Genomic DNA, 105711 nt, shown 5'->3' with positions numbered 1-105711 from the left:
AGTCAGGTCCTGTATAACAATGGAGTGGTACCCTTTGCAGCTATGTAGTCATGTGCCCCTTGTAGAGGGCAAACTATGTGCACGTGAGTCCCGTTGATTGCCCAGTGCACTTTGGAAGGCCCATTCTTTCATTTCAGGAACACTGATTTGTCCAAAGATGGTGGGCATAAGCACAGTCCTGATCACCTCACAAACCTTCACCACAAGCCCCACAGTTGACTTGCTAACACCAAACTAGTTAGCAACAGACCTGTAGCAGTCTGGGGTAGCCAACTTCCTCCAGATGACTATAATAACCCACTTCTGGACTGGCACAGCCTCTCTCTCATGCATGTGTCCTGAGACTGGAAGGTCAGGGCAGGCTGATCACACAGATGCAGGAATATCTGCTTCTTCATGCAAAAGTTCTGGACCCACTGCTGGTCATCCCAGGTATGCATGACTGTGACCCCACCAGTCTGTGCTTGTGGCCCTGCTCCAGAAATGCTGGTCTATATATGGGGAATCTGCAGTTAGGGCAAGAGACACAAGCAGCATCAGCTGGGTTACGGCTGCTGTCTCTATATCTCCCTCCAAGAGGATGGTCAAGAGGATAAACACTGCTGCCAACATGTCCATCAGCATCTCGCAGATGCTGTGCCTGATTGCTGAAATGGGAGCAAAAGCATAAGCAGGAGATGTTCTTCCACCGGTGATGGATCCATGTTGCTGACTTCAGTTGCAGGGAGCATGCAGATTCTGAAATGGCTTGGCTGAATGTGTTGGCTGGCTAACATCACTTCCAGTCAAATTCTGTGGGCTGGATGGATAAGTTGTCCCACAATAATATATTTTGAACTAAAGCCTAGAGCAGCTATAGCTAGCAAGGGTACTAAGAGCCTGGGGATACACTCCCAGAACCAATAAGGTCTTGACTTGAGTCTGGATAGTGCAGCATGGACATGTTGACATTGACATGGGTATGAGGCTTGTGTAGTAATACATTGTGGATGCTCAAGTGCAAGCTTGGCAAGAAAGGGTCTGAAGTTTTGGGTCTGGTAGACTTGGCTTTACAATGTAGTGTAGACATACTCCTACAATAAATTCCATTGGGAGCTTGAGGTGGGTGCCAAACTGCTAGCTAAATTCATGCAAGTATTTCAAAAGCCTGTCCAAACATATCACTTGAGAGAGGCATATTTTCTTTACAAGAAACTAGCTGCTCGGTGAGAATTAACAGTTGTTACAGGACATGCCTTATGATACTATGTTATATGAATCTGAACAGCTAATAGTGTACAAATTAGAGCTGGAATTAGATATGGTTTAACTGTTAGCTTTACTCTGATCTAGTTATCACAATAAATGGGTGTGATGCTGCATAAAACAGTGGATATTTCTAGGGCTAGTGAAAATGGTTTCCCAAATGAAAGTGTTAACAAGCTGTGCAAGAACCACAGTGCCCGATTCCCAGCTGCAATGCAGGCCCTTTTTCATAAGTTTAGCATGAGGGTCTCCCCAGGGGGTGTAAAGCCAACAGAGGTGCTGTGTCTCTGGTATAGGGGAAAGGTGTGGCTGGCAGATGGCATATTCCAAAGAGGATGCTCACTTCATAAGCACTGATGAATCAAAAGCAAGAGCATCTCAGCTAATCTGAACTGCCACAATGGGATATAACTTGACGGAGTAGGCTTTCTAGTTGCCCGATGGTAAGCCAAGATGTGAAAAATGTTAGGTTAATTATTCCTTTCTCTCTAGCCCATGGTGACTGCATGGAGCCATTCCAAAAAGAACCTAGGTATCATTTTTTTTAAAATGAATTTGCCCTAAGCCAAGGGACTAACAGCACTGACTAGCGCCAAGCATAAATCAGACAAGTTTTCTGAAAACTATCCCAGGGAGTTCTGTCATTTCACCTCTCCATCTGACTTGCAGCTCCTCTGCTATTTCTTTCCTGACCTCTTGAGCAGAGACTATCTATTGTACCAACTGTGTGGTGACTTTTATGTGGTGGTCACAGGTGTCCACTGGTGAAGAAGAGACCATTAAGTTTGTACACGGTAGGCTTTTTCCCCCTTAATTCAGTTAATTTAGTGCTTGGTAAAAGATTCCAGCCTCTCAGAGCTGGAAAATGGCAACACCTCACCATGCTTAATCACAGAATAGATACCCCACAGACAAGCACAAGTGAAGCTACAGCTCCCCATTCTGCCATTATGCCTCAGCCTTGACTTGGAGCAGGGGTGGCCAACCTGAGCCTGAGAAGGAGCCCAAATTTACCAATGTACATTGCCAAAGAGCCACAGTAATATGTCAGCAGCCCTGCATCAGCTCCACGCCCCCACTCCCAGCGCCTCCCGCCCACTGGCAGCCCCGCCGCTCAGCGCCTCCTCCTCCCTCCCCACGCCTTCTGATCAGCTGTTTCGTGGGGTGCAGGAGGCTCTGGGGAGTGGGGGGTGGGGAGCGAGGGCTTGTCAGGCTCAGGGGAGGGGGCTGGAAGGGGTGGACTGGGGAAGAGCCAGGGGTTGAGCAGTGAGCACCCCCCGGCACGTTGGAAAGTTGGCGCCTGTAGCTCCAGACCCAGAGTCGGTGCCTATACATGGAGCCTCATATTAACTTCTGAAGAGCCGCATGTGGCTCCGGAGCCACAGGTTGGCCACCCCTGACTTGGAGGAACAATCTCTGCTGATGAGGATTGCTCAGCTTTCAGTCCATCCAGTCTCTGCCCTATCTGTTAAAATTACCTCCAATGTGCTACCAATTGTGGTGATGGCTTACGTGATGTGGACACCTGCTTAATAGGAACTGAACAGAGGTAGGAAACTTATTTCACAAGATTCATCATATTAAAGTCTCCATACATGATGTAAAAGTGCATTAGTCACTTTAACCCTTGTACTAGTGAAGTGCATGCAATACATTAGACACAAGAAGCTTTCCATCAGGTTAAGGGACATGGTATTGTCAATCTGTGGTATAATAAATTTCCTTGTTTACAGAGCCAAATGTCAATGATTAGAATGATCATTACTCTGACCCAACTGGAAAAGTAAACTCTGCTTTCGTGGTTAGTCATATTTACTGAACAGCACCTGCAACATACTGGAAGATGAGCTCACACTCATGAAACATTTGTCCCTATTTCTATAGCCCTTACAACGGAAGCTCCCACAATTTCTCATTTGTTTTTATTCCAAATCCTTTGTAAAAAAAAGAGATCATCAGCAGTTCTGACTCAGACCATTAAGAGCATATTGAGAAATAACCGTAGGTTTCTCAGAAAGCTAACTTACGTCAGCAAGCAAAAAGATAATACAGTAACAGTCATAAATTTTAACCCATGTCCACAACTGCTGATTGCTTAAAAAAAAAATTAGGACAATAGCATTTCCCTACTGTAACCAAATGAAGTAGTTTGGCTTTTCCCCCCCAGAGTCTGCAGATTGGTGTGCGGTTTTATAGCAGTCTACTTCCCAAGATGTTAGAATTATGCATATTCTGTAAATTACGTTTAACTGTTTCAAATTCATGCAGCCCATCATATTTTATTGATCAGGTCTCTCCAGTAATTGTCAACAACCAACACGGAAATGAGTGTTCCCCATAAGGCAATGCGGATAAACAGAGAAAACAATTAGTTCCCATAGCAAAATAAAAATCTTATTGTCGTTTAAATTTTTATGAGAGCAGTAGCAGCGCTCCTTTACCTCTATTTCACTTGGGCTCCTCAGGGAGGTTAGAAAGGTATTCCTATTTAATATTTACATAGAATCAGAGAGGTCTATCCATCTCAGGGTGTCTGTGTAGCTTCTATTAATACAAATGCAATATATGCAAGAACTAGGGTCAGAGTAAACCTCAGAATAATGTCTGCAAGTTCCAGATGTTTCCCTGATTGACAATCTTGATTAAAAATCACCAGTGCTGTCAATCCAGCACTCATATGGGAAGGGAAGCATAGGCTAGTGCAGTGGTGGGCCAACTACAGCCCACGGGTCACGTCCGGCCCATCAGATGTTTTAATCTGGTCCATGAACTCCTGCCGGGGAGCGGGGTCGGGGGCTTGCCCTGCTCCATGCGTGCCATGGCTCTGCACAGCTCCCGGAAGCAGTGGCATGTCCCCCATCCAGTTTCTACCTGTAGGGCAGCCAGGGGGCTCCACACATTGCCCCCTCCCCAGGCGCTGCCCCCACAGTTCTCATTGGTTGTTGGCTCTCCCCAAGTAGGGCCATGAAACAATCAATCCCCCTTGCCCCTGTGATTACTCACCATTTTGGGGCTCCTGTGGGTTATGTGCGCTCGCTTTGGGACGAGCAATTTCTGCTGTGTACACTATACTTGTCTTTAAGTATGGCCAAATCATTGCTCTGGCTAGTGTGAGCAATGCTGCCTCTGTTAAGTGTTGCATTTTGGCTTTACAGATGCAACCTTGAGATCCCAGCCGTCCTTGTTATCAGTGGCCGAAAGACTCCAAAGAATCAGGAAGGGTCCATGAAGAAGCAAAGAGGACCTGCTGCATGACTTCATGCGGCACTCCCTTAATGAAAATCAAAAAGTGAAGGAGTGGCAGGAGTCTGAAAAGAGGCTCCGCCAGCAGAATGTGGATCGCCGGCACCAAAGCACAGAGCGGCTGCTAAGCATCATGAAGCGCCAAGCGGACTCAATACAGGCACTCATAGCAATGCAGGCGGAGTACATCCGCCTCCGCGCCCCCTGCAGCCCTTGTCCCAAAACTCTTTCCCTTGTGTCCCCATGTCATGGCCAAACCACTTCCCCCAGCATCCGGTTTCTTATTGCCACTAGCTGCCTTCAACACCTGTAGCTTCACCACCCAGCCCTGGAAACTACGACCCTTACCCACTGCGCTCAACCCCCATCACCATGCATTTTAGCCAGCCTGAAGTGCAGCACGCATTGCATGGCACTCCAGACAGGAAGGCTGAGAATGATAACAGGACATACGCAAATCTGTGATTGTCCCGTTCCCCACCCCGCCCCCTTCCCTCCTCCCACACAGCACAGACGTGTCATGCCCTTTCTGTTTCCCCAGCAGGTGTGTTTCTTTTCAATAAATGAATGTTTTGCTTTGAAAACATTCTTTATTGCATTAAGTAAAAGATACCGTAGCCCAGGAGAGCAACAGGCACTGCAAGTCAGTGCATCATACATAGCAAACACAGATGCCTACTGGCATTGGAACCACTGCACTTCACTCCAGTGCAGGGCACCAAACTTTACTGCTGGCTTTCAGCATCAAATTGCTCCCTCAAGGCATCCCTAATCCTTGCAGCCCCGTGCTGGGCCCCTCTAATAGCCCTGGTTTCTGGCTGTTCAAATTCAGCCTCTAGGTGTTGAACCTCCATGGTCCATGCCCAGGTGAAGCTTTCACCCTTCCCTTCACAAATGTTATGGAGGGTACAGCGTGCGGATATAACTGTGGGGATTTTATCATCGGCCAGGTCCAGCTTCCCATACAGACAGCACCAGCAGCCCTTTAAATGGCCAAAAGCACATCAACAGTCATTCTGCATGACTCAGCCTGTTGTTGAACCACTCCTTGCTGCTGTCAAGGCTCCCTGTGTATGGTTTCATGAGCCGTGGCATTAAAGGGTAAGCAGGGTCTCCAAGGATCACAATGGGCATTTCAACTTCTCCTACGGTGATCTTCTGGTCTGGGAAGAAAGTCCTGGCTTGCAGCTTCCTGAACAGGCCTGTGTTCTGAAAGATGTGTGCATCATGCACCTTTCCGGACCAGCCTCCATTAATGTCCATGGAACGCCCATGGTGATCCACAAGCACCTGGTGAACCATAGAGAAATACCCCTTCCGATTTATGTACTCGGAGGCTAGGTGGTCTGGTGCCAGAATTGGAATATGCGTCCCATCTATCGCCCCTCCGCAGTTAGCGAAACCCATTTGTGCAAAACCAGCCATAATGTCACACACGTTGCCCAGAGTCATGGTTCTTCTGAGCAGGATGCGATTAATGACCCTGCAAACTTGCATCAACACGATTCCAACGGTCGACTTTCCCACTCCTAACTGGTTAGCAACCTATCGGTAGCTGTCTGGAGTTGCCAGCTTCCAGATTGCAATAGCCACCTACTTCTCCACCGGTAGGACAGCTCTCAATCTCATGTCCTTCACCGCAGGGTGGGGGCGAGCTCAGCACACAGTCCCATGAAAGTGGCTTTCCTCATCCAAAAGTTCTGCAGCCACTGCTCGTCATCCCAGACTTGCATGATGATGTGATCCCACCACTCAGTGCTTGTTTCCCGAGCCCAAAAGTGGCGTTCCACGGTGGTGAGCATGTCTGTGAATGCCACAAGCAATCTCGTGTCATATGCGTTACGTGAGTCGACATCATCGTCGGACTCCTCACTGTCACTTTGTAGCTTAAGGAGTAACTCGACTGCTGGCGAGACCCATCACCATATTCCTCACAAGTTCGGGATCCATTCCCACAGACTGAAAGGGAAGACAGAGCGCGCAGTTCAAAAACCGTTGAAAGATGGCGTCAAATGTGGATGGAAGCACAGGGATTGCTGGGATGCAAAGCGATGCATCACGGGGCACTGGGACAGGACCCAGCATGCCCCTCGCCCCCCACGCTCTTCCCACAAGCCCCAGCCCCAGAATGGGAAGAGGTGCTCTGTGGGATAGCTGCCCATAATGTACCGCTCCCAATGCTGCTGCAAGTGCCGCAAATGTGGCCACGCCATGGAGCTTGCAGCTGACAGTGTGAACACACGGCAGTGCTTTCCCTGCTGCGGTCTCCAAGGGCTGGTTTAACTCACAGCGCTCTACATCTGCAACTGTAGCCATGCCCTCTGTGATGTAACCTTGCTTACACCTTGGAAATGGATTTTTGTTTTGGCCTGGCTTGTACCCTGAAAGGCCAGAAGCTTGTTTTTTAATTTACTGCTGGGGTGAGGAATCTGCTACCTTGCCAAAAAGCACCTTTCTAAAGTACTAAAATGTGCATTAAAGAAGTTAATTTTTGAGCAGACGGAACACAGTGACCTTGAAGGAGCTGTCACAGCATCTGGTATGTGTTATAGAGAAGATCCTGGACAGAAGAGGCAGTGGTGCTGGAACTAGGGATGCTGGGGGTGCTGCCACGCCCCCTGGCTTGAAGTAGTAATAACAAACACCAAATACATGGTTTCTGTCAGCAGCACCCCCACTTTAAGAATAGTTCCAAGCACCCTATTTGGCGGTTCTACTGGATACAAAAATCTGCCCAGTTTCACTTAAGAATGAGTAACCTGGACCCCCTGTACTTAAGTTATACACTTAAGTGTGGGAACTTGTCTGGGAGGGAGGAGGAGGGAAGAAGTGTTACCAGCTGGTGAGCTGCTATGCCTGTTCTATTCAGGGTCAGTTTCTGTGGGTCTTAAATGCAAACACACAAGGGTTTTGTAATGGGAACACTGAGAGGCTCTTAATTACTATGCTACTGCTAAACAAACATGGAGCAAACATCCCATCCCATTTCTCATTCTTGTTATGCACCTTTCAGTGTGTAGCTGAAGACTACAGAGAACAGAAGGCTGCAGATCCCTGTACTCTGTTCACTCTGGGCCTGATGCTGGTCTCACACACATTGCTGTGACTCCACTGAGTAGTGGAGTTACTCCTGATTCACTCTGGTTTTAATGGTGTCAGAATCTGATCCTTCTGACTGGTAAATCTCTCTTTCACAATAACAATAAGTTCATTTAAATTACAACCTAAATGCTTTAAAATTATTCTAGCAGGCATGTGCTGCAGTAGTTAAGGAATCCAGTAGCCTACATGGTAGGAGTTCAGACTAAATTCTGACTCCCCTATTCTGGCACCTGAATTCCTACTCAATGGATCCGATTTGTCAAGCCCTACTAGCCAATTATATAAACATTTTTACTGTTTGTCATGAAAGCAGCTGGTGCCTGATCTTTTACAATGGTCAGCACTCCTGCAAAAAAGGGTAAAGCCTGAATGCCTTTTCTGAGCATGGAGAGCTCTGCCTGGGGAAAAAATGGGGTGGTTCTATGGCGGGGGATTTGTGATGCAGAGTCAGGGAGAACAAGATGCCTGCACTGGTGGGACACCTAAACATTGGCGCTGAGGAGGAAGCAGGGGTGGGAATGGTCTAACTCAGGGGTGGGCAAACTACGGCCCGCGGGCCACGTCTAGTCCATCAGACATTTTAAGCTAGTCCATCGAGCTCCTGCTGGGGAGCGGGGTGGGGGGCTTGCCCAACTCCGTGCGTGCCATGGCTCCATGTGGCTCCCAGAAGCAGCGGTATGTCTTCCCTCTGGCTCCTATGTGTAGGGGTAGCTGGGGGGCTCTGCATGCTGCCCCCGCCCCAAGCGCAACCCTCGCGACCTGTGAACAGGGCAGCGCGCAGAGCCACCTGGCCGGCTCCTCACCTCTGAGTAGGAGCCGGAGTGGGGACATGCCGCCACTTCCAGGAGCTGCTTGAGGTAAGCGCCACCTGGAGCCTGCACCCCTGACCTCCTCTTGCGCCCCAACCCCCTGCTCCAGCCTTGATCCCCCTCCTGCCCTCTGAACCCCTCGGTCCCAGCCTGGAGCACCTTCCTGTACCCCAAGCCTCTCATCCCCAGCCCCACCCCAGAGCCCACACCCACAGCTGGAGCCCTCACACCACCGCACTCCAACCCCCAATTTCGTGAGCATTCATGGCCCGCCATACAATTTCCATACCCAGATGTGACCCTCGAGCCAAAAGTTTGCCCATCCCAGTCTAACTGGAACTAAGGGGCTCCACCAGCCATCTTCCCACACCCAGTAGAGAAACAGTAGCCACACAGCCTATCACAAATGTAAGGCTGCAGTCACAGCTAGAGTGGCTCTGCTGCCCCTCTGCAGCTGCAGCAGGGAAGGATTACTTCCACCCGAGGCAAAGAACCAGTATAAGGCAAGCTGATGAGTAAGGTTGTGCCCCAGGAGCTGGATGTCCCCTGTAGTCAGTTAAAAAAGCACAAAGCCTAGTCTATGCCAGGCTAAATAAACCTTTATAATAAATAGCTGGGCAAGGGCTACAGCTATATCACATACATATTTACCTGTGATTCATCTCCAAAGTAAGGGAAGAGAGAAGTCCATGCAGGTGTACTTACCTCTCCCTTAACAAAAATAGCACCATTACTTGATACTAGTTTGGCCTGATGCTCAGACACCTGTTATTTTTATTACTGGCATAAGGAGTCAAGTCTCCTGAGAATTTCTGCCCTAAGATTGTATGGAACATGTTTGCAATTTTCTTTTTATTGATTCAATATACTGCACAAAGAGAAAGAAGAGAAAATTCAAAAGACTTGAAGGAAAGGACTCCTAAATATCAGATCACACCCCAATCTAAATCAACATTAATGACCAGTCTCCATATTATTGCTGAAGACAAATAAATTGCAAGGTATCATGTTCTCTTAGGAGGACCGTTCTTAACTCTCATTGTGAAGGCTGGATGATCAAATGAAAGGGTCAAAAAAGAATGCAGGCCAAAAGTCATTCAACTCTGATGACAGATGCTCAAGCAAGATATTATTATTGTTAGTAAACACGTTAACTGTGGTACTTTGGTTTATCATCAGATTATACCTCCAAGAATAGAAGTTATCAAGTAATGAGCATGGCTGGCTATGACAGAATTTGTAATCTGACACAACTAGTTTTGGAACCAAAGACTCATAGCAGGGGGCAATTCAAAGAACTTAATTCACTAGGATGACCTTCCAGACTATGTAGACACACAGCAGTGGTTTTGTTACACTTTGTGTTGGGGAAACATCTCATTCTATTGAGAAATTTTTTGCAAATTATTGGTGCAACAGAGGTGATTTTATGTTACTTATTGGATGTGCATTATGGGGTCTATTATTAATTACATTTCCTATGGAGGGGCTCATCAAGCAGTTTTAAGTTTGCACAATGCTGTTTTATAATTTGAAAGGTTCAAAGTGAAGGGATCTCGATTTATTTAACACTTTTACACAAAGGCGAATTTAGACTACAAAGAGCGTAAAGTGAGTGAACAGAATGTTGGATTTGAAGGTTATCCTTAATTAATCTGCTCTGCCAGTGTACTTTAGAAAAGCAGATGATATTTACATTATTTATAATTATAATGTGTCAATACGTGGTATCCATTTTAAATTTGCATATAGTGAAAATACCCGTTGCTCAAGCACATCTACCCTCCACCATATGGACTTCTTGGTTTTTTGTTAGGCTGGATTGTGAAAGAAATAGATTAATTTAGGTTCTTTCTGTAGTTGTCATGGAGATATTTTTAACTGTGCTTCATATATCTTTATCAGTTGAACTGGAATCAGAAGGCCTGTGTTTCCTAGAGGGCAGACTGTTATTGTGGGGACACCAGGAAAACAGGGAATGCAGAGAGTTAGGCTGAAAGCAATTAAGCCATATGGATAGAGCAGTCTATGATATTTAATAAAGTTCCATTTGTTCAGCTTAACCTGTGCTCAGACTCACTCTTTGCTAATGAAACATGGTGGCAGCATCTGAGCTGCGAGTTCTCTGCAGTACATCAGCCATGCAGTGTGTGAGCCATGGGACTCGGTCTGAAGCTCCCCAGAGCCCTGGAGTTTGCAGCCACAAGCTTAACCCAGCAATCGACGCAGTGGAAGGAGGAGTTCCAGCTATACACAGGCCTGGCCATGCAAAAGGACAACAGAGAAAAGTAAAATTATGTGATCTTATGAGGATTGGGGAGCAAGGCAGAGATCTGCAATGCTCTGATGTGCACCACTGCCTCAAGCCTCACAGCAGTCCTAGGAGCCCTGGGGACCTACTGCTCCTCAAAGCAGAAGGAAACTGCAGAACAAAACAGGGTTTTCACTAGAGACTAACCCAAAGGCGGGTGGATAGATCCTTATGTTACTGCCTTTGGCACACTGACTGCTACATTCAATTTTGGGGACTTGACAAACTCCTTAATTTGAGACAGGATAGTCTGCAGGATTTATGAGCAGCTGCTCTGTGAAGATGAACTAACATTAGACAGATGCTTACTCATGGGGCACGCAGTGGAAGCCTCAAGAGAAAGGATAAAAGTCCTAGGAGGCACAACGTCCCCAGAAGTACCTGGAGTGAAACGACAGCAAAAGAGAGCAAGTAGCCATGGTTCCATACCCACAGTGAGATGCATTTACTATGGGAGACAGCCTGAGTCAGTAAAGGAGAAGTGCCCTGCACTAGGACAGCATTACAAGGAATGTGGCAATTTGAACCATTTTAACACTGTGTACAAGATCTCTCAGAAAATTCAGGCAGACTTGTACAAGAAGGGGATGGCACATCAGAGAGCAGTGATGACATCATGACTCTCTCTTTGCCCTGGTATACACTAGGAGTTTAAGTCGAATTTAGCAGTGTTAAATCGATGTAAACCTGCACCCGTCCACACGATGAAGCTCTTTTTTCGACTTAAAGGGCTCTTAAAATCGATTTCCTTAATCCACCTCTGACAAGTGGATTAGCGCTTAAATCGGCCTTGCCGGGTCGAATTTGGGGTACTGTGGACGCAATTAGACGGTATTGGCCTCCAGGAGCTATCCCAGAGTGCTCTATTGTGACCACTCTGGACAGCACTCTCAACTTAGATGCACTGGCCGGGTAGACAGGAAAAGGCCCGCGAACTTTTGAATTTCAATTTTCTGTTTGCATGGTCACCTGCAGCTTGCCACGCTGGCCAGAGCTCATCAGCAGAGGTGACCATGATGGAGTCCCAGAATCTCAAAAGAGCTCCAGCATGGACCGAACGGGAGGTACGGGATCTGATCGCTGTATGGGGAGAGGAATCGGTGCTATCAGAACTCCGTTCCAGTTTTCGAAATGCCAAAATCTTTGTCAAAATCTCCCAGGGCATGAAGGACAGAGGCCATAACAGGGACCCGAAGCAGTGTAGCGTGAAATTTAAGGAGCTGAGGCAAGCCTAACAGAAAACCAGAGAGGCAAATGGCCGCTCCGGGTCAGAGCCCCAAACATGCCACTTCTATGATGAGCTGCATGCCATTTTAGGGGGTTCAGCCACCACTACCCCAGCCATGTTGTTTGACTCCTTCAATGGAGATGGAGGCAACACAGACGCAGGTTTTGGGGACGAGGAAGATGATGATGATGAAGTTGTAGATAACTCACAGCAAGCAAGCGGAGAAACCGGTTTTCCCGACAGCCAGGAACTGTTTCTCACCCTGGACCTGGAGGCAGTCCCCCCTGGACCCACCCAAGGCTGCCTCCCGGACCCGCCAGGCGGAGAAGGGACCTCTGGTGAGTGTACCTTTTAAAATACTATACATGGTTTAAAAGCAAGCATGTTTAATGATTAATTTACCCTGGATGTACTCCCAAAGCCTTTGCAAAAGGTTTCTGGGGAGGGCAGCCTTGTTCCACCCACCATGGTAGGACACTTTACCACACCAGGCCAGTAGCACGTACTCGGGAGTCATTGTAGAACAAAGCATTGCAGTGTATGTTTGCTGGCATTCAAACAACATACGTTCTTTATCTCTCTGTGTTATCCTCAGGAGAGTGATATCCTTCATGGTCACCTGGTTGAAATAGGGTGCTTTTCTTAAGGGGACATGCAGAGGTGCCCGTTCCTGCTGGGCTGTTTGCCTGTGGCTGAACAGAAATGTTCCCCGCTGTTAGCTGGGGCGGGGGGGGATGAGTGGCTAGCCACGTGGTGCGGGGAGGCAAAATGCGACCTTGGAACGAAAGCACATGTGCTGTGTATGTAATGTTAACAGCAAGGTTTACCGTGAAAGAGTGTAGCCATTGTTCTAGAAAATGTGTCTTTTTAAATACCACTGCCTCTTTTTTTTTTCTCCACCAGCTGCATGTGTTTCAATGATCACAGGATTTTCTCCTTCCCAGAGGCTAGTGAAGATTAGAAGGCGAAAAAAACACACTCGTGATGAAATGTTCTCTGAGCTCATGGTGTCCCCCCACACTGACATAGCACAGATGACTGCATGGAGGCAGACAATGTCAGAGTGCAGGAAAGCACAATATGACCGGGAGGAGAGGTGGCGGGCTGAAGAGAGTAAGTGGTGGGCTGAAGAGAGGGCTGAAACTCAAATATGGCGGCAGCGTGATGAGAGGAGGCAGGATTCAATGCTGAGGCTGCTGGAGGATCAAACCAATATGCTCCAGCATATGGTTGAGCTGCAGGAAAGGCAGCAGGAGCACAGACCGCCGCTACAGCCCCTGTGTAACCAACCGCCCTCCTCCCCAAGTTCCATAGCCTCCTCACCCAGATGCCCAAGAACGTGGGGGGGGGGCCTCCGGCCACCCAGCCACTCCACCCCAGAGGGTTGCCCAAGCAACAGAAGGCTGGCATTCAATAAGTTTTAAAGTTTTAAACTTTTAAAGTGCTGTGTGGCCTTGTGTTTCCCTCCTCCACCACCCCTCCCAGTGCTTCTCTCCTCCACCCCTCCTGGGCTACCTTGGTAGTTATCCCCCTATTTGTGTGATGAATGAATAAAGAATGCATGAATGTGAAGCAACAATGACTTTATTGCCTCTGACAGCACTGATCGAAGGGAGGAGGGGAGGGTGGTTAGCTTACAGGGAAGTAGAGTGAACCAAGGGGCGGTGGGTTTCATCATGGAGAAACAAACAGAACTTTCACACCATAGCCTGTCCAGTCATGAAACTGGTTTTCAAAGCTTCTCTGATATGCACCGCACCCTCCTGTGCTCTTCTAACCGCCCTGGTGTCTGGCTGTGCGAAACCAGCAGCCAGGCGATTTGCCTCAACCTCCCACCTCACCATAAACGTCTCCCCCTTACTCTCACAGATATTATGGAGCGCACAGCAAGCAGTAATAACAGTGGGAATATTGGTTTCGCTGAGGTCTAACTGAGTCAGTAAACTGCGCCAGCGCGCTTTTAAATGTCCAAATGCACATTCTACCACCATTCTGCACTTGCTCAGCTTGTAGTTAAACAGTTCCTGACTACTGTCCAGGCTGCCTGTGTATGGCTTCATGAGCCATGGCACTAAAGGGTAGGCTGAGTCCCCAAGGATACATATAGGCATTTCAACATCCCCAACGGTTATTTTCTGGTCTGGGAATAAAATCCCTTCTTGCAGCTTTTGAAACAGACCAGAGTTCCTGAAAATGCGAGCGTCATGTACCTTTCCCGGCCATCCCTCGTTGATGTTGGTGAAACGTCCCTTGTGATCCACCAGTGCTTGCAGCACTATTGAAAAGTACCCCTTGCGGTTTATGTACTCGCTGGCTTGGCGCTCCGGTGCCAAGATAGGGATATGGGTTCCGTCTATGGCTCCACCACAGTTAGGGAATCCCATTGCAGCAAAGCCATCCACTATGACCTGCACATTTCCCAGGGTCACTACCCTTGATATCAGCAGATCTTTGATTGCGTTGGTTACTTGCATCACAGCAGCCCCCACAGTAGATTTGCCCACTCCAAATTGATTCCCGACTGACCGGTAGCTGTCTGGCGTTGCAAGCTTCCACAGGGCTATTGCCACTCGCTTTTCAACTGTGAGGGCTGTTCTCATTTTGGTATTCTTGCGCCTCAGGGCAGGGGAAAGCAAGTCACAAAGTTCCATAAAAGTGCCCTTACTCATGCGAAAATTTCGCAGCCACTGGGAATCGTCCCAGACCTGCAATACTATGTGGTCCCACCAGTCTGTGCTTGTTTCCCGAGCCCAGAATCGGCGTTCCACCGCATGAACCTGGCCCATTCGCACCATGATGCCCACGTTGCCAGGGCCCCTGCTTTGAGAGAAGTCTGTGTCCATGTCCTCATCCCTCACGTTACCGCGCTGATGTCGCCTACTCGCCCGGTATCGCATTGCCAGGTTCCGGTGCTGCATATACTGCTGGATAATGCATGTGGTGTTTAATGTGCTCCTAATTGCCAAAGTGATCTGAGTGGGCTCCATGCTTGCCGTGGTATGGCGTCTGCACAGAAAAAAGGTGCGGAACGATTATCTGCCGTTGCCCTGACGGAGGGAGGGGCAACTGACGACAACACTGACAGGGTTGGCTTACAGGGAATTAAAATCAACAAAGGGGGTGGCTTTGCGAGAAACTGAATGGCCCCCTCAAGGATAGAACTCAAAACCTCAAGGATAGAACTCAAAACTGGGTTTGGCAGGCCGTTGATTTTACAGAAGGAAGGAGGAGAAAATGAATACAAAACAAATCTGGTCTATTTCTTGTTTTGAGCCACTTCATCTATCTTTATACATCTTGCTGGCAGCAGACTGTGCAGTATGACCGCTAGCCGTCATCATCTCCTGGGTGCTCGGCAGAAGACGGTGCAGTATGACCGCTGGCCATCATCTTCTGCTGGCTGGAGGTTAAAAGACAGTGCACTGCCGGTAGGACTGAATCGCCACGAGACGAAACTTAAAAGGGAAATGACCTGGCTGAGTCACTCCCATGTTTGCCCAAGCGCCCGATTAAAAGAGCACCCAGGACTACGTCGACGATGGCTACCAGTCATACTGCACTGTCTGCTGCCAAAAGGCAATTAACTGCTGCTGTGTAGCAATGCAGTACCACGTCTGCCAGCACCCAGGAGACATACGGTGACGGTTTGCTGAGCGGGCTCCAGGCTTGCCGTGGTATGGCGTCTGCACAGGTAACTCAAGAAAAAAGGCGCAAAATGATTGTCTGCCCTTGCTTTCACGGAGGGAGGGAGGGAACGGGGGCCTGACGATATGTACCGAGAACCACCCGCGACAATGTTTTAGCCCCATCAGGCACTGGGATTTCTACCCAGAATTCAGATGGGCGGCGGAGACTGCGGGAACTGTGGGATAGCCACCCACAGTGCAATGCTCCGGAAGTCGACGGTTGCCTCAGTACTGTGGATACACTCCGCCGACTACATGCACTTAGAGCACTTGTGTGGGGACACACACAATCAACTATATAAAACCGCTTTCTACAAAACCGACTTCTATAAATTCAACCTAATTTCGTAGTGTAGACATACCCATAGAGTCCAAGAGTGTATCTGGTTCAGGCTGTTGGGACAGGAAAGCAAAATGGGATAATACCAGCCTCCTTGCCTGCAACAATGTTAATAGGGAAATGCTCAGTGTAACTTCAGCTGGATAGTGGGGCCTCCTGCAGTGTGACTGCTTGGGGTGAATTGGACTTGAACACACGCATTACAAGGAGCAGCCACAGTCTGATATGTGCAATGAGAGCATAATGCGGCCTGTAGGAAAATGTGACCTCAAAGTAACTAATCTGAAAAATAACAGACAGTACCAACTGAGGTTTGTGGTGCTGGATGGAAAGCACCACAGACCCCTGTTGGGGAATACAGCCATGCAAACCATGGGTTCAGGATGCAGCATCACAACTTCATAGCTGCAGTGCAAGAAGAAAAAGGGCGAGTCCTATGGACATTGGAGACAACTTTAAAACCATACGTGGGGATATTTTCAAGGGAAATGGGTGCTTTGAAGGAAAGCTGCAACTGGAAGTAGACTATACAGTGGAACCTGTGTGTTACCAAGAAGGAGAATTCCAGTTGCATTACACAATCCAGTATGCAAGGAGCTCAAAACTCTGCAGAGCAGGGGTATTGTAGCACCTATAGAGGCTAGTACAGTCGGGGTAAGCAGCATTGTGGTGGTAAAGAATCAATCAGGCAAATTACACATATGCATAGACCCAAAGCCACTGAACAAGGCATTGAAAAGATGCCACTGTCCACTGACCACAATTGATGACCTCTTGCCAGAACTCTCCAAAGTCAGAATCATTATGGTGTGTGATGTGAGGGACAGGTTTTGGCACACAAGCCTAGATAGAGAGTCCAGCATGCTGAAAACTTTCGGAACACCATTTGGTCACTACAGATGGGTATGCATGCCAATGGGCATAAGCCCAGTTCCAGATAAGACTCACGCCAGGGCTGCAAGGACTGCCTGCGGTGAAAATAATTGCAAATGACATCCTCATTGTAGGCAAATGGACCAATGATACAGAAGCTGAACAAGACCCTGGCAGAAAACTACAGCCTTTCCACAGTGATGTGGGGACAAGAACCCTACCAAAATGTGCCTCAAACAGCATGAAGTGACATACATTGGCTATCTGCTCACAGCAGAGGGACTGAAAGCAGATGCAAACAAGATCAAGGCAGACAGAATCATCCCAGCTCCAGTGGATGTGACAGTGGTACAGTGCTTCACTGGGATGATAAATTTGCTGTCCAAATTCTGTCTGCACTTGACAATAGTAGCAGAATCCAAATGTCAGCTCACCAGGAAGTATTTTGCATGGGACTGGGTAGGTCCCCAAGAGCAAGCATTTAGCATGCCAAAACAAGTGATAATGGATGCTCCTGTCCTGAAGTCCTACCAACCAGGAGAGCCACTGTTGCTCCAGTGTGAGGCATCAGAGAAAGGATTGGGTGTTGCTCTTTTGCAGGAAAGCCATTTGCTTATATCAGCAGAGACCTGTCACAGGCTGAACTGGGTGTGCCCAAATAGAAGAAGCACTTCTGGCTGTAGTATTTGGAGTAGAGCAATTCCATCAGTAGATGTATGCACTATTATTGGGTGGCCAATCAGACCACAAGACCCTGAGACAATCATGGCAAGCCCCTTCTTAGTGCTCCAAAGAGATTGTAGGGTGTGTTGATTAGCCTCCAGCTCTACTAGACAGAGGTCAGATAATGTCCAGGAAAATTACTGTTGTTAGCTGATACCCTGAGCAGGATGCATTTACCCAGCATCAGTGAGATGGGGGAAGAGGATCAGGACATAGTGCAGCATGCGAATGAATTCAGTTTTCCAGTTTCAACAGCAAAGCTGATAGAAATCAAAGAGGATATGGAAAAGGACATCCAACTATAGGCAATGAAAAGAGTGATATTAGCAGGGTGGCCTGAAGACAAAAGCCAAGTACTAGTAAGAGCAGAATCATGTTTTCAAATTAAAGATGAGCTGAGTGCAGCATGCGAATGGATTTGGTTTCCCAGTGTCAACAGCACAGCTGATAGAAATCAAAGAGGATATGGAAAAGGACATCTAACTATAGGCAACAAAAAGAGTGATATTAGCAGGGTGGCCTGAAGACAAAAGCCAAGTACTAATAAGAGCAGAATCATGTTTTCAAATTAAAGATGAGCTGAGTGTGCAGGATGGAATCATACTTTGAGGACAGAGAACTATTGTCCAAGCTTCATTATGTAAGGATGTCATGCAAAAAATATATGCCTGACAGCTGTCTTAGATGGGATCAAGAGTGTTTACTGTCTGGGAATAAATGCTGGTCATGTTATAACTGGTAGCAAAAAGAGACTGGTACCATATGAGCTGCCAACCTGACCATGGGAAAAGATGAGAGTGGAGTTATTTACCTTCACTGTAAAGCAGTACTTGATTACAGTGGACTACTATCAAATTTCTGGGAGGTTAATATCCTGCTTGACACAAGAAGCAAGTCAGTGATTGGCAAACTGAAGGGCCACTTTGCAAGATATGGCATTCCAAACACTGTATTCACTGAGCACAGATAGTCTGCCACACTTGTGAGCAGCTGGAAGAATTCAAGAATTCAAGGAATTTACATACAAAGAGGAGGTAACCATCACAGCACCAACCCGCAATACCTGCAGAGTTATTGTAAGGTGGAATCAGCTGAAAGACTGTTACACAAGACTCTTTATTCTGGTTCAGAACCCACAGGGATGGAGAAGATGAGACAGGGAGAAAGCTTGCTAGATTTGGAGGCAGGTGACAGGGAGATAGACAAAACTCACTCCCAGTGTGGTCACATGTTGAGGAGACCAAACTATTTCAAAGACTATGTAACCAGCTGAGTCTGTGGTAAAGATGAGATTTCAACTCAGCTACGTGCTAGCAACCTCTGGTCAAGGGGAGATGGGGTGGGGATCTTGCTTTAATTATTGGTTTTTAAAGTTTATACAAAAATGTTTGTAAAATAGGGAAGATGTATCATGATTAGTGAAACTGGAGTCACAGGGGCCATGTTCCCTGGAGGAGCTATTATTGAAGAGACACCCATGGAAACTGGGAACTCCAGGGAGTTAGGCTGGAAGGAACTTGGCCTTGTGGACAGAGTAGCCACAGGGTTTAATAAAATTTTACTTGCTCAACTTAATAAGCATTCAGCTTCACTCTTTTTGTGAATGAAACAATCAGAAGAGGAACATTTGTCCAAATGCTTCAAATGCCTCTTCATTTACACTCCTGGAAATCCATAACTTGGTGGGGTATCTTTAACCATAGCAATAGAGTCAGATGGCAAGGTATGGTAGAACAGTGTGTACCTTAACAGGAACCAGGAGACTGCACTGTGATGTTTCTGCTAATAAGGTGTGTGAGAATGTAACTGCTCACTTGCTCATCCAGAATAAACAGAATCAAGGAGGGCTGAACAGAGAATGAAGAAGAAAAATCTGTTCAATTCTGAAGACATCTAGAGTGAGTGTGACTCGGTTATTAACGGTATTTTTGCCTGGCAGTCCATGACCAATGTATGAATGTGCATGATCCCAACCACAAAAATGGCCTGAACTTAGTCAGCCTTGACATGAAATAGCCACTTATATTCTACATGTGAAAGCACTGTCCCCAGACATTGCTGCATCAGTTTATGGTGTCTTGTAGGAGCCAATTCAAATATGAGTTACAAGAGAAAATGATGCTCCTTTGCACACTTGTGGCAGTAGGAGAGAAAGAGATTTGCAGATGCCTCCTGAAACCCTCTTTTTGGGCTTTTAGCAACTCTGATAATTGAACAACAAAAAGTTGGCCTTTTGGTGTTATATCAATAAAGAGAGACAACTTGAGTTTATGTTGTGGGACATGTAGGGGGCATTAGATATTTATGGTGGGAAGAGCAGGTTTTTTTATCTATTATATGTTTTGATATGAAATGGTACACCTGATTATTGTAAAGACACCCAGAGTATGGGATGAATCATAGAATATCAGGGTTGGAAGGAACCTCAGGAGGTCATCTAGTCCAATCCCCTGCTCAAAGCAGGGCCAATCCCCAATTTTTGCCCCTGATCCCTAAATGGCCCCCTTAAGGATTGAACTCACTACCCTGGGTTTAGCAGGCCAAGGCTCAAACCACTGAACTATTCCTCCCCCCAGTGAGTGTCTATTGACCAGTGGTCATCTTCTTTATAGACATTTAATTTAATAATTATTTCTTAAAGAATTTCTCTCTCAGCATCAAGAATACCTGACCTGATAGAACTGCAAGATTTGGATGTCTGAAAGGACTTCTGTACATTTTCTAATGTATTTTTATAATATTTAGTGTTATCCAAAGCTATTCCTTAAAGTAATTCAAGTTGTCCTGCAACAAAGTCCACAAAAAGAGCATGGAGAAGCAGTCAGATTTAAGAATGAGTAACTCTTCCAACTAGAATTTTTGACCTGAGAGCAATATAAATTGTGATTCTTGGAGTATAAAGGGATAGCATCACAGACTAATAAAACACAGAGAAAGAGAGAATACTAGAATACATAGGCTATATCCTCAGCTTGTTTAAATCAGTAATCAGTGGTTTACACCAGCTGAGGTTCTGGCCCCATGTTATTAAAATTCTGGAAACAGAAGTTTTCAGAATTTCAGAATCTGAGTTCTGAATCTTTGCCTTCAAAGCTGACTTTGCACTTTAAAAATCATTTAGTCATGACAACAAGAAAGACTTCTCATTGACATAAAGAAAGATGACATTTAATCCCTTATTAGTCTGTCATCCTCTACATTTTATATTGGAACAATCTATGTAGATTAGAGGACCATGTATTGTGTTAGCTTTTGTAATTGGAGTGTAGGATAAATATAAAATTAGAGAATTAAGTTAGCGTAAGTTTGGTTAAAGAAATGTGTTGTGCAAAGAGGCCCTAACTAGCAAGTAAAAAAAAGGTCTGAAAAGAAATGAGTTTTATAAGGCCAGACGAAATGATGTACGGAGGATGTTCAAAGAATAACTAATAAAATAAGGGAAAGTATTTGAAAAGAAGGCCTCTGACCAATAGGGGTGACTGCAGATGGCTTTAAATAAGACAAAGAGACTCTGTTTTACAACGGGTTTCAGAGTAACAGCCGTGTTAGTCTGTATTCGTAAAAAGAAAAGGAGTACTTGTGGCACCTTAGAGACTAACCAGTTTATTTGAGCATGAGCTTTCGTGAGCTACAGCTCACTTCATCGGATGCTATGCTATGCATCCGATGAAGTGAGCTGTAGCTCACGAAAGCTCATGCTCAAATAAACTGGTTAGTCTCTAAGGTGCCACAAGTCCTCCTTTTGTTTTACAACGGGTCAACACGGCCCTTCCCACCCCACATTCCCATGTTATCTCAAAAGTTAAGGCTGATATGAACCCAGTGCAAATTAGGGTTTATGTGACGCCAGGTGTGGTCAGCAAGAAGGAGGGCAAGAGATGCGGAGGAAAGGCATTGGGGAGAAAGGAAATTGTAAATCTCATCTGGATTAAGACTGGAAATAAGTGTGAACTGTCTCAAATTGTTTTTTTAGCTGAAGTCAGTAATTGGCAATGACATCACTTATTTGATAAAGGGTATAAAAATAAACTCTCAAAGGGTTCATTACTAAAACCTGTCTGACCACATTGGAACTGACAAGCATGGCTCTAAGCCCCCCTGGGTTTAGCTTGTTTTTAAGTATCTTGATCAAATGCTTATAAATGTTTTGTTACTCTTTGAATGTAGTAAATTGCTTATTATTTAGGTTTTGGGGGCATGTTTAGATCCATTGTATAAATACTGTTTGGCCTTTGGATTTAATAAAGGAATTTATGATTAAATTAGTGTCGTGGTAATCCCCAGTTCCAACATGGAGTATGAAACTCTTAGGCATTTTGTGGCAACTGGCAGCACAGTATAGCAGAGGATTGTTTCTGAAAGAGTTCTTTCAGCACATTGCATAATGACAGGTTTTAGAGTAACAGCCGTGTTAGTCTGTATTCGCAAAAAGAAAAGGAGTACTTGTGGCACCTTAGAGACTAACCAATTATTTGAGCATAAGCTTTCGTGAGCTACAGCTCACTTCATCGGATGAAGCTCACGAAAGCTTATGCTTATGCTCAAATAAATTGGTTAATCTCTAAGGTGCCACAAGTACTCCTTTTCTTTCAGCACATTGTTCATTTCCTGTCGAAGTGGGAACTCATCTAGAGCTCTAAAAAACAGTCATGACGCAAGCCATTTTGCTGTTATTCTTTTAAATGACTCTTCCTATGTAATGTCTCTTCAAAATATTCTTGTCTGTTTTTTTGTATGGCTTCTATCTATTCATTATTAGTAAGGGTATGTTTTAGTCACGAGTATCTTTAGAAAAAGTCATGGACAGGTCACTGGCAGTAAACAAAAATTCACAGCCTGTGACTTGTCCATGACTTGTACCATATATCCCTGACTAAATCTTGCAAGGGGGGGACGGACTGGGGGTGCTGGGGGGGTTGGCAGGGCTGGCAGGCTCCCTACCTATCTCCATACCACCTCAGAAGCAGCGACATTCCCCTCTCCCTGCTCCTAGGCAGAGGCGTGGCTAAGCAGCTCTGCGTGCTACCTCCTCCCAGTTCCCGCTGGGAACTGTGGCCAATGGGAGATGTGGGGGCATTGCCTGTGGGCAGAGGAAGCCCAGGGCCTCCACCTGGGAGCCCTGAGCCCTCTCTGACATCCAAACTCCTCCTGCTGCTCTGGGGGAGGGCACGGTGGCCTGAGATTGCCCCAGCAGTGGCTGGTGCGGTTGGCCCAGGGGCTGCTTGAGCTGCTCGGGCGGCCCTGGGGTTAGCTGCACTGGTCGCTGCAGAAGTCATGGAGGTCATGGAAAGTCACAGAATCCATGACTTCCATGACCCCTGTGACAAACTCGCAGCCTTAATTATTAGTTATGTACTCTCCACAGTAAGTTAAGGCAGCCCATAACCAGCACGTTTTTCTGTTGGTTGCTTATAGGTTAACTATAAGAGGAGCTAAATTCATCCTTGGTCTGTTTTTGTTGACTTCAGTGGGTTTACCCCAGAGGCGAACTTGGCTCCAACTTTCAGCTGTGTAGTTATTGGCTTAGAAAAGCCTGGAAAAGTAAAAACTTGTGCTAGTCTTCTGTAACTATTTAAACATCTGTCTCTGGCTTGTGAAAAAGCTAAAGACTACAGGAGATGGAGCTGTCTTGAGCAGGGGTTCTGAAACGTTTTTTTTCGGGCCCCCTTTGAAATATTTCAGGCTGTGATGCTCCCCAACCCAAAAATTGACAGTAAATTACTGTATATACTCATAGGAGCACTAAATGGCAATATCTTATCATGCCCTTATTGCAACCCTTACTTCTGAGCTGCTGCTGGAGACGCTGCTGCCTTCAGAGCTGGGCACCTGGCCAGCAGATGCCACTCTTTGACTGCCCAACTCTAAAGGCAGCACAGAAATAAGGGTGGCAATACCAAATCACAGACATTTTTTCATATGTCAAAAATCTGCCTGGACGGAGATCAGAGGACCAAAACCAGAGGCCATGGCCGGGAAAACCCACAAGTATGGTAACCCTAATGTTGCAACCCCCCTACAATAGCCTTGCAACCCCTTTTTGGGCCAGGCCCCCAAGTTTGAGAAACACTGGTCTAGAGGCTGGCTAGATTGCTGTATTGACTTTACTCTGAAATAATGAACATTCAGCAGTTTGTAAAGGAAAACCAAGACGGTATCTTGTGATTCCCCAGCACACTTGTCAAACAACCTTGTCCTTTGATCTTATCGCTTCTCGGAAGCTAACCAGCTTTTCACCCATTCCAGTTACTGATAATCCTCCATGGAAATGGATTCAGTTTTGCTTGATCATGAAAGAGCCCTTGTCCTGTTGAGTCAGTATGGTATTAATAATAATACCCAGCATGCAGTTGTAAAGCTTTAGATGTATCAGTTGTACTAATCAGTGCTCTTCCGTATACTTTTTGAAAGATTAGAAATGTGACCACCACTATTTTGGCTAAACATCAGCATGGAAAATCCCCTTATTTCAATTAGATGAGTTCAGGCCCGCTCAGAGGTCCAGAGAGGCCCGGGTCACTTCCAGTTTTTGAGGCCCCTAGCCATAATAAAAATAAAAAATGACGACACATGAAAACAAAATAAGGCACCAAAAAAAAGAGTGAGACATAATTTGAATTTTTTTTATTTAACAAATGTTTTTCTAGCCTTTTTCTGTGCCAAAAAATGTCTTTTACGCATACAAACAAGTTGCAAAACTTATCAAATGCCAAAAAATTAACAAGTGTCTACATTTGAGGCCCTCTTTGAGCTTGAGGTCCAAGCCAAATGGCCCTCCTGCCCCCCGTTCTCCTGATTAGCCCTGGATGAGCTAAATCTTCAGTTTGCTACCCTTCTCCTACTGTTGAGTCCAGTGCTGGTACACATGACTACCCCATTTCCACCCCCTCCCATGAAGTTGTTGCTCTTGGGGAGTTTTGAAGTAATGCTGCTGTGTGATATTTATGAAATGCTTTGCTAGGGAAATGCAAAATATAATGTAATGTAATATAATGTCATGTAGGAATGTTAGCAAATAAACCACAGAAAAGCTGTCTCTGGTCCCCCAATAAATGATATAAAGGTATTTATTTTTCTACCAAGAAGTAAGGTTACAACAATCGATGGGCCATATTCATAATAAATTCATGTGCTAGAATTGTAAACCACCTAGATAAACATGAGGGACGACTAGCATAGCTAACTGTAAAGGAAAATCATGTCTTTATAATGTACTAGAAATCTTTGTGTGCTTCAATAAAAGTGGAAAAAGTAAAGCCAGAAAATGTAACTTATTCAGACTTTCAAGAAGCCTTTGACATGAGGTTATTCATGAAACTAACTAGCTCTCACCACTATGGCATATTCTGATGTGGGTCTCCCTCAATCAATCCTGTTGAAATTGTTCCACATTAATTATTACTTGGGCTAGAGAGTGAGAATGACTCTATAGCCCGCTGCAAAGGGCACTCACCTGAGAGGTGGCAGATCTCTCTTCAAATCCCTTCTCCTCATCAGCAAGAGAAGGGAATGGAATTAGAGTCCCCACATCCCAGGTGAGTACCCTAGCCACTGAGTTAAAAGTTATAAATGAGGTCCTATACCTCCCAGCCCCTGCCTGTTTTGTGTGGAATTAAGCAGTCTTTGAACATGCCTATTGGATCAGGCCCTGCATGGGTGGCGGATATAATAGGCCAGGGGAGGCTCCACCTCCCCTGGTGCAGCTGCTGCCACCAGACCCCAGTTGCAGATTTGGCAGGGGGAGTTTTTGCTTTTTTATTATGCCCCGTGCTCCATGGGCTCCAGGGAGATTACTGATGAGCCCAGGAAGCTGAGTAACACATACTGCCTCCTCAGCCACCCTGGATCCTGCATGGGGCATATCAAAAACTCAGGTTCTTCTTCCAGAAGAAAGAAGAAGAGAAGAGCTTTTGAATTTTCCTGTGAGTCAGCTTAGGGTCTGTGGAGGGGAGGCGCAGCTGCGGCAGCTCCAGCTGGCCTGGGGCTCCTCTGAGCAGGTTGGGGGCTCAGGGCTCCAGCCGGCCTGGGGCTCCAGCCACGGAGGGGGTCTCAGGGCTTCAGCTGTGAAGGATGGGGCAGGGGGTCTCGGGGCTCCGGCCGCGGGGGTGGGGAAGGGGCGGAGCCAGGGGCTAGCCTCCCCGAAGTGGGGCTCCAATTGCCACCTATCAGGCCCTGCATACTACTTAAGTGGAAAAGTGCCTATTTTCCCCTGATTCATGGATTGCAAACAGGGAAAGGGACCTCCCTGCAGCCTGAACTTAGGTGCCTATCTCTGTGAGGTGGTGGGGCTTAGGAGATACCCCTCATCAGTATCTCCTATTGGTTATCTTAGGCAGCTCCCCGCCTAACATGCTGGATTTTGTGGATCACATGCTTAGCTATCCATATCTCCCCTTTCATTGTACAGGGAGACTAGATGTCTAACACAGGGTTTGTGAATTGCAGGGTTGTTCCTGTGATTTCCTAGGTGCCTAAAAGTAAAGTGGCATGATGCTGAGTGTCTCAACGCTTAAGTCCCTTTGTGAATCTGGGCCTGAGCACCTTCCAGTAGAAGATTAAACACTGTGACTACTTATCTGGCACATGTATCTCTCATCTACTCCGCAGTGAAAGAAGTGTGTGTAGTTGAGTGTTTTGGTCTGGAGTTTATTTATATACATATTGTTGTGTGTTTATGTTAGAGAAGACTAGGTCAGAGAAATGTGGCTTTCACATTTGGTAGTGAGGTTTGTTATGGTCCTTAGTTCTTGTGGGAGTTCATTCCACAGTTTTGGGCCAGTGCCTGAGAAAGCTCGGTCTCCTGCATAGGTAGAATTGTCCTTTTATTTATCTGTTGAGCCAATGGAGCAAAATTGTTGACCATATTCTTTATCCTGGACTTTAGGAGGTCTTTTAGAAGCCCTGAACCTAGGCCATTGAGCATAAGGACTGAGACCTGGATCTTAACTTGTTATTATGGAAAGGCATCAGAGGGAGCAGAACACAAGTTTGATATGCTTGCAGTGGCTGGTGTTGCTGAGGAGACATGCTGCAGAGTTTTGTACTAGATGTTTTTTTCCTAAACGTTGAAGGCTTTGTACCGGGATCTATCATGTTGTCATAGTCCAGCTGGGAGGCGATGAAGGCATGAATAGCTGAGTCCAGGTCATTGTCCGCCAAGATGGGATGGAGTCTCCCAGCTGAATGAAGATGATAGAAAGCATTACTCACCTTTGTTTGTATGTGAGAACTTTGCATCAGCAAAGAATCCAGGAACATTCCTAAACTACAGACTAAATTGACCAATTGTGGCTGGGTGCCTTTAATCAAAGGAGACTGCACCATGGCTGCAAATTCTTCAAGATGCTTAAGGCTCACTGTGCCCGAATAAGAATACAGTTACTTTCATTGTATTGATTATACTGTTTCAATAGAATGTTGAACATCCCAGAGAGTAATTTATTAGAAAGCTACAATTTGTTTTTGATCCAAACTCAAAGTGTAATCTTCCAATACATTTAAAATAAACAGCTGCAATTAATTTAGTACTTATCTTGTAAACCTTTCGTTATGATCAGGTCAGGCATTAAACTATCTTTATTTTCACAGGTGATAAAAAATTGTCACTAATCCAATTGTTTAGTTATTTTGAGCTATCCCCTCCACTACAGATTTTGAGGAATTTTTATTGTGCTACACTACAGTAATTAATCATTGCGATTTCAATATTCTTGGCTGGTCCTCCTCATTAAATGGCATCTATTTTTCCTCTTCTTCAGCATCAGGGAGTTTTCTCCACATTGCTATTTGGTGCTAATTTGTAGTACTTGCCTAATCACTGACTGTAGGATGGAAATGTCCATGAAAAGAAATTAGGATATGATAATCTGAAATTCATGGCACAAAACTGAAATTTGGACAAACAGATATTTCTCCTTTGGGTGAGCTGAAGCAGCTAAACTTTCTGTATAGCTTTGGGATACTCACAGAAGAATCCTGTGACAAGCCATTCCCTCTATACAAGTTATAGATTTCCTTTTTCCTGTTGGGGCAGAGGAAATGTAGAAATTTGGAAAGGAAGAGCCCTCAAACATATCCAGGTGTGACTGACTATAGGAATATAATGGGTATTGGAAGATTCCTGAAAAATGTATATGGAGAAGGGATTCTTTCCCCTTCTATATGTGGCTGTATAGCTTCATGTTCTAGAGGATCATCTGAAACTAGCTGTGGAAAATAAGACATTTTACCTGTTCCTCTCCTTTCCATTTTCCGCAGGGTTGTCTGGACTTCAGTGCAAGTGGCTGCCTGGGGAGAGCAATTGTTGAAAATGAATAGAACCCTGTGCAATTTGTGTAAGACATAAGTGCGGAAACCACTGATGTGTATAGGGGGCTAATGTATTGCAGTCACCCCAGAGGGTTGAAGTTGGATGTAGTTTGCTTGCTTTGATATATATATATTTGAGTTGGGTTGAGAAACCAGCAAAACAGAGCTCACTCACTGGAAGGCAATTTTGACTATTTGTGATTATCAAAATTCCCATGGTACTTTTTGCAACAGTAGGGTTGTTACATGCAGTGTCTTAGTCAGATTCCAGGTTGGGTAACTATATCCTGCTTACCTGAAATCCTGCCGCAGTTTTAACCTCATATATTCTTTGCTTCCTGTCTTAAATTGTGTAGTGCTGCCATGTGCGGGATAAACAGCAACTGCATTCCACTCCAGAAGCTGCTTCATTTCTGTAGTGGGTGAATTAATTTATTTATTTAAAGCTTGCAAAAATGCTTTTGGGAATCTTTCAGGATTGTAAGATGCCATGAATTCAACAGGACAAAGTGATCTAATTAAATCGATTTTAAGTTCTAAAACACCTTGATCACTAGGAATACACAAAATTAGTTTCTGCATGACCCTATTGATACAACCTTGCCATCCGAATCCTATTACCCTCTTGTTTGTGCCCACCCTTGCTTGTCCTGTCAACATTCTAGACTCAAGTTTTTGGGCCATGTACCCCAGCTATCCCTCCTGTGAGGTGCTTAGAATACCTTTTAGATATGGTGCAGATAACAATCAATAGTAATATCATTTTGAATGGATGGAAGCTTTATTCAGTAATTCTTAACAACCAACATAGAAACCACTCCGGGCCGCAGGGTGCTGGCTGCCGCTTCCCGCAACTCCCATGGGCTGGGAACGGCGAACCGCGGCCACTGGGAGCTGTGGGCAGCCGTGCCTGTGGACGGTCAATGTAAACAAACTGTCTAGCGGCCCACCAGCGGATTACCATGATGGGCCGTGCCCACCACTGCTCTAATTTATGGCAGTCTCCCCAGCCTATGGGCTAGAAGGTACCCCAGAATTTCACTCAGTGCTATGGGCACACTCTTCTCATCCCCAGTACATCCTTACATCAGGCCTTTTGAACAGCATAAGACTATTTACATGGGGTCTACACTGTTCCTGTGCTAGGTGAATTCTCCCATGGCTTCTTGCAGCTTCTGCACCGTCCGTATGTGTCCAAGAGTGACTTCTATTAGCCAGAATGGGAGCCAGGCAAATTACAATATAACATTGTCCTTAACAGTTGTTTCATGCATCCTCATGTTATTACCATAATCCGAGCAACCAGTAAAGAGAAGTGAACAATCCTCAATACAGATTAATGCTTCACTTGTTTTACAGATACTGGAGCCTGCAAAGCTACCAGGCAGCTGACATCTCCAGACTGCCACCCAGCAGCAGCTGTAACCAACCTGCACTCTGCTGCCTGAGACCTGCTGCAGACACGGACCATTCGAACATTTTGCCTTAAGGGTTTGACAAGCAACAGCCTGATGGCTCCTGATTGGCTCCCTGCCCTATATGAGCCCAAGGGGCGTTCCAGGAAGCATCCAGACAACAGCATGGCTCTTCTGTGGCTGCCCTTGTTGGGAGCCTGACAGTTTGACACTTTAAATTTGCCCACATTTATGCTATGCTATTACATAATATTTCTGAAATACCCACAAAAATATAGGAAATATTTCCAATTTTTGATGTATTAAAAATACAGAACCATTTTCTTTTCATGACCTTTCCAGGGTGAAAAGGAGACTGTGGGCCTGACAAGAGCAGGTTCTGGAATTGTTTCATTGACCAGAATGATGGCAACTCTTTGGGACAGTGGAAAGTTTAATCCAGCCTGCTGACGATGTCATTACTAATGTTTATATTGTGGTAGCGCCCAGATGCCCTGGATAAGGCTGACACATTATGACACAATTCTTATGTGAGAGAAGCACCTGTCTGGCCTAAACTATTTTGCTGTTGGTGATGTTTGGAAGGTGATGGGGACTAGTCTAATCATCATGGCCAACAAGCTCCTTACATGGCAATGGATTATTAATTATTTAAATTCCTCAGCTACATTTATTTAAATATACACAAAGTAATTAAGCACAACAGTTGCACCAAAGGGCTAAAAATCCTACTAAGTTTTAGAATGAGAGCATGGTTTTATATAACACAGCACCAGGAGACAAGAGATCTGGGCTCTATTCCTGGCTCTGACAGTGACTTCTTCGGTGACAAGTTGGGCAAGTCACTTCAGACCAAATTTCAAAAGTGGCCTTTAATTCAGGTGGCTCAGGTTTTTAGGTATCATCATCCACACTTGGTAGAGGTTCTGATGTGCTGAGGTGCCTACGACTCCAAATGCAGTCAGAGGTTCAGCACCTTTGAAAATCAAACCTGAGATGGCTCCAGTGAGGATGCTATGTTCTGTAGCTTCTTTGTCTATAGAATGGTGACAAAAATACTTAGCTTTTTCACAGACATGTTATGAGGTTGAGTTCATTAATGTTTTCCAAACACCCTAAGATCCTTGGGTTGAAGGTGCTATAGAAATGCAAAATATTATCATTTGGGTGGCTGCAAGCCATGGTAAATGGAAACAGTTATTTGCATTACAATTACTACAGTCAGAAGTGAAAACTCTCAGCAGTGTGCAAAGCTATTTTATAATGCTGATGAAAAATTGGTGTGAGTCAATCCTATAATTTAAATGGGCATGTCAAGGACTTTTGACATTTAATATTTTCCTCTGCCACTCCACAAATTCTGTAATAACAACTTAGAAGCTTGAACACATTTTCTTTCCCTACCATTTAGTCTTGTTACATATGGCATTTTGCCATGTTTCCAGTGTGCATAATTCATCTAGCTATCTAGGTATTTCTATGGCCCTTATCACCACAGTATTTGACCACCTCACAATCACTGGTAGATTTTATCCTTGCAAAACCATGTCAGGTAAAGAAATGTTCTCCCCATTTTACACATAAGGACAGTGTCCCTTAAGTGACTAGCCCAAACCCCCAGAGAGAGTGTAGAGCCAAGAACTGAATCTAGGTCTCTCAGGGTCCAGATTGAGTGACCTAACCACTACATCATGCTTCCTCCCAATAAGCCAATCAACATCTGTTTCACTTACACTTTCAATACTGTAAGTTCTTTGCGACAGATATGCTGTCCTTCTTTGTGTTTGTAAAGTACTGAACACTCTGAGTGTTATTGCACTCTAAATAAGCAGCCCTGGGTCTCGTTGATTTCAATGGGGATTAGTGCCAGGATATGCTTGTGCAGATCCAGTTGTAGGTTTGGGACCATGGGCCAGATTGGCACTTACACTAGGGCAACTTTACACAGCTAAGGAGTTGTAATGGGGCTGTAACATACATTAATACCCACTTTAATGTGCTTTTACATTTCCAGAGATATGTAAAGGGGCTTTAGCGTAAAAGAGAATAAGACCAGCCTTAAGACTGCAAGCTCTTTGGGGCAGGGACTGTCATTTCAGTTATGTCTGTACAGTGCCTAGCACAATGGGGCCCTGACCGAGTTATGGCTTCTAAGTGCTACTGTCATTCAAAAATAAATAATTTAAAATTCTGTGAACAAGAGAGTAGATTTTTCCTTGTTCGTGGCAAAGTATATTCCACATGTCATCATTAAACACTAAGCAACCTAACATGAAAATACAACAGCTTTTGAGATAGCAACTGACCATCAGTAAGCCATCTATATTTAGCATTTGCCCAGACTGTAAATAGCTTTAACATAACTATTTGGCTTTTACCTAAAATGTTAAAATGACTTGAGAAAGGGCAGATAGCGTTATAACTAAGAGATGCACATCCTGTGTATCATCTAACAAAACTTCATTATTTCCAAGTTCTGTTTCAAGCTGTGTTCTTTCTAATATTAGAAATGTACTGAAAAGATGGACACAAATTGGCCAGACTTTTCTCCAGGATTATGCATGTTGGTTGATCTTTGATCCACAGGGGCAGTAAGCAACAATAGCCTTCGGAAGAAGCCTGGAAGTGCTTTTTTAAATTTTTTCCCATGAGGGCTAGGTTAATAGGAAGGACTTCTCCAGGAGGCCTGCCAGTCAGCCTGGAGAGTGTTTTGCTCAGAATAGTTAGCCTGCTGTGCCCACTCTAAAAAGAATTTGAGCATATGGTACAACATGCATTTACATTTACAAAGACGCAGCATAGATTCACATCCTAGTTTGAGTTGCAAACGCTCTGTACGTGATATTCCAACAATGTGATAAGAACATACTTGCACTAGAGATTGGCCTGAGATGTGATATTCTGTTTCAGATACAAACTTCTTCAAATTACCAAATCTGAAGATGATCACAGTTACCATCCCTGTGAAAATGGTAGAGTTGCAGGATGTACAGTTTCAGCAGGTGCAAGGAGACCTACATATGAAGGAAAGAGCTTGGAACAATGTAAGAGGTTAGGGAAGGTGAAAGGAGACCTAGACAAGAGCCTGGATCAGAGGCAGAAGCAGAGCAGTCTTTCAGGTTAGTGGGTGAGAAAGAAATCCTGGTAAATGAGCTTCAGTTAGAGAGTTTAATAAAAGAGGAGAGATACTGACATCCCGCTCATCCTCCCCTGCCCCCATAATACTATAAAAAAAAGTCCTTAAGTTTCAGTGAATCCTAAAATCTTCTTGTTTTTATGGCCTTAAATCAAATCAACCCTAAGGTAACCATTCAAATATAACTAAACCTACGGAGTGTAATTCTTATGTTGTTGTGAAATTGTGTGAGGCAAAAAGGTCATTCCTGGAACTCTGTGCCAGGTAAAAGAACAAGAATTTCTAGACTGGCATTATCAAAGATGTGTGAGCCCTAAGTGTGCAAATCCTTGCTTGCATGCATGTAAGCAGCTCTGATTTGCATTTGCTCAGGTGAGAGTTGTGTGCCTAAACCGGGTACACACATTTAGGCATGGATGGCTTTCAAAATTTGCAACCAACTGTCCATATATTTATTTAAGATGAAGTAGCTGAAACCTTTGTGGGCCAGGCAAGAATGAAAATTGAGGATAAATGAAGGGGTCCATACTGCAGTAGGGATGAGGGGATCAAGCACTGGCTTGAGACTCAGGATACTGAGGTTCTATTCCCAGGTCTACCCCTGGCTTCTTGGGTGACCTTTGGCAAACCGCATCATTGCTCTGTGCCTCAGTTTCCCTATCTGTAAAATGGGGGATAGTGATACTTCAGATTTACTGGTGGAAAATGATATATAAGAGCTAGGTATTATTTATTATTGTTGAAGAGCCTTTTTCTTTCCAGACACTTGCACTAATATTGCCCATTTCAAGTAAAAGTTAGTGATACAGTTTGCAATCTGTTTAAAATACTTTTTTCTCAAATGCTTCTCTCCTCTCCACAGTGTATCAGCGTGCTGTGCGCATCAAAGATCATATTGACATATCCAGATGGATATTTTTAGCATGATGGAAAATAAAATCTTGAGAAAGGTCAGTCCTTTCACTGTGCTAATTAAATTGCTGTGGAAAGAGATTATATCACGATGGTGACCAAGAAAATAACCAAAATAGCATATACAAATCTTCAGTAGGTAGCTGTTATTAAAATGCAGGCATAAGAATGGCTGGCAAGAAAGACAAAGAAATATGCAAATCTTTTGCTCGTGAGTCATTCAAACCACCATCATTATTATTTTCTTTGATTTTCTTTCAATTCCTCAGCATCTCAGCCCCTTGAATGAGACCCTCAGCAACTTGCAAGATCAAAGCTATAATAAATATATACATAAATCTACATACGAACTCTTAATTTAAATTACTTTAAAGATACCATAACAATTAAAAAGATGGAATACTTTTAGGTGACATCTTTAACCAGAATTCCAAAATTGAATGCGATGAATCCAGGGTCAGATGACTCAGCAGCACTGTTCCCTCTAAGCTGTGCGCATGTGCGCGCGCACACAGACCCTAAACCCCGAGCACCCAGAGAAACACCGCGCGCACTCCGGCTTTGGCTTTTTTTGTTTGGTTGGTTTTTTGTTTCGGCGGTGGCACAGAAGAAATTTTTTGCACACACGGCCTGTTAAAAATTCGAGGGAACATTGTTCAGTAGAAAAAGGTAACTGGGCCAAAATTTTCACATTTGGGGAACTGACAGTTAGGGACCTAGAGTAACATTGGGATTTAGGGTGGGAAAATCTGTGTGATTTAGGCTTCTAAGTCATGTAAGCACTTTTGAAAATTTTACCCATAATTTCGTATTTTGTCACCTAATTAAGTTGTCTAATTTTCAGAGATGCAGAAGAAGTGGTGAAGCACTGGAATGCGTTACCTAGGGAGGTGGTGGAATCTCCTTCCTTAGAGGTTTTTAAGGTCAGGCTTGACAAAGCCCTGGCTGGGATGATTTAGTTGGGGATTGGTCCTGCTTTAAGCAGGGGGTTGGACTAGCTGACCTCCTGAGGTCCCTTCCAACCCTGAGATTCTATGTCACTGACTGTCAAGGCCTGGTCACGGGCAGTCAGACCAAGTGATTGGAGCTGGAGTCCAGTCACAAGTCAGCTGGGTCAGGATACCAGTGGGTCAGAGGTAGGAGACAAACTAGAGATTAGAACCACTAATCAGGGGTCAAGAGCCAAGCCAGGTCAGGATGCCAGGAAGTCAAGCTTGGGGAGCAGGAGGCATACACTCCAGAGCAGGGTGGATCCCAGATGTTCAGACAGCTTCCTGTTCCTACTGCTGGCTTAAGTAGTGCCAGTGGGCCAATCGGCTTCTCTGGGACTCCACCAATGGGACATCGGCATGGAGCCTCAAACTGGGGCTAGGTCCTGGGTCAGCAGTTGTCAACAGGCTGCAAAGTGGAGGGTGAAGCGTGGCTGCTCCTATGGAGCTGGATTTGAGGCCTGTGAGCCATGACACTGACATGCAAATGTAAGGTCTTCGTCCTAAATGACTCTGCCTGAATTTTCCCCTCTGCAAAATAGGGATAATCATTCTTACTGCCTTAAAGTTTGTAAAGCGTTCTAAAAATTGTGACTAAGAGTTTCAAACTAGAGGGGTACACAATTTGTGTAAGCCATTTCTGTGATTGCACACAGTAGCAGTAATTAAATGTGCAGCTTGTTGCTGTGTATTTCAACCATTTAACTGGTAAGGATTAATTTAACTGCATTTTAGTCTGTGCCCTCTCTGCAGGGTGGAAAATTCTAAGAGACACCTTTACCAAAATCACATCCCCATAAAAAGTCCAATCTGAGTTCAAAACCGACTGCAGACAGGAATTTAACCAGGCTTCTAACTAAATCAATTTCAAACCTGATCTGGCTGACTGTTGTGGGTTGGATAAAATTGTTTGCCAAAACTAGTTTAAAATCGTGCTCCAGTCTATCTACATTTAGCTGGAACTGTGTTTAAATTGCAGTTGATTATTTGTAATATCATTAAAAAGAAAAGGAGTACTTGTGGCACCTTAGAGACTAACCAATTTATTTGAGCATGAGCTTTCGGATGCATACAGACTAACACGGCTGTTACTCTGAAACCTGTAATATCATTGAATCTAGAAGCCCCAAATGAGTCTGGGGCTCCATTGTGTTTGGCACTCTACAGACCACATGGTAAGAGACAGCCTCTGTGCTGAAGGGCTTATAATCGAAATAGACAAGACAGACAAAGGGTAGGAGAAAGGAATTATTACTATCTCCATTTGATAGATGGGGGACTGAGGCACAGAAAGATGAAGTGCGTTGCTAAAGGTCACATAGGAAGTATGTGGCAGAACCAGGAATCAAACAAAGTTCCTGAATCCAGTCTGAGATCATCCTTCCTCTCTGAGAACAAACTCTGTTTTCAAACACCTTCTAAAGCCCACTACAGATAGGACATTTGTATTCTAGAAATATCCTGAAGATGTCTTGGTAGTTTCCATGGTTGTTTGTCTGAGTGACTCTCATAGTCAGGCAATGCGCAAATCCTTTGGCACATACAATTTATTCAGTGTATTCCGACGCTATATTTTGAATACTAACAGGTTTCAGAGTAGCAGCCGTGTTAGTCTGTATTCGCAAAAAAAGAAAAGGAGTACTTGTGGCACCTTAGAGACTAACCAATTTATTTGAACATAAGCTTTTGTGAGCTATAGCTCACTTCATCGGAGCTGTAGCTCACGAAAGCTTATGCTCAAATAAATTGGTTAGTCTCTAAGGTGCCACAAGTACTCCTTTTTTTTTCTGAATACTAAGTGTCAGTCTCTCTTCAGTGAAAGTGATTTATTTTGAATATGTTGCTTAACAATTAGGGTTATTTGTAAATCTTGCACTTTCATGTACATTTCAAGTAAACTGTTCTGTTTTTTAATAATCCTGTACAAGACAATGAGCCATGAGCCATCTGGCTTGACTAGTGTACTCCAAAGACAGATAATGAGGGAGAAAAATGCACCTCTGTTCTGAAGTGGATATTTAATTTCTTGCCCAAATGCATGGGGATGTGCCGCATACTCCCTGCCCCTCCAGCTGCCTCTCAAATCTTCAATATTCATTTGAGGGAGAAAAATGCACCTCTGTTCTGAAGTGGATATTTAATTTCTTGCCCAAATGCATGGGGATGTGCCGCATACTCCCTGCCCTTTCCAGCTGCCTCTCAAATCTTCAATATTCATTTGAGTAAGAGCAGTTAAGATATTTTCTCCAAGTGAAAGTCAACTGCAAATCTCCACATACTAGATCAAAATCTTTCAGCCATCACCAACAGTACTACCATTAAAACAAACATTGCCTGATTCTCCTCTCACTTACACTGGCTTAAATCAAAAGTGAAGCCATTAAAATCAGCAGAGTTTCAGAAAAATACCTGGTGTAAAAACCATAGGAATCAGGCCAATAATTTTTAGTAAGTGCCTTGGCCTCTATTGCCTTGATCTTTATTTTATTTTACTCTACTCCTAATGTAATCCTAGGATCATTCACTTCAGCTTGATCTAATATCATTATAGATCCTCCACATCCATTCAGACGTTCTCCAAGACTCTGATCCTGCCATCCTTACTCAGACAAGGTGCCTACTGATTTCATTGGGAGTTCTACTTGAGTGAAGACAGTGGGTGAAATCTTGGCCCCACTGAAGACCAAACTCCCATTGACTTCAGTAGGGCTAGGATTCCACCGTCGATCTGGCCACAACTCCTCTCCCCCATTCTTGATGAAGATCCAGAAATATGTTACCATTGGTGCTAACAAATAGTAAGTATTTAATATGTAAGCTCTCTTCTTTTTTTTTTTAATCAGAAAACCAGAGGTAACTGCAGCAGTCAGAATCTGTTATGCTAGGAACGGTCGGCTATCATGTTAGCATAAAGGATTCTGTCTTTATGGACAGAGCTGTCTTTAGTTCACTGATAGGAATCTTGCAAAATGAGCATCCTCTGTGCACAGAATAATCAGACTATCCAAGTCAGCCTGCTGCATTAAGAGAAGGGATACAAATACCAGACCTTGATTGCAAGGTTCCCATCTCTTGCAGGGAGGGAGCAGGCCAGGGAATCAACCCCAGGGCTGATTTTTAATAGAGAAGACAATGAGCCAGCTGCAATTAGTAGGAGAGAGGTTTAAAAGATTAAAAGAAATACTTAATCAAAATGAGTTGGTTCCTCTCTCCCAGGAACCATGTAGGAAAAAACATGTTAAGTGGAATAGCAGAAAGATATAAATTAGATAGAAAATTAAATATTTAGGGTGAAATCCTAGTCCCATTGAAGTCAGTGGCTGTTTTTCCATTGATTTCAAGTGGGGCCAGGATTTCACCCAGAGGATAAAATATTTTTTTAATATATGCCTTTTAATAGTAAAGATAAAATAGCTACTATTCTCTTAAAATGGGGTTCATCTTGGGTGGGAACTTTATTAGAACAAAATATGAGATTATTTTTGTACATAGGAGATACAAGTAGGGAACTGAGGGCTACTGCAGATTATGAAAGGGGAAAAATAACATTAAAATCAGAATACTCAATACATCCTTTTCTATGGCTAATCCATGACATGAAATGCCATGGAGACACTGAGACACAAAATGTAAATCTGGAGTGATTAAAATTCTTCTAGTTTACCTATTCTCAAGTAGATTGACCGACTCTGACTATAGCTACTGTTTGGAGGGACCTGGCTGTGATCTGATACAAAACAGCATAGTGAAAACGAACAAAGTACAGGAGCTCATGTCAGGAAACAGTGTTCTTGTTCTGCATGTCAGTGAGTCAGTGCAGAGTTTTTAAAGAGGTCATGGGTTTGACCCAACGATATTGATCTCTCACTGACATACATCTAGCTGTGTTCCTGGCAGCCAGAGAGAAGACAGGAGTAAGCAGTGAGCTGAAGATTCACCCCTGAAATGTGGTGATGAAGGGCAAGAACTCCTTTACTAAGGAGTTTGCTAATGAGGATAGGGGAGCCTCCCCAATAACTCTCCCATGATTGGCACAGGATGAGGGCCTCCACACCTATTGCTCCATGACCAGTGATAAGGGATGCCCCACTCTGACATGCATATCTTCTTTAAGATAGAAAAAGAAAAGAGTTCGTAGACCTACAGGCTTGGAAGAATCCATCTTCTTTCACCCTTGGGGCTTCACAGGAGAGTTACTCTAGCAGGTGTGTTATGCCAAAGAAGGTGGGGTGAGTGAGTAAGTGGTGGTGGCGGTAGGGGGGTTTGGCCCAGATACTGTGGTGAAAGGTGTGTGTGTGTGTGAGAGAGAGAGAGAGATTGGCTTAGCTATACTGTGGTGACAGGTGCAGTATAAAAAGCTAGCTTGATAAAAGCTGGATTTATGGCCCATCAGAACTCGCTCTTCCCCCATTATGGATTTCAGTGTCAATTGTACTTTCTTATGTCTAGGACAGTCTGCGATGGAGCTGACGTCTGTGGTTTAGCCCATAAGGCCACAGGGATGTGGCCAATTCCTCCTGTGACAAATAATGTTATCCCATGCAGTATCTTTGGGATCCATTGTTTTAAAGGAACGGTTTATGTATGATTTTGTTCTATCGGATGGGGGAGGGCTACCACAGCTCCTCCAAAAACTAAAAATAGTGGATGGTGGTTAAGGCAAATCAGCCAGTTCTAACCCAACCAGAGAGGTACCACCTCCTGGAGAGGTTTGCATATATGAGTTCAGACTAGATCCTCCAGAGACCACCAGACAAAGAAAGGACTTTTGGATAAAGGATGTTAAACTGACTCAGGGCCTTCTTTCTGATCCAGCAAACAGGCAGAACCTTCTGCCTAAGTGGGAGCCCCAATCCTTACAGAAGTGTTGGAAGGACACTTAGACCCCCTTAAGACTGATGCATGACTTCTGGTAAGCTCCTAGCATGTGTATAGGAACTAGTATTGTTTTTAATATGTTTTCTGTGTAATACTTTTACCTTAAGGCTAAATGTTTGCTTATAAAGAGCTGCATGGTGACTTGTAACTGTTTGTTTGCAGCCTTCAAAGGGAAAGCAAAGCACAGATGCTGAGCTTTATGCACTCTGGCTTGCTGAGGATATCACAATGTATGCAGGGAACCGTCCAGCTTGGAAAAACTTTGGTCGGGAGTAAGTTGCGGGTCTGCGACCAAGAGAGTTGACAGCTGGGAGCCAGAAACCTTTAAGTGGGTGCCTTTGGTGGACTAAAGAGGGGAAATACAGATGCTGTTACCATGAAAATGTGACACCTCCCAACACATGGGTGATTTGAGGTGAAATGTTAAGTATTTGACAAATACTGGATAAGATACGCTGAACACACAGCAGCTGACATTTCTCTAAAAGTTATTATCACACAGCACTAACTGCCATATTTTTTTTTAAACTTTACACGTCATTGCTATTTACAAAAGCCAGTAGACAGTGGAGCGGAAGACTTCGTTGAAAATGCCAAGGAGAGCTCAGAGCTCTGTATGTTCTCTCTTAAGGTCATAGGAGAAAGGAGAATGTAAGTTGAATTTTTCATGACAATCTGGTGTCACAGTAAAAATGAGGGGGAAAAAAATGAAAACAGAGTTTTCCTTCTCTACAAGGAAACTCCAATAGCAAAGTGTCATCAGAAAGTCCTAACTAGCATACTGCAGCAGCAAACACAACATTGCCCTTTGCTTTCCCAAAAAGTGCAGGCTAAACGAAAGTAATGTTTTCAGTAGAACTTAGACACTACACCTAACAACTTGTTTAAATGAAAGGTATGAAAATAAACAGCCACATAAATGTTTTGACATAAGGAACTGATCTATAGGGGTTTTTTGTTTATTAATTTCATGTTTCTTCATGGGCTGTTCTTATCCTCTTTCTCCCCAACAAATTAACTGAAGTGCAAACCCACCCAGCTACATCAGTGTTGTGTTCTTTCATAAAGTGTAAGAATTTAATATTGATTATCATTTTGATCAAAGGAAACAAAGAAGGAACAAATAAGTCTTGGGCTGTATACAAGCATCAGAATTTGGCCCTGAGAATAACACAGTAAAGAAAACTGTTATTAAAGAGGCTTGCCTTATCTAGAAATGTACAAGCCTTGGTATTCACACACAGCTCTTATCTAATTAAATTAGCATGCTACATATTTAAACATAATGGGCCAAATTCCCTTCTCAATTGCACAGGTGCAATTCCTAGAATTTGTCCCTCTTTTTCAGGATCACATTTTCCCTTATATTTATTAAACAGGTAGATACGTTTTAAGTGATAGATTTAATCCATTTTCATTTTCTCACTGGAATGATGTGCATGTGCTTTGCTCAAAGTGAATGATGGGCCTGGATACCCCTCCTCTCTCACATGCATTAGACAACAGCTCTTGGATTTTTTGCAACCCTAAAGTAGTTTTCAGGGAATCACAGCAATTAGTGATGGAAAAGTCTATAACCTAAATCAAAAGAAACATGGAACTTGCATTCAATAAAATTAATATTAATATTAATATTTGCAAAGTGCTCTGGAGCAAAAGGGAGCTAAAAGAATGCTAAATATTGATAATTACTATTAAATCATCTCATCCATGTCAACCTTCCCAATTTGCATTGCCTTATAATGCATTTTAAAAAAAGAAAGATGAACATTTTAAATAAGTTATTTTGGTGCTTAGGAATTGATTTAAAACTAAGTCTCAGGAATACAAAGCACTCTTCAAAAACAACTTACAGCAACATCTGAAGACAGCATGGGACTGGGACTCAGGAGTCCTGGCTTGTGTTCCCAGCTCTGCCACTAGGTAACCTGGGGGCACCCATCCATGTGCCTCAGTTTCCCCATGTTGTAAAATGGGGATAATGATAATGACCCCCTTTGTAAAGTGCTATAAAAGAGCAAGGTATTATAATTATTATTTATTACTATCTCAGAAGAACATATGTAAGCATTAGAATGTACTTCAAAATATTATATTTTTCGTTTCATTATTTTATTTACTCCAGTAAATCAAAATAATTTTCCTTACTCTCTTTATCCAAAACTTAAGCCCTGTTTTCACAAAACACTTAAGAACATTCACTTAAGTGCTTTACTGAATTGAGGTCTAAGTGCCACCATGTTCTCACTGTGGAATATTCAGGTGTGGATATTATTTCTAAGGAAAATGAAGACATAGAGCCAGCTTCTGCATTCTTCAGATACCCAAAACTCTCATTCAAAAGAGAAGGAATGCAGAGAAGGACCTGCAATCGGAAATAGTTATAGATCGTTACTCTTATAAAAAAGAAGTTTTAGATCAACTTTGCCTCCTTTAATTCTTGTTGCTCTCTGGTCTTCTTCTGAGAGTATAATAAGTGAGAGACCCAATCCTACATTCCTTACTCAGGCAAAACTCCCAGTGACTTTTGTGGGAATTGCGCTTTAGTAAAGGCTGCAAGACTAGGCCTAGGTATTAGATTTTACAGAAATATAGAATACAGTTTTTAGATGCATTGCTCTAGAGATCTGAAGATGTAAGTTGTTCAGAGAAGAAGGGAAATTTTCCACTGAATAAGAGCAGAGTCTGTCTCTAAGTGCGATAAGATTAACAAAATTCCCGTTGAAAAAATGAATTAGGACTATTTGTACCCATCTATGTTCTTCACAGCTTTCAAGTGTTCTGCCATATTCTTTTACTGCTGGCAGGTTGGGGGGGTTTCCATTTTTTTGGTAATACCGTAGGTATTGTTTGTTTGCACAAGTCAAAAGATAGAGGGAAGCCCAGTGCCAGGGCTGGACATTGACAAACTGCTGTATGCAAAGCCAGTCTAACACTAATCTCTAAGTCAGCTTGGAAAATAATCATTTTAATGATAAAGCTTTTCTCTTCACATCTTCACCAAAGCGCTCTGGAAGCCACAGAGCATCACAACAAAATTAAAATTCAGTGAAAACACGATTAAAGTCCCCCCTCCCGCCATCCTCATTAAAATTTCAAATGAATGAAATCAATTGAAGAGATTCACTATAAAAAGAAGGGGGTGATAAAAATATGGAAGAAAGGAGGGTAATAAATACATGGCTGATAGTGAAAAATACCTTGGAAAAAAAAAGTCTGAAGGTGTTCTGTGTAACTGGAGAGGGATTGACTGAGATGAATATCAAAGGGGAATGTAGTTCACTCTTTAAGCCTTATCACAGCAATGGAGTAATCGCCTGTTGACCTGAGATGTAACAGTCAGATTCCTAAAATGGGGTGGGCTCTGAGCCTAGATACTTAGCAGGGCAAAGTGTATGGTGGAGGTCTCAAATAGACCATAAGCCTACATTAAAAAACAACAGTGCTAACCCTCTTTCAGGCACTTGGAAGCCAGTGCAAAGAATACAGAGAATGACATATGATCATTCCAACCAGTGAACAAATATTTTACTGCATTGAAAACATGCTGTTAGGAGCATATCACAGATAAAGAAGAGCCCCGCTGCACAACAAAAAAACCCTACATATTAAGCATGGCTTTCTCTTGGAAGGCAACAGTCTGATGTGATAACAAGATCCTTAACCTGACTCACTGCCTCTTAATAAATCTCTTCATTTAAGGGGGAGATGAAGGAAAAGGCTACCTTCATGACAAGACAACAGCCTCTACTCCAGAGGAAGTTGCACATCTCCAAAATGTGTAGTGTAAGGATTTTTGGCTGATTAGATATCACGGTGACCAGCTATACTGCATACCATGGCTACATAGACTTTATGATAGCCTCCTTCTGTTCCAAACTCTTGAGCTAAAGGAGTAGCTGTAGTAATAAGCTGTAGTAATAAGCTTTATATCTAGAGCTTCATCACCCTTGTAGGTTCCAGTTCATGAGATCACAAGTATTGAACTCTGTAGGATCTGTTAATTGGTGTTATGGAACCTACACATGCAAGAAAGGCTCCATTTTTCACCTGTGCAACAATGTGGATTTTGAGGAGCAGTGTTTAGACTAGTGGTTCTCAAACTTTTTTTTTCGTGGACCCCTTTAAAATTTCTGACTGTCTCAGCGGACCACTTAATGATCTTTCCAAATGTTATTTATACTGTTAGATAACTATTGTAAATAGCTATATTGTAAATGGCTATATAAAAAAACCTTAATAATAATTAACATTTTTGTTCTGCAAATAAAAGCATACAACTCATATTTTAATATTAATAGTCTTACCTTTCTAATGCGATAGATGTGCCCTCTCTCCCACGACACAGCAGCCCCCAAGCTGGGGCTGGGAAGGAGGGGGGTCTCTCCCTCTCTCCTCCACTGCGGCAGCCCTGACCTGGAGCTGGGAAGGAGGGGGGTCTTTCCCCCATCACAGCAGCCACAGAGCTGAGGCTGGGAAGGAGGGGGTCTCTCCCCAGCAGCCGCAGCCCTGGAGCTGGGGAAAGTCGCCTCTTTCTCTGGACGTTGCAACCCTGCACGTCCCAAATTCCCCCCATTCCCTCTTCTCACCCCACTGGCCCCTCCCACCTACCCCCTATTCCCCCCAAGGCCACCACCTCACCTTACATGTGCATCTTCTTGTAGGTCCAGGCACCTTATTAGTGAAGCCGCGCAGGCGTGGCTCCACTAATTAGGTGGGTGGCCCTTCATTCTCTCGTGTGCTGCCACCCAGGCATGCACCTTAAAGGGAACTATCCACGTACCACCTGAATGGAGCTTGCGGACCGCTGGTGGTTCACAGACCAGAGTCTGAGAACCTCTAGCCTAGACCTCTTGGTCTGCAGAAAAATGAAGCTAGAGAACGCTCCACCCAGTGCCCCCAGAAATCTCCAAGGGGGTGGAACTGGGCCTGCTAGAAAGCAGAGGAGGGAAGGCCACTGCCTGAATGGACAAGAATAGTAAGGCTGGGGGATTACAACAATCATATGGTGAGACTATCACCAAGATACTCAATCAGCTGCACAGAGAATCCCACACAGCGCTCACTCGGTCTGTCTGTGCACGCATGTGCATGTGTATATATATATATATGTAAAGGGAGGTAGGGCAAGCAATAGAGACTAGGGAGCTGAATCCTTGCATGTTCATTTGAATATCTCTGGCATTTTGCCCTGTTCCTGGTGCAGTTAAGGGCCTCCTCCTCCCTTCTGTTTCAAAGAGAAAAAACTCATACAAATTTGCTGTCTCTGAATGCTATTTCTTTACTCACAGAGCTGTTTTCACAGACTTCCTATTTCTCTGTTCTTAGATCTTTCCTCTGATGTGAAACGTTCCCTAGGAACTGTTTATTCCGATAACAAAAATAATGACTTGGTTGTTCTGGGCTCAGCTGCTTATTTTTACCCACCTGCTCCAGTCTCCAAAGCCTTGGTTAAGTACGTATCATATACACTGTGACAGTGCAAACAAATATGTGCTCCTGTGGGTGTGCACTTACTCACTCTGCTATGCACTGGTATCTATTTGGGAATTTCCAGTCACTCAGTGCTCATGCTGCCGCTAAAATAACTTTTAGGCATAAAGCTTATGAATTAATCATTGTTTTAATCCAATGAAAGCTGAGCTGTGCTAGATCCGCTCTGTCACCTGCTACCTATTTCTGTCTTGGGTATTAAGACCGCTGTATATAACAAGGTTATATTTTTTTTCACAAGTACTGGGAAGGAATTTTCAGTTTTTAGAAATAAACCTGCCTTCTGCAAGGAGTGGCTGGTATGATAGTAGCAAATGTATTGGTTAGATGTGGGTTTTTTTTTGTTTTCTGTGTGTGTGTGATGTCCTTACAGCGGTGTACATGAAAACCAAATAGCCCATTACAAAGAGGGCGAATATTATGCAATTCAGATTCTGTAGCTACATGTCAGATATTCAAAAGCATTCCTAATGTCCCTTTTCTTCTTCATCTGACCAGGAGGAAGAATGATCTAGAGATTAGGGTGGTAGCCAGAGACCTCGGGTTCAACACTCACCTGTACCACAGATTTCCCTGTACGATCTGAGCCCTGTGAGTGGATCTTCAAAGGTGTGTATGTAGTGTGGCAGAGTGGAGGTGCCTGGGGAATTGGAAGGGACCCAAGGAAATACTGGAGGGTCCGTGGAAGGAAGGGCATCGATAACTATGGGAGGGAAGAGGGAGCTGGACACCAAGAGAGGATTAGAACGCCACGCCCCAATTTAAATCCAAACCATCGGGCCTTAGCCAGATCCCACTTTTATACCAAAGTTTCCACTTTGACTGAGAATTGGGGAGATTAAATTACTACTCAGAAGTTAAAATCTGCTCAGCTCAAAATCCCACAAAGGATCTTCCTGATTCCTGACTTTTTCTGTAACCATGATAACAGCCTTTGCTGCAAGCAAAGGAGAGCCTGTGGAATTATATGATGCCGAATTTTATCTAGAGACGTTATTAGTCTTCAGAGGTGAGTTTGGCATCTCTAAAGGGAAAGGTGCCATTCAACCTCTAGGAAGGACTAGCATTTTCATACCCCTACCCTTTACATATCCTGCTTTCTGACCCCAATATATGAAATGCCATTTCTGGAAGAGAATACCACCAGAACAACATTACAGTGCAAAAAGCAGTAATTCGTTGGCTCTGTGATGTTATTCTCAAAAGTAATGCAGTCTGAGGCACCTCAGAGGTGTTTCTAGAACTTATACCACAATTTGGCAAGGATTTTGAGTGTAGATATAAGTGTAGCTATTTCAGTATCTACATATCTAATCTGATCTCTTCTATTGCCCATACTTTACAATGAGATTCTGTAGAGTTGCTTTACATATGGATGGCAATATAAAACAATGGAATCTGTTCTAAAGGGGCATGGACAACTTGAATGTTCTGAAACCGTCCAATTGCCAAAATCTGAGATTTTAAAACTCAAGAGTTTAAATTTCTTTCCTAATGATAGGTTTCAGAGAAGCAGCCGTGTTAGTCTGTATTCGCAAAAGAAAAGGAGTACTTGTGGCACCTTAGAGACTAACAAATTTATTTGTATCATTGATCAACCTCGGCCTGGACTAGTCCACACAAGAGATCCACTTCCTGGACACTATGGTGCTAATAAGCGATGGTCACATAAACACCACCCTATACCGGAAACCTACTGACCACTATTCCTACCTACATGCCTCCAGCTTTCATCCAGACCACACCACACGATCCATCGTCTACAGCCAAGCTCTACGATACAACCACATTGGTTCCAACCCCTCAGACAGAGACAAACACCTGCAAGATCTCTATCAAGCATTCTTACAACTACAATACCCATCTGCTGAAGTGAAGAAACAGATTGACAGAGCCAGAAGAGTACCCAGAAGTCACCTACTACAGGACAGGCCCAACAAAGAAAATAACAGAACGCCACTAGCCATCACCTTCAGCCCCCAACTAAAACCTCTCCAACGCATCGTCAAGGATCTACAACCTATCCTGAAGGACGACCCATCACTTGCACAGATCTTGGGAGACAGGCCAGTCCTTGCTTACAGACAGCCCCCCAGCCTGAAGCAAATACTCACCAGCAACCACAAACCACACAACAGAACCACTAACCCAGGAACCTATCCTTGCAACAAAGCCCGTTGCCAACTGTGTCCACATATCTGTTCGGGGACACCATCATAGGGCCTAATCACATCAGCCACACTATCAGAGGCTCGTTCACCTGCACATTTACCAATGTGATATATGCCGTCATGTGCCAGCAATGCCCCTCTGCCATGTACATTGGTCAAACTGGACAGTCTCTACGTAAAAGAATAAATGGACACAGATCAGACGTCAAGAATTATAACATTCAAAAACCAGTCGGAGAACACTTCAATCTCTTTGCTCACCCGATTACAGACCTAAAAGTGGCAATTCTTCAACAAAAAAACTTCAAAAACAGACTCCAACGAGAGACTGCTGAACTGGAATTAATTTGCAAACTGGATACAATTAACTTAGGCTTGAATAGAGACTGGGAGTGGATGGGTCATTACACAAAGTAAAACTATTTCCCCTTGTTTATTTCCCCCCACCTATCCCCCTCTGTTTCTCAGACGTTCTTGTCAACTGCTGGAAATGGCCCACCTTGATTATCACTACAAAAGGTTTTTTTCCCCCCGCTCTCCTGCTGGTAATATCTCACCTTAAGTGATCACTCTCGTTACAGTGTGTAGGTAACACCAATTGTTTCATGTTCTCTATGTATATAAATCTCCCCACTGTATTTTCCACTGAATGCATCCGATGAAGTGAGCTGTAGCCCACGAAAGCTTATGCTCAAATAAATTTGTTAGTCTCTAAGGTGCCACAAGTCCTCCTTTTCTTTTCCTAATGATGTTTACAAAGCTTTTTGGGTGAGTGCCAAGCCCTATTAATACCACCAAACATAATCCCCCTTTCCTCTCTGTGCACATCTACCTGCTGCCTCTTCAGCTTCACTTTTGCTGCTGCTGCTACTGCTAAATGCTTTCATGCAGGGCCTAGAGAAGAAAGTGCATAGGAGCTTCCTAAGATCTGTACAAGAGAATGATGTCATCCTGCTTTAGTGCATGAGACAGGAAATGTGACTTCCCATCAACAGGAAAATTTCCTATTCACAAAGTGCTGTCAAATGCACTTGGTAAACAAAATGAAAACCAGAGAAAAATATTTGCTATAATCTCTTTTGCTTATATTTTATCTGGTTCTTGCAACAGTAACTGGTACACATTTTAAAATGGCAATGTGATTTTCAAGATATTGGTTTCCCTTTAGGTGACCACTAAAGAGCTCTACAAAAGTTGATTGCTTAGTGGAAGGAGCTTTCTACTAAAGGTTCAGAAGAATTGTATGCAATATGACTGGAGATACTTTCAGATGGTCAGTTAAGACTGGAGTTGCCTGTGTCGTTTTCACCCAAATAACACTACTATTCATGAGAGAGACAGGCTTTCAAGCTTACACAGAGCTCTTCTTCAGCTCTGTGTAAGCTCAAAAGTTTGTCTCTCTCTCTCTCACCAACAAAAGTTGCTCCAGTAAAAGATATTAACTCACCCGCCTTGTCTCTTTAATATCCTAGGACCAACATAGCTACAACAACTCTGCATGCTCCTATTCGTGTAATATATGCAGAAAATAAATGTATGGTAATAGAAAAATGAATGTGGAATGCAATATATTGTAAGTAATGTAAATGGCATTGAGCTAGATTTGCTATACTCACATTTTAGTAGGGAAGAGTCTTCTAAAAAAAAAAAGAGGAGAGGAGAGACCAAAATGTCCACAGTGATTCAGAGATGAGCTCATATGGCTTGACTTCTATATTGATTTTTGTTTCTGCCTAGCAACATGACTTCATAGTGATTATATAAAAATACAAAGGAAACTGAAAGCTGCTGTGTTGCTCTTGTAAAAAAACAGCAAAAATTATTCATGGAAATGTCATTAAATTAGTCTTTGGAGATTCCGACATTAAAATGCAAAACTAGACTATTTGATCAGTCAGAAGTTAAATGTAAGAGCCTTCTTGTATCTGAATTAGGTGTTGTCCTTTAATTTAACTAAATAAACCTGTATATGGAGTCCTGTTCAAACATATCACAGACAGCAAACATTCTCTTTTTGTTGAACAAAATGCAAAAGAGATAGTGGGTGGAAATCAGCCTAGAAAAACACACTGTCCATCATAGCCTATTTCAGATAGGAGAGAGTTTATTAAACAGCTGTATATATTTTCAAGGAAAGGGGAAAATTTTCATTGGTATATTTCCAGATACTGCAGCAATATTATCAGAAGCACATCTTCTGGAAGAGGTTCTAGGGACAGTTAATAAATGTGGTGGTGGCTATTGAGGGAAGAATACTGAAAAGATTGTTCACAAACATTTGTTTGGAGTTTTACATCAATGTGCTTTGATATTGTTTATCCTTTGTGTTTGCTTTCCATGCATATTGTAGTTGAATGAGTTCCCTGGCAGGTATGCTTTTGCCAGGAGCTGAGCACCAGCATCCAGGAAGGGGTTGAGTGCCTTCAACTTCCATTGGAATAAAGAGATTGATCCTGTAGGGAACGGTGTTCCATTTTGTTTGCCTCTTAGGATCAGACCCTCAGAGAACTGTGCTCTGCTTTTGATGGTTTACCTCAAGAAAGATGCTATATAGCTAAGATTGTTCTTCTCTGGATCTTTTCAGTGAAGATAGCTAGAGGCACTGCAGCATTTCATATGATGGGAGAGAATAAAATCTAGGATTATTTAGCATGAAAAAGATGAGTTATAAGGGTGTTAACTGAGATACTGTATTTAATCTAAAAAGGAGACTGATCATTCCCTTTCTTTTATGCTACCTCATAATGCAGTATCAGAATGAGTCATGCAGTGACATTTAAAGCAGGTAGATTTTAAAGTAATAAAAGGATATACTTTTTCACACATCCTGCAATCCCCTTGTGGGATTTAGTAGCAAAGATGGTCATGGAGATAAATGCTGACATCTACACTATGGCTTGTAAAGCTTTCTCCTTTCAGTCCACCCTCCACCATTTGATCCTCTCACCAAAGTCTCTTTTTTAAAGACTCCAAAAGTGGGTAAGAGGTGAAATAGCTCATTCCCTCATAATTGTGTCCAGTTAGGCCTAACTTTGAACATACCAGTTTTGGTCCACTAATTTCCTATTCCATTCTCCTTTGTTTACAAGTCATGATCTTATAACAGTCTTTGGATGGTATCAACAGACATTCTTGTTTGGACTAATTCAGTCTTTTTGTCTTTAACTGTTGCTGACTTTTATAAATTATTTTATGTAACAGGTTGAGTTGGACTTTTGTCATATTGGACAATTTAGAGTATAGGTCTCTGCACAACAACACTGCCTCGTGCAGTGGGGCCCGGGTCCCTGACTGCGGGTTCTGGACACTGCTTCAATACAAATATTAAGTAATAATTAAATAGTGAAGACACAAACTACTCACCACAGGAATCAGGAAGAAATTTCTCCCTTCCCTCATGTTACAGTATTGCACAATTGACTGGGGGCATTATGGGTTTTTTCTTTTTCCCCTGAAGTATCAATTATAAGCCAGGCTTGGGGGCCAGATGCCAGCCTACATGGACAGCTATAGAAAAATTCTGTAGTGTTAGTACTGTATATTGAGAACAAAAAAAAGTCTAGTTTGCAAAAATGTTATTACATTGATTATCACACAACAAAAAAGCCACAGTAAAAATACTTCCTATTTATATGCATCACCCATAGCGCTCACTGAAATGTCATCTATTGTGTGTATCTGGCATATATCTAATCAGCAAATCTGGTTGTCATGAATAGCTTTCTTAGAACTATAATTGGTTACCAATGCTGAAACCTTATCTCAAGAAGTGTTTAAAACCTGTGCTCCAATAGTCAGTTATGCTTCAGTAGTTCAAACGACTGTAATTTTCAAGATGGATTTTAATCATTTGATATAAGTCAGCATTTGACTTTTTAGATTAAAGTACACATATAGTCATTGAAGGCTATATGTTGCTAAGTGTTACTTAACAGTACAATTTGGATAATACATGGAGATGGAAATACCATCCTGCGGAGGAGTGAAGTTCACATGCAAGCTTTGCCTATATACAAACTTGCACAGGTTTAGCTATACCAGTGCAAACTCCTGTGTGGACACTCTTATTTCAGTTTTCTGTGGCTTATTTTGGTTTAGTATATACCTGTTTCTGATCAACATAAACTACACCAAAGTAAGTTCAGTTTAAACCAAAATTAGAATGTCCACACAGGAGTTTGCTCCGGTTCAAATAAATTGGTTTAAATTCACACCTTCAGATCATCCACATACAGTTAAATTGATGCAACCCTACATATGTCCAAGTCCCCAGACTTATTTAAATGGAGCTACCAAATTGGTGGTCAGATACAATGGTCATAGGCATGATATAAGAACTTAGCTAGATGGAAAGCACAGCAACATCACAGAAAAAAAAAGTGAGACATTCAAGCTTCACTCCATCCACTGAACGAGAAACTAACATGTCCAGCCACCCTTAGAGTAATGACAAATAAAGGAGGTTGTTGTAGGTGACTGAGAGCTACCATGTAGTGATTGGAGTACAGCAGAACTACCATGTGGTGATTGCATTACTGTTCTAAAAACTATCTTCATAAGATAACCCATTCACGTTCCTCTGTATCTGTACAGATCTAACAGATTTGTATTGGACCTGGTGGAAATGCCCTTTTTCACAACTGAAAACTTTTGCAAAAAAATGAAAATTTTCATTTTTCATTGATACTTTTATTTATTTAAATTGAAGACATCTTTGAAATGGTTAATAACATTTTTGTTTACTTAAAGCTGGGGTTTTTGGGTAACTTTTGTTTCATTTCCTTTCACTTTTCTCTCAAAGTGTAGTTGTTTTCCATTTGTTTCTTCTCCCTGCCTCTTCCTCTTCCATTACATATTGCTTATCCTTTATGTGGGGGTTAAGAAGATCTTACTACTAAATATATGAGTGGAAAGCAATATATAAGAAGTATTATTTATTTATTTGGCTTCTCAAAATATTTTGTGCAAAAATTGCCTTTTTTTAAAAATGAAACTTTTCATTAAAAATGGCAGGGAACATCATTTTGAATCCGACATGAAGTTTTCTGCTAGATTTTTAATCAGTATTTAATCAGTTATTTACCAAAATATTTTTTAAAACCATAATTGAATGTACTGAATTTTTAAAACGTTCAAAAATGATGTTGTTACATACAATATGACATTTCAATTAAAATATTAATAGCAATTTAAAAATATTTAAATAAAAAAATGGGTTCATTTCAAATCCTGTGAAATGGAAAGAACTTCAAAATTACAATATTTTTCACATTTCCCCATTTTTTTAACCAGCTCTTTTATCAATCACGAGAAGAGCAAGTGAACCTTCTGCATGGCCTAGAGTCTAGAAATCAAACTGTACCTTCTTTTGGCTTTGTTTCTTCCTCACGATAAAGTCACTGCTGTTTGTCAGTTCTCTTTGTGTTTTACACAGTCCTGCCTGTGCATTTTCCATGCCTTTTGGTTGAATTAACTTGAGACTTTAAATAAACAAAAGTCTACAGGTTGCTAAGAATGAAAAGATTAAGGTTGTTTCCCAACTGCTTCCTGCTTGTATACACTGTATGCAGTGGGTAATGCGTGGTGTCATTAGGCCCATATTCAATTGCATGTGTGGCTGGGAGGGCATGTTTGTGTTTCATTTATTCAGATACTGTTAGACATCCTCAGTGTTCATCTGCAGGAGAACTGAAAATGTGTCATGCGCTATTACACAAGCAAATTTAATGCCCCAAAATAAACATGCACTATTAGTTTGCAGGCAGTAATTGAAGTAAAAACAGGTGTTTCCTATATTCTGTGTGATTGCCTACACATATGGCTTCTTTTATATTAGCCTTCAATTACTTTGTAGTGTTAACTCCAGCACAAAAAGAAATAGTACTGATTATAAAGAGTGGGATTTAAGAGTGTGCTTTGGTATAGAGCCAAATTAAATCTAAGCAGGATGGCCCTTCTAATATTTAACTAATTAAACTAAATGAGCACACAACTTTTGAGCCACCACATTATGGTTTTTGCCACTGTAGTAATTTAATTTCTTGATCTGACTTAGCAAATTAAGACTAAATGTAATATCTGGTACAAAAAAATCCTGCTTATCTGTTAATTGGTATTAACATTCTATATTCGCACTCTAGAATCAATAAAAATACTATGGACACCAAAGGCCATTTTAAAACTTTCCAGTAGAAAGTCTTGTTTTTCTTTTGAAACCATTTAGCTCTCCTATGATATCATACTTGCTTTGTAGAATCAGTGACAAGAACCACAGAGTTTATCGTGAGATGCCGGTGGTATTAGTAGCATTCACTTTTTATAACACTTTTTTACAATGAATCTGTCATCTGGTTTAAGATATTCAGACAGGACAACGTTGAAAAGACCAGAAAAGTTTCAGGATCTAACCTAGAGATCTAGCTCATTAGAGAACTACCTAAATGCTCAGGGTGAAAATCGAGGTATTGTACAACACTGGCATGAAGCTCCAACTTGCACTACCCTGGTAGTGTTCCGTGCATGCCACTAGGTGCTGAGTTATGAGCACTTGTAATGGTTACAACTGTCCAAGATTGGTGTAACATTTGTCATCTGACAAAAAAAATGTTTATTAACCACGGCCCCCTTCTCTACTGCAGTAAGAACAAGGAAGGCGTGTGGTGTCCAAGCCTCTATGTTGGCTGTATGTGTCTGCAGGAGCACCCTTGTACTGATCCGTGCACCCAACTTTTGCTGCCAAATTACATAGTGGTACAGTGCAAAGGATCAGTAAAGCCTCCCAAGGATGTGGTCCATTGTCTCTTTATGAATAAATCTTCCTGTGTTTACCACCAAGGTTGTTAACAGTTTATCCATGAGGAAAGAACAATATTTTAGTTTTGTGGATTCTAATTATTGAAATAAGGCCCCTGTGAGCAAATAAAAATGCAGAGTTCCATTCTATATAAGCAATTGACTCAAATGTATGAAGTTACACCAGAACTGAATTTGCCTTATGTGTTTCACTTTATGACTTTTTTACAAAGAAATATTGATATGTGCATGATTGTTCCTTACAAACAGTATTTCTCCCACCCCAAAACATAAAATGCAGGCGTTCACCCTGAAGATGTTTGATCCTTTCAACACATCTGGGTCAGATTTTAAGTTCTTATCAAAACCAGAAACAAGGTAAGTTTTACCTGGCTTTGGTTTTCATGATTAAACTTGCATAAGTATGATTAGTCCATATTGTGGTGGTATTCTCCAAATTATACAAAGACGAGGGAATTTCATTGATCTATTTGGACTTTCCTCCAAGGTGTTTTGATTATTGATGACTGGTTTCTCATTTTGACAAGTCTCACTGTTTTGCTGCTGTGTCTTAAGTGTCTTTATTTTCTGGTATCAGTATCTTTGGTAGATGATATGCTGCCATTGACAGGTGTTTGCAGGCTTCTGGATCCGCCAGACCTATCATTTGTGGCAGATTTTGACTGGTGTTTTTGAGTGATATCTTGAATGGGAAAGCTTATGCGTCAAATTTGCTGCTAGTGTAAACAGGTACAACTTCATTGATGTCAATGGAGATGAACCCCATGACACTAGCAATGAATATGACCCGCTGTCTATAGTGTGCGTCACCAGTTGTAGTGAGCACATTAAGGAGAAGAGCATAAAGTGCATCCATATGTAGAATACATTACCATTCTCAGATTAAATTTGTTCCAGTGTTGAGATCCCACAGAAGGCCCTATAGCGTATATAAGCCATATATTAAGGTGATTGAAATGGTTCACAGGGGTCTTGTTCAGGCTTCACCTGCAAAGGGCTGAATTTCAGCCGTAATATACAGAGATGCACATACTTTTTTGAGATTTTGTACTTGGAGTTAAACTCAAGCCAATAGTGTCTATTAATGAGTTTATTTTATTTTCCATACTTTTACGGATCATCTGGTTAAACGATGGCTTCTTGTAATTTGGCAACATCCATTTCTTCTTTTCAATTAGCGATCTACAACCAATGACATTATTTCTCATTCACTGATTATTTATTTTCTGCCTCTTCAGAAAATAAAAACAGGAATATGTATATGTGACGTCAAGCCACAGATGTATGCACCAGTTCTGTGGGCACAATTTGAAAATCTGGCCATTTGAATCACTGGAAATCTAGTTTGCTGGGGCGGGGAATGTAGCTCTTTCAGAGTTAGGAAGGGAGTACTATTATCATCTGTAAGATATATGGAAGATGTATTTTCTGATTGTAACTATTAAGATTTTGTAAGAAAAATTCAATATAGAAAAAAGATAGTTGGCTGCTCTGTGTTCATATGATCTGGAATTAGTATTTCACCTTGGCAGCTTCAAATATTTCTGTTTTCTCAAGTAGTCATGGTGATGACATGCTCTCCATTATAACATTCTTCAAGTGCAAAACATAAGTCGCTTCTTCTACGTGAGACCATTCAGAATTAACAAATAAACAGGGCCTGATTCTGAGTGGTGCTAAGCACCTATATATCCCAGTGAAGTCAATGGAGGCTGTAGGTGTTTAGCGCCTGTCATAATCATACCTACTGTATAGTTATTGACACTAGCCAGTTCAGTATATTCAGTCCTTGGTGTTATCAGCACTCACTGCTTCTGTTAGAATATAATGTCTTCATTTTCCTGGACTGCTACCTTAAGGGGCTTTTTGTTGCTCTGTTAGCTTTGCACTGTGCAGACCTTTCTTAATTGTAGTAATCACCCAAAGCAGTTCCTCGGACTACTTGGATATATATTTGTTCTTACCTTTGTATCAATACTACAACCTCTCACACAAATTTGCTTTTTGGCTCCTACTCCCCCTCCTCCTTGAATGCAATTTAGGATGTGTTTGTCACTGAACATTTAAACAGTTCAACAGAGGCAGTTTCTGTGTGTGAGTGGTTAAGTTAAAGCTGCATAAGGGTGCTTCTGATTCACATTACAGCATCTCTGTTGCAGGCTGGTTTCAAAACATAGAAGCATGAGTGGAGATTGGAAGATAAGTCTGCATTGTTTACTTAATTCTGTTCTATCTTTAGCATGTACAGTGCATGCGGAAGTTTTGTTGCCCTTTTTGACCAGAGCAGCTAGTCAAATGTTCTAGGCAGCAGTAGAAACTGAGCGAGTCTGGTATTCTCTTTGATGAAATCTTGTTCGTTTATCAGGAATGAACAATGTCCTGCTTCTCCAAACGCAGGAGGAACCAAGAACAAAAGGAGCAGTTTCTTAGCTTAAAGCCCCAAGCCTCTTAACCAACAGACCCAAAGCTCTCTCTAGCTTTTTGCAGGATCACACTGTGCTCACAGACTACAGCTTGGCTTTCTTGCTTTTTGCCTTTGTCCTTCTCTCTGTTCTTGTCTGTTCTCAGTTTTTGTGTGTTCTCTTACACACCCACTCACATGCACCTGGTCACAATACCCAGTGGAAACCCCTGCCCACATGGTGCTAGTTTCTGGACAACTCTTTAGGCCTTGTTTTAGGGGTAGTCTCTTCACTGTCTTCTATAACTATTTTAAATGAATGATGCATTCACACATCAGTTTGAACAAGGTTTTAACTCATCCCATAAAAGTATGATAGTATGTGCAGACACCTAGATTTTCCCAGGTGGTCTCTGTTCTTGTGTACATGTTTTCTGTAGATGCAGAAATGTACATTCAAATATGTAGTCAGTGCTGAAAATCTGGCCTAGAATCTTTAAAGGCTTATTTGCAGGGACATAGGGAAAAAAAGTACTGGGTGAATTTCTGGTCCCATTGAAGTCAGTGATAGTTTTGCCATTGAGTTGAATAGGGAAAGGATTTCACACATTGGATGAAATGACTATTTTAGTATAATATTTACCTGAGAGTCTTGGAGCAATTTACCAAACGTTAATGAAATATTCCTCAAAACATCCCTGCGAGATAGGCGTTTACATGAAAACTAAAGCACAAAGAAATGAAATTATTTACTTTGGCAGTTAGAATCAGAAATGAGACAAGAGCCTATGGTCTCCTGCCCAGGAGCCTGATTTTGTCTGTTTACACTGATGTTACACTGCTATACTTCTTTTGACTTCAGTAGCATTATTCCTGATTTATGCCAACTTGAAGATAAAATCAGGGCCAGAGGGTTGAAATCCTGGCCGCACTGAAGGCAACAGAAAAATTCTCATGGACTTCAGTGGGGTCAGGGTTTTGCCCAAAATATTTAGATACTACAGTGATGATGAACATACTAAAAATGTACAGATAAACAAATTCCTAATTTTGCACTTTAACCCTAAGACCATCCTTTGCCTCAAGAATTTTAATGATTCTTCTTAATTTATGGACTGAAAAATGAGCCTTTTCATTAATCTTTCTCTGTCCAAAGGTCAATTTTATCTTTGCCCACCTCCTATGCCATTCAAGAAACAAGTCTGCTGAAAAATGAAAAGTAATATGGGTTTAGAAAATCACTTTGTCTTTATGTTAAATTGAAGTTGTGCATTTAGAAATTTCTTTTTTTTTTAAATTGGTCTGATTGTATATTAGCATATATTTAGCCACAGTACCCCTGGGTGCATCATGGAATAAACACATCTGTCACTCATAAACAGTGCAAAGTCATGGAGCATGAAACAATTATTCTTGGCTTCACCTGATTCTGCTGTACAGGCTATTGCTTTTACATTGCATTATTATTAGACAGGAATATAATGAGCTAAAACCTTCATTTTTATGACATAAGTACATAAGAACGGCCATACTGGATCACACTAAAGGTCCATCTAGCCCAGTATCCTGTCTTCTGACAGTGGCCAATGCCAGGTGCTCCAGAGGGAGTGAACAGAACAAGTAATTGCCAAGTGATCCATCCCCTGTCGCCCATTCCCAGCTTCTGGCAAACAGGCTAGGGACACCATCACTGTTCATCCTGACTAATAGCCATTAATGGACCTATCCTCCATAAAAACCAGGGTCAAGATTTTCAAAACAATCTAAGAGATTTAGACATGCAATCCCATTCATTTTAACTGAGATTCTGAAATATGAATTAGAATCACCCTTTTACATCTTTGACATAATTTCTTACACATAGATACTGCTTTTATCGATTTGTTTAAATATTGAGTGAAAAATTTATCACACAAAGCAATATGAACTTGCAATGTTATAATATTAATAAAAAATGAAATAAATATCTAGGTAGCCCAAGAAACTGCATTGAGCGATTACCACAATTAAGAAGGCCTAGAAAATGCAAGGAAGAGACCTATAATGTAATTGTCCAGGAAACTGAAGAAATCATATTCGTGGCACTGAACACGGATAAAATCAAGGAATGATTAAAATGAATTAAAATTAATGGAAGATTTGTCCTAATCCCGTAATTGGCTTTGAAAATCTCAACCTAGGTTACCATACTTCAGTAAATATGAGTATTCAAAATTAGCAGCACTAAATTCCAATATGAGTACCATTATGTTAATTGCTGTTCTATTTTAGCCTGTCTAGTCCAGTGGCTCTCAACCTTTCCAGACTACTGTGCCCCTTTCAGGAGTCTGATTTGTCTTGTGTACCCCCAAATTACACTTCACTTAAAAACTACTTGTGTACAGAACCAGACATAAAAATACAAAAGTGTCACAGTACACTATTACTGGAAATTTGCTTACTTTCTCATATTTATTATATAATTATAAAATATATCAATTGGAATATAACTATTGTACTTGCATTTTAGTGTATAGAGCAGTACAAACATGTTGTTGTCTGTATGAAATTTTAGTTTGCACTGACTGCACTAGTGTTTTTTATGTAGCCTGTTATAAAACTAGGCAAATATCTAGATGAGTTGATGTACCCTCTGGAAGACCTCTGTGTACCTCCAGGAGTATACGTACCCCTGGTTGAGAACCACTGGTCTCGTCTATTACTTACATCATCCTTCTTCTTCCCTTGGCCTCTCTAAACCTCTTGCTTCTATAATCTTACTACTTCTGTCTCCTGTAAATGTGATTAGTCTTTCTTGCCAGAATCTTTTGTCCTCTCACCACCTCTACCATTTTCTGTGTCTTTTGACTTCCTGCCTCATTTGTTTGGCACTTCAGCTGAGGAGCCCAGCTCTGCCAAATGATCGACTACAGGTATCATAAGGCATTCAGACACCATAGTAATGGGCATTGTTTAAGAACCTGAATAAAGCAGAACACAAAACTACTCTCCCATGGCACTTCTCTGAAGTTTAAAAGCAGCTTGCTTTTTCTTTGTAAAGTGTTCTGGTGATTGCAGGTTTGTCCAGCATTACTTTCTCTTCTACCAGACCTCACCCCCACTGGTGCTTCAACTACCTTTGTCAGATTTATTTTGTATTAGGAAACTAAGAATACAATTCCACTCTTGGAGCTGCATGGCAGATCTCCACTTGATTCTAGAGTGTCTGTCTAATCAATTTTTATCTAGATATTTATTCTGAACTCATCACCATAGAATATGAGCACCTTGGTATCTAATTTCATTACATGTTGGAAGAACAGTATATCAGACTAGAGACTACCTTTGGATCTGAGAGGAGGATTTTGCCCAAAGGGAGAAAGCTATTTACTGCTCTTACATTTTAGGTGGCCCCTATGAAACAGAATAGACATGCTGGTCAGGCTGAGGAATAGTGCCAGGAAAACTGCATCTGTGCCATGATTTTGACATTTAAAAACAACTTTTTGATTTCCCTGTGCTGCATATCATTGACTGACTTGACATCAGTGGGAGCCATGCAATTGAATGAGGGCCAAATTTGATCTTTACACCATAATGTCTCTGAGAGGATTAAGTAGGCCACGTAAGCTATAGCATACAATGTTAACATTTCTTATAGCGTGATTGCACTTTTTCTTTTTTCTTTTCTCAGACCTTTTTCTTAACTTTATATTTGTATGCACTATATGTAATGACAGGCCAAATTTGGAACATCATGGGAATAGTGCGGTTGAGGTTGGGTGGTGGGCAACAGCACGGCAAATGTATGTACAAATGCCATGTTCAGCTACATCCCTGGAAGGAGTATTCAGGTGAATTGTCTATTCTTTGTAAAAATAAACTGGGAGCATTAAGCAACCCACATGTAGCTGTTCAACTACAAAACCAAACTGACCAACTGTTTAGGACAGATGGTTAATGTCAGGCAAAGCAAGCATAGTGACTAGTCTTCAGGAGGGTTTCTGAGCTGTGGGGAAAGGGAAGAGAATGAAATGGCAGCAGAATAGCTAAATAAAATATAAAGAGGGGGAAATTATGAACAGATAAAATGATATATATTTATATAATGTTCTGTTCTTAACAAATGTCAGCATTACTGGAGAACAGAGCCATGCCATGATATGGCAATGTAATATTTTAATTCTTTAAAAATTAACAATGATACTTTATTTTAAAGATCCCTAGCACATAGACTGGGCAGCGGTGCAAATTAATGCATACCTGTGGTGCAATGGAAGTATCAGGGGACATTGTGCATTAATCAAGCATTACTGCATAGTAGGTTTTGTCTTATTAGCTTAGTTGAAAAATGTTTTGTTCTCCCAGCTCTTCCCTTTTATTGCTTCTCTGTCTTGAGCACAGCTCTTCCCAAGGATGGCTAGCAGCTAAAAAAAAACAACCCCACACTGCAAAGGTTTTGTTTTTAATCAAATGATAAAATCTTTACTCATTTCCAGTTTTAGTACAGGATGAATCTTAGAATTTGTGGGGGAAAACAGCAACCGTATGTTCATCTTGAGGTACTGCCAGGAGTCTGCCAACGCACTTGCCTCACAGTTCAATTACTGCCTTATTAAAAAAGAAGTTGGATCTAAAGCCAGTGTCAAGCGGAGCGGAGATTCGCGGCCGAGAGGGCATGAGACTATCCAGACGCACAGCTCACTCAGATGCAGCTGCTAGTCGCTGTCCATCCCAGCCATGCTGAAATGTGCCATACTTTGGACTGCATTTGAGCAAACCTGCACTTAGACACAGAAGGAATCTATAGTACTCTGCGCCTTCCCTGTCTCAAGCTGTTTTAACTGCATGTTTACTTCTAAGCACTTAGGATAATCGTTCTTCATCCTGACGTACTGAAAAAGATTGTACTAATAGAGAGGGGAAATAAAAATAAACCCCTTACGATTCTGAACGCTTTGTACTGTGCTAAATATCAATATCGGGAAGACGTGTAATTAAGTAGGCACTACTTCCCATTTATTTTCGTGATTAAAATTTGACTTTGAAATACTTTTTCCGAGGGGTAACATCAGATATTTAGGATGTGCCTCTAACTCATTGTCCCGTCGACCCTTTCCCCAGAAAACAGCTCTTCCCGTTTAAACAGAGCAAGAAATCAAACCGGTTTGGGATGTATATCCTTTATCTCCATCTGCGAGCATGTGGTAGGCAATATTATTCTGCGCGCAGCACACACTGTAATTTCCACTGTCACGCCTGTTCCCACTGCCGTGATTTTTCAAACCTCTAGTTTTAAAATCCCCCAGGAGTAAGGAGGTAAACTAAAGTTGGCGCATTAGAAAACTGCACGTCCCTTTGCTGCAATGGGAGCTGGAGCTGCTTCAGACGAGGTTAGTGCTAGCTGATTATCTCTTGGACAGAACCCCTTTACAAGTCATCTGCTGGGGCAGTGCAAGCATTTTCCAGGGCGGTTAGAGCCAGTCTGTGAGCTGCGTCGGGCATTAACTCGTGCCTTCTGCAGGTTAGAGCAGCCACCTCCTGGAAGAGGAGCCTAAAGCCCCCTGATAAGAAAAGGCACAATACTGTTTGCTAGTGCCATGCACTTGACAGAGAGCTTATCTCTGGCAGCGCTTAGGGAAGCTATTAATGGTGGAGGATGTGTGTGGGCAGGGGGAGAGGGGTTCAGCTCCTAGCAGAGGGTTGGCTGGGTTTTATTTTTCCTCCTCTTATTTGAATGTGCGTCCGTCCCTCCGGCTTATTTTAGCAACCCCCCCTTCCCCCTCCCCGCTTGGGAATAACCCGCTCGCTCGGGGGCCAGCTACATTTGACGTCAGGCTGGCGTTCGTAGTTTTGACGTGTAAACACTCGGTTCCAGCCCGGCGCGGGAGAGGGTTTGGGCGCCGTTCAGCCCCGAGCCAGAGCCGTGGCGCGCTTGGCTGCGAGACGCTGCGCCTCCAGCCTGCCGGGTGTCCGCATAGCAACCGGGAGCGAAAGGGCTGCAGCCCGGGGCGATCGATCCGCCGCCTGGTCCCCCCTCCCCGCGTTCCTTTGATTTCCCGCGTCCCTCGCCGGGCCATGGACGGGAGGCGCCGGGTGGCTCTGGCTCTCCTCTGCGCCTGGTGCGCGGCTGCCAGCCTGGCCGGCGCGGAGAAGCAGTTCGTCAATGAATGGGCGGCGGAGATCCCGGGCGGTCCGGCGGCAGCCCAGGCCATAGCGGAGGAGCTGGAGTACGAGCTGCTGGGCCAGGTAAGGGGCAGCCGGCAGGTAACTTTCGGACGCCTCTCCCCGGGCACGGACCGGCCTCATGTAGCCTGGAGCGCCCCCCCCCCCCCCCCGGCCAGGTCCCAGCCCTGGGCTCGCTGGGGCGGGGAAGGCGATGGCGGGCGCCGGTCCAGTTAGCTGCGGCGGGCCCGGGTTCGCTCGGGGGCTGCGCGCAGACGCGCAAGGCGGCGGGGCCGGTGCCCGGGGGCGAGGAGTGCCGGGCTCGGGTCCCGCTCGGGGCTGCCTTGAAACTCGCGCCCCAAGGGGAGTGTTTGCAGCTCCGAGTCCTCTCGCGCCCGGCCCCGCCCGCGCCAGGGAGGTGGGTCCAATATGGCAGCATCGCGTTCCCCGAGTGTCTGGTGTGAGTGGCCAGCGGCTGCCAGCCCTCGGCGCGCGGCGCGGGACTTGCAATGGCAGCGGGCGAGCCGGCAGACAGGTGCCCGCGGCCCGCCAGCTCCCCCGGCAAGGAACGGAGCCTTGTTAACTTTGCTTTACCCGGGAGCTGGTTCTTCCCTCCCCCGCCTGGGCGCGTTACAGAGGAAGATGCCGTAGCCAGTACCTAGCCAGCGGACAGCGAGCCCTCCCCTGCCTCGTGCACAGCCAGGGGGTTCCGCCCCCGCCGCCCCGGGCTCTCTGATTAGGCAAACTTCTGGCCCTGCAGTCGGGGCGGGGGGTGTCTGGCGGCGCTGGCTCGCTCCTCGTGCGCTCGGGATGCCGTGATGTCAGCGTTGTCAGGGATGAGTAACTGCCTTGACGTAACAGCATCCTTGCTGCTCCGCTTCTTCTGGAGCTCCAGCCCCCTGGGTCCTGCTGCTCCAGCCAATGAGATGGGCGGCGTTAGGAACCAAACCACCGCGCAAGGGTAAAAAAAGCCTGTAGCTAAGGTTTCAGAGTAGCAGCCTTGTTAGTCTGTATTCGCAAAAAGAAAAGGAGGACTTGTGGCACCTTAGAGACTAACCAATTTATTTGAGCATAAGCTTTCCTGAGCTACAGCTCACTTCATCTAAGTAACCCAAGTAGGAGAGCGGATGCTGAAGATAGAGAGCCTGGGGACCCAAGTCTAAAATCCATCTCTCCTCTTCCAGTCCCCCATTGGCTAGCACCACACAGTTTTCCCAAACAGTGTCTTGCCCTGCTGATTGTCAGGGGGAAGACAGGCCCTCTCCATCAAAGAGGTTTATCCTTTCCTAAAACAAACTGCAGTATGTATAATAGTAGGTCCATGATTATGGCCTGGACCTGGTCCCCCTGAAGACAATGGCATAACTGCCACTGAGTTTAGTAGGATATGGATGGATATGTGTATTACTCCCAATATGTCATATGGAAATATAGATTTCATAGCTGTAAACAATAAACTGGGATAGAGAACCCCATCAGCCTAGTTTGCATGCACAAGGAGCTCATATTTGCATAGTCACTGGCTACACATTTGAATACTCCAAGAAAATATACATTCCCTTATTCAATCCCATCAGCATCCTAAAGAGATGCTGTGGGCAGTAGCATGTGCCATGGTCAGAAATAAAACCTTGTCCTTAAAATGTAATTTAATTAAGATATGTCAAAATAGGGACCAAGTTTTACTTTAATTTATACCAGTGTAAGTCAAAAGTAACTACTTTAGCTTCAGCTTTAGCTTGGAGTGTGCCTCTTGTTTTCCCAGCATTACGCCAAATAACACACAGCTTTTGTTAGTGATCAACACCTTAGCTTGGAGATCATTTTATTTTAGAATACAAATATTATAAACTGTACATTTCTTCTAGTTTTCACTCATCTGAAGATGGACTCTAATTCTGACAAGTTATGAACGTTGATATTTGTTTGCAATGGGAGAAGTATCTGGCAGTATGGAAAATATTCCTTTGTTTTATAGATTGGATCACTCGAAAATCACTATCTATTCAGACACAGAAGCCATCCAAGAAGATCTCGAAGAAGTGCCATTCATATCACTAAGAGACTCTCCGATGATCATCGTGTAAGTGTAGCATTTACCCTTTCTGATATCCAGCATCCATGTTGTCAGCTTATTGCTTGACTTGTAATGTGGTCACAGACACATTTTGCAAGTCAAATATATTCTTCCATCCATACTCGTGTGGAGTAGTACATTATTCCATGAACAGGCCCATTGACTTCAAGGAGTAAAGCACTAGTCAAGGTCTGTAAGACTGGCAAAATCTGGCCCTAAGCTGCCGTGTATTTTTCTGCAAATTGCTCTTTTATAATTCCAGACCTGCAGTAGTTCTGGATTGAAATGCTTATGTGTGGTTGGTGAAAATACATACAAAGAACTTCAGGGCTTGATCGAAAGTCTGTTGAAGTAAATGGTAGTCTTTCCATTGACTTCAGAGGGCCTGACTGAAAGCTCATTCTGTGCTATTTCTAGGAAATCTAGGTCTAGTTCATTGTGCTTATATATTAGAAAAAAATTAGAAAAAAGTGCTGAGATTTTGCTGCAATACTCTGTTTCAATAACTAGCTGTCCAATTAACATTTAAAAAGGGCCTGTTACGGGGCCCAGTCTTTCAGTATTTGAGCACTCAAAACTCTTATGGAAATCAGACAGTTGAAACCGTCAAGAGGAGTTTTGACTTTGTAGGGTCTTAGTTACACCGGTGAAACAGATCCTCCATTTATCTAATTTTGTGGTAAAGGTGGTGGCTGCTTTTTAAACACACCAGGTAACTGGTTAGTTTTTCAGTAACTAAAAGCCTAGCTTAAAAGTTAGGAAATTTAATAAATTTTAAAACTACTATCTAGTGGAACAGCAAAAATCTAAATCTAAACTTCTTATAATATTTAGAGATCCAGTTGTGAAAAAACATTTAATCATTTAAGAACAAAAATATTTAAGTGATCAGTTACTCAGAGAAAAAAATTAGACTGTGAGCTTTTGTTAGGAGGCAACATTCAATATGAGAAGCTAGTCAGAGATGAGAAAAAATGGGTTAGGATATACTTTGTTCCGCTTGCTCTGTTTCAAAGTCACACTTCCCCTTGTGTCTTACTGCTAGCATTTCCTTTAATAATGGAGATAGGTTCAAGCTGAAAAATGTGAACATTCTAAATTTGGAGATGTTTATATACAGGATTTGGGTTTGGCTGATTGTAAATAAGGGTTGCATTTCCAAATTCACATCCAGATCTGGCTTCACATTTTCAACACCCCGATAATACCAAGTTGATCTGATACAGAGTTTAGGTTCAGTTCTCTCCATTTGATCCAGTTACATTTAATTTATCCATTACTGGGGGAAATACCACCAATTTTGTTTATAGTATATTTCTCTGCTATAACACAGAGAGTGGGGGCAATTGCGTGACTGACTTTGATGACAATCATTATTGCATATTTATCTATTGAAGTAAAGAATAGAGGGCTTTGAAATGTTGCAGGTGACATTTGCAAAATCATCTCCAATTTGCTTTTTATTTACCATCTAGTATTCAGATAAGCTATTTGAAAGAGTGAGACGTAATTATGTAAGTATATACAGAAAACCAAAAGCAATGCTGTAATGCTATACAGTTATACATAGACATCTTCTCTAAAGAGCTATACCTGTTCAAGAGCAGCCCATCTTAAAGGAATTAAATACATCTTTAAAAGACAGTGGATAGAATCCTGCCTTTAGCTATGTTTGTGGCATTTCATTTACTTTAGTAGGGCTGTGTGGGTGTAAATTAAGGAAACTTTTGGCCTATAGTATTGAGAATATTAATTTGTTTTATCGAAATGCAGTAAGTAAGATCCTGGAGCTATGCCTCTTTGTAATCTGCCCAGTGTTTAAAGTAAAATATGTAATGCTTTTAACTGTTTTAAAAATGTGTAATTTTATGGTCCCTAACTTCTTCCAATATTCAGACTAGTTTAAGAAATCCATTTTCTATCAACAACATTACATCAAATTCAAGGGATAATTTTAACTATTCTGTATATCAATGGCTGCCTGGCTCCAAATGGGTTAGTACAGAGCCTTGTTTCTCTCTATTAGATTGACAGTTTGAATCAAGCCCAACTACATAGTGACAAAAATTTGGCTTGTTAGGCTATGTTTTTCACTGATATATGAGTTTGGTGATCTTGGCTCATGTCCCAGAGGGCAGTTGTCCTCATCACAAAAATGATGAGCACAGCTGACACTAATTGTTAACAAGCATTAACTGACAAAGAGGCCAAGCACTGAATGGACATGGAGGAGAGTGAAGGATTACTGTCCTTACTTATGTAGAAGTGGTCCTCCTGCACATTGATGGGGCAGTAGCAGAATATTTCTTGCACTAATACAATCCATGCTATTCCGGTCAAGTGGATAAGGAGAGGACTACAGTCTCCAGGGCTGTCACTCAGCACACATTTTTAGCACTAAATGTACACAAAGTAGGAAAATCTATATTATGCAGTGTACTCTCAAATTACATATGTGCAGCGGCCTCAGTTTTTTTTAGCTATATTCTCTTATTTGGAGCTTTTCATTAACTTTCCCTTATGTGAAATACATTTAAATCGTATCAATATAACAATTCATTAAATTAGGTTTTTCATACTCACAATTGTGACATATCCTGTGACAGATGTGTAAAGCAAAAAGGTATGAGAGCACAGCCTAGAGAGATGAGTCCTAATAAAAAAACCTAATCTAATGTTTAGAGCAAAGGGTTAGGGAGCCAGGAACATCTTGAGCTGAGGACTTGTTGTAGGATCTTGGCAAGTCACCTAGCTTGTTTTCACTTTACCAAGCTGGAAAATGGAGCAAAAAGCAAGTCTATATTAGACACCAGCTATGGGCCAGATTCTGATACCCTTACTCCTGTTGAGTAGCATCTTACTTCAATGAATAGTTCCCCAACTGAATAAATAGCACTATTTGCAGAATAAAGTTACACTCAGCATAAGTAAGGGTATCAGAATCTGTCTCTGTTAAAATTGAACTGAATTTTTCTGGATAAATAGACAAAGGAGTAATTCATTCCAAGAGACAAAATGAGAAACTTTTTGAAAATACCATCAAGTAAATTAGACATAGTCACGTATATCTATAACTGGCATGCAATTACATGCATAGAGACATTCACAAACACACTTGAACGTATTCATTTTGGTGTAACCTCACTGACTTTAATAGAGTCACACCAGTGTTGAATTTGGTGTACTATTCGCTGCTTTCTAATTGTTCACACTTTGAAGTGGAATGTGATCATAAGTGCCATTTGGAAAGAGGCTTTGAGGGACAGATGGACTATGAGTAGCAACATCGCTGTGACTATAGCAAGAATGGCTCTTTTTCCCTCTCTAAAAATTCACGGTTCCTGTTCTTTCTAGTTCACACAGAGAGATATTAAATTGTAGGCTGAAGAGTGAAACAAATGGTGTTTTTGCTTGTTTGAGTCACTACCACAGATTAGGCAATCTTCTAACAGCTATATACTTTCAACAAATAAAAGGTGCATTATAGGGCATTTGCAGAGAAAAGATTTTCACTCTAGCTGTACTTTAAATGATTTTATAGTACCATGGTTTCACTGAATCTTCCTTCTGCTTAAGATACACTTTAATGCAGAAATGCACTTTGCAGCAATGAAACCTCCACTTTCCCCCTTAGATTCCAAGGTTCTGTTTTACAATGAAACACTCTCAAAACCAGTTAATCTCTGTGAGTTTATACGTTGTTATTGTTGATAAAAATACTTGTAGGTGTCATGGGCAGAGCAACAATATGAAAAAAAGAGAACTAAGCGTTCAGCCTTGAGAGACTCAGCAGAAAACCTTTTCAACGATCCTATGTGGAATCAGCAGTGGTACCTGGTAAGAGTTTATTTTTATATGGTATTAGCAGGCAATGAACCTTATTTCTACTAATCACTTGTGCTATTTTATTGATGTCAAAGAGGGTGCACAGAAGGGAGCAGACTGTAGCCACTTTCCTTGGTGTAGCCCATGGAAATGATAGGTCTCAGCATTTGATATCACCAAGCAACATTCTTTTTCTTTAAGCCACACAAAGGCTATGTCATCCAGTTTCCAGTTCAAGTTTCTGATCACTGGAATTATGTGATACCTTAAAAAGCTGTTAAACAGTTAAGAGCCATGTTTACAATAACATGAATTTTAGCCTTACCAGATAATACCAGCATCTCTAGTTTTATCTCTTTAGTTGATAGCATATTTCTGTGTTGGAGCTAATAATGCACACTGCATATGTCAACAGAGAATAACGCTTCAAACCTGCCAGGTGCTGAGCACCCCAACTTCTGTTGACTTCGGCTGGAGCTGAAGGTGCTCCTCATAGGATCAATCATTATTGAAGAGGTGGCAGAGGATGAGGTTTCCTGCCCTAAACATGTTTTTTGACCTCCTGTGACAACCCAGCTAAATACAGCTGAACAGCTGAGTTTTACATTGCTTTTCTGAGAATCTGCTGGACATATCGTAACTAAACTTAAGCCTTTTCACCACATATGATCACACTGTGCATCTACTTATGCCTGTACCTTCAGACTTCATTGGCTTCAAAAGAGGGAATGAGGGTAAGGTACTGTCGGAGGCCCCAGGCAGTGCTGGTTCTAGGGACGGGCACTTGCCCTGGGCACCAGCTTCACTGCTGTGCCCCTGTGGATTTTTTATTTGCTCTGCTTTGATTGACCAGCTTTTCTCTTACCCCAATGCTGTTTGGTCAGATGTGGGTTTTTTGTTTTGTTTTTGTTTTTTTGCAATGGAGACTATTCAGAATCTTATATTTCCGGGAGGCCTTTCCCCTGTGTTCTCTTTCCAGCTCATTTTCAATGGAGAGAATGCAAATATAGAGAAAGGCAGTGTGGTCTTGTGGAAAAGGCAATGGACTGGAATCTAGGAGACCTGGTTTCTCTTCCTGGCACTGCCACTAACTCACTGTGTGGCTCTGGCCCAGTCATTTCTCCTCTTTGCATCTCAGTTTGCTCATATGGGGATCATGATACTTACCCTCCTTTACAAAGTGTTTTTGAAATCCTCCAATAAAAAGTGCTATTTAAGGGTTAAGTATTTTTTCCAAGGTGCTTCCCTGTTCATGTAATAAATACATTGCTCATTGGCTCCTCTGATGACAAAATAGAACGCCCTGCCCCAGGTTATCCTCACACATTCATCAGAAAAGCAATTATTTGATAGATCCTACAGAACAACCCTATGACCTAGAATATTTCCCTGAACTGCAGCTGCTAGAAAACAGGGCATTGTAATGCAAGAAATGTTGTTCCCGCAGTGCATTTCATTATCTGGATCTCACGCTTGGTTCAGCATTCTTCTGGAAACAAAGATGTACAAACATTTAAAAAATTCCTATTTAATAATGTATTTATGTGCTGAGAAACACAAAGAAAACATTAGTGATTGAATCTATGCCTGTGTTTTTATAGAGGTATTAAGTAAAGCTGTCATATCTTAAAATATATGTATGGTTATGGTTAACATTACAAAAAAAAATCCGTTAAAGAGTTAATCTTTAAAGACACTTCCTTAAAAGGAAAGCCGGCATAGGTGGGTCATGTTTCCAAGAGATTTTCCACTGAGGTAGTAAATAGGAAATTGTGATCCAGCACAGTCCTTCATAATCAACCCATCATTTTAATTCCTTCCATTTGCTAATTGTTTTCCACTAGCTAACCTGGACATCAAAGGAGAGACAATTTAGAGAAAACACAGCTCCTCATATCCTGGGTGGCTTCAGTTTGGTTCTCAATGGGTGAAAGAGAACCAACCTTTGTAGATTTGACTAATAACTCAAATATCCAAGGATCATCCAGCATATCCTGCTCCTCAATCTCCCTTACTCCTGTTATCAGACACAGGATGCCCTTTTCTTACCTAAGATATCTTTTGAGAGCATCATAAGTCATATGGTGAACGGAATGAGGGAAGTTGGGTAAGGACAGGGAGGTTTGTCAGTATCCCAGCTATTTGAACAGGCCAATCTTCCTTGATTTTTTGTAAAACTTGGGTGGAATTTACAAATTCTGGTCACACTCAAACCAAGGTTGATTTAAAGCACATTTGTAATATGGCTCAAACACAGCTTTGAACAGGTGTCATATGAATGTATAAATGTTAAAATGCTTACTATCATTTTTCCCCCCAGCAAGATACAAGGGTGACTCCATCTCTGCCAAAACTGGATCTCCATGTTATTCCTGTATGGCAAAAAGGGATTACAGGCAAAAGCGTTGTTATAACAGTGCTCGATGATGGCTTGGAGTGGAATCATACTGACATATATACTAACTATGTAAGTTTGTGCTTTAAGAATGCTGTAGAATAAATCAACCAATTGCAGATGTTTATATACAAACATTCTTTGGCTTTTTCTCTGTTCAGTAAGACAGCTCCCACATGACAGAGCAACTGAAATACTCATCCCAAGCATAATTTGGACCCTGGCCTGTATCACTAGGAATTGAGTAATAAGCTCACCAGGATAGTGGGTTCTTCAGGGTGGTTTAGTCCCTGGGCATGTTTAGACATCATGGTTTAATGCTGAATTATTAAAATTCTTTTAGCCCTTTGCGGATTTTATAATCACAGCATCATAGAAATGTAGGGCTGGAAGGGATCTTGAGTGCTCACCAAGTCCAGCCCCCTGTGCTGAAGCAGGACCAAGTAAACCTAGACCATCCCTTACTGGTGTTTGTCCAATCTGTTCTTAAAACATCTGTTCTGATGGGGATTCCACAACCTCCTTTGGAAGCCAGTTCCAGAATTTAACTACACAAAAATTAGACTGTTCAAAATTGTTGTCATTTCAAAGATTTCTTAAAAGATCCATGTTTAATTTTGCCAAAAAAATGGAGAATTAAAAAAATATTTTTGAAGATGTTATGGAAATGGTTATTTTTTTTACTGAAAACAGATAGTAAACAAAAAACTTTCACCAATTTTTCATGAAAAAATTGGTTTTGAAAAAAGCCACTTTTCATTTAACAAAAACTTGTCGTTCAAAACAGCTCTGACTGTGAGTATTCCTTAATTAAATGTTTGTAAAGTTATTTAATGATAAATAAACCATCCAGTGCCCTTCTTCCACATATCCCAATACCTTTTTTTGCAGGCCTCCCCACACTAGCCTTCCAACATCCAAAGCTTTAATAGCAAGAAACCTTTCCCACGTGCATGCTAGTCAATACCTGTTCTAGAAGATTAATTTAAAGGTTATGTACCTTTATTTTATGAAAGCGAATTGTTCACCTAAACATCAAGAATGATGACTAACGCTGAGGAGAAAGTATACATTAAAGTTGATGTCACATCTATCTATCTAATTATGCCATCACCTAGTATAGACTTCAGAAACTTTAAAACTTGTTTTAGAGGATATTTTCTCATTGTAACTATAAAGTCTATTTTTTAATTTAGGATCCCGAGGCAAGTTATGATTTCAATGACAATGATCACGATCCCTTTCCCAGATATGATCCAACAAATGAAAACAAGTGAGTAGCCTCTCATTTTGTGAAAAGAAACAAACTAATGAAGTATTATGCTGTGCCTCAGAACAGGCAAATGCACAGCTCTTCACCATTAACCTGAGAAATATTTGTACTCAGAAGGACTATTACATGTAAAAGGGAAAAAACATTATGGTATTTTTGTGCATATTGTATATGGACATTGAATAAGTTTCCAGATTAAGATGAGTTTTTTCAATTTAATTTCCACATTATATTTTGAAGCTCTCTTCTTCATATGGTTCTATGTATAAAGCACTGATAACATATTTGTAATCTCAAGGGAACAATCTTTTGGTGTTAGTGCTAATGAATTATAGGGCATACCAATCTGACTAAGCAGACTTTGTACTCAGTTATGCCTGTAATGCATGGCCTTGCACGGGGGGATGATGAGGAACTATATCTGCCCATCGGAGGGCCTCTGGGAGGGACTGTGTCTTAGGCACTAGGGAAACATACCCACCACACCATCCCTTGTGAAGGTGCAGCAGGCTCCCTCCTACATACCTGGCCACTTATTTTAGTGGAATGTTATAGCATTTTGTGGCAGGGAAGGAATGAAGAATCTTTCCGCATGACCTCCCTACAACCCACCTCTCCTCTGCATAGTGAAACACCATAGTAGTTCTGCTGCACCTAGGTCCTTCCATGATAGTCTAGGGAGAGAGCTGGTCCACAGAGAAGAGAACAGACCTCTTTACAAGCTGTAGCACGGAACAAGTTAATTCTGTAAGCCAGTTAGGATGTCACTATTTAATAATGATACAATGAGGAACTGCCACTCTGGTTCCCCACTGTCTATCAGGCATACGGTGACCAGATGTTCCAACTTTATAGAGACAGTCCCGATATTTGGGGCTTTTTCTTATATAGGCTCCTATTACCCTCCACCCCCGTCCCAATTTTTCACACTTGCTGTGTGGTCACCCTAATTAGGCACAATGGTAGCATCCACATCATGAATTCATTGGTATAATAGAAATAAAGTCACCAGAATGGGAAGTTATCAGAGAATAAATGTTCTATGATTTTGGAAATGAATGTCTCTGTTTTGCTACAGCATTTATGTATCAGTAGGAGGCCATTATCCTCTTATTCCAATGACATTATCTTTTAAATCTACCTGCATTACCTCTAATCTTTATTAATATGTAAATGGAATTCCACCCAGAAGCATTGAAGCATTTCATTGCAACCAAACTGTAGTACTAGATAAAGTAACTCTGTATAGTTATGCTGTCTTGTTAAGCTTTGAAGGGTAGGAATCCTTCATGGCAAAAGATTTTTCATACAAAATATCTTGTTAGAGGAATCATTTCACAAAGATGAAGATATTTGTTTATTTTAAATACTACGCAGTTGTATCCCAAAATAAATTAAACATCTAAATTTTTGCTTAAAAGTGGCTTTTTTCATGATTATTTTTAAGGGATTTAGCATTCCAAATTTGCCTTACTATTGCAGTCTGTTATAGCAAGTATGGTACAACTCATGGTAGACATTGTAACAACATGATCTTTCTATTGACTTCAGCGGGGTCTGGATCAGGTTCTTAGTGCCTCATCCTGATGATCCATTGATCATGGGATGGTTCGAAATTATGATTGCCAAAGCCTAAGTACAAAAAGCGCCTTCTTTTCCAAATGGACATATTTCCAAACCTATTTAATATTCAAAGAGTTCACATCTCGATGATGAAAGAATGCACCAATTCTAGAAGAACAGTGACAAGTCTCTCTGTAGGTTAAATAAATGCACTAAGTTATAGTATGATTTAAATGGTCATTTACTTTATCCAGACATGGAACACGATGTGCAGGAGAAATTGCCATGCAGGCCAATAACAAGAAATGTGGTGTTGGTGTGGCATACAATTCCAGAGTTGGAGGTAAGAAACCAAACAATAATTTGATTTAAACTTTACTTTTTCTGATGTGAATGGAAACAAAGTTAAGTAAGGGACTGGTCCTGCAAGGTGCTGAATGCTCAGTTGGAAGTGCTGAGCACTCTGAGCTACCATCACCTTGAGCTGAGTGTGCTCAGCCTGTCTCAAGAGGCATTCAGAACCTTCCGGTATTTGGTTTCATACCAGAAATAGTTTAAGTTGCTACATGTATATTGTCCCAAATCCAGAGCAGTCATCAGTTTCTCAGGGTTTGATTCATAATATAATTATTGGTTGCAACTAAATAGAGGGCTATATTTTTAAATAAAGGACTGGTGGGTTGGTATTTAATTTTGAACAAAAATAAATAGAACCTGCGGAGAGAGAGAGAAAATCCAGTTTCCTTTATTTAGAGTGTTTTGTTCCTGTCTACACAGTTATATAGAAAGGTCATGTCAGTCAAGGTATTCATATTGCTGTGGTTTACATTTCAATTGCTTGTTTCTCCACTTCAATAACATGTTAATTTTGAAAACAGGTAAAGTCTTGTTTATCTGTTAGTCAACACTGCCCTTTTTTTAGAATGGTGTCTGAAAGTCTAGTTTATTACAGATCTGTGAAATAGACATGATCAAAATATCAGTTGCTTGTGGTTATTTAGCACAAAAGAAAATAGACTTGTAAATTTGTAGTTTTTCAATTTAACATTTTTTTTCCCTTGACTCAAATGGGACAGCTGAGCTGGGATTGACAACTGTGATTACTGTTCTCACCGTTTGAGTCCTGTTTTCTCAGAGGAGTTTAGAGCTGTCACAGATGTCATTTTCCTGTCCGCCTTTGCCATTCTGCTTTATGCTTTCACACACTGTTTAAGTAAAATATCTCACTCAGAAGAAGACATCAGGGATCAAATATTCAAAGCAGGGCGAAGGGATGAAGCTGCAAAAATGTTGAACACCCACTGTACCCACATTTCCAAGCACTTGCATATACAAAGAAGGTTACTTCACACCTGTTTGCATGCGTTATTATGTGATTTGCAAATGGAGAGACAGGTTTTTACTGGTACACTTCTCCAGGAAGGAATGCTCTTGTTTATTTTTCAAATATTTAACATCATAACTCTGGATGTTCTCATTATCCATATAAATGTCCAATCCTGTTCTGAATTCTGTTATGTTCTTGCTCTCATTGAAATAATGTAACAATGAGATTCACAGGCTTATTGTGCATTGTTTGAAAAATATTTCCTTGTATCAGTTTTAAATGTTACATTTCAATTTCATTTATTATATACATGCACTTCCCCTCCTTTATTTTCTGTAGAAAAAAGAAATATGGTTTATCCCATATGCCATTTAGTAAATGGAATTTATTTATTTACACATACATCACCACAGCACTGTTTCTCTGATGCTGCATGGAAATCAAATGATTAAGAAGTTGTATTTTATGAAGGACTGGGCTGAGAGTTCCAACACAGTGAATGTGATGCTAAAAATAGCTGTCTGTCAGGCAGATACATGTATCTGTCTGAAATTCCTTTTGCTTTTGCCTGCTTTTGAATTCATGAGGCTGATGATGGGAAACAAGCATGTAGAAGAAAAGGGAAAGGCAAATGTATGGACAAATACTATGATACTGCTTACTGGTGAAAACTAATTTAATGAAAAACCCATTGCAATAATCATATCCCTGAGTTTATTTTAAAAACAAACAGAATTTTCAGAGAGAATAGAACCGAAACAGCAGTTTTGCTTTAATTGTTTTTCACTAGTGCGCTGAGGATATAATTGTTTGTTCTTGTATTATATTACAGGTCTGTACAGCTGCCTTTATGTCTATTGGTGCTCTCACAGTGTCTATACTAGCTCCTGTGTTCTAAGTATTTCATTGCATATTACAGTCTCAGGCCCTAATCCTGCAGTCAGTTTCCTTTTTTTGTTTCTTAACAATGCAAAAGAAGGAATCAAAGCCTGAGGTTTGGTGGGTTTTTTCCCTCCTACCATTAGAAATTCAGATCTTGTCTGTCCTTCTTTGGAAAAATGTATGCGAATTTCTGCACTAGAAGAATTATAATCCATAGTTCAGCAACTGCCAGCAATGGTACAGCTTCTCTGGTACTAAATCGCTAGCGTAGACAGAGTCCAAGCATTTTTATCATTGTGCCATGAAAACCTGTTCTGAATCCTCATTACATTAGCAGTTGTATTGTTGCTACCATTGCTGTACAACTGCTGGAATTGTGCAAAAGTTCCCCACCATTTCTAACATAGCGAACAGTGTTAGCAATATTGGGAGTTCTAGTGCAGATGAGCCACTGGCTGCCGTTGGAATTTGGGGCATTCTGGAGATCCTGCTCTGAGCAAGATTAGATGACACGGTTCTAATGAAAGTGTTAATGGCTGGCTATCACTGGGGCTTCCCATATTGTTCACAATGGTAGAAATTAACTAGTATTAACAATGCTGGGAAAGTTCTGCAATATTCCTTTGTGTATTCAGGATTGGATAGCTAGTGAAACAATAACACCATAAAAGACAAGCTTAGTAACTGAGAGGGGGAAGGGATTCTTTAGTCAGAGTGTTTAAAATTCTTCATTTTAAACAAAACTTTTAAACTCAAAACTTTTAAAGACAAAAGACTTTTAAAAACTCTATTTTTAATAATACCTATTTAACTTTTGAAGACAAGAAATCTTTGTTAAAAGATGAGAGAGAGAGAGAGAGGGAGAGAGAGAACTTAAAATAAGAGGATCCAATACATCTGCTATGAGACATTCAGGAGGTTCTCCAGAAAAACACACTGTAGACCAGATTTGTTCTTTTTTATATTTCAAGGGTAAAAAACAAACTGGGGGAGGGGGAACTCTCACAGTCCTTCTCTGTAGACTTTAAAAAGAAAAATGGGGAGAAATAGTGGGGCACAGTCCAATTTTTATAGGGTCACTTTTAATATTTGTAAAATGCCCTGAATTCCTCAAAGGAAGGATGATACATACGTGAAATGTTTTACAATGATATTATAATCTTGGACCAGGATCCCATTGTGTTAGGTGCTGTACAAATAGTTAACAATGATAATGTAAAGGAAACATGAAATAGATTCATTCTACCTGTTTTTTTTTATTTTAAGGTATAAGAATGCTGGATGGAATAGTCACTGATGCAATTGAAGCCAGTTCAATTGGTTTTAATCCAGAACATGTAGATATTTACAGTGCAAGCTGGGGCCCTAATGATGATGGTAAAACTGTAGAGGGACCTGGCAGGCTAGCACAGAAGGCTTTTGAATATGGGATCAAACAGGTAAGCTGTCTAATAGGTAGTTAAATTGAAATACAGCCCAGCTTGCAGGTAAAGATCATAATTTAAAATGGTGCTTGGGGTTAGAAAATGGCAATGGTTCTTTGTCTATTTCTTGCTAAAGCGTTTTGCTCATTCAAACAGATTTGAGAAACTGAATCATTCTTTAGAAGGATATTAATATAAAGGTTCAGCAAAATTTCCCAGCTGGGACCTGACTTTTGAAAGCATTCTTATAGTGTTCTGCTTTCAAGAGGTTATTCTCTGCAGACTAGCTTTCCTTCTTCATCCTTCCTTTTGCTGCTTTTGTGCCTCCCTTCCCCCACCTCCTCTCTGTCTGCTTGTTTTGCTCTGAATAGTAATTGGATTTCTGCACAGAGGCTCCTATAAAAATTTAATACAAAGTGTTCACTTCACGAATATTTCATTTTATAAAATGGTGATGCGTTTTAGCACTGTGTGGATGGGTTGTGTTATTCTGCTACTTGCACTATGTTAATTGCATTATGCATAACCTGATCCAATTAAAATGAAGATGGTAGGAATGCATGCTGGAGAATACTGAAAGCAGCGGCTTTTAAATTCTCTTTTATGTTATCCCTGTAGATCTGGTTAGAAGACAAGTGGTGTGTTGAATGAGAGTGCTGGGTACACACACAAAAACGCAGACACATAAACACCATCCCCACCTGTTAGCCAGGAGGAGGTATCCAGACATCTAAAGGTGGTCTAGAGATAGTGTTGACAGGAGCATGCAGCAGAGAGATAAATGGAGAAGAGAAAAAGAGCCTGAAGCAGAGCCTGTGGAGTTGTAGAAGAGAAGGAGAGGAGTCTGGAGAAAAGGGAAAGGCCAAGAACAGCAGAAAGAGGGACAGAAGAAGGGGGAGCCTGACAACTGCGGGAAATTCTAACCAATGAGAAAGGTGTTGGTAAAGGAGAGATAGAGATGGGGAGGGAGAGGAATGGAGGTCTGAAAAGGGAGAGAGGAAAATTGAGTCCCAGGGGAGTAGGAAGGGAAGATGGACAGAAAGGGCATTGGAAAGAGTAAGGAACCAATGCCCCTGAAATCAAGGGCCTGGGCCTGGGCCTGGACCTGGGAAATCAGGAAATTTGCTTGGTGAAGAGGACAGCATTTTTTCAAGGTTTATTTTGTACCAAACTAACCCATTAGGGACCCATCCTGCAAGGGTGCCCTCAACTGAGTGCCCTCAACTCCCATTCAAGTCAGTCAGAGATGACAGTATTCAGCTAGCTTGAGGACTGGCCCCCTAGATCTGGATCAAGCAAAGCACTTACGCACATGTTTAACCGTAAGTACGTGAGTAGCCCCATGAGTATTCCTGCTGAAGTCAATGGAGTGTCTCATGTGTTTAAGTGTGTTGCTGGATTGGAGCCATAGTTACTAAAACAAGTTATTATTTCATTATTGTGATTTCCAATGGAGCCACCCTGACAACTCTAATAGGAAGAGTGTTGCTTGTTTTTCTATTTTTATTTTTTATTTTGAGATTGCTACAATTGCCACTTGGCCCTTGAACCAGCAATGTCAACGTTGATTAGAGGGGATTAATTGATGATCTGCTTTTCAAGTTGCTCTCTATAATGAATGTACATAAATTAATACTGAATTAGAAATGTCAGCTTCTGCTTTGCACATTAGCAGATACTCTCCACTGAAAGTCTACAAGAGTTTAAGATGTAATGGCAAATACTTGTTTAAACTAGTAAAAGCGTGGCGTTTTTCATGCTGCTCCAGCTCTCCACATCCCTAGTTATCAGCATCTTTATAGCTGCTACCACTTTATTATACATTGAAAACTGGAATAGGAAGTGGGAGCAATTGTGCCCTGAGACTGATGATTGGAAGCCCACAGACTTGGGAGTGATGAGTAGACTCTCCAATAAAATGAGCTTATGGTTTTGCAGTTTTTCATCAAGTAAATGCCAAACTGTAAAGGGCATAATTACAAAGGGAGTTGGGTGGAAATGTCATCTCGCACATCAGACATATCGCTTACCAATATTACTGTGATCACAACAAATGCAAATGAAATTAACTCATAATGAAGTTCCATTCGTTGAAAAAAGTATCGCTGCTTTTTGTAAACACATTCAGTGCTAAATGTATTCACAGGGAAAAACCCCACAGCTACTGATCTCAGTCTCCTGATTTGCATCCAAACTGTATTTCCAGTGGACGTGGTAGATGCCCTATTAATTATGACATTTCAAACTAGACTGGACCAATCACAAGATGATGTACTATAGAGAGCAATCCTTCACTGGCAGGGAGATAGACTGGGACATATAATAGGTCTTTTCTATCTCTAACTTCTGTGATTTATATGAACAATTATTCTTTATCACCGGTGATCATTTAATTATGTGGATTTTTGGTGGGAATGTATTAAAGAGACTGTAGACTTTCTTCCTCATGATAATCATCCCTTTCTTTTCCTTAGGGCCGAAATGGAAAAGGTTCAATTTTTGTATGGGCTTCTGGGAATGGTGGTCGTCAGGGTGATAATTGTGACTGTGATGGTTACACAGATAGTATCTACACTATATCCATCAGCAGTGCTTCTCAACAAGGTCTTTCTCCCTGGTATGCAGAGAAGTGCTCCTCGACACTGGCCACAGCCTACAGCAGTGGGGATTATACTGACCAGAGAATTGTAGGTTGTTTTTACCAGATTTATAAACATGCTTGAGGAACACATGTAGAATTGTTTTATATATGAAAACAACAAAGCAGAAACAGCTTTTAGAGGCCAGATTTTTAAGTGCTTCATTTACTTATGCTTTATATGCCTAATACTGTCATGATGGAACCCTGGAGAATTAGCACATTGAAAAAATGGTTGCAACCCTTTAACGTCCCTTAATTTTAAAGCAATAACTACATAGTACCATCATTTCATTACAGTTGATCTCTGAAATTATACGCTATTTAAATGTGATAGAGGTTTGATATGATATCTTACAAAAGGGAAGATATTCAGAACCACATCTCATCTATCTTTGTGTTGGAAGAGTCTCAACAAGTGAGTGGGGTCTGACCCAAAGCTGGTGAATCATAAAAATACAAAACTATGGAGGGTTCATACCGTCAGAAAACAGAAGGAAAATTCACAAGTGTAAATTCATGCTGAACTTAGCTGGAAGAATGTATGCTCTTCAGAATTCAAACGTGTGACATCAGGGGTAATTACCTGTTAGGAATATAGACAGATCCAAACCCCTACTCTAGACCTGAAGGCCTGAAAATCTGGGGAAATTCAGGGTCAGATCTGTTGACCGTAACTCAAGTCCATTTCTAGTTGGGACCTTGACCTTTTAACACAAACATAAATGTGCTTCAGAATATTGCATTCTCTGCTAGTAAGAGGATCATTGTATTTTCAGGTATGTGACCTTTGAGACCAGAACAGGATTTAAATCTAGCCCTAGATTCAACGATTTTTTATTTATTTATTTATTTATTTGCATCTTCCTCTCATGAGATGAAATCTCCAGGTGTTAGGAAATCTCTAAGAATTTCCACTGCCTGTGATTAACAGTCAGCTGGCCTAAGTGCATATCATCAGCACTAGAATGGTTGAAATTTTTTGAGTTGAAAAATTCTCTACCCCAAAATATAGCTTAGTCAAAATCAAAATTTCCAGTGGAAAAATGTCAATTCTGATGGGAAATTTTGGTTTTCCTGGAAGAATTTCAAAATGAAAATTTTTACTTCTTTGACACTTCAAAATGAAATGAAAATGATAATTTCCCTCCAACTTAAAATGTCATTTCATGGCACAGTTGAGTCAGCAGGAATGCCTCAGCTGTATCCCCTCATTATCCAAGATAGGAGGCAGCTGGCAGGGCATTCTCTGTGAGGACTCCAGGTCTCTGGAACTTGCTCCCCACCTCGTCCTTTGTCTGAAATAGCCTGAATTTAGTGACTTTCAAGAGACGTTGAAGGGGGGAAATGTGGTTTTCCAACCATCTCTAATTTTCCAGACTCTGTTGTTGATTGTGCTAGATGTTCAACCCTTTTGGTGCGGCTCTGAGCACGCTCCACTCCCACTGACTACAGAAGGAGGGAACTGCTCAGCACCTTGCAAATGACGCTCAGCAGGAGGCAGAATTGGGCTCTATGTCTCTTTCATTATTTTTTTTTTATTGTGGTAACACATAGAAGCCACAGTCAAGGCTCAGGATCCCATTGTGTTAGGTGCTGCACATTATATATATAATGTGCAGCACCTAACACTGTGTGTGTGTGTGTTTGTGTGTGTGTGTATATGTATGATATCCTGCAAAATATATATAATAGTCCCTGCCATAAAGAGATTACGTGTGCTAAAGTAGCATTTAAATAACTATAACACCAGCTCTGATCTGGTTGATGATAATCTTACCGTGTACTGCATAGGGGGAGGTTAAATTAACTTTTCATTTCAGTAGGTCAAAAGAATGGCCTTCCAAAGTGGCTTCTCTGCAGCTGAGATGTAAAGCTCTCAGCATATCCACTTTCATATATTGCACGCACATGGGCAGAGGAATTAGGTACTTCATTTTCAAATAAAATGCATGTTTCATTTACAAATTATAGTGCTTCTGCTGAAGAGAAAGCAGAACGCTACTACTAATCCTGTGAGTAATTTTTAAGCAAGCAGTAATTTTAAATGTTCTAGACCAAACACAATGATGGGTTTTTATGATTCACAAATGAGTCTGAATCACTTATTTTTATATCTCTCAAATCTCAGAATAAGGCAAGATATTCAATGTGGGAGTACTTTGTTCCAATACAAGGGATTTTGATACAAAAATTATAGTTGAAATAGATATAGTAGGAGGAGTAGACTGAATTATCCTCAGATTTAAGCGTCCATTATTTTGTTCACTGCTGGAAAGTTTTTCTACGGTGAATTAAGGTGCACTGGATAAAGGATGCATAACTATGTGTATATGTGTGGATACAATAATGCTTATTCAGCTTTTTCATGTTAATATTAGCCATGTTTTCTTCCAGACAAGTGCTGATCTTCACAACGAATGTACCGAGACTCACACTGGGACCTCTGCATCTGCTCCATTGGCAGCAGGGATTTTTGCTCTAGCTCTTGATGCAAAGTAAGACTTCCTAAACTCTCTACTTAGGTAGTCCTCTCATACTGTGACTGTACAAAAATGGCACCATCTCACTCAACAGGTCTGCTTCCTGTCAGTTAGGTCTACTAACTTTAGTGATAAAAATAAGTTAGTAGTCCTTTTAACCCCTGCTAGCCAGGCAGATCAACATAGATAAGATAGGGTGAGCCTGGGGATTCTGTTTCATTCTGGACATCAGCAACAGTTTGTTTACTGAGGGCTTATCTACACTGCCCTGCAGTTTGGACTGTGGAGGTGTGAATAGCCTTGTGCACTAAAGTGCTATGTGATAACTCCCCCATGTGGAAGCAGCAGGCACAAACTAAAAGGTTCCTAGTTCGCATTGCCATCACCTTCTTCAAACAGGAGTACATTAGTGAGAACTAAGAATCCTTTAGTTCTTGACCATGCATCACATAGTGGGAGTGTAACAGGGTGCGCTTACCAAACTGGCACCTCCTGCTGGCTGTCTTGGGAATTAGCTCTGTGTGTTAGCCCTCTTTGGGTGTGCCTTGCCACCATCACTCCTGCTCTAGGGTCCACGTCTCTCCAAGGACCATGACGCCCTCTTCAGTGACACAGCCCTCCAGCCATGCCACACACTGTGCTCCCCCCTTCTGGGGGACCTGCAGTCTGCTGTTCAGCCACTTCCCCTAGTTGCTACTGCAGCAAATTGTCTGGTCACTTTCTCGTGGCCCCAGCATCCTCTTTGCCCTTGCCTCAGGGCCTCTGCCTGCAAACCCCAGCAGCCAGCCAGGAGCTGTCTCTCACTCTCCTGGTTCCTGCTAGCAGCACTGCTCTGTCCAGGGTGCTGGCAGTTCTCTCAGCTCTCCAGAGACACAGTCCTTCCTCCCTGGGCTCCCAGCAGAGAACTGCCCTCCTGTGCCCTGCAGCTCCCTTTTTGCAGCTCAGCCCTGATTGGCTGCTCCTTTCAGCCCTTCTCTGATTGACTGCCTCTGGTGCAGCCTCCTTAGGGCTGCTTTTAATCCCTTTTCTGCCAGCAAGGGGCAGCCCCCCATCACAGGGAGTTACAGTGCAGAACTTTGGTACACACTGCTATTCACACCCCCTTAGTCCGAACTTCAGGGCAGTGTAGACATTGCTTAAGTTCCAGTCAGTTACCCATGAAGGCAATGGGGTTGCACATGTGTCAGTGAGCACCTACTCTGAAGACAATAGGGTTGCACAGGTTTAAATGAGGTGCTAATTCAGACTGCAGAACCATTAGTGCTAGTGATGATGCATGAAATAGAAAGCACCCAAGCCTGATTCTCTAGGCAGGTGTACACAGCAAATTTACAGTGGTGTATCTGCACCGATGCAGCTGCAACGCTTCCAGTGAAGATGCTCCAAGCCGATGGGAGAGAGCTCTCCTGTCGTCTTAATAAGTCCACCTCCACAAGAGGCGGTAGCTATGTTGGTGGGAAAAGCTCTCCCGCTGACATAGCGCTGTCTACAACAATGCATAGGGTGGCATAACTACGTTGTACAGGGGGTGTGAATTATTCACACCCTTGAGTGATGTAGTTATACCAAAGTAATTTTGTAGTGTAGATCGGGGCTCAGAGAACAATGCTGAGTTTGCAGGTCTGGTAGTTAGAAAAAATGTCTTCGAAAAATCATGGAACTTCACAACAGCGTTTTCACAAAATCCCTTTTCAGAGAAGAAATGCACTGTGAGGGAGGAAGGGATGGTCCAGTGTTTAGGGCACTTGGAAGTCCTGAGTTTAATTCCCTGCTTCACCAGAGACTTATTTTAGGCAGGTCATGTAGGGCCAGATTTTTAAAAGTACTCAGGTACCTAAATACATTTAAAAATTGGTCCCTTAGTCTCTCTTTGCTTCAGTTCCCCATCTGTATAATAGCCATAAAAGTACTTCCATATCTTGGAGTTTTGTTGGGATAAATACATTGTGTGTGAGGCTCTCAGATACTACAGTAATGGGGCATGGGTGCATATAAGCACCTAACAGAAAAAGATTTTGCTTTTTCAACATCTTTGTGTGTGTAGAGTAAAATTATACCATTAGAGAAAGCTGACTGACAGTTTTGTAGGAATTAACCAGACTTTTTTAAACAGCCCTAATCTAACCTGGAGGGATATGCAGCATTTGGTAGTCTGGACTTCAGAATATGACCCACTGGCCAACAATCCTGGATGGAAGAAGAATGGAGCAGGGTTGATGGTGAATAGCAGATTTGGATTTGGATTGCTTAATGCCAAGGCACTGGTGGATTTAGCTGATCCTAAATCTGGAAAGGAGTACCTGAAAAGAAAGAGTGTATAGTAAAGGACAACAGCTTTGAACCTAGGTAAGAATTTGCATTGCAATTAATACCTCATATCAATTTATCTGTCTCTAATCTAAGGCAAGAAGATAGTATCTTGCACAAATTTGTCCAACAGGTATAAATGAGAGTGAGATATTTAATTTCAGTTTCTTTGGTTTTGCCTTGCTCTATTTCTCAGGAATCCAGGGAGTGGGTGAGTAATGCCCCATCTATTTGTTTTATGTAGTTCAGTGTAAGACTGCTGCAAAATACTAAGATCCATGATTCAATGAATGAAGATTCTGTCTGCAGGTGTAACCAGCATCTGGATGGATGACACTGCAGGACTATTAGCACTGTTATGCTAAATCCAACCAGTTAAGATGAAGAAATACAAGAAATAGCCCTGATATAGTTTAACTTGTTTTTTCTAAATTGTTCCTAAAATATTTTTTTCTGTAACATATGTGACATATATCCCAAACATGACAGTGTGATATAAAGGTTGTATCCGCAGCACTCGTGATAACTGCATAACTCACAGTCATCCTGCTGTACCTATGTACACAACCATCCCAAATGCACTCTGATAAAACCTCATATATCATACCTGAAAATATTTCCTATATATTGCACATAGACTCAGTATTAATAGAGGCAAGCCATAATGACGCTCTCATTAATTAACTTGTTTAATCAATAAGGATCTTTAGACTCTCTTATTTTTGGTTTTCACAGGTTAATTTATGGCTTTGCTGTTTGAAATAAAGAAAGTTATAACAAATTTTTAAATCACATCATCTAAGTGCACCATGTAAAAGTATATTACAGCTATGTGGTGTTTTACTTCTTGGTAACCTGTTTATTTATGTTGTTTTTATTATAGTGCTTTTTTAAACTCTCTTGCCTTTTTTCCCCAATCTGTTCTGTTTTCCTTTGTGTTTTGAATTTAATACAGAGAGCTGACGTGCATGAAACTTATTAGTTAGGTATCATTACTGCAATCCTTTTATGTTGCATTACAAAAACAAAGCTCGCTAGCTCCTACATTTTTAATGCATTGTGTGGGGAGGGATTCAAGCACCAGATTCTCATTAAAGTTAATGAGAATTGTACAGAGAAAGCCACGCACAATGCTTTGAAAATGTCGGGAAGGTGTAGGCTCTATTCTAGGAATGATTAGAGGGCTACAGTCGCTGCAGCTTTTTCCAGCCATTGTAACTATACAATAATATTCCTGCCGGTGATTTTACTGAGGCAAACAACATGTACATCTGATACACTCATGTGATGCTGGTTTTTTAAGAGAATGTCTTTTAGGAGTCTCTTGGAGAGCAGTGTAGACATTAAGACTTGAAAGAACATATTGATTTTCCCGCTTGCTTGCTTCCGTAGTGTGTGGAAGAAATCAGGCCCAGTCGGTTTAAACAGTTTGGCTGATTTCTGTATTTTGTGTGCACTCAGAGCTCCCGGGGGTTCCACTGGCAGTTTGGGATGAACAAGGAGTGCAGTACATCTTCCCCCCAGTCTGATCGTTCATGATACAGGTGTAAAATGCATCCATTGGACTTTGTGTAATAAGCTAGTAGGTAACCAAATAATCCCTGTATCTTTGCTAGGTTATTAAGAGCAAACGGAGAAGTAACCATTGAAATTCCCACAAAAGCTTGTGAAGGGCAAGAAAATTCTGTCACATCTCTGGAGCATGTGCAGTTTGAAGCAACGATTGAATATTCCCGCAGAGGTGATCTTCACGTCACCCTCACTTCCCCATCAGGTACAAGAGGCAAACAAATGTGTTCAAAGAAATGATTAGTTTCTGCTGTTGCAGTGTAAGACATTGATTTTATTAATCTTTATATAAAAATCACTTAATCTCCCTGTGTTAGAAACGGCTGAATACATTATAGGAAAAGTAATTACTTCCAAAAAGGTGCATGCTTGGTGTGGTGCTCAGGGATCTCTCAGCGCTTCAGGTGCTTGCAAAATCTCTGCTTTCTTCTATGTCCAGTTCCAACTGGCTGTGCACATCTGCAGGCACTTCAAAGCACCTTGCCCAGACTCTGTCTGGGAAGCTCAGCCTTAAAGGCCCAGATCCTCATTGCTACTCCTGGAGGAAGCATGTGGTGAAGGCAGGAATTTGGCTGCCTATGCCCCACTATCTACCTCCTTGTCTTTTAAGTTATTCTTGAAAGCAAAGACCTCAAAATGGTAACTGAAAATGATAACTGAAAGTAGGTTTGCCACCCATCCAGGTTTTCTGAGGATTGTTCCTTTTGTGAGGTAGCTGTCCTGAGAATTCTGTAAGGATGCTCAGTAGATACTGCCAGCCTCTCTACTTTTACCAGCTTCAGAATCACTCCAGAGTCCCATTTTTTGTACCTCAGAGGTAGCAATCATAAAGGAAAATTATATTGCAGGGTTGGAAACAGTGATTGGTTAGTTTTGAGGCATCATTTTCTGATGTCCCTTATTCCAGAGACAAGACTTCTGGGTATAGTGTTCCAGTGCTGAGGGTGTGTAGCCCATTTTGGGGGTTTCTGTAGGCCACCAGCTTGTAGTTTATGCTTTGTAGGGGCCAGACAATGACTCAGTGAGTCAAAGGAGCTCTGGGATGAGGGTGAGCAACTGCATCTCCTGAATGGAGGCATTATGTTTGTATCAGGCACCTAGATATTACAGTGATGGTTGCATTAAAATATATATAAACAAGTAATCTTAACTTTGCCTGAAATGACACAGGGTTGAGGGGTAGAAATTTAATATCGTCTTTGAGATCAGTGTTATCTAATCTGAGACCACAACACTAAACTGCATAATCCTAATCATATACTTATTGCACAGTATCGCTAGAAGGCAGAGTTAGGGTTCTTTGGGTTGTGCATTTGCACCCTTAACTCATTTGGATTTCTTTCAAGTATAACCTTACTCTGAATTTCCTAGTTTACAATGTCTGTTTTTATTGCAACATCCCTGAAACATATTTTACTCTAAATTACTGAGCCATACTCTCAGCACTGACTCCATCTTAGTTTAGTTTTTGTCTGGGAATAGATAGATAAGAAAACTAGGGAAATACAACCTACATGGAGCTACTATAAGGTGGATGCATAACAGATTGAAAAAACTTCCCAGAGAATAGTTACAGTATTTCATAGTCAACCTGGAAGGGCATATCAAGTGGGGTCCCATGGGATCTGTTCTGGTCTGGTTTGTTCTATATCTTCATCAATGATTTAGATAAATGGCATAGAGGAGTACACTTATAAAGTTTTTAGAAGATACCAAGCTGGGCAGGGTTGCAAGTACTTTGGAGGATGGGATTAAAATCCAAAATGATCTGGACAAACTGGAGAAATGGTCTGAAATAAATAGGGTGAAATTCAGTAAGGACAAATGCAAAATACTCCACTTAGGAAGGAACAATCAGTTGCACACATACAAAATGGGAAATGACTGCCTAGGAAGGAGTACTGCAGAAAGAGATCTCGGGGTCCATACTGGATTACAAGCTAAACTATGTAGTCAACAGTGTAACACTGTTGCAAAAAAAGCAAAACATCATTCTGGGATTGTATTAGCAGGAGTGTTGGAAGCAAGACGCAAGTAGTAGCTTTTACTCAGGCCAATACTATAGTGAAAATGCCTTTCCCCTGTTACAGCTCGTCACCATGGTGTTACAATGTAACCCGGGCCTTGCCTATACATAAAATTTAGGTCCACATAGGTACTTTGCTCAAGGATATGAAAAAAATCACCTCCTGCATGGCATAGCTACAGTCTACACTAACCTAACCCCGGTGCAGATTCAGCTAGGTTGATGGAAGAGTGCTTCCGTTCAACCTAGCTACCGTCATCGATCAGGGAAGTGGTGTTCCTACAGCAATAGAAAAACCCCTTCCATCACTGTAGACTGTGCCTGCACTATGGGTTACACCAGCATCGCTACGGCAACATAGCTGTGCCACTAACGTCCCCATACTGTAGACTTGGCCTGAGTATGAGGCTGGTCTACACTTAAAAGTTAGGTCAGCAGAGCTACAGTGCTCAGGGTTGTGAAAAATTCATACCGCCAACGTAACTCCTGAACTAGACATGGCTAGGGCAACAGAAGAATTATTCTGACAACCTAGCTGCTGCCATTTGGAAAGGTGGACTAACTACGCTGATGAAAACCCCTTTCTGTTTTTGTAGGAGGTGCCTGCACTTCAGCACTACAGAAGTATGGCTGTAGTACCACAGGTGTACCGCTGTAGTGCCATTAGTGTAGACATGGCCTAAGATACACCCCACACTCATTGAAAACACAGTGATAAATTCTGCTCTCATTTACGCCCATGCAAACTTTGTGAGCAGAATTTGACCCACAGAGGTTAAAGTGGGGAAAGCTTTCCACAGTTCTGTTTTTTATTACTGAATGACATCATAAGGTAGGAACGCATGACATGCCCTTCCTAATTCCTACAAGCTCTTCCCTTGTGGGTGTATGTTCCTGTCTGTTAGGGTGTGAGATCCTTGCTGGTGTGATTCTGATACTCCATTATATCTCCTGGATTAACTGCAACCCTCTGTAGTAAATACTGCTTTGAAAAGGGTTTAACAGCTAATGTCCAGAAGTAACATTGTCCCATCCCATAATCAAACCAAAAGCAAGTGTAACTGCTCCAGGTGATAGTAGAGTGCAGTTGGTGGTTTGATAGTATGAAAGATAAGAGAGCCTTGGATCAACAGTCAAATGGTCTATTCAGTCTTAAAGCAAACATGGGTATTGTTTAACGAGGTGGGCAGTTCTTGATGATAGGCAAAAATCTCTACAAGGTGATGAATGGAGAGCAGATATGAGGGGAGGATTTACAGGAGCTGTAGTTCAACAAAGTCAATGGACGCTCACTAACTCCATTAATGTTTGTTTGTTGCACTAACACAGGAACCAACACTGTCTTACTGGCTGAAAGAGAGAGAGATAAGTCTCCCAATGGTTTTAAAAACTGGGACTTCATGTCTGTTCACACATGGGGAGAGAATCCAAAAGGCATTTGGACTTTGAGAATTACTGATGTGGTAAGTATACGTGTGTGCTAATTAGCCAAGTGTATGAGTTGGGGACATAGACCAGTGGATCACTAACATCATCCAGTATGGAGAACAGCTGGAGTTTGTTCAGTGAAAAACTAATTTATTTAAAAACAAAACAAAACATGCACTTGGATAAAAGTGGAAAAGGACAGGCTAAAGAGATAGAAACTCAAAAGATTGGGCCAAATTCAGCTGTGTAAAACCAGGATAACTTCATGGAAGTTTCAGAGTAGCAGCCGTGTTAGTGTGTATTCGCAAAAGGAAAAGGTACTTGTGGCACCTTAGAGACTAACACATTTATTTGAGCATAAGCTTTCGTGAGCTACAGCTCACTTCAGCAGACGCATTCAGTGGAAAATACAGTGGGGAGATTTATATACATAGAGAACATGAAACAATGGGTGTTACCATACACACTGTAACAAGAGTGATCACTTAGGGTGAGCTATTACCAGTAGGAGAGCGGGGGCGGGGGTAGGAAACCTTTTGTAGTGATAATCAAGGTGGGCCATTTCCAGCAGTTGACAAGACGTCTGAGAAACAGTGGGGGATGGGGAGTGGAATAAACATGGGGAAATAGTTTTACTTTGTGTAATGACCCATCCACTCCCAGTCTCTATTCAAGTATCCAGTTTGCAAATTAATTCCAATTCAACAGTCTCGTCGTTGGAGTCTGTTTTTGAGTTTTTGTTGGAGGATGGCAACTTTTAGGTCTGTAATAGAGTGACCAAAGAGATTGAAGTGTTCTCCCACTGGTTTTTGAATGTTATAATTCTTGACATCTGATTTGTGTCCATTTATTCTTTTACGAAGTGACTCCTCCAGTTTGACCAATGTACATGGCAGAGGTGGCATTGCTGGCACGTGATGGCATATATCACTTTGGTAGATGTGCAGGTGAACGAGCCTCTGATAGTATGGCTGATGTGATTAGGCCCTATGATGGTGTCCCCTAAATAGATATGTGGACGCAGTTGGCAATGGGCTTTGTTGCAAGGATTAGGTTCCTGGGTTAGTGGTTCTGTTGTGTGGTGTGTGTGTGCTGGTGAGTATATGCTTCAGGGTTGGGGGGCTGTCTGTAAGCAAGGACTGGCCTGTCTCCCAAGATCTGTGAAAAGTGATGGGTCGTCCTTCAGGATAAGGTTGTAGATCCTTGATGATGCGTTGGAGAGGTTTTAGTTGGGGGCTGAAGGTGATGGCTAGTGGCATTCTGTTATTTCTTTGTTGGGCCTGTCCTGTAGTAGGTGACTTCTGGGTACTCTTCTGGCTCTGTCAATCTGTTTCTTCACTTCAGCAGGTGGGTATTGTAGTTGTAAGAAGTGCTTGATAGAGATCTTGCAGGTGTTTGTCTCTGAGGGGTTGGAGCAAATGCGGTTGTATCGTAGAGCTTGGCTGTAGACAATGGATCGCTGTGGTGTGGTCTGGATGAAAGCTGGAGGCATGTAGGTAGGAATAGCGGTCAGTAGGTTTCCGATTATAGGGTGGTGTTTATGTGACCATCGCTTATTAGCACCGTAGTGTCCAGGAAGTGGATCTCTTGTGTGGACTTGTCCAGGCTTGAGGTTGATGGTGGGATGGAAATTGTTGAAATCATGGTGGAATTCCTGAAGGGCTTCTTTTCCATGGGTCCAGATGATGAAGATGTCATCAATGTAGCGCAAGTAGAGTAGGGGTTATTAGGGGATGAGAGCTGAGGGAAGCGTTTGTTTCTAAGTCAGCCATAAAAATGTTGGCATACTGTGGGGCCATGCGGGTACCCATAGCAGTGCCGCTGATTTGAAGGTATACATTGTTCCCAAATGTGAAATAGTTATGGGTGAGGACAAAGTCACAAAGTTCAGCCACCAGGTTTGCCGTGACATTTTCCGGGATACTGTTCCTGACAGCTTGTGTCCATCTTTGTGTGGAATGTTGGTGTAGAGGGCTTCGACATCCAGAGTGGCCAGGATGGTGTTTTGAGGAAGATCACCGATGGATTGTAGTTTCCTCAGGAAGTCAGTGGTGTCTTGAAGATAGCTGGGAGTGCTGGTAGCGTAGGGCCTGAGGAGGGAGTCTACATAGCCAGACAATCCTGCTGTCAGGGTTGCCAATGCCTGAGATGATGGGGCGTCCAGGATTTCCAGGTTTATGGATCTTGGGTAGCAGATAGAATACCCCAGGTCGGGATTCCAGGGGTGTGTTTGTGCGGATTTGTTCCTGTGCTTTTTCAGGGAATTTCTTGAGCAAATGGTGTAGTTTCTTTTGGTAACCCTCAGTGGGATCAGCCCCCAACTAAAACCTCTCCAACGCATCATCAAGGATCTACAACCTATCCTGAAGGACGACCCATCACTCTCACAGATCTTGGGAGACAGGCCAGTCCTTGCTTACAGACAGCCCCCCAACCTGAAGCAAATACTCACCAGCAACCACACACCACACAACAGAACCACTAACCCAGGAACCTATCCTTGCAACAAAGCCCGTTGACAACTGCGTCCACATATCTATTTAGGGGACACCATCATAGGGCCTAATCACATCAGCCATACTATCAGAGGCTCGTTCACCTGCACATCTACCAAAGTGATATATGCCATCATGTGCCAGCAATGCCCCTCTGCCATGTACATTGGTCAAACTGGAGAGTCTCTGCGTAAAAGAATAAATGGACACAAATCAGATGTCAAGAATTATAACTGTCAAAAACCAGTTGGAGAACACTTCAGTCTCTTTGGTCACTCTATTACAGACCTAAAAGTTGCCATCCTCCAACAAAAAAACTTCAGAAACAGACTCCAACGAGAGACTGTTGAATTGGAATTAATTTGCAAACTGGATACAATTAACTTAGGGCTTGAATAGAGACTGGGAGTGGATGGGTCATTACACAAAGTAAAACTATTTCCCCATGTTATTCCACTCCCCATCCCCACTGTTCTCAGACGTTCTTGTCAACTGCTGGAAATGGCCCACCTTGATTATCACTACAAAAGGTTTCCCCCCCCCCCCCCCCGCCCACTCTCTCCTGCTGGTAATAGCTCACCTTAAGTGATCACTCTCGTTACAGTGTGTAATGGTAAACACCCACTGTTTCATGTTCTCTATGTATATAAATCTCCCCACTGTATTTTCCACTGAATGCATCCGCTGAAGTGAGCTGTAGCTCACGAAAGCTTATGTTCAAATAAATGTGTTAGTCTCTAAGGTGCCACAAGTACTTCTTTTCTTCATGGAAGTGCAACTATCAGCAGAATTTAGATTTTAATAATTTATCATGCTGTATATACTCCTCATATGGCTGAAGAATAACCATTTAATGCAATTTTTATGTGATTTTGGAGTGGAATGTGTAGTGGCTTATTTGCAAATTGGTTTCCTGGGGAGTAAAGCACAAGGAGAGGTCTAGTCTCTTCTTGGTACATGTGCATAATTTTCATAGACTCAAAGCTTGTGAGTCTATTTAATTCCTGTTGACCTCAGAGAACAATTCTGATGTATATCTTCCCCTATATTGGCTCTCAAGTAATGAATGATCCACAAGGATTATAGCTAAGAAATCTAGAGATATATAATACATGTTTACTAAACCATATGGGAATATAGATTACAACAGTGAGAGGTTTGAGGAGAAAGCTGCTTGGTAGATGACTGAGAAATCATTCTCTTCAAAGGGAGAGCAATCAAACCAAGCTCACTCACCTATCGAGAATTGCACTGAAGTAGTTTGGTAATAAGCTTGTCACTAAGGGCAGATCCTATCAGGTGCTGAGTGCCTCCTATGAGACATATGAGTATCCAACCACTTTGGTCTCTAAGGTCTCTATGGTCTCTATAGAAATCAGTGGGAATTGAAGGTGCTCAGCACCTTTCAGGATCTATCCTTTACACCTTAGTCCTGGAAAAGGAACACTGATTCTGTTTTTCTCCGTGGGACATCTTTAATTGGAGGATCACCATGTAGGGAAATAAATGGTGCATTGTGGAATGAGAGGAACTTGTAAGCAGCAGGGTAATGCCAAGCACATAGCAGGTGAAGAAGGCAGGCAGAAACAAACATTATTCCTACACCGGGAGGTAGTGTTAATACTACATGTAGGACGGTGTAGGATTGTCAGATAATCCCATGGTTAGAGGTGCCCCTAATCAATAGCTCATTGTAACAAGGCATAACATTTCTTGGAATGTATATAAGAAGAGCATTTTGTTTTTAGCTAGATGGATAGTCATGTTCCATCTCAAATACGAGATACCTGAACTCTCATACAAACCCCGCCTTCCCCTCCCTGAAAAAACAGTGCACCATTTCTTCAGCTTCTGGCACTCTTTGTTATTCCAGAAACAGTTTCTCACACTACTGAACCATACTTGTAATTATAGGTACCCCAATGAGATCACTCACTTAGTTTTACTTCTAATTTTAAATAGTGTTCGTTGCCTTTAAATCTCAAGGCTAGTAAGGAAGGGTTTTATTAGAATGGATGGATCTTCAGCAGCTGTCTTAGTTCAGGTAGACAGCTGAGCAAGAACTCCAAAGATGATGTTTGTTGAAAACATGTTCCAGAGAATTCCATACTTGACTTTTCCCTTATCAGATTTTAAAATTACTGTATTACATAGTCCCGGTCCCAAAACCTATTGCTTGCAGTAGTGAGCAGTGTTACTACTGTACAAACATTATTGAAAATCACAGTGCAGAAATCACTGTCCAGTGACTCAGAACAAGTACTAACATTATGAAATATCTGGTTTAGTAATTTTTGACATTTCTGTACTATATTTCCACCGTAATGACTACACTAATGATAATGATACATATTAAAAACATACATGTACTTTTGGCCATATTTGGGATAGTTTAGAATCACTGGCCTCATTCTTACCTTCCACTATGCATCATACATTATGTATCATATTGACGGTATCATTTCAGTGCTTGTAAATCAGCATCTAAATTTACATTTAAAAGTACTATAAACCATTCGTGTGACTCCTGTCTTTGTTGAAATCTGCTGTCCTCTCTCTTTCTTCCTCTCTCATTCCTGAGTCTATGCTAATACAATACTCATGCTTGTCCTTTAGTCTAGGAGAATGCAGAATGAAGGGAGAATTGTGAATTGGAAATTGATTTTGCATGGCACTTCTACTCAACCTGAACACATGAAGCAGCCTCGTGTATACACATCCTACAATGCAGTGCAAAATGACAGAAGAGGAGTGGAGAAGATGGCAGACTTTGTAGAGGTATCAGTCACTTTGTGGTGTTCCCTACATATTTTACTTTTAATTCTTAAAACAATTTAGAAAAATGGTGGTTTGCTTTTATGAATGTGCCTATCTCTCTATTCATTTCACCCAGCCCTTGTTCTTTTGTGAGCTGAGTATTGTGATGTGATATGTACCAACAATGGACTGTTTCATTTATCTTGTGGTTTGATATGACATGATATGAGAGACCTCATGATCATTTTATGTTATCAGTTCTCAAAATGAACTATCCACTCAGTCTGTAAAGAAGGTGAATAGTGGCGGGGAGGGACCCCTCCAACAATCAAGCTGCGTTTTAGGGTCTAATCACTTATAATGATTCCAGTGGGAGTAGGATCAGGCCCTAAAAGAGCATGCCAGCTCTGGTGCCTGCTGTGAATTTTGGAATGAAGCACACTACAAATGGTTCTATGTAGTTTAGGGAACCTCTGATCCTGAATGTTTTTCTGGTAACTAGAGCTGTTGCCTTTGGTTCCTTTTTCTCCTCTTTCTTTGCTTGGAGGTGAACTGCTAATTATTTTTGAAAAATAATGTTTCAAGCCTCTGTGTCTGGGAGTTGGTGCCAGATAGTATGATTATAATGCTTTGCACTTTTACAATACCTGCTTATCTGAAAGTTTTTCATAGCATTCACAGGCATTAACTACATAGTCTCACATCAGCCCTATTAAGTAGGTAGGTATATCATTAGGATATATTTAGATATCAATTCATCAGCCACTGAAGTAGTTGTGTGCACAGCAACAGTCCACAACAGTGTATAACAGGAAGAGAAGTAAAACTGTAGTCAGCTGACACTACAGGGGGAATGGTGGGCAGAATGTATCTGGACATCATTTTCATGTCTCATCTGAAACAGCACCCCCAGCAGAAATGTATTCATTATTTTGGCGTATTGGTATAGTCCTGTTTGAGAGGTGAAAGTGCCACCTATTAAGTCACCACTTCATGCACCACCTCCTGAGAGGTGTTCTTTCCAAGTTCGTACCCAATCCAATTGTATTTACCTTTTAAGATCTGCAGGGATCACTATATAATGTAGGATGGTAGCTAGGTACACAGAATGGGTAACTGGCTAGTAGAGTCCAAATTAACACTTTTGTGATCTGTTACTTATTTGGGATATTAAACATTTTGCACGAGATATTTGCAATCCTTTTCCTGGTGCCAATGGTTCCTAAATGATCAATATAGCATTTATTCATATACACAAATCCCTATTAATAACAAGACCTACTTCAGTCAGCATTTCAGTGATACCTAATACTTTTAATACTGTTCTGTATTTTAGGATCCTACCACGCAAGAGAACCTGAGTGCAAAACCCAAGGTCACCGAAGGTACCAGCAGCAGCACTGATAAAATGGGAGACAAAATCCTGTCAGAGGCAATGCTTCGTCTATTGCAAAGTGCTTTTAGCCGGCACATGGCCCAGAATCGAGCACCACAGAAGACTCCAAATGAAAAGTTAAATATTCCATATGAACATTTCTATCAAGCCCTTGAAAAATTAAACAAACCCTCCCAGTTAAAAGACTCTGAGGACACTCTGTACAGTGACTACATTGACCTTTTTTACAATGCCAAACCATACAAACATAGAGATGATAGACTGCTGCAAGCCTTGGTTGATATTCTGAATGAAGACAACTAAAATGTAGGGTATGGCACTGAGTTGGAAATATTCATGCTCCCCACCCCCACTGCCCTTTTCTGAAGTATATTCTACACTTTACTCATGTGATTACTACTTTGATTGCTTCATACTTAACTAGGATGTGAAGCAGGGTGGGAAACAGATAGGAAGTGTAATTTGTTCGTGGCAAGGCACTAAGCTGAAGGGTATCAGTGATCGCTCTATTCCAGGGGTTCTCAAACTTCACTGCACCACAACCCCCTTCTAACAACAAAAATTACTACATGACCCCAAGAGGGGGGACCAAAGCCTTAGCGCATCCGAGCCCCACTGCCCCGGGCGGGTGGGGGGTGGGGAAAGCCAAAGCCCGAGCCCCACTGCCCCAGGTGGGGGGGCACGGGCAAAGCCCAAGGACTTCAGCCCCAGGCAGGCAGCCTATAACCTAAGCCCCACCACCCAGGGCTGAAGCCCTCAGGCTTCGACTTCATCCCCTGGTCCCAGCAAGTCTAACGCCAGGCCTGGTGACCCCATTAAAATGGGGTCCCGACCCACAGTTTAAGAACCACTGCTCTATTCAAATCTTGTCTTCATTATCACCAAAAGAGGTAGTTTCTTCCTTTTGGCATGAAATGCAACTATATTCCTCTGAAAACACTACAGCTCCACTTCAAACCCTTTTTCCTTTCCCTGTTGTTTTCCACTTGATTCCTTTAGCAGGCCATGGTTTTGAACAGGACTGCCAGTGCTATGCGAACTGCCAAGGAATGGGGAAATACCATCTTCCCTTGTAGTGAGCATATCAGTTCTTCTCATACCTGGTATTCTCACAAGACTTAATGCTGGCTGCAAATTCTGTCTCAGTGCAAATTCTAGAGCAGAGAGGAAGCTTGCAATGGGTTTGAGTTTTGCAGACAGTTATAAATCAAGAGAATTCAGGAGTTTAACTATTCCTTATGATCCATTGGCTGGAAGAAAAGTATTGGACTTGATTCTGATGACACACCAGGGAGTTACTCCTGATTTACGCTAATCCAGAGTCACACTGGTGTAAAAGAGCTTGGCATCAGTAACTACAGTGTTGGAAATATTGCACAAAAGCCTGTGACCAGCTTGTCTTCTCCCTAATCTCACTGTGGCCTAGGGAAAGGACTTCTATCCATAGAGAACACGGCAAGACTGGATATGGGCATGCCAATGGCTGATTGCAACATTTCTTAAATCTTTTGGAGGGGTGAGGGGCAAATGGAGAGAGAGAGGAAAACAAGATAGGAAGAAATCGTATGGGCCTGAAAAAGGAAGGAAAGAATAGGTAGGAGGGGAAAAAAGGATGAAATGGAATGTGAGTAAAGAGGAGGCAGCAGTCAAAGACAAGGAAGAGAAAAATGAAAGGTCGGAAGTCAGAAAAGAAAAGAGAGGAGGGAGAGAGAGATGGAGGGAAGTCCCTCAGAATGGTTCCAGCAGCTCTTGTCAAGTAAAGTGCTGCATCCAGAAGATCTGATTCAAACTGGGAGGACTGGCTGAGTGGAGTGGTCAGATCACCTTATCTAATGTAGGAAGACAAAATCTGGGACAAAATGGCTGAGGGATGGTGGATGTCAGAGTAGCAATGTTTCATACATTTATTTTAGTTGAAATCAAAATGGGTACAGGGGTGCTGGAGCTAGGGGTATGGAGTGGCTTCCATCATATACAGAGTTTACAGTTTTGTTCAGTGGCTTTCAGCACCCCCACTATACAAATTGTTCCAGTGTCCCGGATGGGTATATGATTTGTTGCTCATAGAGTCAAAAAATAGCACACAGCTGAATATCCTGCTAAAAAATTGAGGGAACCCTGGGCAGGGGAATACAAAGTCTCTAAGTGAAATGGAAAATGCAGTGTTTCTCTACAATGCCAAAGATACCTGAATAGATATTGACTAGATTTTACATCATCTATCTATCTATCTATCTATCTATCTATCTATCTATCTATCTATCTATATTTTCCAAACAGCTTTTAGAAATACTTGTCACAGTTTCAGTATCTCCATTTCATAAATGATGCTGGTATCTCTCAAACTAGGAGCTTAACATTTTGCTAATGCTTCATCAAATTGGACACAGACTTTCAAAGCTGTTGTGAAATTCTGTTATTTAAAACAAAACCTGGTTACTCTCATAGTAACGACTGTTAAATTAACCAATAAAAAATAGCAGGATTTCTTTTATAACAACTTTGAAAATCTCTGATTTCTCATTCATTCCAGTAGTAGTATACATTTCTAGGGCCTAATTCTGCATGAAGCCAGCTTTACACTAATGCAACTCAATTGATGTAAGGAATTTCTCCTGATTTACACCAGCATGAGTGAAAGGAGAATCATATTCTACCCACTTCTCAAGGTTGTGACTTCCTGTTTGATTTGTCTCTTGTTACTAAATCTCCTCTTCTCTCTGTGCTAATTTGCAACATTTTCTTTAGCATGGAAAGCAGTCAAAATATTGAAATGGTCCAAACCAAAAAGCATTCTCATGATGTTCCTTAATTCTACTAGCATTTAGAGAGACAGGCAGTTCAGAGACGACTGACCTTGACTAATTTGAGAGGTAGCACTGGGCAGGAGGAAGTGCAGGATAATTTCCACTCACATTTTAATTTTCAGAACTGGGAGCTACCCTGTCAAGAACACAACACTGTTAGGATGTGTGTACAGCTGAATGAATAACTGATTTTCTGGTGCACTGGCAATTCCAAAAATGTTTTAATTTTATTTTTCGGTTGGCCTCAAACCAAAATCTTTCAAAAATTCATTAAATCCAAAAGTGAAAAAATTGTTTTGGGTCAGACATTTTGTTTGACTCAAAAGGAAATGTTTCATTTCAATTTCAAGTAGTTTTGTTTTTTTTAAAAAAGTGAAGGAAATTTCAAATCAAAAAGGTGCTTCAAATCGAAAATGAAAATGTTTCATTTAAAAAATGTCCAAAGAAAATGTTCTGACATTTTCAGAAATTTTCTTTTTTTATATATGAACAGTTAAGATAAAATGGACACAAATTTGCTAAATGTTTTGGTGTCACCAAATCTGCATTTTTTGCCAGACAAAATTTCAGGTGCAAAATTTCACCTAGCTCTTGTTGTATCAGTCCAGCTCTATTGTTGTGTCAAGATTTTTAGAGGCTGCTTTCTTCAATGAACAGCAGTAACCACTAGTCCTCGCTGTCAGTGAAAATGATTACTGCTTACCTTTGGTAGCAGCAGCAGCAACAATGGCCAGTCCGTGAATGCAGTGCTCGTGTTAACCATGTGGAATAGACATGACTCTTCCTTTGTTTAAGTCCAGACCTCATGCTGTAGCCAAAGTTTCATCAGAGACCAGCTTTAAAACTAACCTGCTGAAAATCTGTCTCTTGAATCTTTCCAACCCAGAGTATATTGTACAGACGTAAATTATTTTTGTTAGTCTTTTCTTGGTGCCTGTGTAGGTTTTGTGAAAATGTAAAACGAAAAAAAAAAAAGACTAAAATGTTTTCTCTCAGAATTTTAAATTATATTTTCTTTACAGGTATTTATAATATATCAAAGCTTTTATCAAACAGACAGAATTTTAAAAGGCATAATAAAATATATTAAAGCACCAGATTTTTCTTGAGAAAGAGACAATTTCATCCAATAAAGTATTTTTAAAAGGCATGTTCCAATTACAGGCTGCAACATGTATGTGATGTGATGTTAAAATTACATTTGTCTAATAATAGCATAATACAGTATGTTAGCAGAGCCCAGAGTGTGTGGTCTTAACATTTTTGAAGAAAAGACAAAGGCAGGTTATGGATTCGTTTAGTTGGGAAATATGAAATGTAATTAGAGTTACAAAGAATGAGTGTCCTCATCCCTGAGAGAGGGGCAGGCAGGGGAGAGAAGATAATATATATTTTGTTGTATACAGAGATTTATAAAGGAGTTCTCTGCAATGGGCACAAGATGATATTGTGGGCCTGATCTTTCACCTTCAAGGCAATGAGAGTTTTGCCATTGACTTCAGTGACAGCAGATCAGTCCCCTGTGGGTCTGAAATATAAAAGCATTCTGTCTGTCTGTGATCACTAACAGAAGCTCGTGTGTCACATGTACCAGCTTTATAATGAAGTGACACACGAGCATAGAGATCTTGATTTTTCCACTCCCTTGCAATCAGAATAGCAACAATTTAACATCTGTTTTTGCAAAAGGTGGGTAAAGACAACCCCAGGTACCAAGCAAGGGAGCATCAGGCCCTTATACAGTCTCACAGTAAATTGTCCGTGGACAATTTTCTTTGAAAAGGGGAACTCTTGGCTGGTGTAAGTCTGATGGAGATTTAGGGTCATGGCAAGGAAGGGCAGGGCAGGGGAGCCAGGGACTGGACAGGGACACGGTGGAGGGCAATTCTGCTATATCAATCCTCCACTGACATATGGCTCATTAGGAACCATATACTAGTTATTCAATTTAGAGCACACCCTAGGCTGTTCTTATGTTAGCACAAAACCAGCTCAGGGTCAGGAAGATGTAACTGGCTTCATAATGTGTCCCCCATCCACTCACTACTGCACCAGTAGTATCGTGCACAGGGGAAATTGAGCCTTTAAATGTTAGTGTTCTAAATTTAAGCTAGGTGGAAAGGCTTAAAGTTCTACTATGTGTTGCCTTATATGCAGCTGGTAGGCTTACAGAAATGATATTTGAGTGTTCGTTTCTGTGTGACTAGGAATAGAAGGAGGCAGCTGGTGAATCATTACAACTCATAGATTTCTGTTGGAACAGCAAACTAAAATTTCCCAGTGCCATTTTTCTAACATTACAGACTTTAGGAAGCAATAGGCTCCTAACCAGTAGGCTCCTAAAGTCTGCAGTGTTCAGCTTTGAAAATAAATTTAAATGAAAAAATTTTAGGAAAACCTTTTCCAATCATTTCAGAAGCATTATTATGATTGGGGGAGTCTAAATCAACTAAGTCCTTACCTTACCATACCTTACCTTACCTACAACATACTTGCATAGTTAAAACCTTGCTAGACAATCAGATGTGTCCTTTTATAATGCCCATTTTATCCCAAGACCTGTGGATATATCCAGCCTCATGAAATGAGAACTCACCAGCTACTCATTCAAATAAATGGCATTCTGGAGAGCTCCAACCATGGAAAATGTATATTTTCCCTTGAATCAACTCAACTATTAATGGTTCAGTTCACAGATTGAAAAGACTCAAGCTTCCATCCCATTAGGCATAAATATAAATTATTTAAGCAAACACTTTGCGAGCCTCATGACAGGCACTTATTAAAAATATCATTTTGTTGTATTGTCACAATTTATGAGAAATGTGAAGCAATAAAGGATGAGAAGTTTTGCTTCAAACACAACGAATACCAAATGTAAAAATGTAAGCCAAGTACTGTCAAGTTCCATTAATATAACAGAGAAAAATAGAAAGATGGTGTATAAAGTAATAGATAGTTATCAGGAAAATAGCTCTTAATGGTTATACTATTCCAGCTATTTAGATCTCTATGACCGCATGTAGCAGAGAGTAAATCTTTTTCCTGTTGTGACATTCTTTACCAAAAATAAATGGATTTGCTGTTATTTCATGTTGTAACATTTTATTTAACTATGCATGTATGTTATCAGTCAGTGCTCCAACTCATTAGTATGCAATATAATGCCGTGCCATGTGTTCTGATAAGGAGATGCACTTAGAACTAAAGGCCTGCAGTTTTGCTTATGGTGATTTGCAAAGTGCCCCTGTGAAATAAAACAATAAAGGTTAGACTAAAAATCAAGCCATATGTCAGCTCCATTAAATGTAGTGAATTAGTGCAGTAGTCCTACATTTTAAGACCAAGTAGGCTACAGTGCATGGCACTGCAAACATCCAGGAAGCAAAGGGCATGGCCAATCAATAGCTCAGTCAAATATCCTGTGGCTCATAGTTATAAACAAAAACATTAAAAACAGATTTTTAAAAAGCTGTAGCTATTATCTCTATTATTTAATAGTATTTTAGTTATTTGGCTTTTAGACTGATATGGCATGCCTGAAAGATGTTTTTCAAAAATACTTAAAGATGTAAAAAAAGACTCTCAGTTAAAAATGTGTTTGTCATGGGCAGAGTGGGCCCTGACTCCTATTAAAGGGGCCAGTCACCCTGTGACAATATTTAACCATTAACTTCCATCAGCTCCTCTCAGGCAATTGCAGTTGATCAGTCATAAAGAAGATGCCATTAGAAGCAAGCTTAAATACATATTTATATGATCTTAAAGATCATTCACACTGATGGCAGAGCATGGCATTATTTAGAAAGAACAGGAATGGCAGAGGATCATACAGAAGGAGCAACAGTGTGATAAAGGCTGATTTCTCAGCTGCATTTTGTTTCCTTGCTTTTCTTGATTTTGTGTCAGGCCTTAATAGTAACAATCTGTGGACACTTGGGCTTTTTGGGTTTTTTTGAACTGTTAATGTGATAAATAGCTGATTTACATACTGCTGTATATCTGCCCTGGTAGAAAATTGACCCTTATTCATAACAAACTATTGATATTTCAAAATTAGTAGTAAACTGTTTGGGAGCCTTTAGGACAGAGAGGGTTAAATTGTTTTTAAAAGAAATATTTGAGTGACAAGAGCTATGTATTTCGTTAGGTACAGTAAATGCTTGATCTTGGATCTTTCATGAAGACACTACAGTGAAAATTTTTCCAAAGTATCCACTGATTTTGGATTGTTCAAGTTTTGGGAGCCCAGTTTCAGACACCTGGGATCTGATTTGCAGTGAGGCTGAGCATCCATAACTCCAGCTGAAGTCAATGGGAACGACTGGTGTTTAGCATCTCTGAAAATCAGGCTCAAGCTGTATCCGGTTGAGCACCCACCCCAAAATGGAGACACTCCAAATCAGTGGCTAATTCTTAAAAAATTTGGCCTAAGTATAGTACCTGGGTCAAAGGCTGCACTCTCAGAGGGCGTGATGGGGTGTTTACACCCCAGTTGCCCAGAAGGGGTTAATGCAGAGTGAGAAGTGGTTTAATAAACCCAACAAGCCACAGTTGAGGGGAATTAGGTGGCTAAGTAATCCCCTGACTGACTGAGGGAGCCCAGCTGAGGGGGAACGAACTGGGCTGGGACTATAAAGACAGGAAACTGGCAGCAGAGTTGGGGTAGTTAGGAAATAGACTGCAGTCACTCCCTAGGAAAAGGAAGAAGATTTTAGAGGTTGCAGAGACCAGTAGATTGCAGTTGCTTCCTGGGAGGAAGGAGTCATGAAGCTGGTGAACCTGGGGTGGGGGCAGGGAGTGCTAGATGGTAAGGAAAAGGCTTGGGGGAAAAGCAGTAAGGTACAGGGGGAACAGACTTTGACTGCTGGCTAGAGGGTCCCTGAGCCACAACCCAGAGTGGAGGGTGAGGCTGGGTTCCCCTGTCAGCCACTGAGGGAGAAGCACTATGTGTCAGTGAATGGGAAGATTGTTTAGGATTGCAGAAGGAAACCTTTAGTACCCTGGAAGGGGAAAATATGTACAGTGACCTGGCTGGAGGGCTGAGTCCATGAAGAGGCAGCAGCAGCAGCTTGTGGAGCAAGGGGTGGGGGCTGCAGACTGAGAGAGGCAAAGAGATGGTGTTGGAATCATGTGAAGGAGGGTTGACTGTGTGAGATATTCTGCAGAATGACCAGGAGGAGGTGCCATCCTAGGGGTGAGCGAAGCATTTGCTAACAGAGAGCCATACACACACTATCTTCAAGTGAAATTCTTGTTGCCTACACTGGGCCCCACTCAGCCAACCATTTAAGTACATGCTTCAGTCCAACCTTCTGAAGCAAAACACCTTAGCATGTCTCTAAACTCAGGCTTAAGTCCCACTTAAATATGTGCCTGAGGTTAGGAATGTGCTTTGCTGAGTTGGAATGGACTGTTGAATTATGGCCCTTCTGCACAGAATAAGGGCAAGTGAATTTAAATGTTTGTTTTAGTTATCCTGAATGTCCATCTGCAATTCTATATCAAGAGTCATGCTTAGATTTCATACACTGGGCCACTGAATTTCATAGAATGCTTACATTCCAATGTATTGGATTTCAAATGAGTGAATCTCATTCCTTCTTTTTCTCTAGCAGTTAGTTTTAATAACAATTCTCTAACAGCAACTCCAGACATCCTACTGTCTACACAACTTAATTTTTATTTTATCAGCCATCTGACTGTCTTAGAGTCTCTTGGTATATCTGTGACAAACCTTCTGATGGTAAGAGAATTTTATCCTTTTGGCATAAGATGATACAGTATCATCTAAAATATTATTATTGCCTGTCCAGCATCTTGAGAGATGAAAGAAGATGCAACAAAGTTGATCCACCAGTGGTGCTTAGCCATGGTATGGAAAAAGAGCCCGATGAGCGAGTGGTAAACCTTCCCACAGTGGCTACAGGTCCACTTGCCAGATGGAGGCTGAAGCACACTCTGCTTCCTGGCTCGCCTGTGAGCCTCAGCCTGGGCTCTCTGATGGCTCTCTGCAGCGACTGCACCAGCCTTAACTTGGCTTCTCCAAACTGAGCGATTGTAGGCAGGATTTTCCTGGTTGTCAGTGGGAATGCTGAATTTCTTGAGGTCTTGCTTGACCATGTTGGTGTACCAGAACCTTGGCCTTCCTCTGCATCGCAGGTGGTTCTTAAGTTGGCCATATAGCACAGCCTTCAGCAGCAGATCTTGAGGCATTATTATAATTCATGTAATCTTACTGTACAGTGCTTTACAAATACCTAAGACCCTTGCCCTAAAGAGCATACAGTCTCGGGGACAAATTCAGAATTTGCATTGTGGTAAGTAAGCACAGAGTAACTTGGGTGACTTATCCACATGTGTAACTGAGTAGTGAATCTAACACTCAGACATCATATTACAGGCAGAGGGAATTGCAAAAGAGTAAGATGGCAAACTGGGGAGAGGAAGGCATAGACCAGGGAGAATGTTTTCTGCCTTTTTCTTTCTTTTCCTTTACCAATAACTTGCTATTGTTACATTGTCTTGTTTTCAAGTTTCCCTTATAATCTCAGGGATATTCAGGACAGTACCATCAGCGATGAGCAGTGAAAAAATTTTGTGATCAGTTGTAATTTTTGTTTTAAAATCATGTGCTTGCTTGTTCTCTGGTGTCTCCCATTCCTGCCAACATCCTTACCCCTAAAACCTCAAAGACAAAGGCCAGCATTTTCCAACTGGGGTGTCCAAGTTCAGCACCTTAGGCCAGATCCTCAGTTGGTGCAACTCAGCATACATCCTGTGATGGGGTATACAAACCTCACACTGGCCAGGAATGGG

The 105711-nt window shown here is 41.9% G+C and overlaps 1 protein-coding gene and 1 long non-coding RNA gene across 2 annotated transcripts; one reads left to right on the top strand and one right to left on the bottom strand.

Moving 5' to 3' along the window:
- Positions 1–26427: 26427 nt before the first annotated feature.
- On the bottom strand, positions 26428–48601 carry LOC122465924. Its single transcript, XR_006291067.1, has 3 exons — positions 48479–48601; positions 27790–27847; positions 26428–26739 (listed from the first exon to the last, which is right to left on the bottom strand). It is a non-coding gene; the product is annotated as an uncharacterized LOC122465924 (long non-coding RNA).
- Positions 48602–61517: 12916 nt separating this feature from the next.
- On the top strand, positions 61518–102061 carry PCSK1 (proprotein convertase subtilisin/kexin type 1). Its single transcript, XM_037903271.2, is given in 15 exon segments — positions 61518–62304; positions 64199–64303; positions 68024–68134; positions 70443–70589; positions 71714–71790; positions 73608–73696; positions 76829–77001; positions 79461–79673; positions 82022–82122; positions 84221–84390; positions 84393–84453; positions 86031–86188; positions 89339–89472; positions 94549–94710; positions 96026–102061. Coding segments are annotated over 15 exon segments (2664 nt in total). The 5' UTR covers positions 61518–61704; the 3' UTR covers positions 96389–102061.
- The last annotated feature ends 3650 nt before the right edge of the window (positions 102062–105711 follow it).

The sequence above is a fragment of the Chelonia mydas genome, chromosome 5 (genome assembly GCF_015237465.2).
Source record: "Chelonia mydas isolate rCheMyd1 chromosome 5, rCheMyd1.pri.v2, whole genome shotgun sequence".
NCBI classification, from domain to species: Eukaryota; Metazoa; Chordata; order Testudines; family Cheloniidae; genus Chelonia; species Chelonia mydas.
Note: the sequence above shows the minus strand (reverse complement) of the source record. Positions and strands in the feature narration are given on the sequence as shown.